The 144,179-nt window shown below is 37.5% G+C and overlaps 2 protein-coding genes across 3 annotated transcripts; both read right to left on the reverse strand.

The window, feature by feature from the left end:
• Window positions 1-721: 721 nt before the first annotated feature.
• Tmlhe (trimethyllysine hydroxylase, epsilon) lies at window positions 722-118,977 on the reverse strand. Of its 2 annotated transcripts, XM_059251304.1 has the most exons (8): window positions 118,858-118,977; window positions 44,197-44,378; window positions 33,886-34,062; window positions 22,116-22,395; window positions 19,986-20,105; window positions 10,737-10,973; window positions 2,003-2,141; window positions 722-1,396 (listed from the first exon to the last, which is right to left on the reverse strand). In XM_059251304.1, the coding sequence occupies exons 2-8, from the start codon at window positions 44,375-44,377 to the stop codon at window positions 1,265-1,267; spliced, it is 1,266 nt and encodes a 421-aa protein (XP_059107287.1). In that variant the 5' UTR covers window position 44,378; window positions 118,858-118,977; the 3' UTR covers window positions 722-1,264. The 2 variants fall into 2 exon arrangements, with proteins under 2 accessions (XP_059107287.1, XP_059107288.1); XM_059251305.1 differs by lacking the exon at window positions 44,197-44,378.
• A 15,312-nt stretch (window positions 118,978-134,289) lies between these two features.
• On the reverse strand, window positions 134,290-134,828 carry LOC131899428 (chromobox protein homolog 3-like). The gene has a single exon (XM_059250878.1). The coding sequence runs from the start codon at window positions 134,822-134,824 to the stop codon at window positions 134,303-134,305; it is 522 nt and encodes a 173-aa protein (XP_059106861.1). The 5' UTR covers window positions 134,825-134,828; the 3' UTR covers window positions 134,290-134,302.
• Between the last annotated feature and the right edge of the window lie 9,351 nt (window positions 134,829-144,179).

The raw sequence follows: 144,179 nt of genomic DNA on the forward strand, positions 1-144,179 counted from the left end.
CTAGAATTGCAATAATCAGCACCAAAAAGCACAAAAGTTAGTGAGGCCATATGCTGAAAATAACGCTATTGTACTAACAGTGATACTGAGGACAATTTTAAGAGCCATGCCATATTGCCTGCCTGAGTTAAGTTTCTGTTGTCCAGTATTGAGCCACTAACCAGAAACTTTGGCATGCTTGGACAAGTCCTGAGTTATTAGAAAATAACATTTCCTTATCTTTCTGCTACAGTGACCATTAGTAACAATGTTTTGTGGTTAGGTTGCTTGGTTGGGTTACTTGGCAACTCAACAGTCCCCTGATCTTTTCCCAAAGAAAGTTTCCTGGTCTGCTTACTATAAAACCCACCTGAGAAAAATAAAATTTTGCAGCTTGATCAGAATACTGTCTTGCTGTCAATTCTTTGTGTCTCTTGTCCCTTTCATTCGCCATTCCTCCTTCTAGGGTCTCTGCTGAAGATCCCACTGGCCAGGACACAGTGGGAATGTAAATTAGTATAGTCTTTATGAGAAACAGTACAGAGCTTTCAAAAATGTTAAAATATAAAACTACTGTGTATTATCCATATGCCCTTTCTGGGTATATTGCATACCAAAGGAAAATTAAACCTGTGTATCACAGCATATCTGTACACCCATGTTTGTCAATATATTATCCATAGTAGCTAAAATAAGGAATCAACCTTGTTTTCCATTAACAGGTAACAAAAATGTGGCACAATGGAATACTATTCAGTTTATTCATTAAAAAGAAAAGCAATATCCCATCATCTGCTGAAACTGGAAGGAACTGAAAAATATCATAGGATATATTCAAAATAAAAGTAAGCACATATTATTAGTCAAATGAATTATAAAAGATGAAAATTTTTTACACATGTTGCTTTATCAATACTTTATCATTTCTAGAATGCATTGCATTCTGATTTAGCTGAAGACAAATTACATAATATTATTGGTTTCCTTTTAGTATGGCAATTACATTTCTTAAGTACAGTGTTTATAATTACATCAAAAAGTTTAGGAAAAGAGTAGGATCATACTATAACTTGGGAAGATAGCTACCCTACTAGATGGCTGACATTAGATAACTCAGAAGTCCCCTTTCTTTAACAGGTTTCTCCTAGTAAAGTAAGAAAAAACTTCTGTTTTATGGAATGGGAAGGAAACAATGTAAAACAAATTTTGATACAATACTGTTGTGTTGATACAAAATTCTGGTAGCAGGGTGCCAACTGTACTCATAATCCCAGTGCTTTCAATTTTAAGCATGAAGCCCCAAGAAACGAGCAGTGTTCAATACATCATCTCTTGTTAAATAGCAGCCACAGAGTTGGCGGTAACCAGTGAATGATTCCCTGCCATGAAGGACTCGCCAATTGTCTATAAATAGTACCTGTGAGTGTATAAAAAGAGAAAACAATCAGAACTAGGGCAAATCATAGGGAATCTAAATCAGAAGAGATCACTGAAAGATTGTTCTATGGGTTACATTTGATGAAATATTTTTCTTTTAAAGTTAAGCAAACTAAAGGGAAAATAAGATGTGTCTAACCCCACAGCAGGCTAAATAGCAATTAAAAAGAAAATAATTCATATGTTCTGCACCTGGGGAGCTTATATTCTTTGAGCAACTATCTTTTCTTCAAAGTAAATCAGGTTTCTTCCTTTATAATCCTCAGTTTATTCTTTCTCAATTATATTTTGTGTAAAGCTGAAGATATTTAGATAGAGAATATATCAAGGTTTAAAATGGAATTATTAAGTTGGAAGGATCCTAGTTAAATCCCTTCATCATTAAAGTAAGTGTCTGATGTATAGAGATGGCATGTTGCCTGCTTCCAGATCATCAATGAATGAATGGCACGACCAGGAACAATACCTAGGACTTAAGAAAAAATTTTTTTCTTTGTAATATGGTGACACATATTAAACAAGTATCATTCTTCACTGATTTCTTATGGCAAGTTTACTTGATATCTTTATAGAATTTAGGGCCTACCTTTCCAGGCTTCAGTTTGACCCAGAGCTCATTTTCAGGCCTTCTCAACTCAGTTGTTAGGGTTCGGTGTGCTATATACCAACGATGGACAACATCATAAGGCACGGTGTTGATGACAGCCCGGTCATAGTTGTTGTACCTTATATGGAATCATGAGAAATAAAGATCTCCAACACATGATAAAGACATTTACTGTTTACTGAACTGTTTTAGATAATGCTGTCTCTATTTGTTCCATACTTGAAACAACAGTGAAACAATACACTCTTAGGAATACAGCATCAGAGATAGGAATTCCACTATTGGCTGGTCACATTTTGGTTTTTCTTTGGAGACTCTGGGGGCAGGGAGTTAAATTTCAGCTGATTTCTCCAATCTCAGGATATGGTGTTTTATCTGAAGTGTGTTTCACTGAGTAAATACTTACTGGTCAAAGGGTACTAAATCAATAGCAGATTTGAACTTTTTACATTAAACTAAGAAGGACAACATAAGCTGTATAAACAAAGCTATCTTAAAAAAAACCAGAATAAGATAATTCCACAAGTATTTCCTTTTATTGGACAAATTATACTAGAGCATTTATAGAGCAAATATAGAGCATTTATAGAGCAAATATAGCGCAGTAGACAGTTTTACTCAGAGATCTTCATTCAGTCTATTATTTATTCAACACTAGCACTTACATGAGCACCTGCCATTGCCAAGTAGTTTATTAGGAAATAAATATGTAATGATGAACATAGGAGACATGATCTCAGCTTTTGGGAAGTTTATATTCTATTAAAGATGCAAATTTATAAATGCAACAAATATAAATAAGATAATTTCAGCTAGCTACAGATGCTGTGTGAAAATACCATGATATGTGTTTAAGGGTAACTGGAAAATTTGTTTTTGGGTGCTGAAGGAATTTTTGGAGAAGTGACACTGGAGCTGGTGCTTGTATGAATAGAAATCAAGTATATGACAAGCTGAAGGAAGTGCATTAGGCAGAGAGAATAGCAAAAACAGTCTTGGGATACAAAGACATTTTATTATGTTTACAGACCACCAAGCAGGCCATGTGGCTTGTATTAAGTAAGCAAGGATAATTATGATTGAAGAAATTAAATAGAGGAAGTAGCCAGGGGCAAGATTATATATGTAGTCATGAAGGGTGTGGTAAGGCCTTGGACTTTATCTGCTTACTATGAGGACCACTGAAAATTCTTAAGATGTTTTTCTGTTCAGCTGTGGTACGCATACCTCTAATCATAGCACTAAGGAGCCACAAGCAGGTGGATCTCTTTCAGTTTGAGGCCAGCTGAGGCTACATAGTTGTACCCTGTCTAAAAGAAAAGGTAATGTATTTCTACATTGGATAAGGGAAATTAATTTTTTATTGAAGTATACTACATATAGAAAACCACACAAATAAATCTTGATAAATTTTCATGATGATGAATGGCATTCAAATCACTACTAATGAGATACACCAATTATTGCCAGAACATTAACATTTTCTTGAGCCTCTTTCCAGTCACACTCTTTCTCCTACCCAAGGGTAACTACCATTCTGATTTCTATTACTAAACGTTGTTTATAAAAAGTTTCATAAAAATGGAATCATTTGGTATTTCTTCTTCTGTGTCTGGCATCTTTCATTTAATATTACATTTATGAAATTCATTTGGTAGTATTCATTATTGGTGCTGTATGGAATTTAATTGCATAACATAATTTATTCATTCTACTGTTAATGAACATTTGAGCAGTTTCCACTTTGGAACTATTATAAGTAGTGCTTCCATGAACATTCTATTACTTATCTTGGTAAATGTATGTATTCACTTTGTTTGGTATAAACTTAAGGATGGAATTTCTGGGTTGTAAGGTATGTGTTTTGGAATATTAGTTTAAGATGTGTTACATTTGTTTATGTTGTAGAATATTAGTTTAAGATGTGTTATATTTGTTTATGCTGTGGAATATTTGTTTAATGATAAAAACATGTGTTGCATTCCTTTATGTTTCATTTGTTTAACTCTGCAAAGCTATGTTACTTTGCTTGCCTAAAACACGCGATTGGTCTAATAAAGAGCTGAATGGCCAATAGCTAGGCAGGAGAGATAAATAGGTGGGGGCTGGCAGAGAGAAGAAGAAGAGAGATGAGGGAGGAGGGAGAAAAGGAGGAGAGGAGGATGCCAGGCGCCAGTCATCCAGTCACACAATGAGCCATGGAGTCAGAAGAAAAGAAAGACACATAGAATAAAGAAAGGTAAAAAGCCCAGAGCCAAAATATAGATGAGAAATGGGTTAAGCTGTGTTAGAAAAGCTTAATAGAAACAACTCAAACTAGAGCCAGACATTCATAAGTAAGAATAAATCTCCACGCATTTATTTGGCAGCTGGGTGGCAGGCCCCAAAAGAGTGAAAACCAACCAACTACATTTTGTCGTTCCAATGTGAGGCTCAAATTTCTATAGGGCCTGAGAAAGCTTAAAAAAAAGAATGACATGGCTCCTCTAAGAGTTTCTGCTGTACAGTGAGCCCTTGAGCAGCCAGTACATTAAGTAGGAACAAAAATCTAAGTTAAAAAATGCCTTCTATAGTTCAGAGCACTGGCATTCCAGAACTGAGGGATTGAATGCAGTTCCAGGTCACACACCTCCAACTGGGCCCTTTAGGCTTGGCTTTCATGGACCACAGAAGCAGGTGGAGCCAGCCACCAAAACCTTGGTGGAGGTACTAACTGCGCCACTTAGCTTTTTAAAGGCTCATGTGGTCAGAAAAGGATAGAGATATGCAGTAAAGGTATATTCAGATGGGAAAAAAACTCTCAACAGTTTCCAGTGTGTTTAAAAATGTGCACAGGCTTAAGAAAGAAAAGAGAAAGAGTATAGACAGTCATAGAAAGGAAGAGTTTAAAAATAATAAAGTCTTTAAAGAAAGAGTAAAAGTAATATAAAAGAAAAAAGCCACATAACAGTGGGGAATACACAGGGAGTCTGGATCCTATATAGTATTGTGTTGACTTTGAATTTTTTGATTGCTGATAAGCAAACAACAGCTGCTAAGAGACATGGGATTGAAAGAGGGACTGATGAAATAAACCAACCTGGATAAACAAAAATGCATTGCTTTGGAGAAGGTTTTGCTTTTATTTCCACAGGAAATGAGAGGCTGTGGATTCCTTCAGGGTTGATATGGATCAGATTTGATCAGGGAAGACCTCCTGAATCTTGACAGGTGATATCTGTCAACAAAGCCTGGTCTTCCTAGGACCTGACCATTATCTCAATTTTCTCAGGGACCTCTAAAGATGCCTTCAACCAGACAACAGGAAGCAATCTGTAGAACATGATGCCCACATTCCCAAGAGATGGGATGGATGGTTGTTGGTTATTTGGTGGGTTATGGATGTTTGTTATCATTTAGGAAAATATAGGAATATAGGATAAAAAGACAACTATTAATCTCAGATATTATGCACTGACATAGATTTTGGTATATTGTTACAAATTTAAAGTTATTTTTGTTATACTGTACATATGTTTCTACTCTTGTTTGGGGTATTGTACTTATGTAGCTCATTTAAAAATTCAAATGTATAATTAAGAAATGAGGTTAGTAGTTAATCTATAATAATCAAACTTGTAGTCATATTAGGTATGTTTTCAAGGTCAAATACATATATTTTAGACAGATAGATGATTTTTCAAACACTTCAAAGACCTACAGAATATGGCATTTAAGATATTTTAATAATATGGCAATTAAGATATTAATGTTCAATAACCTAAGGTTTTTCATGACAATGAGACACATCTGCTCCTGGCAGCAGCAATTTCCTTCATAAAAGGATGATGGGCATTCAAGAAATTCCATATGGAGTTTGCTTTCAATGTCACAAGGCTAGCCATTTGAGCAAGAAACTGTTCTTGCCTTGACTGCTGACAGTGTGCTGTACAGACTGGACAAGTGAGACACAGGAAAAGGACTGTTGAACTCTGCCAAGACAAGGCAGGACAGTTCTTTGAGATTCCTGCTTCACAGAAGAATCTGCCAGATATTCTGTAGGACACAGAGGAAAGCAACTGATGAGCTTTACCAATACAAGGCAGGATAGTCCTTCAAATTTCTGCTTCACTGAAAAGTCTGCCAGATATTCTAGGCCTGTAGACTGAAGATGGATGTCCCAATGTTGTAGAGGAACTTTGGGTGACTGTCCAGGCAGCCAGATGTCTCTGTTGTTAGGTAATATTACATCCTTCTGGGGTTGTTGGTGGAGTTAAAGACTAAATATTTAGAGTTATAGTTTTCCTTAGTTATGATAGAAAGTAAATTAGGTGTAAAACTTTGGAATCACTAAGATAAGATAGATAATGGAGTATTTTCTCTGACTTTGCCAAATAAAAATGGACTGAATATTGTAAATGTAATTCTTACTTGATAACTGTTTTTGTTGTATGTGGTTTTATTATGTTAAAGTTAAAACCTTTCATTTTTATTTAGACAAAAAGGGGGAAATGTTGTAGAAAATTGGTTTAAGATGTGTTACATTTGTTTATGCTGTGTAATATTTATTTAATGATGCAAAGATATGTTGTATTCTTTCATGTTGCATTTGTTTACCTCTGTGAAGGTGTGTTACTTTGCCTGCCCCAAACACCTGAATGGTCTAATAAAAAGCCGAACAGCCAATAGCCAGGCAGGAAAGGGATAGGCAGCGCTGCCAGGCAGAGAGAATAAATAGGAGGAGAAAGAAGAATGAGAGAGAGCGAGGAGTGAGAAAAGAAGAGGAGGATGCCAGCAGCCAGCCACCCAGCCATATAACCAGCCACAGAGTAAGAAGGAAAAAAAAGACATATAGAATAAAGAAAGCTAAAAGTCCAGAGGCAAAAGATAGATGAGATATTTTAAGAAAAGCTCACTAGGAATAAGCCAAGCTAAAGCAGGGTATTCACAAGTAAGAATAAGTCTCTGTGTATTTATTTGGGAGCTGGGTGGAGGGCCCCCACAGAGTTAAAAAAATAAACTACATTTTACTACAGGTATGTATATTGTCAGGAGACCAGCCTGGTCTACAGAGCGAGATCCAGGAAAGGCGCAAAGCTACACAGAGAAACCCTGTCTCGAAAAACAAACAAAAACAAAACAAACAAAAAAAGAGAAATAATGGCTTCAGATGGCATTTGTTGGTTTTAGTATATAGCATAATTAGAACCAATATTCTTTTTTCCTCATATGTTAAATAAACACCTGCTTAGCGGACCTCACAGGACCACTATCAGTGAATCAAATGAAAGACCATAATGAATAGTGCTTCCTCCCAGGCTTTTAGGAGCCATGTCCATATGAGGAAGACAGTGAGGAAACATGGTGTTGACACTCAATACTATTTCTAGAGGCTTCAGTCCTATATATTTGGTAGCTATATAAATACTATTTTGTTGGCTTATTTCTCTATCCCAGAAGGAAAACTGTTATTAGCCACCTTTTACACATAAGGCAACTGAAACTTGGAAAAGAATGAATCTGCCACAGCTTACTATTTTAGGTAATTGGATCTCTCTAATATTTTACTCATTGTTGATAGCACCATGCAGATAGAATTATCCAATTCCTGTGAACACTTGCTCATAAGGCTATCCTAAAAAAGTATCTATAACAGTAGCTAAAATGAATACAACTGACAGCACCAAGTACTGGTAAGGACTTGAAACAGATGCAACTTTCATCCTTTCTTTATGAGGGTATAAAATGGTACAACCAGTTTGGCAAAACATTATTTACTGAAATTAAACATTCTTGGATTCTATGACATATCTGTGCTATTCTGTGATTATTAACACTGATTATCAAGTTGACAGAATCTAAAGTCACCTGAGAAACAAACTTTTGGGCAAATCTCTGAGGGTGTTTCCAGAGAGGTGTAACTGAGTAAGGAGGCCTCACCCTGAATGTGGATGGCACCATTCCATGGGCCAGACCCCTGAATTAAATATAAAGGAGAAAGTAGGAGGAGCACCAGCATTCATATCTCTCTGCTCCCTGACTGTGGTTTGTAACCTGCTACCTCACTCTCCAACTATGAGCCAGAATAAACCCTTCCTCCCCTGAATTGCTTTTGTTAGGTATTTTGTCATAGCAATGAGAAAAGTAACTAATACACATCCATATGTATTTATGTGGTTGAAATGAAAATATATATTCACAAAAGTACTTTTATGGAAAATTTTATAGCAATTTCAATCATAATGAAACTAAATTAGAAACAACTTAGATATAATTTTTTACATCTTATTTATATCTTATCATTTAAACCAACAAAACAAACAGTGGCTTCCTTTTGGGGCTATATATGCAGGGTCTGACAGGAAAATAGAAAGGTACTTCCTCTATTGAGGATAATATTTTAACTATTGATATAGATTCATGACACAGAAGTATATTCATTTCTCAGATCACCATAAGTTTGTATTTAACATTTTAAAACATTACTATATATACTTTTCACTTGAAAACAAAAAGGTATAAAACCATACTGAACTCTATTTTATATAAATATTAAATTATTTTAGTGTGAGATAGACTCATTTCTACAATATACTTTAAAATGCTTCAAAAAACATGATCAATTGATGGGTGGATAGATAGTGTCTTAGGGTTTCTTTTGCTGTGGTGAAACACCATTACCAAAACAACTTGGGGAGGAAAGGGTTTATTCAGCTTACACTTCCACATTTCTGTTTACCACTGAAGGAAATCAGGACAGGAACTCAAACAGGGCAGGAACCTGGAGGCAGGAGCTGATGCAGAGGCCATGGAGGAGTGCTGTTTACTACTGGCTTGCTTCCTCTGACTTGCTCAGCCTGCTTTCTTATAGAACCTAGGACCACCACCCCAGGGATGTCACCACCCACAGTAGACTGGACCTTCCCACATCAATCATTAATTAAGAAAATGCCTTACAGGTTTGTCTACAGGCCAATCTTATCGAAGCATTTTCTCAACTGAGATTCCCTCCTCTCAGGTGACTTCTAGCTTTTGTTGAGCTGACATCAAAACTAATCATGACAGATGGACAGAGAAATGGACGGTTCCATGATAAAACAAGAATAGTAATATCTTAATGGTAGGAAGTTGGTGGAAGGCTGAGCTTTTCCACAATAAATGATTTTAATTTTCAGTGTGTTAAGGTGTTCATAATAAAATGTTGGACATACTTCTTATTTTATATAGTGGGTATACAAGAGATGCCTGAGGGAGTATTTCTGGGAAGAACTTATCCAAGAAAAATGAGTTACTATTGACATAATTCCTTCTGCCTTCCAGGGTAAAGGTTAGAGATGACAACTTATTTTTAACAATGGGTATGGTTGGTATTATTGAAACTCAAAAACTCATGACAAATAGGTTAAATGACTTGGTTAAGGCTGCAAAGCATTGACCTTTACTGTACTACATTGTTACCTCTTGCAGTTCTTGTCAAGCTGCCTCTGTACTCCACATCTCCTTCCTTACTTCATTACCATTTGATATAATTTATATTATATATTTGCTTTTAAAAAATAAAATAGCTTCTTCTATTAGAATGAGAATTATATGACAACCATGAATTTTCTCATGTTTTTCTCACAATTATTAACTGTGGCATCAAAAGCAGTGCCTGTATCTTTGTAGATACTCAAGAAGTGTTTGTGGAAGAATGATGTCCTGTAGAAGTTAGCTTAAATGGAAGTAAAATAACATAAAAAAATCTTGGCTGCAACATAGAAAACAACTTAAAATCTAAAGCAATGTAGTATGTCCTGGGCAGAATTTGTATAGGAAACATGAGTTGTATTAGTTGAAGCTACAACAACAAAAGGGGGCAGGCCATGCAAAACTGTGTAAGTTATGAGAATAACCTGGTTCTTTGGAAGATACTGAGTGGATCTAGGATTTTCACAGGAGAATGATAAAGTAAGATTTGTATTTAAAAAAAATTACTTTAGGGCCTGTGAGATGGCTCAGCAGGGAAAGTCACTTGCTGTACAAGTATTTATATATATATAAAATACAATATATTTAATAGACATTATATTTATACATTATATAATATATATCTACACACACAGCACACATACGTGCACACACACACACACACACACACACACACACACACACACACACAGGCCTGACTTCGATTTCTTGATCCAATGCTGAAAGAACCAATCCCTGAAAAGTGTTCCTGTGACCTTCACACATATGCAATGGCATATATACACTTACATATTCTCACACATAAACACACAATAATAAATAAAATTTTAAAAGATTTCTCTAGCTATAACACAAAATGTATAGAAGGTGGGTAAGGGTGAAATCAATGGTACTGTGTAGAGGTGATGGTGGTCTCACACAAAAGGTGGTATTGTGAATAGGAAGCCCTGGGTACTTTGAGAAAAAATTATTAGGTAAATCTAGTTAGATTGGTTGCATAGTGTGAGGGAGATAGACTGGTTGAAGGTGGCTTTTAGTTTTTTTCTTTGGGCAATTTAGTGGATATATCATTCAGTGAAACGAGCAAATATGTAGACAGGTGAGCTTAAGGTGAGTGGAGACTCTGAACTAGATTTTGAATATGATACACTGTATGTTCTATAAGACAGCCAAATGATGATTCCAGGAGATAGGTGGATATATTAATCAAGAGCTTGATATATAATAAATATATCATATGGAAGAATAGTTGTTTGGTACTCACCTGATCAAATAGAGCTCTTTATTCCATGGGTAGATATTTAAGACTGGCCCAACCCCAATCATGTGGTTGTGACATTCTCCAACATTTTCAATATACTCATGCTTCAATGGCACTTTGCTGAGGAGTTCAAATTCCTTAGGTGCTTTTTGAAGTACTTGTTGTGCTGCATAGAATCCATCTACTAACAGTGTCCTTCCACCTGTTCCTTCATGTTTAAGACAATGAAATACTTGAATGCTAAAGAAAGCAAAATAAATTCTTTTGTTCAGTGGATAAAAGAAAACATATTGAAATTATAGTATATTATATCAGAAATGATTACTGAACCTACTTTGGTAATTTTAATGAAGAAAGAAATCTATTTCCTAATTGTTTTTCCCTTATAGAAAGTTGTACCTTTTTTACTCTTAAATAATATTACTACATATTTATTTCAAAGATGTATAATATGTATTAGGGTATATATATGCCAGGAAAGACATGGGAATATAGACATGAACAAGATACAGTATCTGTTTTGAAGAAGCTCATAATCTAGTAAGAAGAGATGAAGCTAGTGTGAATAACATTTGAATAAAAAATAAAGTTTTACACAAGATGTAGTGAGCTCCATAAAAAAGAAAAATATTTATTTTAGTAGGAAAGGTGGAGTTTTTGTTGTTGTTGTTGTTGTTGATGTGTTTTTCCATTTGTTTTATTTTGTTTAGACATGGTCCCATGAATACCAACTTGGCCTCAAATTCACCATGGAGCCGACAAGGATAGCCCTCTTAAGTTCTGGGATTACAGGCATATTGCTGTGGATATCACTCTGTATAAATAAAATGCTGATTGGCCAGTAGCCAGGCAGGGAGTATAGGCAGGACAAGCAGAGAAAATTCTGGGAACAGGAAGGCTGAGTCAGGAGATGCTGTCAGCTGCTGCCATGAGTACCAACATGTAAGATACTGGTAAGCCACCAGCCATGTGGCAAGGTATAGATTTATAGAAATGGGCTAATTTAAGATAGAAGAACTAGATAACAAGAAGCCTGCCACAGCCATACAGTTTGTAAGCAATATAAGTCTCTGTGTGTTTACTCGGTTGGGTCTGAGCAGCTGCGAGACTGGGGGGTGAGAGTGATCTGTTCTGACCATGGGCCAGGCAGGACTGGAGAAAACTTCAGCTATAGCATATGTCACCACACATCAATCATGCTGGTGCTGGGGACTGAACCCTGGGCTTTGTATATGGTAGGCAGGTACTCTACCAACTGAGCTATATCTTAAAACAAAACAAAACAAAATTTTGTTTTAGTTTTACTTCTTTCTGGAATGGGGGCGGTATTTGATTTTGTGTGCCAATGTACACAAGGGTAGGTAAAAAGATAATCTGTGAGAGGCACTTGTCTCCTTCCACTATGTCTTAAATAGGGTTACTATTGCTGTGAAGAGACTCCATGACCACCGCAAACTTTTTTTTTTTCTGGTTTTTCAAGACAGGGTTTCTTTGTGTAGCTTTGCACCTTTCCTGGAACTCACTCTAGCCCAGGCAGACCTCGAACTCACAGAGATCCACCTGCCTCTGCCTCCTGAGTGCTGTGATTAAAAGCATGTGCCACCACTGCCCAGCCACAGCAACTCTTATAAAGAAAACATTTAATTGGGGTGTGTAGTCAGAAGGTTCTCTGGTCCTGCCCAGCCCCGCAGTCCCTCAGCTGTTTATAAAATAATTATTCAGAGGCTTAATATTGTTTACAAACTGTATGGCCTATGGCAGGCTTCTTGCTAACTGTTCTTACAGCTCAAATTAATCCATTTCTATTAATCTATAAGTTGCCATGTGGCTGTGGCATTACCAGTCTGCTGGCATCTTGATGCCCCTTCCATGGTGGCAGCTGGCGTCTCTCTCTCTCTGCCCTTCTCTCTGTATCTCTGCTTGGATTTCCTGCCTGGCTTTCTTACCATAGGCCAAAACAGCTTTACTTACTAACCAATGGGAACAGCATATATTCACAGCATACAGAAAGACATCCCCCAGCACTTCCCCTTTCCTATCTAATCAAAAAGGAAGGTTTTAGCTTTAATATAGAAAAATTATATATAAAAACAGTTATCAAGCAAGAATTACAGTTATATCTAGTCTATCCACAGGTGGGGCCAGAGAGCCTTCTAACTATAGGGGTGGCTCGCTTACAGTTTCAGAGGTTCAGTCCATTATCATCATTGTGGTGAGCATGGAGGTGTGCAGGCAGACATGGTGCTGGAGCTGAGAGTGCTACATCTTGACAAAAAGGTAGCAGGAAGTCAAATGAAAGTCACATTGAGGGAAGCTTGAGCAAAAGAGACCTCAAAGCCTGCCCCCACAGTGACACACTTTCTCCAACAAGGCTATACCTCCCAATAATGCCAGTCTCTTTGGGGGCCATTTTCTTTCAAACCACCACATATTACATGGTTTTTAGGGCTCAAGTTCAGGTAATCAGGCTTAGAGGCAAGAACCTTTACCTGATGAGCCATCTTGCCAGCCACACTCAACTTTAAAAATGCCAATATTTAACAATTTAAGAGCATTCTCTAGTTCTCTATGCTACAACAACAGGAACTGCATACTCTTTTCCTTGAATATGCCTTGTTGATTTATACCACTATATTTGGTTATGGTTTGCCTCTTCCTAGGGTCCTTTCTCCATGCTTCAATATCATTCCAGTTCAATTCTTGTTTGTTATTAAGACTAAGCAAAGCTGTTTATGTTTATGGACATCAACATAGACCCTAGCTGTGATGGAACCAAGACCCAGATAGGGCCAGCAGCAGCAGCTTGGGCCCAGATATCACCATGGCCCCAGGTGGCAGCACAGGCCTCTCAGATTGGCATTGGCTCAGCAGCAGCATGGTCTCTGGTCTCCAACATGGCCCCAGGTGGCCGCACAGGCCTCTCAGAATGGCATGGGCTCAGCAGCAGTGTGGTCCCTGGACTCCAACATGGCCCCAGGTGGTGGTCCAGACCCTGGGCAGTCACATATGGCTTTCAATGGTAACAGAAACCACAGATCCCAACATATACACTGGTTGCAGTAAGGCCATGGACCTAAACATGGCCCTTGGCAGCAGCTCAGGTCTGGATGACGCCATGGCCATGGGTGGCAGGGCAGACCACTCAGGTTGGCATGGATCTGGCAGCAGCATATTCCTCGGACCCAACATGGCCACAGGTGGAAGCCCAGAGGCCAGGCATCCTTGTAGCCTTTGGTGGCAACATGGGCCATGGACATTTACACAAACCATGGCTGGCTGCAGTAGGACCATGTTAGTCACTTTTCTATTGCCATGATAAAACCCTATGACCAAAGCAACTTATAAAAGAAAGCATTTAATTTGGGGCTTATGATTTCAGGGAGTTAAGAGCTGTGACCATCATGGTGAGGAGCATAGTAGCAGGCAGGCAGGCATGGTACTAGAGAAGTAGCTAAGAAAGGCTTGCATCTTAATGTATAAGCACAAGACACACACACACACACACACACACACACAGAGAGAGAGAGAGAGAGAGAGAGAGAGAGAGAGAGAGAGAGAGAGAGAGAGAGAGAGAGAGAGAGAGAGAAGAGATAAGTAGGAATGGCATGGGCTTTTTAAACCTCAAATCCCACCCCAGTAATATACTTCCTCCAATAAGGCCATGTCTCCTAATCCTTCCTAAACAGTTCTACCAACTGGGACCAAGGATTCAAATATATGAGCCTATGGAGGGAAGCATCATTCTAATTCAATCTAGCACAATGCTTATATAACAACAACAAAGAAAAAGAGGCTGTGGTTTAAAGTGGGGTGGGGTACATCAGAGGGATTAGAGGGTAGAAAAGGAAGGGAGAAACAATGTAATTATATTTTAATATACAACTTAACAGCATTTTATTGAAACATGTAAAAATATGGGAAAATATACCATAAAGTAAAACAAGCAAGACATATAAGGAAAGATAAAAGAATAAAATCAAGAAGAATCTAAAGGAAATACAATTAAAATGTGAAAAGTAATTTGTGATCATATGAAACTTTCTGTGAAACTTTTAGGTCTGTATTATTTAGTAGTCACTTAAAAATGTTTAACTCAGAAGAGAGGTAGATTTTGTGATCTATAGGTGATAAAAAGCAACAAGATGGAAGCAGTCATTTGGAAGGCTTATCTTAAGTATGAAAGCCTTGAGGAATAGTACCATTATGAAACTCATTACTATTTATAATAAATACATAAAAATAAAATTTATATTTAAAAATATATTGATATTCCGTTTCACTTCAGTCAGAGTAACTATCAAGAAAACAAGATTCCGGCATGGAGTAGGAAGGGGTTCATGAACCCCTACCCCTCACTGCGGAGCTATGGACAGCTGATGGCTTCTATGGGAGGGAGAGACAGTTGTCTTTAATAGTGTAGTTCTTAGTATATGGACAGCACAAATTGGAGTTGATAGGCTATTTTTATAAAAGCCATAAAATTGGGGTCATACGGAGTTAGGGGTGGATCATGGAGGCATTGGAATTGAATATGATAAAAAATACACACTATGAAATTCTAAAGCATTAATACAGCGATTTTAAAACAAGAAAACAAACAAATGCTAGTGAGGATGTAGTGAAAAAGGAACTCTAATAACTACTTCATTCTTGGATGTAGATTAGTACAATCACTTTGAAAATCATTATGGAGATTTCTCAAAAAACTAAAAATTAGAACTAATAGATAATCTAGTTATGTCAGAAAGACTAATATGGTATACAGTTGCTTATATGTGGATATTAGCTGTTAAGTCAATGATAACCAAACTCCAATCCATAGAACCACAGAGATTAGGCATAGAGTAAGGGACTAGGGGAGACTGACAGATCTCCCTAGGAAAGGGAAATAAGATTGTTATGAATGGATGGAGGTACTGGAAGGGAAGGATCAAGTCAGATAGGGGAGAGGATAAGAGAGGGAATACAGGGAGAGACAGGTAAAATTAAGAGCCATTCGAGGGGTAGAATGGAAACCTAATATAGTAGAAACTTCCTAAAATATATACATATATGAAGGTGATCTAAAGGAACCTGCTAAATAATGGGGGAGAAAAAGCCCCAACTGGACATCTATTGTCACCAAATGAAGATTCCAGTACTGGGAATGGATTACATCAAGTTGAATTTTTGGACAAAGGGGTCCCATAGGAATCCCCAAACAACCAAGACTGTTGCCAAGAAAATGGGTTGCTCTCCACATTGACAGCAAGGCCTTGTTACTGAAGACAATACCTACACAACTCATTGAACATGGAGAAGATGACCTGGGGCCAACATGGAGCCTTCACCCCTCCTGACTAGTGTTCATGGTATTAGAAGGTAGTCTGCATGCTACCAAAGGAGAAAGGTAAACACCAACCCACCTATAAATTGTTCAATCTGCAATGGTGTCCTGCCTGCAAGATAAGGTGGCATAAATATTGTAGGACTAACCAACTAATATCTGATTTGATTTAAGGCCCACACCACAAGATAGACCCATAACCAACACTGCTGGGATGACCAAGAAGCTGAGACTAGATAGCCCAGGACCTAGGGCAAAACCAAATATTACTCTTCTACTGAAAGAACACAGCAATAAAATGACTCCTAATGACATTCTGCTATACTCAAAGATAAGTACCTTGCACAGACACCATCAGAGAAGGTTTAAGAGCCAGAGGGGATGGAGAACACCAAGAAAACAAATCCCTCTAATGATCAAAACACATATGAACTCAAAGAGACTGAGGCAGCATGGATCCTGCATGGATCTGCATCAGGTCCTTTGTGTATATATTATGGCTTCCTTTCAAAAGAGGAGACAGAAAGAGTGTAAGAGCCAGAGGATATGGAGGATACCAAGGCAATAGGGCCCTCTAAATTAACAGGATTGGCACACATATGAACTCACAGAGACTGTGACAGCATGCACAGGGCCTGCATGGGTCCACACCAGATGGGGTCCTACAGCTGAAAGGAGAAGTGGACACATGCCCTCATTCCTAACCCTGAAGCAATCGCCAATTGATAACCATTTGCAAATAAGAAATTAGTTTTCTCTAAAGAAGTCTCACTGGGGAAACAAACTACTCTTAAGGGTGGGCTGCATGCCCAGCAGTAGAGGGTCAACAGAAAATGAACTCAATGGCATCTTTAGAGATTTTTTTTGTCTCCTAATGTCATGTCAGGGATTTTTAAATTTTTTTATCTTTTATTTTACTTAAGTTTTTCCTCTATCTTTTTACCCCATGGGTCCTTTGTGTATATATTATGGCTTCCAGTTTGGTGTTTTTATGGGATTCCTGAGTGTGCGAGCGAGTAGGTCTCTGCATCTGTATCCATTTCTTGTGTCTTTTCTTGGGCTCTGTTCCTTCTGTTTGTTTTGTCCTATTCTGGTGAGTTAGTTTTTGTTTTATCTTATTTATTTATCTTAATAATAATTTTTTATTATTATTCCTTAGAAGGCTGTTTGTTTTCTAATGAGAGACAGAAAGAGGGTGGGCCGGATGGGAGAGGTGGTGAGAGGACCTGGGAGGAGCAGGGGGAGGGGAAACCATAATAAGGATATATTATGTGAGAAAAAAAATATATTTTAAATAGAAGAAAAATAAAAATTTAGTTATATCTCTCCTGGGAATATAACCAAAGCAACCAAGTCAGTGTACCACAGAGACAGTTGCAGATCTGTGTTTATTGCCACACTATTCACAGCAGCTGAGTTATAAAATATGCCTAGCCAATAGAGGAGTGAATAAATAAATTCTCTCTCTCTCTCTCTCTTCTCTCTCTCTCTCTCTCTCTCTCTCTCTCTCTCTCTCTCTCTCTCTCTCTCACACACACACACACACACACACAGAAATGCAACTCACACACTCATACATTAATATGTTTTTGGCTGTTAAGAATGAAAATATGTCACTTGATGGAAAATGGATGGAACTGGAGATCAATATGTTATGCACAGTAAGTCAATCCCATAAAAACACAAGTATTACATGTTTAGAAAAAAGACATGAAACTGAAAGGGGGCTACCAGGGATAATAAAACAGAAAGGAAGAAGGGAGTATAGATAGTTAAGAATAATAGAAGGGTGAATATTATTATATTATAAACATGTATGAAACTATCACGAGACTCCCTTACACTTAATGCATGCTAATAATAATAATTGTCATAAAATATTAAATACAGATTTTTTAAAAAAGCTTAGCTATAAAAAGATAGAAAAAGGAATACAGAGTCTATACAAGTATACAAAAGCAGAGAATTAATAAAAGTTGACTGATAGGAAGTCAACAGGTATGGAAAGATAGAGGAAAATCTCCAGTTGAAGAAATGATGACATCCAGAGCAAAGCTGGCTTTAGAAAAGATAGGCATGTAACAATGAAGATGATAGTGGTGATTATAACAACTAAAATGGTAATAACAACTAATCCTTACTGAATATTTAGTATGTGTTGAGAAGAATGTTAAATGCTTTAAATTTATTACAAAATTTAATCCCTTATCAACGTTAATGGATAGATTGTATTGCTAATCTCATTTTACAGATGAAGATAAGGAAGCTTGGAGATTTTAACTTACATGCTCAGCATCAAAAAGCTAATAATACATGTTCAGATTGGGTTGCAGGGCAAGGTCTAGTTGATGTCACAGCCTTAACTCTTCACCACTATCACTACCCTGCAAATCTACTCAGTCTTTATAATTGACTAGAAAAGGTAAAAGGGAAATATAGTTGTTTATCTCTGATGTTGGCAGAATATGCACTGCCATAGTACATGTGTGGAGGCCAGAGGAAAACTTTTGGGGAACGGTTCTCCCATTCCACCATGTGGGTGTCCCAGAGAATAAACACAGGTCACCAGGATTGTTGACAAGTGTCTTAATCAGCTGAGCCATCTCACTGACCCAGAATATTCTTTTTTTTTTTAAAGATTTATTTATTATGTATACAGCATGTTTGCCTGCAGGTCAGAAGAGGGCGCCAGATCTCATTACAGATGGTTGTGAGCCACCATGTGGTTGCTGGGAATTGAACTCAAGACCTCTGGAAGAGCAGTCAGTGCTCTTAACCGCTTAGCCATCTCTCCAGCCCCAGAATATTCTTAAGATACAAACTCTTCAAATAAACCAATGTAACAATAATCAGCTGGGTACTATCACTCTTTCCTACTATCTTTTTAACACCACATGCACATGTACAATCATCTAACTAATATCATTGCTTCAGGCTCATAATCTATATGCAGAAGCAAGATCAACAATGACAAAGCAACAACCATAGAGGCCTCTATTGAGTAGCAAATAGTAGGGAATCTGAATATAGTATATGCCTACTAGTGTATAGCTATTGATTTAATATGAAAAAAGTTATTTTTCTGCCATTTCTCCTCTTTAACTTCTTGTTAGATTCAGAGTCTTCTTAATAGCATACTAATAACAGCAATGTTTATAGGACTGAACTCTTTGCTGTAACACAGTAACTAAATGCAAGAAGATGTAATTTTTTTTTTTTTTTTGGTTTTTTGAGACAGGGTTTCTCTGTGTAGCTTTGCGCCTTTCCTGGAACTCACTTGGTAGCCCAGGCTGGCCTCGAACTCACAGAGATCCACCTGGCTCTGCCTCCCGAGTGCTGGGATTAAAGGCGTGCGCCACCACCGCCCGGCTGTAATTTTTTTTAAAGATAAATTCTTATTGTTGAACCCTGGCTGTTTCTGAACTCAGTAAGATCCACCAACCTCTGCCTCCTGAGTTCTGGAACTAAAGGCCTCTGTCATCATGCCAAAAATGTAATTTCTAAAGCTTATATTATAGTTAGTTAACTTTTTTGGTGAGCTGTAATTACTTTGAGAAAATATTGTAATTCTGTATAGTGGGTTGGAAGGTTGAGGCAGGAGAATTGTTCAAGGCTAGGCTACATACTGAATTCCAGTTCTAGGACAGAGCATCCAGGGCTACAGTGTAAGCCAGTGTCTGTCTCTTTCCACATACACACATGTATATGTGTTGCATTTTAAATACAAATTATATTCTTAAAAGTTTAATGAAGACTGAACTAGAATATTATTAAATGACTAGTTTCCAGAGGAAGACAAAGAAATACTCATAAAGTCCACAGTAAGTAGGCATGACCTTCATTGAAATAGAATGGAAGACAATTAAGAAACTATTCAAGACCATCAACTAGAAGAAGAGTACACTAGAAAAGTAAAATATACTTACCCACAGGGTTCTTGAAAGTAAGTAGTGTCAGTGTGCCGATCTAGAGCTAGCTTGGTGTATGCAGTGTCACCTCTGGAAAAATCTGAAGTGAAATACCACATCCTTCCATAGATGGTTTCTCTGCCAAGTAAAATCAAGAAAAAAAAACTATATTTGTAATAATTAATTTTTTTTTTTTTGGTTTTTCGAGACAGGGTTTCTCTGTGTAGCTTTGCACCTCTCCTGGAACTCAATTGGTAGCCCAGGCTGGCCTCGAACTCACAGAGATCCGCCTGGCTCTGCCTCCCGAGTGCTGGGATTAAAGGCGTGCGCCACCACCTCCTGGCTGTAATAATTAATTTTTTTTTTTTTTTTTTTTTTTTTTTTGGTTTTTTTTGAGACAGGGTTTCTCTGTGTAGCTTTGCGCCTTTTCCTGGAACTCACTTGGTAGCCCAGGCTGGCCTTGAACTCACAGAGATCCGCCTGGCTCTGCCTCCCGAGTGCTGGGATTAAAGGCTGTAATAATTAATTTTTAATGTAATACTTAATGTAATATTTAATTGTAACATTTGTAATTTTATTCATCATTGTTTCCTCTTAACATACATATAATAGTTATTGTTGTTACAGATTGCTATCTATAAGGTGAAACTGACAGTTAAAAATACCAGTCTTAAAAATTCTGTCACTGATTGACACTCTGGGAATGTGAACTGAAAACCATTGAAATACTGCACATTCTGAAAGCTCAGAGATCACTGCCTGTTGTTTATATTATTATTTTAATAGCCTCCTCATTCAAGGCTATTCCCTTTGTTTACTTTCCTCTTATAGAAACAATGATGTGGCTGCTTATAGTAAGCACAATTTTATTATAGGAACTACAGTCTTTCATTAATATTCAGATTTTTCAACAACAGTCCTTTTCTAATATAGTAGATAATCTAATAAGGGTGACAGAAGTTTGCTTATTATTCATATATCATAGAGGTTTTTTTCATTTAATCTTTTGAACACAGAGGAACAAGAAAAAGAGAAAATGATATTTTTGTTGCAATTATGAGACCTGCTGTATTTCTCCTGTAGAATAATAGATTAGATTTTGCATTTATTTTCTCAGTGGGTTCAGATCTGAGGAAAGGATACTTTTTTTGTTTGGTTTTTCAAGATGGATTTCTCTGTGTAGCCCTGGCTGTCCTGAATCTCACTCTGTAGACCATGCTGGCCTTGAACTCAGAGATACACCTGCCCTTGCCTCCAAGGTTCTGGGATTAAAGGACTGCACCACAACACCTAAATCCAAGAGCAAACAGGAAATGATTTTACTTTTGAAATAAAAGTTTCCAAGCCTTCTCAATAGTTTGATTAGCAGCAATTTCCTTTATTTTAGAGCTTTGGAATTGTGTTTCAAACTGAATGGCTCACAAATGCCATTGATTATGCTTTACTAGCACTGTTCAAATGACTCAGCATACTTTGGTACTTTGGGTAACACAATGAACTAATTACACATGAATTTTATTAAATAAAAAAATACTATTTGTAATGAAGGAAGTTTATGTCACATTTAATGCTACAGAAGATCAAGCTATATGTGAAATGGAGAATAGTAATGAAAAGAATACTTTATTTAGGATAAGGAAACCCAAGGTATACTGCTTACTGTAACAGTGATCCTGGAAAAGTCACTGATTGTATCTTAGCACCAGGTGCTTAGCATTGGAACAGACAATAAAACATGATTAAAAGGTTGCTGTAATGACCAAAATAAAATATAGGGTGTGAATATGCTAATTACATGCAATACAATGTATCCAATGAAGCATTAACAACCGATCTATGATAGAGAGTTAGGAATTTACAAAGATAAAAACTAGATAATTTTTAGACCCTCTATATTTTTAAAATATAGTACAAATTCAGGCCCCTTTTAAGCAGAATATAGTACAGGGAGGAAGTAATGATGGAGAGGGAAGGGAGGAGGAGAGAGATTACTTTTTTTTTGGGGGGGGGTGGCAGTACTGGAGACTAAACCTGGGCCTAATGCATTTGAGGAAGATGTTCCATGAAACTAGATCTTTTTACATCTTTTAATTGGTGCTCACACTCTAGAAATTACTTACTGTGGATTTCAGAAAATTAGTAAATTACCTGATTAAACTGACCCTTGCCGCCAACTTCTCTGTGTGTTCTTGAGTGGGAGGGACGTTTTCTACAAATGCAATTCCATATAGCAGAAAGTTCTGCAGAAACTTCTTCACTTCATCATTTGATTCTAAGAAACTCTGGAAATCAACAGATGGAACCTGGGCTTGTTGGTAGAGTTTAGCATTCCATAATATTCTAGGGTGGATAACCTTTTGTTTCTGCCCTTCGTAGCTATTTTTCACCAGCCAATCCAGATCATATCTAGTCACATGACCATCTGGCCCTTTTTAAGAGAAAAAAAGCATTAAAACAAAATTTAGAAAAACTGACAATTTACTACTTAAAAATGTTTATTTATTTTTCTGACTGTTTTACATTTTTAATGGTTTGAGAATTTCATAGATGCATGTTTTGATCAAATCCACCTTCCATTCACTCCCCTCCAACTCCTCTTGTCCACCACTTTCCCCTCAAACCTTATGTGTTCTATTTTTAAATTCACTGAGACTACTTCATGAGTCTCTTCCTCATCCATGCTGAGAATTTTGGCTGGCTTGATCATATGCAAACAGTCACAACTGTGAGTTCTGTATGCAATGGCTTTGTCATGTCTGGAGGGTGCTTTTCTTACAAAGTTCATCAAAGAGTACAAGTATCCCCTCTTCCTAGATGGTTCCTGAGCCTTGGGGTGTGTGTTGTGTGTGTGTGTGTGTGTGTGTGTGTGTGTGTGTGTGTGTGTGTGTGTGACATAGGTGTCCTATTTGGAGCTGAGACTTCCACAGGCGATTTTGCTTTGTATGCTGACCAGTTGTGAGTCTCTGTGTATTAATCACCACCTACTGCAGAAAGAAATTTCTCTGATGAGGATTGGAAGATACACTATATATAGAAGATAATCTATGAGTATAAAGACAAAAATTATGGGGCAGTTTATTACTATATCTATTTGTAAAATAGTAGTATTAGGCTCTCTCCAAGGGACAAAGATCTAGCAAGTCACCATTTTTTTTGACCAGTAATGATACCAGACATGAGTTCCATCTTGTAGAGTGGGTATTAAATCCAAGTAGAAAGTGGTTGACTACTTCCATAGCATTTGTGCCACTTAAAACAGTGGGATTATTTTGCCAGGTCAGTCATTATTATAGCTTGTAGAGTTAACATATGGGGAAGACTGTTGATTCTTTTTGTCCCCTCGAGGCGTGCATAGTACCATCCAGCACTATAAAAGCTAGCCAGTAGGGTTGAAGCTTCACAGTTAGTAAAAGCTTGATTTCTGTATGTTCTACAACTCAAGTAGGTGGTGTCTTCAGCAATAGGGTCTTATAATCTAGTTCTGGAGGGTAACCAGGAGCAATGGCAATAGCAAATAATGTTGGGGGAGAGGTTATCTAAGGGACTCCACTGACCTACAACTTTAAAAGTGTTAACCATACCTGGGACTGAGGTTTTTATTTCATGGCATCTAGTACCTGGAAGAGACACTGTCTCCCTTATTATAGGTAACTCAATTTAAACACACACACACACACACACACACACACACACACACACACACACACATGCTGTGGGATGTTCTGTATGGCAAATGTGTTGCTAATTAGTCAATAAATAAAACATTGATTGGCCGTTGGCTAGGCAGGAAGTATAGGCGGGGCAAGGAGGAGAATAAAGCTGGGAAGGGGAAGGCTGAGTCAGAGAGACACTGCCAGCCGCCACTATGACAAGCTGCATGTGAAGATCCTGGTAAGCCACGAGCCATGTGGCAAGGGATAGGTTTATGGAAATGAATTAATTTAAACTGTAAGAACAGTTAGCAAGAAGCCTGCCACGGCCATATAGTTTGTAACCAATATAAGTCTCCGTGTTTACTTGGTCGGGTCTGAACGGCTGTGGGACTGGCAGGTGAAAGAGATTTGTCCTGACTGTGGGCCAGGCAGGAAAACTCTAGCTACACACACACACTTGTATTTTAGGAAGCTTCTATAGTAGGGGGTTTCCATATGGCTTTTCCAAAGGTCTTTAGTGTTAGTTATCCCACCCAATATTCTCTCTTCTACCTTGCTATCTGATCCCCACTTGTGGTGGTATTGTGTTCCCTGAAATATTGTGCACCCTAATAAACTTATCTGGGGTCAGAGACAGAACAGCCACAATATTAAACATAGAGGATAGGCAGTGGTAGCACACGCCTTTAATCCCAGCACTTGGGAGGCAGAGCTAGGCAGAAATCCATGTGTTCAAGGATATAGCCAAGCATGGTGACTCATGCCTTTAATCCCAGAAAGCGAGTCTTTAATCCCAGGGAGTGATGGTAGAAGGCAGAAAGATATATAAGGCGTGAGGACCAGGAACAAGAAGCATTTGGCTGGCTAAGCTTTTAGGTTTTGAGCAGCACAGTTCAGCTGAGACCCATTCTGGATGAGGACTCAGAGGCTTCCAGTCTGAGGAAACAGGACCAGCTGAGGAACTGGCAAGGTGAGGTTAGCTGTGGCTTGTTCTGTCTCTCTGATCTTCCAGCGTTCAACCCAATAACTGGCCTCAGGTTTGATTTTATTAATAAGAAGTTTTAAGATTCCTGCTATACCCACTCCACTTAACCTTAAACTCAGTGGGTCACAATGATGACATGAGAGGAGGAGGAGGACTTGTTGGCAAGGAGACGGGGTTTGGCTGAAGTAGGAGGGAGATAAGTGAGGGTAATGGGTATGGGGAGGTAAATATGATCAAAATACATTATATACATTTCTCAAATGATGAAAGAATAAAATATTTTAAAAAATCATCATATGCCTATGCCCCCCACCACTGAAACCATAAAGGAAGCAAAGCACTAAATTGTGTCTGGCAAAGTTTTGCAATTAACTTGTATAATATTTTAAGAGAAGGAATATGAAAGGATCAGCAGAAATGGAGGAAGAGAGTTTATATTTGTAAATGCTATCCAATTGCCAAAATACAAGTTTGCTTAGTAATATCAAGTATTCTGGAGGCACACCATCTATCATGATGTGTAGATGTAACCGTCTTGTTAAATAAGAAACACAGAGCCAATTGCAAAGTTAGATGCCCAAGAGGTCAGAGCAAAAGCTAAGAGCTAAAATCCTTACCCTTCACTGCTGCTGCTGTCCTCCTCAGCCAGAGAGACCTACATCCTGTGTATCTGTCTTTATATAGACTTTCTGTTCTGCCTTCTCATTGGTTGTAAACCCAACCACACGACCTCCTCGTCACTGCCCAGCTATACAGACCTCCAGGTCTTCTATGGTTGGTACTGAGATTAAAGGCGTGTGTCTCCATGCTGGCTGTATTCTTGAACACACAGAGATCTGCCTAGCTCTGCCTCCCAAGTGCTGGGATTAAAGTCGTGCACCACCACCACCCAGCTTCTGCTATGGCTTGCTATTAGCCCTGACCCCCAGGCAACTTTATTTATTAACATACAAATAAAATCACATTTTAGTACAAATAAAATATCACCACAATGATGAGTTCCCTGAATACTCAAACCCAGTAACCCTTTGGACTCTCAGTGGTGTGTGTGTGTGTGTGTGTGTGTGTGTGTCTAAGAATTACATGAGACCTCAAAAGTCTCTGCAATCTGTCTGCAATTATTCCTATTGTAAACACCAAACTGATAATGGCTTTATTCCAAAAGAGTTGTCATGACTCCTAATTTAATTTCTTGAGAGATGATTTAGATGGAGACAACTCTTCCAGGATGATAAAACATATGTGAATTCCATTTCCATCTCATTATCAAGTTTGTGCTACTAACTGATTCTGACAGTGTCTGGAGATGTCCTGTAGGAGACTGCAAATTCTCCTTTATTCATGGTAGACTACAAGACAAAGGTTTAAGGTTTCAGCTAAGCCCTTTAATATGCTAACATAGTTAAAAGACTGACCCAAAGAACCAAGCCTCTAGTCCATTGCTTTTTTTCCACTAACCAACAACTATAAAAGTGTAAGCAGAGGTGGAGCCTTTCTGTCCTGATCGCCTAGCCCCAAATAAACATACAGAAGCTTATATTTATTATAAATGCTTGGCCGATGGCTCAGGCTTATTACTAACTAGCTCTTACATTGAAACGAACCCATTTCTATTAATCTATGTATTTCCACGTGGTCTGTGGCTTACTGGTCCTCTGACATCTTGTTCCTTGGGTGGCTGGCTCAGGTCTGCCTTGATTCCATCCCTCTTCCTTGAGTCCTCAGTTTCATTCTTCCACCTAACCTTATCCTGCCTTGCCATAGGCCCAAACAGCTTTATTATCAACCAATGAGAGCAACACACATTCACAGTGTACAGAAGGACCATCCCACAGCATAAAAAAATTAACTTATACCTGGCACTGAAGTTTTAATTTCAGAGCCTATACTATGTAGGATAGGTATTCTTCCCTCTGCTATAGAGTAACGCTATTTAAACTCTTTTTTATATTTGTTTATTATATACTTAGGAAGCTTCTAAAGTAGTAGGTTTCCATATGGCTTTTTCAAATGTGAGTTACCCTTTTCATTATTCCTTCTTCCTACCCAGCTGCTCTATTCCCCATCCCACCTAATCCTTCCTGTTCCTTTATCTTCTTTCCCCCTTCATACCACCTGATACCCATCACCCTTCCCTTGGAATTCTCCTCTCATGTCCCTTTACTAGTTTTCTGACTTCTACGGTTACTCCAATTTTAAACACATGTATCATACAAATGAATCAAAGCTAGCATCCACACAAATGAGAACATGCAGCTTTTGTATTTCTGCATCTAGGTAATCTGACTCAGAATGGTAATTTCCAGCTGTATCCATTTATATATGAATTTCATTTTTTACAACTGAATAATATTCTGTTGAATATATGTACATTTTCATTACCATTCATCATCTGATATCTAGACTGTTTCCATCTCCTAGCTATATTGAATAGAGCAGCAATGAACAAGTACCTCTGTTGTAGGGCAGAAAGTCTTTTGGATATATGCCCAGAATTTGTATAGCTGGATTATACTATAGATCTATTTCTAGCTTTTTTAGGAACCTCCGTACATTTCCATAGTGCTACACCAGTCTGAACTCCATCAACAGTAAATAAGTGTTTCCCTTTACACACACACAATCTAGTACTCTTTAAAAAAATATTAGTCATATTGACTAGGGTAGTAAGATGAATTCTGAAAGTAGTTTTACTTTGTCTTTTCCTGATGATTAATAATGCTGAATGTTTTTAAAGTATTAAAATGATTTATCAACCATTTTTATTTCTTCTTTGGGGAGCTTTGCTTAGATTCATGCTCCCATTTTTTAAATTGGGTTGTTTATTTTCTTGGTTTTTATTTTATTTTTTAGTTCCTCATATATTCTAGATACTAACCCTCTGTCAGACGTAGAGCTAGTAATTTTTTCTCTTTCTATAGGCTGACTGTTCACTCAAATAATGGTGTTTTTACTATACAGAGGCTTTTAAGTTTCATGAAGTTTCAATTATTAATTGTTTGTCTTAACGGCTGCCCTACTGGGTTCCTGTTTAGAATGTCACTTCCAGCCAGGCAGTGGTAGCACCTGGGAGGTGGAGGCAGATGGACTTTTCAGCTCGAGGCCAGCCTGATCTACAGAGCTAGTTCCAGGACAGTCAGAGCTACACAGAGAAACCCTGGAGAGGGAGAGGGAGGAGAGGGAGAGGGAGGAGAGGGAGAGGGAGGGAGGGAGGGAGGGAGGGAGGGAGGGAGGGAGGGGGAGAGGGAGAGGGAGGGAGGGGGAGAGGGAGAGGGAGGGAGGGAGAGAGAGAGAATCATTCTGTACCTATAAGTTGAAGTGTATTTCTTACTTTCTCCTCTATCAGATTCAGGATACTAGGTCCTATGTTGAGATTCTTAATGCATTTGGAGTTGTGTTTTGTGCAAGGTAAGAAACACGATCCAGTTTTACATGCAGCTATTCAATTTGACTAGCACCATTTGTCAAAGATGCTGTTTTTTTTTTTTTTCTTCAATGTGTTTGACAAAACTTCTTTGTCAAAAGTCAGATGGCTGTAGGAGCATGGGCTTATATTTGGGTCCTCAATTCTGTTCCCACTAATCAATGTGTTTGTTTTTTAAAAAAGTATTCATTTTATTTTGTGCGTATGTGTTTGTGTATGGGTATGTGCATATGAGTGCACCTGCCCTCAGAAGCCAGAGGCATTGGATCCCCTGGAGCTTGAGTTATAGGCTGTTGTAAACCACTTAAAATATTCATTCCCACTCTGGGAATCCAACTTCAGTCCTATATAAGAGCAGTATGTGATCTTAACCACTGAAACACCTCTCCATCCCCAATATGTCTGTTTATACAATAGTAATATGATGTTTTTACTACTGTATCTCTGCAGTATAACTTGAAAATCAGGGATGGTGATATCTGTTTTTATTGTTCAGGATTGTTTTGGTTGTTCTGGGTCTTTTGTGCTTGCATATGAATTTTGAGATTTTTTTTCAATTTCTGTAAAGAGTTGCATTGGAATTTTGATGGGGTTGCAGGCAATCTATAGATTGCTTTTGGTCAGACGGCCATTTCACAATATCAATCCATAAGCAGGAGATGTCTTTCTATCATCTGGTATCTACATTACTTTTTTAAAGTGTCTTAATGTTTTCATTGTACAAGTCTTCCATTTCCTTGGTTAGATTTAGTTCAAAATATTTCATTTTCTGAAGCTATTATTAATGGGTTTGTTTCCCTGTTTTCTTAGTGTTTGCCATCGGTATAGAGGATGGCTACTGTTTTTTCTTCATGTTAATTTTTCACTCTGCTACTTTGCTGAATATATTTATCTGTAGTTTTCTGTTGGAGTCTTTAGGATCTTTTATGCATAGAATCATATCATCTGCAAATAAGGATATCTGATTTTTTTTCCTATTTGTATCCACTTTATCTTTTCTTGTTTTGTTGTTCTAGCTAAGACTTCAAGTATTACACTGAATAAGAATCAAGAGAATGGGCATCCTTGTTTCTGATTTTAGTAGAAATATTTGAGTTTTTATTTGTTTAGTATGTTGGCTTTTGGCTTGTTGTATATTGCCTTTATTAATTTGAGATACATCCCTTGCATCCTGATTCTCTCTAGGACTTTTATCATGAATAGATGCATTTTATTGAAGTTCTTTTCTGCATCTAATAAGATGATCATGTGGTTTCTGTCCCTAAGTCTAATTTCTGTGGCAGATTACACTTACTGACTTATGTATGCTGAACCACACCTGCATCTCTAGGATGAAAGCCACTTGATTATGATGGATGACCTTTTCTTATGCTCTTAAATTCAGTTTACAAGTATTTTATTGAGAATTTTTGTGTCTATGTTCATTAGAGATATTGGCCTATAATTTTTTATCTGTTTTTTGTTATCAAGTTATTAGTGGCTTCATAAAAACAATTTGAAAATGTTCCTTACATTTCTATTTTATGGGATTATTTGAAGAGTATTGGTGTTCTTTGAAGGTGTAATAAGAGTTCTGTCCTGAATCCATCTAATCCTGGGCTGTTTTTTTTTCAATAGTTGGGGTATTTTTAATGACTGTGCCTATTTAATTGCTTGTTATATGTATGTTTGAATTATTTCCTTCATGTAAGTTTAAGTTTAGAAGTCATATGCATCTAGAAATTCATGTATTTCTTTTAGACTTTCCACATTTCTGGAATATAAGCTTTTTACAGTATATTCTTATGATTCTCTGAATTTTCTGTCTCTGTTGTAATACTTCCCTTTTAATCATCTCTAGTTCTATTAATTTGTGTCTCCTCTCCCTTCTAGTTAATTTGGTTAAAGGTTTGTCAAACCTGTTAATATTTCAAAGAACCAACACTCTGTTTCATTGAGTCTATTTTTTTTTCCTGCTTCTATTTCATCCATGATTTTTGCTTATCTCTTCTTATCTACTGTTTTGGGGTGTTGTTTTTGTTTTTCCATGGTTTTCAAGTGCATGATTAAGTTATTAATTGAGATATCTCCATTTTTTATGTAGGCATTTAGTGCGATAACCTTTCTTCTTAGAACAGCCTTCATTGTGTCCCATAGATTTTATTATGTTGTGTTTTTACTTTCATTCAATTCTAAGGATTTGAAAATTACCTGCTTGATTTCTTTCTTCACCCAATTATCATTCAGTAGTGTTGTATTGTTTAGTCTCCATGATTTTATGTACTTTCTGTATTTTGTATTGCTCTTGATATCTACCTTTATTCCACTGTGGTCAGATAGAATGCAGGATGTTATTTCAAATTTCCTGTATTTGTAGAGACTTGCTTTGAATCCTCATAAGTAGTCAACTTTGGAGAGAGTTCTATGGGCTGCTGAAAAGAAGGTACATTCTTTAGTGTTTGGTTGGATTGTTTTGTAGATGTCTGTTAGATCCTTTTCATTTTCTGTTTATTTTATGATGTAAGTTAACTTCAGTTTCTCTCTTGAGTTTTTTGCAGGGGACCTGTCTATTTGTGAGAGTGGGGTGTTAAAGTCATCCACTATCACTGTGTTGGAGTTAATCTGTGGTTGCAGATCTAATAGTATGGTTTTTTTTAATAAAATTAGGTGTATCTGTGTTTGGTGCATATATATTTACAAATATAATACCTTCTTGGTGGATTGTTTCTTCAATGAATATGAAGTGACCCTCCATATCTCTTCTAACTAGTTCTAATTTGAGTATATTTTGTCAGATATTAGAATAGCTTGCTTCTTAGCTCTGCTTGTTTGGACTACATTTTTCCATCCCTTTACCATAAGGTGTTACCTATTGTTGCAGGTAAGGGGTGTGTGTGTGTGTGTGTGTGTGTGTGTGTGTGTGTGTGTGTGTGTGTTTGAGGCAATAAATAAGATGCATCCAGCTTTCTAATACATCTGTTCATCTGTGTTTCTTTATTGGTTGACTGGGACCATTAATATTAAGAGGTATTAGCCAGGCAGTGGTGGCACATGCCTTTAATTCCAGCACTTGGGAGGCAGAGACAGGCAGATATCTGTGAGTTCGAGGCCTGCTTGGGCTACAGAGTGAGTTCCAGGAAAGGCTCCAAAGCTACACAGAGAAATCCTGTTTCAAAAAACCAAAAAAAGAGGTATTATTGAAAATTGTGCATTAATTTGTGTCATTTTGTTGTTTCGTAGTGTTTTCTTGGACTTCTTTGAATTAACTCTTCTGGGATTGTTTATTTCCTGTGACTCTTGGGTGTGTTTGTCCTTCTCTTCAGACCAAAGGAGTCCTTCAAATATCCTTTGTAGTCCTGGTTTAGTGGTCATAAATTCCTTTAATCTATTCTTATCATAGGAAGTTTTTACTTCTTCAGTTTTAATAGATGGTTTTCTTGGGTATAGTAGTCTAGTTTGACAGTTGTGGTTTCAGAACTTGGACTACATATTTTCAGGCCTTTCTGTCTCTATAAGTTTCTGTCTAATAATCAGATGTTATTCTGATAGGCCTGCCTTTATAAGTGACTTTACTTTTCTCTCTTGCAACTTTCAATACTCTCTTTATTCTGTGTTTTTAACGTTTTAACTACAACATGTAATGAGGAATTTCTTTTCTGGCTTTGGCTCTTTGGTGTTTTATAGTCCTCTTGTACCTGAATGGGCATCTTATTCTCTAGGTTTAGAAAAATTTTGTCTATTTCTATGTTTTCGGTATGGTATTCTTCTATGCCTACAGTTCAAAGGTTAGTTTTTTTTTATGGTGTTCCAGATGATAGGAAGCTAGCATGTGGGTGCTCAGAACCAAATTACATTCTCTTCAAGAGCAGCAACTGATTAACTACTGATTTATCTCTCCAGGGCCTGTTCTTATATTTTTTAAATTTTTCTTATTTTTTGATTATAATTACATAATTTCTTCCCCTCCCTTTCCTACCTCTAAATCCTTTAATACATGATGCACCTCCCATATTTATGGCCTCTTTTTTCATTAATTGTTTTTCATATGTATATTTACCTAAATACATAGCATGCATAGTCTGTATAATGTTATTTGTATGTATGTTTATTGGGCTGACCATTTGGCATTGGATGACCAGTTGGTGTACCTCTTCCTGTGGTGAAGACCACCTCTCCTACTTTCAGCATTCCTTAGTTGCCTGAAGTTCTTTGCATAGGGTTGAGGTCTCCTGGACTTTTCCTCATCCATATGATCATGATTGTTGTTGTCCTTGTTCAGCTCATGTTTAGGCAGTCATGCTGGTGAGACTTTAGGGGTGTAGCTTCTGACATTCCTAGGAGAAAGGATCTCACAACAAACTCCCTGTTCCTCTAGCTCATACTTGTTAATATATTTTCTAAAAACTTCTCATTGGCTTTTACTGAGTGATCTAATTTCTCTACTTTTTTTTCTGGCCCTGAGCCTTTTGTTTTCTACATTATCTGTTCTGTTGGTGAGTCTTTCCACTGAAGTTTTTAATTTTTTGAATTTTTCATTTCCAGCATCATATCAGCTTGGCTTTTGTTCAGCAATTCTTTTTGTTAAATTATATTTTTATATCTTGGGTTTATTTCTGCATTTCAGTCATGTCTTTGTTTTTGTTCTTTTGGAGTATATTCATGTCTCTGAATTGTTTGAACATAGTTATAATTACTCTTTTAAGTTCTCTGTCCGGAAGTTTTTCCAGGTAACTTACATTTAGGTGCCATTATTATGTGATTAGTTTGTGGAAGAGACATATGGTCTTTTTTTTTTTCTTTTTGCCTGTTCTGGGACTTGCACATCTTGAACATTTTGTTGGTTGATGTTTTTCCTTTCTTCCCTTAGGTCTTTCTTTTAAAACTTCTCTTTCTTCTTTTAGCAGAGAAATTTACAATGTTCAGAAGGTTGAGATGCTCATTTTCCTCTGTGGGGATTGTGAAAGAAGATCTGGAGTGGTATAGGCAGGCCCAAGTAGACTAAGCCAGATTCTCTTCTTTCTGAAGAAGGATGTGTTGGTTGTGCTTCTGAAGCAAAATTCTTAGGAGCTGTAGGTCAGCATGGTGTAGGAGCCCATGGTCCTTGCCTGAAGTGTGGCTGGATGTATAGTTAGGCCTAAGCAGGGGAGGCCTAGGTTTCTTCTCTAGAGCAAGAAGTTCCTGGACAATGTGAGTAGGCCTAAGTAGGGAAAGCCTGGTCTCCTTCTTGCTACAGGGGATATGCAGGCTGATATCCCAGAAAAAAAATCTTGGGAGCTATAGGCAGGCCTGGACAGGAGGCAGTGGCTTGCACTTGGAGCATGATTTTCAGGAGGCATAGGAGGGCTTCAGCAGGGGAAATGGTATGCAGGAGGCCATTCAGGCTGGTCTCCTGGTACAGGGGGTTCCCAGGGAGGTATGGGTTGGCTTAAGCAAGGGAAGCAAGGTCTCCTTACTTTCTTCTGAGAATGTTAATTCTTATACGTGCAACCCAAGCACTCAGAAGGCTGAGGCAAGAGAATCACTAGTATGAGGCCAGTCTGATCTACATAGTGAATTTAAGGACAGGTGGGGCTATTTTACAAGACCTGTCTCAAAACAAAATGCAAAACAAATCAAGACAGAACACTGATGAAAGCAGACAACCTTGTAATGTTTCCTAGCTTAGAGATTATCCTGTCTGAAAATTAAGTATGATGTTAGCTATAACAAAACAAACAAACAAAAAAATCAAAAGGCTATTGAAACTGCTTCCAAAGCAAGAGGGAAAACTAACAGAAAAAATTCCCTATTTTGGAAAGAGCCAAACCATTATTTTCATAAAACCATTATTCTTTAAAAGAATACCTCAAAAAATCCAAGAAACCCCTGTATACTTACAAGTAAAAATTAGTGTGGTTTCATCTAGACGAATGGTCTTTGGTTTGATACATAAATCCACACTGGCAGTGTCCAGGCTCCGCTGAGAAGTCTTAGAATTATAGCATGATGCTGAGCGGCAGTGGTCTCGAAGCCAGACATAATCAAAGCGCATCACAGTGCTAGCATATTGCAGTTCTAGGGAAAAGATCAGATTTAACAGAAATACTTATTTAGGAAAACTAAACACCAACAGTAAAAAAACATTCTTTCTAAAAGACTTACTAACAAACAATAAGAGTAACAAAGGACAGCCCCTTGGCATTTAAAAATATCATACAATTTCTATGATACAAATGGTATGATTTTGGTATATAAAACACATAAGAGTATAAAAGGCTTAGATATATACCTAAATAGGAGCGGGTGCACAAGATATATTTTGTACTATTTTAGCAATTCTTTTGTTATGTTGAAGTAATAAAAAAAATTAGAATCAACAGAAAGTTAATGACTTTGCTATACAGCAGTTTACCTATTTAGCAAAAGTAAAAATGAAGCAAAATTTACAAAAGCAATAGAAACTATAATATGACTGGAAATAAAATGTAGAGAAGTAATATGAAGAAATCTATTAAACTATTCTAGAAGACTTGAAGGAAGCCAATAGGTAGAAATACCATGTTCACAGATAGGCAATTTCAAAACTAGAAAAGATAAATTTACTTAGAAATTAATGGAAAAATTTCATGTAATATCAATCTATATCTTAGAAATTTTCATATATTAGACAAGATAATTCTAAAACTCATTTTGAAAAATGAGAAAGTAACAATTTTGTAAAAGAAGGTATAAGAATAGATCAAGAAAACAAAATGGCATTCCAAACTAGACCCATAAATACATGGAAATATGGTATATGAAAAAAGGTGTAATTTTGTAACAGCACAAAAAAGATTGACTTCTCTATAAATGACAATGGAAAAATTATCTGAGAATAGGAAATTCTTCATATTATTAAAAAATCAACTTCTGATAGGTTAAAATATATACAATGAAAACTTTAAATCTCTGAAGAAAGAAACTGTGGAAGATACTAGAAAAATGGAAAGTCCTTCCATGTAGACTCAATATTGTGAAAATGACCATTCTACCAAAAACAAGTTATTGTAGATTCAATACAGTTCCAATCAAAATCCCACAGCAGTCTTCATAGAAATAGAAAAAAAATCCTAAAATTCATATGGAACCACAAAAGATCCCAGATAGTCAAAGCTATCCTGAGCAAAAAAACAAAACAACAACAACAACAAAATGCTGGAGGGATTTCCATCCCAGATCTCAAGAGATATTGCAGAGTATAAAAACAGCATGGTACTGGCACACACACACACACACACACACACACACACACACACACACACAAAGACATATAGACCAATGGAACAAAATAGAAGACTCCAACATGAGTATATGTAATTATAGCCATCTGCTATTGACAGAGGGGCAAAAAACATACACCAGGGGAAAGACAGCATTTTCAACAAAATGATGCTGGAAAAATTAGATGTATACTATAAAAGAATGATATCACACCCCTATCTATCACTGTGCACCAAAACTAACTCTAAGTGGATCAAAGACCTCAATGTGAAACCTGAAACACTGAAACAGCTAGAAGAAAATATAAGCAGTACCCTAATTGACATAGGTATAGGGGAGGTCTTTCTGAATAGGACTCCATTTGCCCAGGAATTAAGGCCAACAATTGACAACTGGGACCTCACAAAACTAAAAAAGTACAAGTAAGGAAATAATTAATTGAATAAAGGAGAATCTCATAAAATGGGGGAGAATTTTTGGCAGCTACACATCTGACAGTGGGTAAATATCCAGAATGTGGAAAGAACTACAAAAAGTCAAGAAAACAGAGAACCCAAGTAAAACAATGGGCTATGGATCTGAACAGAGAGATTTTTTTTCAGGGTTGTATTTATATATTCATACATACATATATATATGTATACATATAATAACAATAATCAAAGAAAAAGAAGCCATCAATTTGAGAGTGGGGGATGAGAGAGGTATTGGAGGGAGGGCACCTGGGAGTACTTGGAGTGAGAAAAGAGAAGGGAAAAAGTTGTACAATTCTATTTTAATTAAAATGTATTAAAATTAAATGATGAAAAGCTTTAAAAACAACAGTAAAAGTAATAAAGCTTTTGTTTAAGAAGTAAAAGAAAACTACTCCAATTAATTTGAAGTTATAAGGACTAAGTAAAAAAGATAGCACAAGAACTCAATCTTTCCTTGTAGTGTAGAAGCTGCTGGGCTCCAAGCATGCCATACTTCTATGTTTTCTCTTTCTGACTCTTTCTCCAGACCAGTGTGGTCCCCCTCTGTTTCATGCAGAATACTCATGTCTTTTCAATACTCCTAGCTTCCGTTTTCTAATCCTTTTCCCCATTTATTGAAAATATATTTTTTTCACATAATATATCCTTATTATGGTTTCCCCTCCCCCTGCTCCTCCCAGATCCTCTCACCACCTCTCCCATCTGGCCCACCCTCTTTCTGTCTCTCATTAGAAAACAAACAGCCTTCTAAGGAATAATAATAAAAAATTATTATTAAGATAAATAAATAAGATAAAACAAAAACTAACTCACCAGAATAGGACAAAACAAACAGAAGGAACAGAGCCCAAGAAAAGACACAAGAAATGGATACAGATGCAGAGACCTACTCGCTCGCACACTCAGGAATCCCATAAAAACACCAAACTGGAAGCCATAATATATACACAAAGGACCCATGGGGTAAAAAGATAGAGGAAAAACTTAAGTAAAATAAAAGATAAAAAAATTTAAAAATCCCTGACATGACATTAGGAGACAAAAAAAATCTCTAAAGATGCCATTGAGTTCATTTTCTGTTGACCCTCTACTGCTGGGCATGCAGCCCACCCTTAAGAGTAGTTTGTTTCCCCAGTGAGACTCCTTTAGAGAAAACTAATTTCTTATTTGCAAATGGTTATCAATTGGCGATTGCTTCAGGGTTAGGAATGAGGGCATGTGTCCACTTCTCCTTTCAGCTGTAGGACCCCATCTGGTGTGGACTCATGCAGGCCCTGTGCATGCTGTCACAGTCTCTGTGAGTTCATATGTGTGTCAATCCTGTTAATTTAGAGGGCCCTATTGCCTTGGTATCCTCCATAACCTCTGGCTCTTACACTCTTTCTGTCTCCTCTTTTGAAAGGAAGCCATAATATATACACAAAGAACCTGATGCAGATCCATGCAGGATCCATGCTGCCTCAGTCTCTTTGAGTTCATATGTGTTTTGATCATTAGAGGGATTTGTTTTCTTGGTGTTCTCCATCCCCTCTGGCTCTTAAACCTTCTCTGATGGTGTCTGTGCAAGGTACTTACGTAGCTAGAGTTTTCCAGTTCTGCCTGGCCCACGGTCAGGACAAATCTCTCTCACCTGCCAGTCTCACAGCCACTCAGACCCAACCGAGTAAACACACAGAGACTTATATTGCTTATAAACTGTATGGCCGTAGCAGGCTTCTTGTTCTTATATCTTAAATTAACCCATTTCTATTAATCTATAAGTTGCCACATGGCTTGTGGCTTACCAGTATCTTTTACATGTTGCTTGTCATGGCGGCGGCTGGCAGCGTCTCCCTGCCTCAGCCTTCCACTTCCCAGAATTCTCCTCTCTACGTTTCCTGCCTATACTTCCTGCCTGGCTACTGGCCAATCAGTGTTTTATTTATTAACCAATCAGAGCAACACATTTAACATACAGAACATCCCACAGCACACTTATCTTTGAGTATAGCAGAATGTCATTAGGAGTCATTTTATTGCTATGTTCTTTTAGTAGAAGAGTAATATTTGGTTTTGCTCTAGGTCCTGGGCTATCTAGTCTCAGCTTCTTGGTCATCCCAGCAGTGTTGGTTATGGGTCTATCTTTTGGAGTGGGCCTTAAATCAAATCAGATATTGGTTGGTTAGTCCTACTAGATTTATGCCACCATATCTTGCAGGCAGGACACCATTGTAGATCAAAGGGTGAATAGAGTTTTCAAAAAAATAAAAATGGCTAAGCAGTATCTCAAAAAGTGTTCATCCTTCCTAGCAATTATGGCAATGCAAATTAAAACAGCTTTGGTATTTCATCTTACCCCAGTCAGAATGACAAAGATCAACAAAACGAACAACAAATGCTGGTGAGGACATGGGGAAAGAGAAACTCTAATTCACTGTTGGTAGAATTGCAAACTACTGCAGCTGCTTTAGAAGTCAGTATAGAGAATTCTCAAATAAGCCAAAAATAAGTCTACCCTATGATCCATATTACACTCCATCACTGTTAAGCCAAGGCCTTTCTTTTCTTGTTTATCCCCAAGATTACACATTAATATAAATATTTCAAATTTTAAAAGTCCTATAATATTTAAAAAATTAAACACTTAAAAATTGTCTATAAAATATCCAGTCTCTTTTAAAATCCAAAGTTTCTGTGAAATTCCAAAATCACTTTAAAAGTTCAAACTCCAACAGTATAAATAATTCAACATCCAATATCTAGGATCCACTCATGATCTTCTAGACTCCTCCAAAGGCCTTGGGTCATTTCTTTAGCTTCGCCCTGTGTAGCACACACAGCTTGTTTTATAGGCTCTGGCTGGCTCCTCTTCACTACTGCTGTTGTTATTGGTGGTCATCCCATGGTACTGGCATCTCCAAAATGCTGGGGTCTCTTGCAGCAATTGGGCTGCATTTTCGCCAATAGCCCCTCCTGGGCTCTATCAGGGACTGCAGCCCTGCCACTCAGAGCCAATCCTCAGCTTTTCTCCATGACCCCTCATGCCTTCAAAACCAGTACCATCTGGGTGGCTCTTAAACTATCAAGTTTGGCTACCAGCACAAGGTACAACCTTGTCCTCCTCTGGAACACAGCTCCTGTGTGCAGACCCTGTGATAACACTTCCCAGAAGTCTTAACCTCAATGATGCTGGTGTCTTCCTAATCACAGCCGATTCTTCAGCTGCAGCTGACCAAACACCACAGATTCTTTACACAAATGGCCTGATAGAGTCTTTGCTTTCATCTGAAACTTTACAAGCCAGGCTTTCATTGTTTGGACTACATTCAACATTCTTTATCTTAAAGACTCCTACAGAACAGCCCACTGAAGTCTCAACACTCAATGGATTTTCTAGCCCAAAGATCCAAAGTACTTTTACAATCTTCCCAAAACTTACATGGCCAAGTCTGTCATAACAACACTTCACTCCTGGTACCAGTTTCTTTCTTAGGGTTATCACTGCTGTGATGAAATACCATGGCAAAAGCAACTTAGGGAGGAAAGGGTTTATTTGGCTTACTTTCACATTACTGTTTATCATTAAAGGATATCAGGACAGGATCTCAAACAGGGCAGGAACCTGGAGGCAGGAGCTAATGCAGAGGCCATGGAGGAGTGCTGCTTACTGGCTTGCCTGCTTACTTATAGAATCCAGGACTACCAGTCCAGAGGTGGCACCACCCACAATGGTCTGGGCCCACTGTTAATCATTAATTAAGAAAATGCCCTACATGCTTGCCTACAGCCCTTAAGGAGACATTTTCACAATTGAGTTTCCCTTCTCGCTGATGATTCTAGCTTATATCAAGTTGACATCAAACTAGCCAGCACAGTTAGCTAAGTCCTCATTGCCTCCAACTGTCACTTTTCTTCTTCATCAGTGCTAACTCTCTAAGGCATGGGTCTGTAATCCTGGCACTCAGGAAGCTGAGACAAAAGGATCTTGAGTTTGAGGCCAACCAAGGCTACATAATGAGTGCTGGGTTAGCTTTGACTACAAAGTGAGACAATGCCTTAAAAATGATAGATAGGTAGGTAGGTAGATAGACAGACAGACAGACAGACAGATAGATACATAAATACATACATACATACATAGATTCATAGATAGATACATAGATAGACAGGCAGACAACTAAGGAAATCCTGCCATTTGCCACAACAGATGGCTCTACAGGATATAATCCTTAATGAAATAAGTCAAGTATGGAATGAAAAATGTGGTATGATTTCACATATTATGTGGAAAATAAAAAATTCAACTATACAGAGATAGAGGATAAAGAAGTAGTTACTGGGAAAAAGACAACTGGGGAGAAATAGGAAATATAGATCAGGAGATACACAGTAGCAGAGGAGTAGGATGATCAAGACTATAAATTTAATGTACAATGTGAGTATAGTTAATAATAGTTTATAAATGTTAATTTGCTTAATAAATAACTAATCATTTTATTGTCTACATGTATCTCATAATACCATGTTACTTACATTAAATATACGCAATAAAATTTATTTAAAAAGAAACATTTGTTCAAGAAAATATCTACTGAACTTTAGGTAGTAAAAGCAGAAACATGTGGTCTGTTTTAGATATTCTTTATTCCTACTCTAGCTCCATTATCAGTATTTCTATAAGAGTAGACAAACCAAGAAAACTAGCAACTATGCTGTCAATGTGAACTAACGATTTGGAAAAGAGTTCAGTGTAGCCGAAAGTTGCCCAGTCCTGCTCAGTCCCACAGCTGCCATTATTATAATAACCACTAAGAGGCTTGGTATTAATTATTTATCAGGACACAAGGAAAAGTGACTGCTGAACCTTGCCAAGACAGGGCAATATGGTCTTTCAAAATATTCTGCTTCTGAAAATGGTCTGTCAGATATTCTACACCTATAGCCAAAAGTGGATGCCCCAACATTACAGAGGACTTTGGGTGACTGTCCAGGCAGCCAGATATCTCTGTCATTTCTAGAATTTTGGAAGTTGCTTGCAATGCACTTCTGGTTTACTCAGATAATATCCTTCTGGGGTCTTTGATGGAGTTGAAAACAAGATAGTTATAATTACAGTTTTCCTTGGTTACAATAAAAGGTAAATTAGACATGAAACTTTAGACTTACAAATATAGGATAGATGATAGAGTATTTTCTTTAATTTTGCTAAATACAAATAGACTAAATATTATAACTATAATTCTTGCTTGATAACTGTTTTTTTATATGTAATTTTACTATGTTAAAATGAAAACCTTCCTTTTTGATTAGACAGAAAAGGGGAAATGCTGTGGGATGGTCTTTCTGTATGCTGTGAATATGTGTTGCTACCATTGGTTAATAAAGAAGCTGCTCTGGCCTATGGCAAGACAGTCTATAGCCAAGCAGGAAATCCAAAGAAAGAGCCAGGGAGGAGGGAGGAGTCAGAGCAGACACCATCCAGCTGCCCAAGGAACAAGATGCCAGCAGACCGGTAATGCTGTGGCCATATGGCAAAATATAGATGAATAGAAATGGGTTAATTTAATATGTAATAGCTAGCTAGCAATAAGCCTGAGCCATAGACTACACAGTTTGTAATTATTAAGCTTCTGAGTGATTATTTTAAAAGCTGCTGTAGGACTGTGGGACTGGGGCAGGACAGAGGAAAGTATCTGACTACAGTTCAGAGAAGCCCATGCCCTGGGTTTTGTGGAGACAAGAAACACACTAAAAGAATACTCAGAAATCTAACAAGGTGAACCAGAGAATGAGGTAGTTATAAAGGGTCTTGAAAAGCTCCAATGTGCATTTTGTGTTTGGAAAGATGCATACTTCGGCAAGTCTGTATGCACACTAAAAAAAAGATGGAAAATTGCAAGTGTATTCTACTTGTCCCTGGAAGAAAATGAAGCATTGTGCAGGCACAAAGAAGACATGAGAAAAGGGGAAAGTAAAAACCATGATAGACTTGTAAGTGTGAATATTTAATGTGACTCAATTCACACATATATCTATTGGCAAAGGGCATAAACATTGATGGTTTAAGGTTTTTTAAGAATGACTTTTGAATAACAGTTGGGATGCCTATAACCTATTCCAGGGATTCTCAATCTCAGAACTATGACACATACACTGAAAGTTTTGCACCCTCTAATCGCTCATTATATATATATATATATATATATATATATATATATATATATATATATTCCTACAGCCTTACTTAATTAATGTATTAGTTATTTCAGTATTTGTGTGGAACCCTCATGGTTTTCTATATGCAAAATCATACCTTCATTTCTTTTTTTCATCTAATTACCCTGGATTGGATTTCTAGTCCTATATTCAATAGAAACAGCAACTGTGACCTTTCTGTCTTGTTTATGATCTTAGAAGAAATATTTCAACTTAAGACCTCCAAAGAGTCAAAACAATCTTGGCCAGAAAGAACAAAAGTAGAGACATCATACTACCTAATTTCAAAAGACATTACAAAGCTATAGTAATCAACACAGTATATATAACTGCTATAAAAATAGACAAATTGACCAGTGGAACAGAGAGTCACTGTTCTAAAGTACACATGAAAATCCCCCAAGATAGACCACATTCTGAGCCATAAAACAAAGCTCAAAAAAGGTTAAAGGAATCTAAAGACAGAATGTTTTCTCAGTATAATAGAATTAACTAGAATTAAATAGCAGAAAAATACAAAAGTTCCATGCACTTAGAAATTAAGCTATAGGCATTTAAATATACTATTTAACAGTTTCAAGTAAAATAAAAACATTCTGAACTAAATTAAAATGAGTATACAGTTTACAAAAAGTTTTAGAAAGCATTAAAGTAGTGGTTAGAAGGAAATATATTGCAATAAATGCATACAGTAGAAAAGAAGGTCTAAAATTAATAGCCTAAGTTATAACATTAAGAAATAGGACAAGAGCAAATTAAACTTAATGAACAGTCAAAATTTGGCAAGAAACAGATTGAAAATGGGAGACAAGAAAATCTATGAACCCAAAAATGACTTCCTTGAAAGAAATAAAACTGATAAATCTTTAGCCATGTTAATCAAGATAAAAGGGAAAAGAAACAAATTACCAACATCAAGAAAATTAGCTTGATGTTGATTAGCTACAAAAAAGTCAAGAAAAATATTCCATTCATATTAGCTCCCAAAATAAAGTAAAATACTTAGGAATAAATTTAACCAACAAAGTATCATCTCTGTATTCAAAACTATAAAACGTTGACAAAAGAAACTTGAGAAGACAGAAAAAATACATTGTTGGAGCATCTATAGTCATTGCAGATATAGTCAAGTTTAAAAAGTTATAATAATTGCCATCTTTATAAGAAGAGGCTGACTTCAAAATAATGTACAGAACTATGTGAAGATGGGAGCAAGGATTGAAGTGATGCTTTTATAAGCAAGCAAGCAAACAAACCAAAAAGCCAAGAATTGCTGGCAAGTGAAAGAAAACAGAATAGGTTAGGTAAAGGAAATTCTCTCCTAGACCTTTGAAAGGAGTGCAGCCTTTCCAATACTGTGGTTTTCCAAAGACCCTTAGAATTGTGAGAAAATATATTTCCATGTTTCATTCAATCTGTTTACTGCTCTAGTTAGCCATGTCAACCTGGGAGAGTGGGCCTAAAAATTAGGTGCTCTAAAGTCTTATGTAAAAGCCAACTTTATTCAGAACATCAGATAATTTATACTCTGAGGGTTAAGAAGACTCACCTGAGCAAAATATACAATTACAAGGACAAGCCACATGTGGCAAAAAAGTTTTTTTTTTTCTATAGAGGTGTATGAGTAACAACAGCTGAAATAAACTAACACCTATTCACTACACCTGGTAGGGGCACAAAAGCACATTCCAAGAACAATTCTGTGCTTTTGAACAAACTGAGGTCACAAGACTTTTGTTTTCTTGGAGTTTTCTCACAAGCACTCAGAATTTCCCTTACACGACTCCATTCTTGGACTGTGTTCTGACACTATCCAGTTTGAAATCCTTTCAGGAGCCTTAGGAATCAATACAAGGGGTAAAGCTCTCTCTACCCCTTTACCTTGTAGTACTTTCTGTGGTTGTAATATCCCTAGTCTATGTGCTTTAAACACTTTTCCATGAATATTGAGGCTTTCTTTTTTTCCTAGAATGATACAGGGTATGGAGTTTGGCTGGAGCACTGCAGAGTTATCCCTAATTAAGCTGGGATTTTAGTGTTGCCTGGTGTTTTTTCTTTCTTGTGATTTCTACAATAATCTTGGAGATAAGTCTCCAGATAACATTCCAACTCTACTGAAAGCATGTTCAAACTACACAAAAAGTATTTTTTTGTGGTACAACAAAACAAACATTTAATAGTATTGAGTTGTGTATTTAAATGATTAATATGGTATATTTTATGCTATCTATTTTTACCATAATTAAAAAATAATAGTATTTCCTCACACATCTCTTACCCAAATGATCTTCACGTTGGTGCCAAGTACAATTCACAGACTTGGAAGCTGTATGGCACCAATGGATGGATAATGAAAATAAACTTTTAAAGTTGGACAGATGAAGAGCTTGACCTATGTCTCCTCTCTTCATCAAATTCTGGAGCCTGCTTTGTAGGTGCAACAACTTATGGCACCACATCCTAGAAGACAAGAGAGAGTAACAATATAACATAATTTTACGAGGCCATGGGAATAATGCTACAATTATAACTATAGCTATAAGTATTATAAAACAATAGGTTTAATGATCTCAATTAGACAAACCAGATATCTGAAAAGCATAGTTATCTTAATTTGTTGTATGGGAAGAGAGGGAGAAAGCCATGTAACCAAGATAAATCTATGTGGCTCTTGATGTGAACCTATTTAATGATCTGACAAATAAGTAGTAAAGTTACTAAAAACAAAATGCTAATTTTGAATGGACTTGTGTATATATGTATGTGGGTTTGATAATAGGGACTGAATTTCATGCTGATTTATGGGATGAAACTAATAACATAAAAAGCCCATAGCTAGAGACTCAAAAGAATTTAGTGATTTCTTGGGAGCATTCTGAAATAATAGGCTATGAAGTTGGTAACTAAAGTTAAATTTATTGAGCTTTTGTGGATGAGAGCAAAGAGGAGAATAATGAAAGGCCTCTATTGATATACATATGGCTATATTTATTTTCTTCTCTGTTTTTTGTTTCTCACCTCCTGCAAAGAGGTATTATCTATGATGGGTCCCATAAATAAGAGATGGATTTTCTATTTTTAAAATGTTGAAAACACAAAAAAGGAATGCAGATTAAGTTAATATGTGATTTGTAAAGTCTAAAATATTTGCTGTCTCTTCAAAGAAAAAATCCTAACCCACAGTATAATACTTAGTTTTTACTCAAATACACCCAGCAACATAAAAATAAGTCCTTCCAAATCCACTCTTAAGCAGCTGTAAATTCATTCATTTTGCCCAATAAATAGTAACATATATTAATTATATATAGAATGCATCTATATATTATATATTATATATACCAGAATTCATCTCTCTCTGCTTGCTTGCTCCTGATATCAAAGCTACAATTAGTTGCTACTTTTGCCAGGCCTTCCCTATCACGATGGGCTACCTCAAACCATTAGCCAAAATAAATCCTTCCTTTTAAAAGTTGTTCTGTCAGATATTTTGTCACAGCAATGAGAAAAGTTACCAACACAACCAGGTCACTTAGGAAAGAGGAAATTTTGGCCCCATATTTCCATTTCTCTTGATTTCTTCAATATATAATGTCTTCTGCCATGTGATGATAGAACAAAAAGACCTTCATGAGATATGGCCCTTCTACCGTGGACTTGGTAGCCCTCAGAACTTTTATTAAATTAATTCGTAAGTTGTTTTTTATGCTACTATAAGAGCATTTAGGAATTTGAATTTGCAGTTGATAGTATATATAAAATACAACAGATTTTTGTATTTTGACCTTGCTAAATCACTTTTTCTTCCAGTAACTGTTTTTGGAGATTTCTTAGGATTTCCTGTATAAGGGATGACATGTATGAACAACAGCTTTATATCCTGCTTTCTAAACTTTGTGCCTCATATTTCTGCTTCTTGTATTCTTGTACAATGAGAGAGAGAGAGAGAGAGAGAGAGAGAGAGAGAGAGAGAGAGAGAGAGAGGGAGAGAGAGTTAGGAATTCAAGTACAATACTAAACAGAAATACATGGCTTATCCTGTTTCATTTTTAATTAAAATTTTATTTTTTGATTTATTTTAAAATTTAGTGTAGACGAATTTCTAAACAGTCTTATTAAATAAGAAACACAGAGCCATATACAGGGGTGAAAGCCATAGAGATCAGAGAAATGGCTCTGTGTTTCTTATTTAATAAGACTGTTTAGAAATTCGTCTAAATTTAGAATTATTTATTTTACTTTATGTGCATGAATCTTCTACCTGCATGTATGTATGTGTATCTTGTATGCAGATATGTGAGGCATGTTTATCAGGCATTTTATCAAAATATTGATTTCACAAAATAAATTATTAAGTGTTATCTCTCTAGCTTTATTTAAAAAGTTATGCAAAATATTGGTAATGTTTCTTCCTAATTTTTGAGATTTTATTTATTTTTATTGTATAGGTATTGGCATTTTGTTGGTATATATTGCCTGTACTGTGCATCATATGCATGCAGTGCCTATAGAAGCCAAAAGAGAACATCAGATCCTCTAGAATTGGAGTTACAGACGTTTGTGAGTTGTCATGTGGGTTCTGGGAACTGCACCTGGGTCCTCTGATAGAGCAGCCAGTGCTCTTAAGCACTGAGCCAACTCTTCATTCCCCCATATTCCTTCCTTCAAAGTTCAGCAGAGTTTACTAGACAAAAAACTAAAGGCAGGAGGACAAAATGACTCAGCTGTTTGATCTCTAAGATCCACATGGTGGAAGGAAAGAACCAACTTTCTCAAGTTATCTTCTGACCTCTACATATATGTTGTGGCATATGTACATGTACACATACACATAAAATAAGTAAAATGCAATTTTAAGAATTAAATGTAGGGCCAGTAAGATGGTGCAGTGTATAAAGGCATTTATTGCCAAATCTGAAGACCTGAGTTTGATCCTCAGGACACACATGTTAGTAGGAGATTCCTGCAAGTTGTTCTCTGACCTTTACATGTGCATATATGTATGTGCATAAAAAAACCAAAGGCATCCAAAATCCATCCAATGAAATAATAGAAAAACAAATCTAGAGAATGAAAGGGACATCAAAAAACAAGAGGCATTTAGAATCCCAAATAGTCATAACCAGAGAAAGGTCTTTCTATGACATATTATAGTCAAGATGTCAAAAATACAAAGCAAATATATAACATTAAAGGCTATAATATGAACATAGCTGAGCAAGTGCCCTTGTGGTATGATTGAGCATTCCTTGGGTATATGCCCAAGAGTGGTATAGCTGGATCTTGGGGGAGATTGATTCCCAATTTTCTTTTTCTTTTTTTTTTTTTTTTTTTTTTGGTTTTTCAAGACAGGGTTTCTCTGTGTAGTTTTGCGCCTTTCCTGGAACTCGCTTTGGAGACCAGGCTGGCCTTGAACTCACAGAGATCCGCCTGGCTCTGCCTCCCGAGTGCTGGGATTAAAGGCGTGCGCCACCACCGCCCGGTGATTCCCAATTTTCTAAGAAAGCGCCATATTGATTTCCAAAGTGGTTGTACAAGCTTGCATTTCCACCAGCAGTGGAGGAGAGTTCCCCTAGCTCCACATCCTCTCCAGCATAAGCTGTCTTCAGTGTTTTTGATCTTAGCCATTCTGACAGGCGTAAGGTGGTATCTCAGAGTCATTTTGATTTGCATTTCCCTGATGATTAGGGATGTTGAGAAATTCCTTAAATGTCTTTCAGCCATTTGAGTTTCTTCTGTTGAGAATTCTGTTTAGTTCTATAGCCCATTTCTTAATTGGACTGTTGGGCATTTTGATGTCTAATTTCTTGAGTTCTTTATATATTCTGGATATCAGTCCTCTGTCAGATGTGGGGTTGGTGAAGACCTTTTCCCGTTCTGTAGGCTGTCGCTTTGCCTTGTCGACCATATCCTTTGCTCTACAAAAGCTTCTCAGTTTCAAGAGGTACCATTGATTGATTGTTTCTCTCAGTGTCTGTGCTACTAGTGTTATATTTAGGAAGTGATCTCCTATGCCGATGCTCAATCATACCACATGGGCACTTGCTCAGCTATGCTCATATCAGCATTGTTTGTAATAGCCAGAACCTGGAAACAACCTAGATGCCCTTCAACTGAAGAATGGATAAATAAAATGTGGTACATATACACAATGGAATACTACTCAGCAGAGAAAAACAATGACATCGTGAGGTTTGCAGGCAAATGGATGGATCTAGAAAAAAATCATCCTGAGTGAGGTAACCCAGACTCAGAAAGACAAACATGGTATGTACTCACTGATAGGAGGATACTAGATGTAAAACAAAGATGACTAGACTGCTATTCACAACTCCAGGGCGGCTACCTAGAAAACAGGACCTCAAGAAAGACACAGGGATCACCCAATGACAGAGAAATGGATGAGATCTACATGAATAACATGGATGTGAGTGGGGGTAATGAAGGGCAACAGTAGAGGGAAAGAGCTTAGGGGAGCGGGAGATCCCAGCTGGATCAAGAACAGAGAGGGAGAACAAGGAATAAAAGACCATGATAAATGAAGACCACATGAGAATAGAAAGAAGCAAAGTGCTAGAGAGGCCCACAGAAATCCACAAAGGTACCCCTACAATAGACTACTAGCAATGGTCAAAAGACAGCCCGAACTGACCTACTCTGGTGATAGGATGGCCAAACACCCTAATTGTCTTGCTAGAAACCCCATCCAATGACTGAGGGAACCAGATGCAGAGATCCACGGCCAGGCCCCAGGTGGAGCTCCAGGAGTCCAATTGGCGAGAAAGAGGAGGGATTGTATGAGCAAGAATTGTTGAGACCAAGGTTGGAAAAAACACAGGGACAAATAGCCAAACGAATGGAAACACATGAACTATGAACCAATAGCTGAGGAGCCCCCAACTGGATCAGGCCCTCTGGATAAGTGAGACAGTTGATTAGCTTGATCTGTTTGGGAGGCATCTAGGCAGTGGGACCAGGTCCTGTCCTCAGTGCATGAGCTGGCTGTTTGGAACCTGGGGCTTATACAGGGACCCTTGGCTCAGCCTGGGAGGAGGGGACTGGACCTGCCTGGACTCAATCTACCAGGTTGAACTGAATCCTCAGGGGAGTCTTTGCCCTGGAGGATATGGGAATGGGGGGTGGGCTGGGGGCAAGGGGGGGGGGCGGGAGTGGGGAGAACAAGGGAATCCGTGGCTGATATGTAAAATTAAATTAAATTATAAAATAAAATTAAAAAATTTGTTCTTTAAAAAAAGGCTATAATAGGAAATAAAGAAAAGCACTTATTCATCTACAAGGCAAGAATATTAGAATAGTATACCTCTGATCATCAATGCTAAAAACCAGGAAAGCATAGAATGGTATAGTCAATCCTTAGAAGTAAACAATTGTCTATCAAGATTGCAATCTTGAAAAAACATATTTTTGAGTTTCATATAAATAGGAAAGTTTATTATAGATTCATAAGTAGGAGTAAAAGAAGGCGGGGAAGAGGGAGAGAAGAATGTTTATAGAGAACAGGGCTCTTGCATAAGAGGAAGGGTCCCAGGAGATAGGATACTATCAAGCTACTGGGGCCTTTTTTAAAAAGACTGATGGCAGAAACTAGGATGAAGTATGGGGAGGGGTATGAGCTGATTAGTCCAGTTGTCCCAACAAGGTGTTTAGGTGCCTCCTCTCTTTAGCCATGTTGTCACATAGAGGCTTTAGGCAAAAGTACTCACTTAGGAGATTAAAAAAAAAAAAACTAAACCAAAAACAAGAACTAGAACCCTCTTCTGGCATTTCTCCAGTAAGGGCATTTTTGGAACTGCTGCTTTGAGGTTTCTGTCTCCTCTTCTCATCATTCTCCTCATCTAAAGAAGTAACCCTGAAATCAATTAGGAGTCAGACAAGGGATCAGAGCCCCCAAATACTCCAGCAATTCTGGCCTCCAGTAGTACAGGATCAAGGACAATTTTAGTTTATGGCCAAGGGCATGAATTGGAGCCCCTACATCTAAACTGTCTGTTCTGGGTTTTTTTGTTTTTGTTTTTTTAATCTCCTGTCCTCATCATTCTCTCCTCTGAAGAAGTAACCTTAGCTGCCATTAGGGAATTGGGGTCATGATCTACATGGCCTTTTAAAGCTGAGTAGGGTTGTAAGGTGCAGCAGTTGGGGTCTTTCCAAGGAACCTTGAATGTTCATCAGTGGTTTTATTTGAATAACTGTCAGATGTAGGGTGGAAAGGAAGTCCTTGGCTGGTGCCTGTAAAGATATATAAGAAAGTAAAGACAAGAGTTATTAGCATTCCTGTGAAGCTGAAGGCTGGATTGCCTTGGAGACCCCGAATTGTGGGAGATGCCAGAGCAATGGGATGCCGGTTGAGGAAAGCTGCTAACAGGGAGTGGAACCAGCCCAAGAGAGAGAGAGAGAGAAGTGTGTTACAGTCAACAAAGCTAAAAGGAGTCTGACATCAGACATGGAGATGCTGAGTTTGGAGTCTGCCCAGCTGGTTTTTGGTTTTGCTTTGGTCCAGTATTTCCTTACTATGTTTCCTTTCCTCCATTTTGGAGCAGTAATATATATCCTATGCCATTATATGTTGGAAGTATATGATCTGTTTTTTTCATTTTGATTGCACAGGGGTTACAGTTAAGAGATTACATGCATCTCAGAAGAGACTTTGAACTTCACACTTTTAAACAAGTTTGAGAGTGTTATAGACTATAGGAACTTTTGAAGTTGTACTAAATATATTTTGCATTATGGTATGGCTACAAGCCTATGGAGGCCAGGTAGTGGAATGTGGTGGTTTGAATAAAAATGGCCCCTATAGGCCCATGAGAAAAGGCACTATTAGAAAGTGTGGCCTTGATGGAGTAGGTATGGCTGTGTTGAAGGAAGTGTGCCACTGGGGCATGGGGGGTGCACTGAGGTTTCAAAAGCTCAAGCCAGGCCTAGTGCTGGGAGGCCCTGCTGGTCAGAGGTGGTAGTCTATCATGGACTGGCAGCTCTCTGAGCTCAGCAACATGGACTACACCCTCCCCCTGGGAGAAGGCACCCTGTTCTCTACCTGACCTTATTTGGAGACTATCTCTAGGCCCAGATGCCTCTTATCTATAGTGTGATCTTGGACGCAGTTCTCTGCAGAAGCTTTCCCCCCCGGTTGCCTATATGGTAATTAGACATTGTGCTAGGAACATTAGGATAGGACTATGCTTCCACATATGATAACTAAGACTTGTACTAGGAGATTTATGATAGGAGTGTGCTGTTTAATGCAAATTAGGTGATTCCCTAGTTACTGTTCCCAATCCTATATATTCCCTATACTCTGGGATAAAGCTGAGCAGATTCACCGAAGCTGTCTCCCAGAGAGTTGTCTCTGTTGTGTTCACAGGCTGTCCAAGGCTTTCTGTCATTACTTCTGCCCCTTGTCCTCATGGACTGGTGGCCAACAGGCTGCAAGGAAAAGGGAGAGCCACAGCCTAGTGGCTCACTGTCTCTTCCTGCTGCCTGCTGATCCATATGTAAAACTTTCAGCTACTGCTCCAGGACCATGTCTGCCTGCATGACGCCATGCTTCCCGTCATGATGATAATGGACTAAAACTCTGAACTGTAAGCCAGCCTCAATTAACTGTTTTCCTTTATAAGAGAAAAACAGGGTTAGTAGCATTCCAAATCCTAGGCAGAGAACCAAGACAGGCCTAAAGAAAAGACATTTTAAAATATCAGAATTTAAAGTTCATTAGCATCTCTTGATGGGCTCAAAACATCTATTCACGGGACTCTTCTCAAGGGTTTTTCTTTGGTCTCCAAGGCTAGACTCTTGAGTGATAAACCCAGGACTAGTTTTCAGGCACTTTGATAGCTGCTGAGTGGCTAGAATCAGTGTGAAATCTTTCTCAGGTAGCTTCTAGAGAAGGAAAGAGAGGGTAGATTTAGCCATCATTTGACTTTTAAGTTAACAACAATAGTTAAAACCAATCTCTCTTGGCTGCAGTGTTGAACTGAGCCAAGGTCATAATGTTCTATATCTGAGCAGCATCTTCCTTATCAAGAAGAAAATCCTCAATGAGAAAATATTGCCTAATATTATCTCATACAGATTTGTGATCTCATGAACTGCTAAAAAAATACCAGTCATTTTAATCTTTGGTTATAATTTCATGTTTGGTGCTTAAGACCATGAAGATGGCCAAAATTAACCATTTTTTTTCTTTTTGGCTATCAAGGCCAGTTGAGAATGTTGTTCTTAGGAGTCATTTTATCTTGAAAGGAGCCTCTAAAACAGAAAAACAAAAATCAGTTGCTCCATCTGTTGAGAATGAGCCAAAGGCCTCACTGGACCATTGACTTCACTTGGAAACATCAAGTACATATCCCTCTGTGTTGATTATCTTCATAAATCTACTTTTAAAATAGAGATACAGATATGCCAGACAAGAATAACCTAAAGTAATTTATGACCAGCAAGCTTACAGTAGTGTGTAAAGGACTCTCAAGCATAAAAGACAGTCTCAATCACAAGGGCATAAAATAATAAATTTTATGATGGGAATAGATGAATTACTAGCTAAGAATCCATTATGTCTGTCTTAGTTAGGGTTCTCATTGCTGTGAAGAGACACCATGACCACAGCACCTCTTACGAAGAAAACATTTAATTGGGGTGACTCACTTACAGTTTCAGAGGTTCAGTCCATTATCATCATGATAAGGAACATGGCAGCATGCAGGCAGATGTGCTGGAGTAGGCAACAGGAAGTCAACTGAAACACTAGGCAGTATCCTGAGCATAAGAAACCTCAAAGCCTGCCCCACAGTGGCACATTTCCTCCAACAAGACCATACCCACTCCAACGAAGCCACACCTCCTAATAGTGCTACTACCTATGAGATTTTAGGGGTCAATTACGTTCAAACTACCACAGAGTCCAACACAGTACTGTAGCAAGTCTTTCTCTGTACTGCCAGCTCCCAAATAATGACATGGAGACTTATTATTAATTATGAAAGCTCAGCCTATAGCTTAGGCTTGTCCCACTAGCTCTTATAACTTAAATTAACCCATTTATATTAATCTATGTTTTGCCTCATGGCTTTTTACCTTTTTTCCATCTTGCACCTCCTGTTTCTTCTCCAGGTTCTCTGGTGTCTCTCCCATGCACAGATTTCTCTCTTTTTCTTGTCTCTTTCTGCCTGGAAGTATTGCCTAATCTCTTCCTAACTGGCCATTGGTCATTCAGCTCTTTATTATACCAATCAGAATGTGCCCTGGCAAAAACACATATTTACAGTGTACAAAAAGATTATTTGACAACACAGTAATCCAACAAACCTTTAATACTAATAGGGGAGAAAGAAAATAACAAAAAAATAATTCAAGCAACCAGAAAACCAATCCCCCAAACATAGAAATGATCAAAAGTCAAAAATAACAATGTAAATGATTTTAACTCAATAAAAGATACAGACTAGCTACTGGATTAAAAAACAGGATCCATCTATCTATTGTCTCTGAGAATATCCTTTACTGGGAAAGATACAGAATGAGAATGAAAAGATAGAAATCAATCTGTTAAGTAAATAGAAGCTGAAAACAAGCTATTGTAGCCACTATGATATCAGAAAAAAGTAGGTTTCGAACCAAAATTAGTCAGAAGAGATAAAGAAACCATATTTATAAAGAAAACAATCAAAAATATACAACAATCACAAATATATGGACTAAATGTTGGGGTTTACAATTTCATAAAAATATTAATGAATATAAAATCTCAGAAGTACTGTAAAATAATAGTAATTTTACACTCCATTCTCATTTACAAATAGATCATATAAACTAAAAGTCATCATAGTTCAAATGAGCCTAACACATGTATACTGTGTATTCCATCCAAAGAAACAGAGTATACATTCTTCTCAGTAGAACATGGAATATTCTACTGAATATTCTGTGGAAATTTCAAAGAAATTCCTAAATTCAAATAAAACTGAAAGCACAACTTAACAGAACCTTGTTGATATAACAAGAGCATTTCTAATAGGAAAGTTTATGAGTGCTTTCATTAAAAATCAGAGAATCTCAAAAAAATAATTTAATGATGCATATCAAGATTTCAGAAAAACAAGAACAAGTCCAACTCTTTGGTGATATTTTGTATATGCTCTAACAAATAAAGCTTGCCTAAAGATCAGAAGGCAAAGCCAGCCACTAGTTACCCATAGAGGCCAGGCAGTGGTGGCACACACCTTTAATCTCAGCACTTGTGATCTCATGCCTTTGTTCCTGGTACTTGAGAGGCACATACACCTTGAATCCTAGGACTAGTGAGGTTGAGACAGGAAGTGATATGGCTGGGCAGAAAAAGGAATATAAGGCAGGAGGAGACAGGAGCTCAGTCTTTTCAGGTGAGGAGTTGGTGAGGTGAGAGGTGGCTGTGACTTGTTTCTTTGTCTCTTGATATTTCAGCATTTAACCTGATATCTGGCTCCAGGTTTTTATTAAGACCTGTGGTGATATTGTGTTCCCCAAAATATTGTGCACCCTAATAAACTTATCTGGGGTCAGAGAACAGAACAGCCACTAGATACAGAGGCTAGAAAATGGTAGCACTCACACCTTTAATCCTAGCCTTCTGGAGGCATGGATCTCTGTGAGTTCAAGGCCACACTGGAAACAGCCAGGTATGGTAACCACAGCCTTTAATCCCAGGAAGTGATGGCAAGAAGCAGAAAGGTATATAAGGCGTGAGGACCAGGAACTAGCCTGGTTAAGCTTTTAGGCTTTTGAGCAGCAGTTCAGCTGAGATTCATTCTGGATGAGGACTCAGAGGCTTGCAGTATGAGGAAACAGGATCAGCTGAGGAACCAGCAAGGTGAGGAAGCTGTGGCTTGTTCTGCTTCTTTGATCTTCCAGCATTCACCCCAATACCTGGCTTCAGGTTTATTTTCATTAATAAGACCTTCTAAGATTCATGCTACATCTGACACCCAACGTGCATGGTATGAATTCACGAAAAAGCTGCTTGCCTGTGGCCTCAGACCTAAGCTACCCTCAGCCAGTTGTGGTGGAGCACTCTGGTAGGATTTGCTGAAGAAAGGAGAGGCAGGAAGATCCCGAGTTTGAGGCCAGCCTGGGAAGCTTGCTAAGAAGAAGCTGTGGCCGGGGCCAAGCCACAAACGGTGGTGGTGGGACCACAGAGGCAGCGGCTGCTGCTCCGAGTTGCTGGCTTCTTCTCATCGTGTTGGTGACTGTGGTGATGCTGCTACCTGGGACAAAGGGTTTACTACTGCTTGTTCAGAGAATAATTGCCAGGACCATCGTGTTACAAGAAAGCACTGGCAAAGGTCAGTTTGGAAAATTTGGCAAGACAAATGGTGGAGAGAAACTGCTGTGAAGATTTTCTCTTCTAGGGAAGAACACTCATGGTTCCGAGAGACAGACATTTATCAGACTGTGATTACGCCAAACCACAGAGGAGACACACACACACACACACACACACACACACACACACACACACACACACAAAGTCTGCAGGGAACCATGACCACGCCTAACAGTAACTTTGAAATCTTCAAAAGGATGACGGGACCCCACAAAGATGATTCCACATGGACTATGGTAAAGCCACTAAGCTGATTAACACCACAGAAAGATCAACTTTGGACTACAAACTGCTCAGGACAATTTCAAGATGGCTAGCTGAGATGATCCAGATTCACAGACTACTTAAACAACGACTTAAAACAAGCCCTGCACTTTCCCATTATGCAGTGACTGGACAAATGATACAGGACTTGACAATTAACCCCAAAATTTTCTTTTCAGGATTCCCTAAAGATGTCTTCATCCCCAGAAAGCAGGAAGTAATTTTAAGAAAATGACTCCCATATTCCCAAGATGTGGGATGGGAGGTTTTGGTTGTTTAATAAGTTATGGATATTGTCATTGTTTATGATGGTTGGTTACAAGTTGTTAATTGTTAATGGTCAGGAAAAAAGCTGAACAAGGAGATTAGATTCAGAGTTTTTGTTTAAAAAAGAAAAAAGAATATAGATATGAGGTAGATCATTGAATCTACTCTGAGGAAAAAGATGAAGAAATAATAGGATAAATGGGAATCTACTCCAAAAAGAAAAAGGGGAAGATATAAAAATGACAAAAGGTAGATTATTGAATCTATTATGAAAAGAAAAAAGAGAGACTATGGATATAATAAGATAAAAAGGGAGATTATTGAATCTACTTTTTAAAAGGAACTACTTGTTTTACATAGGATAAGTAATGAAAATTTTTTGTCTGAGTTTATCAAATGTTACTGGACTGGACATTGTTAATATATATAAATGGAGTTTTTTGTCTGAATCTGTAAAATGTTAATGGGCTAGACATTTCTAGAAAAGAAACTCACTAAAGAGGTGTAAGTGTATAAATTTGAAAGACATTATAAGATAGTTCTGTTAGTAATATAAGTTAGGATAGAAAGTGAATCAGGTACATTTTGGACTTACCAAAATAGGATAGATAATGGAATTGTTTTCTCTGAGTTTGTCAAATGCAAATAGACTAGACATTGTTTAAGTATTTATTGCTTGTATATATTGTATATAGTTATTGTACTTATTGGATATAGTTTTTCTTGTATTAGTTATAAGCTTTTTAAATTTTAGACATAAAAAGGGGAAATGTGGTGATACTGTGTTCCCCAAAATATTGTGCACCCTAATAAACTTATCTGGGGTCAGAGAACAGAACAGCCACTAGATACAGAGGCCAGAAAATGGTGGCACGCTCACACACACACACACACACACACACACACACACACACGCCTTTAATCCTAGTATTCCAAAGGCAGAGATCTGCCTGGATCTGTGAGTTCAAGGCCACACTGGAGACAGCTAGGTGTGGTAACAAGAGTCTTTAATCCCAGGAAGTGATGGCAGAAAGGTATATAAGGCATGAGGACCAGGAACAAGGCTGGCTAAGCTTTTAGGCTTTTAGCAGCAGCAGTTCAGCTGAGATTCATTCTGGATGAGGATTCAGAAGCTTCCAGTCTAATGAAACAGGATCAGCTGAGGAATTGGCGAGGTGAGGAAGCTGTGGCTTGTTCTGCTTCTTTGATCTTCCAGCATTCACCCCAATACCTGGCTTTAGGTTTATTTTCATTAATAAGACCTTCTAAGATTCATGCTACAAAGACCAATTAAGATTCATCCTACACCTGGTGTCCAACTTTTGGGGCATGAATTCATGAAAAAGCAGCGTGCCTGTGGCTTTGCAGCCATTGGTACAGGCCAGAGCTATACTCGGCCAGAGTCACTACCCTGCCAGTTGTTTTCAGACAGTGGGTTCCCTTTCCTGGTGGCTCATGGGCTTTCAATGGACCCCCTTCTAGGGCTCCTGCCACACTAGGTAGCTGTCTAACTTCATCTTCTGAATCATCATCAGCAGATTTGGTGAGTCAATTGGGATTTCTTAAAGGGGGAAATAATTTAAGAAAAGATAAGAGTGAGATTTTTTTCCCCATTAAAAAATGGGAAACATTATTACAATAGAGGGAGTTAGGTCTCTGTTTGATAATACACTAGACAGTTTGAAAATGGAGCAATTAAATAAGAGGAAAATTAATTTAGATGGAATTTATGTAATGTCAATTATAAATATCTGTTTGATCATTTTTGTTTTATCATTAAAAAAGTAGGTTAATGTGAGTGCTAAGATAAAAGTTTTAGAAAAACTTGTTAAAATAGATCATAGAGATATTCAGACCCAGATAGAGGAATTTAAAGGAGAACCAACCTCAGCATTGCATTATAAGGTTACAGAGAAACAGCCTAAGACTTTCAAACAGCCAACCTTAATTTATCCAGTAACCTTACAGGAACTACTAAATAGATATCCTTAAGGCTATGTAAGAGCTGAATGGATTCCTGTGCAAATGTTAGATTTGAGGAGATTTAAGGAAGCTATAGTCTCATAGGACATGCATTTAGCTTTTGTGAAGCAAATGTGAAACTCTGGTCAACTTGTAATAGAATTATCCCTCAAGACTAGAGACATTTGGTTACAGCAGTCTTGGAGGCTGGTCCTCAATTACAATGGCGAACCTGGTGGAAAGATGAGGCTAAGATCATTGAACAATGAAGTAGGGCCAGAGGTATGGAAATCTCCCAAGACCAACTTCTTGGAGAGGGAGATTATGCTAATGTAGAAAGGCAATCTCTATATGATGATCACACCCTGGCTTTAGACCACGCAGTAGCCTTGAATGCTTGGGATGGAATTCAAGAAGTAGGAAAGAAAAATGAAACATTTACTAAAGTTATACAAGGCCCAAAAGAAACCTTCACTGATTTCTTACAAAGATTGACTTCAGTAAATAGAATGATAGCAAATTCAAAAGCGAGACAAATAATAATTGAATCTGTGGCTTTTGAAAATGCTAATACCCAATGCAAAAGGGTAATTAGGCTGTTAAAGACAAGATCAGCACCCTTGGAGGGATGGATCTGAGATACAATTGATACTGAATCTCATGATCATGATGATGCTTAAATAGGAGAGGTGATTTCCAGAGGTTTGAAGAAAAATGGAAATGTCAAGTGTTTCAATGTGGTAAACAAGGTCACCTAAAAAGCTTTGTAAACAGGGCACTCCTGGAAATAATGTTTTTTCTAAGAATAATCTAAATAGAATGTCCCTTCCTTCTAGACTATGCAGAAGGTATAGCAAAGACAGGCACTGGACTAATGAATGTAGATCAACAAGGGGCAGACAAGGTAACCCTTTGTTACCAGGAAATGCCTTGGGGAACCTCTAGCAGGCCCCCACGTCAAATTCCATTCAGTCCTTTCCTGTCCTGGTAGAGAAAACTCCTTCCAAGAGCAATTAAAGAACCTAATGCCTATGTAAGAAACCATACTGCTCTGGAAGATAGAATAGCTATAGAAGAGAGAACAAAAAATTCAGGAGAAACCATAAAACAAACATTTTGGCAAACCTCTGCAAAATGAACAAAGTGCAAATTTAAAAATGCAAATAAATGACATTGTTACTGAAGGTCTTGTAGACACAGGTGCGGATGTAACAATAATTGCACCAGAATCTTGGCCTCTTCAGGAGGTATAGGTTCAGCTGTCAGGGACTGGAACGTTATCTAGGTAAAACAGAGTGCGAGATGGGTCAAATGTATAGGACCAGAAGGACAGAGAGGAAAATTAAAGCCTTATATTGCTAATATAGCAATGAATTTATGAGGACGTGATTTGTTACAGCAATGGATTAACCAGATAAACATTTCTCCAATCTCAGAAACAAATCACAAATTAACATATGTTTCTGAGAAAATTATTAGAAGGTATTATAAAGAACAGTCACCAACTATTCAGGTTGTATAAGAACAGGACACAACAGCTGCTGATCTTTCAAAGGCACCAATAGCCCTACCATTAAAATGCTTGACAGACAAATCTGCATGGGTTGAGCAATGGCCTTTAACACCAGAGAAATTACAGGTCTTAAAACAGCTGGTATAGAAGCAGCTAAAATGCTCAGCATATTGAAGAATCAACTAACCCTTGGAATTCTCCTGTATTTGTTATTAAAAAGAAATCTGGAAAATGAAGATTAGTAACAGATCTAAAAGCTGTTAATAAGGTGATTCAGGCAATGGGCTCTCCACAGTCTGGAATTGCTTTGCCTACTCTGTTTCCTAAAGAATGGCCTCCTATAGCTATCAATTTAAAAGATTGTTTCTTCACTATACCTTTACAAGAAAAAGACAGAAAAATTCATCTTTGTGGTGCATACTTATAATAATTTTTTCGTCTGTTAAGAGATATCAATGGAACATAGGGAATGTTAAATAGCCCTACCCTGTGCCAATATTTTGTAAGTCAGCCATTGGAAATGATACATAAGTAATTTCCTCAATCTACAGTTTACCATTAGATGGACAATATTTTACTAGCTGACTCAAATTTAGATACTTTAGAAAGAATGTTTGAGGAAGTACAGAAAATTTTGCCTTGCTGAGAATTACACATTGATCCTGAAAAAAAAATACAGAGGAGAGTCTATTAATTATTTAGGATATAAAATAGGTTTACAAAAAGTTAGACCTCAAAAGGTTCAAATTAGGGAAGATGGACTGTAGACTCTTAATGACTTTCAAAGATTGCTAGGAAGCATTTCATATCTACGGCCCACTATTGGAGTAGAAAAATCAAGAACTGATAAATGTGTTCAAAATCTTAGATGATAACAAGGACTTAAATAGTCCAAAAGAATTATCAGTTGAAGCTGAGAGAGAATTGGCTTTGGTGAAAAACAAATTATAGGATGCACATGTGGACCATTTGGATCAAGAGCTTGATTGCATTTTGGTCATTTTACTCTCTACACATTCTTCTACAGGAATATTAATGCAGAAGAAAGATATTACCTTAGAATGGATCTTTTTACCACATAAACAGAGTAAAAAAATAAAAACTTATGTGGAAAAGGTCTCTGAGTTGATTCTAAAAGGAAAATTGAGACATTGTCAATTAGCAGGAATAGACCGAGCAGAAATTGTAGTACCTTTTACTAATGATGAAATTGACAAATTATTGGCAGAAAATGAACATTGGCAAAGATCTTGCAGTAATTTTTTGGGAGAGGTTAACAACAAACATCCCCAAAGCAAGCAAATTAAATCTATAAAGAGAATTAACTGGATCCTTTCTCACATTGTATGGGGAACACCAATATCTGGAGCCCCTACATTCTATACTGATGCAAATAAATTAGGAAAGGCAGGTTACAAATCAGAAAATTTAAGTAAAGTGGCTCAAATCCCTTATGATACTGTCCAAAAGTCAGAATTATATGCTATTCTGATGGTATTAATGGATTTTACAGAACCTCTTAACATAGTTACTGACTCTCAGTATGCAGGAAGAGTTGTTTTACACATTGAAACTGCAGAATTTATTCCTGATGAGTCAGAATTAACTTTGTTATTTATTCAGTTACAAGAAATAATCAGGACTAGGAATCATCCTTTATATATAACACACATCCAATCCCAAATGGGTCTTCCAGGCCCTCTAGCACAAGGTAATGATGAAATTGATCAACTATTGATAGGAAATGTGCTGGAGGCCTCAGAGTTTCATAAAAAAAAAACACACCATGTCAATTGCAAGGGCTTGAAAAAGGATTTATTCATCACTTGGCAACAAGGAAATTATTAGGAAATGTCCTACTTGTTCTTTATACAACCAAACTCCACTACCTGCAGGAAGTAACTTAAAGGGTACTCAAAGGAATGACATCTGGCAGATGGATGTGTTTCATTTTGTAGAATTTGGAAAAATGAAATATGTACACCACACCATTGATACCTACTCAGGATTTAAATGGGCAACTGCTTTGAGTTCTGAAAGGCTGATTCTGTAATTACACATTTGCTAGAAGTTATGGCCATCATGAATGCTCCAACATACATCTCTAGTAAAATGAAACAGCTTTTTGCTTATTTCAATATGAAGCATATTACAGGTATACAACACAATCTTACAGGCCAAGCACTTATAGAAAAATTAAATCAAACTCTAAAGGATATGCTAAATAAACAGAAAAGAGTAATAAAGACCCCAAGAAATAGAATGTATAATGCTTTATTAACGTTGAATTTTCTAAATGCTAATGAGAAAGGAACAACAGCTGCAGAGAGACATTGGATAATAGAAAAAAAACCTACAGAATTAAGTCAGCCTATACACTTTAAAGATGTGCTGACCTCAGAATGAAAACCAGGATATGTGTTATATTGGGGATGAGGTTTTGCTTTTGTTTCTACAGGAGAAGAAAAGCTATGGATACCATCAAAATTAATAAAGGTTTGATTTGAACAAGAGAGACATCTTAATTAGAAGAGGTGATAGTTCATCAACCAGCATGACCATTCAATGTAAACTAACTTACACCACTAACAAATGCTTTTCAATTGATCAGATACAACTTGCAAAAAGGGAGCCTCCTCAAAATTAGGGTGGAGGAAGGGTTTTTGTTTTTGTCTTTCAGGAGGATGAAGGCTAAGGAATCTGAGGAACACTGGACAAATAAGACATTTGAAGAAAAAGGAAAAATCATCCAGAAAAAATGTCCCACGAAAAAGAGTAAATTGGCCTATTGGTATATCACCTCTCCAACAGGATAAAATTTCATAAATCTTCCCAAATGATTGTTTCTGCTGTTCTCTACAGACACATAATGCAAATGATCTTTTGAAGTCCTAGTCCAATTAAAAATTAAAGCTGGCTTTAAAGTTGGACTGTGGCTCTCTCCTTCTCTAAACTCAAGCATGCTTGTTAAAAGGAAAATCCAAAATCTCTGTCTTACATCAAAAGAGCCACCTGACATGGAACAGAAGAAAAACAAAAATTAAGGAACTAATTTATTGCCACTAATTTCATAATCCTTTGGTTTTATTTTGACTCTTTAAAACTTTTTCATAAGGTATGAATATTATCTCAAAATTTATAAGAATAATATATATTTTAAACTTTTCATCATGATATTAATGGTCATATAGAGCACTAACTAATTCTAGAAGAAGGCTTCATCAAGCTTCCTGTGCATGATTTCAGGTTTGAGTCTCTATCAGGTAACTAGGAATTAAGTTTTTGTACTCTGGATATACATAACAAATATTGATCATTTAACTTCTTTGAGATCTACTGCATTTGACATTTAAAATGTTTAAGTTTTCTGCAACAAACAATGACCATGCCTAACAGCAACCTTCGAAGTCTCAAAAATGATGATGGGGACCCACAGCAATGGCTCCACATGGACTATGATAATGCCACTAAGCTGACAACCACAACCCAAAGGTCAGCTTTGTACTACAAACTGCTCAGGACAATTACAAGGTGGCTAGCCGAGATGATCCAGCTTTACAGACTATTCTAGCCAGGACTTGAGATGAGCCCTGCACTTTCCCATTACGCAGAGATTGGACAACAAATAATGCAGCTACCTCTCATAAGACCTGACAATTAACCCAAAATTTCCTTTTTAGAATCCCCTAAAGATGCCATCACCTCTAAACAGTAGGAAGTAAATTTAAGAACACAACACTCACATTCCCAAGAGGTGGGGTGGATGCTTTTTGGTCTTTCAATAGGTCATAGATAATTGTCATTGCTTAGGGTAGTTGTTATTGGTAATGGTCAAGGAAAAAAACTAAACAAAGGAGATTAGATTCAGGGTTCTTGTTTTGAAAATAAAAAGGGGGAATACAGATATGATAGGATAAAAGGGTAGATTATTGAATCTACTCTGGAAAAAAATAGATACAGATATGATAGGATAAAAGGGTAGATTATTGAATCTATTCTGAAAAAAAGGGATGATATAGATATGTTAAGATAAAAGGTAGATTATCAAATGTACTTTTAAAAAGCAACTGCTAGTTTTAAATATTTTACATTGATTGGATTTTTATATATTGTATACAAATTTTGTATGTATATTGATACAAAGTTGAGATTATTTTTGTTAGAACATACTGTACATACATTTCTATTCTTGTTCAAGATATTGTACCTATAGAGCACATTTAACAATGTAATGTAAATTGCTAGTCCTTTAAAGTTATTATTACTACCAACTAATTGAGATATAAAAAATGCAAGTTAGTAATTAGTTACCTATTACAATCAAACTTGTAGTCATATTAAGTATGTTCTCAAGATCAAACAGAGATATATTTTAAATAGGTCATCTTCAACCACTTCAGAGATCTACAGAATATGGCATTTAAGATGTTTTAAAAACATAGGTTCTTTTTTTATGATAATGAGATGTGTCTGCTCTCACCAATCTACTTCACAGAAGATGATGGGCATCAAAGAAACTCCACAGAGAGTTTAATTTCTTTGTGGCAAAAGTTAGCCACTGGGCAAGAAAATGCCCTTGCCTGGACTGCTGACAGTATGCTGTCCAAATGGGACAAGCAGGACAAAAAAAAAAAAGGACTACTGAACTTTGCCAAGACAAGGTAGGTCAGCCCTTCAGAATATCCTGCTTCACAGAAAAATCTTTCACATATGCTAGACCTGTAGGTCGAAGATAGATGCCCCACTATTGCAAACCTTGGGTGACTGTCCAGGCAGCCAGCTGTTTCTGTCATTTCTAACATGTTTCTGAAGTCACTTGCTTGCACTTCATGTTTACTCAATATTATTTCCTTCTTGGGTCTCTGACGGAGTTGAAGATTAGATAGTTATATTTATAGTTTTCTTTGTTACCAGATTCAGAAAAGAAATTCACTAAAGAGGTGTAAAGTGTGTAAGTTCGAGAGACATCAAAAGACAGTTTTCAGGTGATAATACAAGTTAGGATAGTAAGTGAAATAATTAGGTACAACACTTTGGACTCACCAAAATAAGATAAATAATGGAATATTTTCTCTGAATTTATCAAATGTTAATGGACTAGACATTATTGATGTAATTATTGCTATATAACTATATATAGTTATTGTACTTATTGTATATAGTTTTTCTTTTAGTTATAACCTTTTTATTTTAGACAAAAAAGGGGAAATGTGGTGATATTTTGTGTATGCTCTAACAAATAAATAACTTGAAGACCAGAGGGCAAAGCCAGCTACTAGTTAGCCATAGAAGCCAGGCAGTGGTTGCACACTCCTGTAATCCCAGCACTTGGGATCTCATGCCTTTGATCCCAGTACTTGGGAGGTACACATGCCTTTAATCCCAGCACTAAGGAGGTTGAGACAGAAAGTAATATCGCTGGTTGGAAAAAGGAATATGTGGTGATATATTGTGTACACTAATAAAACTTATCTGGAGATCAGAGGACAGAGCCAGCTACTAGATTAGACATAGAGGCCAGACAGTGGTGGCACACACTTTTAATCCTATTACTTGGGAGGCAGAGATCACTCTGGATCTCTGTGAGTTCAAGGCCAGACTGGGAATAGAGCCAGGTATGGTTGCACACACCATTAATCTCAGAACTTGAGATCTCATGTCTTTGCTTGGGAAGGACACATGCCTTTAATTCCAGGAAGTAATATGGCAGGACACAGAAAGATATATAAGGTGTGAGGAAACAAGAACTCTCGAGACTGATGATTTCATAGAGGTAAGAATGTGGCTGGCTTGTTCGGTTTCTCTGATCTTTCAGCTTTCACCCCAGTATCTGGCTCCAGGGTTTTTTTTTTTTTATTAACAAAACCTTTTAAGATTTGTGTTACAGGAACATAAGGTGGGAGGAGACAGGAGCTCACTCTTTTTAGCTGAGAAGTTGGTGAGGTGAGAAGTAGCTGTGGCCTGTTCCTTTGTCTCTCTGATCTTTCAGTATCTAGCCTGATATCAGGCTCTGGGTCTTTATCAAGACCAATTAGGATTCATGCCACAAAACTCAAAAGCAGTAGAGGTAGGGGACTGGAGAGATACTCAGCAGTTAAGAGTACATTCTTCTCTTACAGAGGACCTGGGTTTGGTTCTTAACACCCACATCAGGTGGCTCTTAACTGTCTGTGACTCCAGTTCCAGGGGATCTGATGCACTCTTCTGGCCTCCACAGGCACAGGCACAAATGTGTGTGTGTGTGTGTGTGTGCGTGCACACACACAAAACAATAAAAAGCATTTTAAAAATAGTAGAAATAATGAAGATCACAGTGGAAATTAATGAAATGGGTATTAAAAGAATAATACACAGACTTAATGAAATTGAGTTGGTTCTTTGAAAATTCAAGAGTGGCAAACACACTAGCCAAACTATGGTGATTTGAGTGAGAAATGTCTCTCATTGGTTCAGATGTGTGAACACTTGATGCTTTATTGGTGGTTTTGTTTGGGCAGGTTTTTTTATTTTTATTTATTTATTTATTTATTTATTTATTTTTATTTTGCAATACAGTTCAGTTCTACATATCAGCCACGGATTCCCTTGTTCTCCCCCCTCCCGCCCCCCTCACCTTCCCCCCAGCCCACCCCCTATTCTCACCTCCTCCAGGGCAAAGCCTCCCCCGAGGACTGAGATCAACCTGGTAGACTCAGTCCAGGCAGGTCCAGTCCCCTCCTCCCAGGCCGAGCCAAGCGACCCTGCATAGGCCCCAGGTTTCAAACAGCAACTCATGCAATGAGCACAGGACCCGGTCCCACTGCCTGGATGCCTCCCAAACAGATCAAGCCAATCAACTGTCTCACCCATTCAGAGGGCCTGATCCAGTAGGGGGCTCCTCAGCTATTGGTTCATAGTTCATGTGTTTCCATTCATTTGGCTATTTGTCCCTGTGCTTTATCCAACCTTGGTCTCAACAATTCTTGCTCATATAAACCCTCCTCTTTCTCACTAATTGGACTCCCAGAGCTCCACCCGGGGCCTAGCCATGGATCTCTGCATCCAGATCCCTCAGTAGTTGGATGGGGTTTCTAGCATGACAATTAGGGTGCTTGGCCATTCCATCACCAGAGTAGGTCAGTTTGGGCTGTCTCTGGACCATTGCCAGCAGTCTGTTGTGGGGGTATCTTTGTGGATTTCTGTGGGCCTCTCTAGCACTTTGCTTCTTCCTATTCTCATGTGGTCTTCATGGGTGGTGGAGTTGTGCTGGAGGATACAGTCACTGGTAGAGGGCTTTGAGAGTTTATAGTCTCACCTCACTTCTAGTTCACTTTCTGTTTCATGTTTGCAGTTAAAGTGATCTCTCAGCTTCCTGTTCCTGTTCCTGCTCCCATGCCTGCTGCTCACTGCCATGACTCTCCCCTGACTTGATATATTCTTCTCTCTCTGAAATTGTAAGCCAAAATAATCTCTTCCATATGTTGCTTTTGGTCATGACACTTCATCATAGTAACAGAAAAGTAACTAATATAGAAGTTGGTACCAGGAACTTGGGGCTTGTTGTGATAGACCTGACCATGTGGCTTTTATGCTTTGGACTGTTTTGTGGGAGGAAGGTGGAGGAGTTTGGAGCTTTTGGCTTGAAAAGCTACTGAGTGAGTTCAGGCTTTTTGCTTGGTTCTGTTTTGCTTCTAATATCCAAATGGGTTCAGCCATGTTCCCCCTTTGACTTTCTCAAAATCTGTGTGGAAGTGTCCAGTCTCCTTAGATCACATGCCTGGTGGTGGCCTCACTAGGGATGCTGTCCAGGTTTGGGGTTTTCTTCATGGGAAGATGCTTCACTGACTCTCATGGATGTTAATAGGCTAGTCAAGTTGCCTGTGTCTTCTCGGGCAAACTTTTGTAGTTTGTGACTTCAAAGGCATTTTAATAGCTCATCTAACTTTTCAATTTATTGGAATAAAATTTTACATAGCCTTTTTAAAAAAAGAAAGAAAAGCTACTGAGTGATCAGAGCTTAATAAGCTGTTATGGGAACTTGGAAGATAATGCTGAGAAAAATGCAGATGGTGGAGGTCTGGTTTATGAAGTTTCAGAGGGAAGTTTAAGAGTCCCTTAAAGACTCCTTGGGGCTGTTTATATGATATATTTGAATTAACAGTCTGTGGAAGTATGCTTTACTGTGACAATGGAGCTAGAATAGAAAAATCAGATGTTATTAATAAGAGACCAGTATCACCGAGGCAAAATCTTCTGGGAAGTTGTTTCTTCAGGGTCTGTATAAAGAAGCTGCAGTTCAGTGGTGGTGGGGTGTGAAAGGAACGGCAAGGATGCACATCAAAATGGCAGTAGAATTTGGCAAATATTGTATAAGAATTTTCCCAAGTGGTACTGATTTTGGTGGCATGAAATCTGCAGAAGTGAGGGGGTCATGGAAAACAGCTGAGGCTTGGCACTTCAAGGGGCCAGGAGAGGCCATTGGTGAAGGTACAACCTTAGCTGTAGTAGAGACACAAGCACTGAAGTGGTCATTGCAAGAAACTGAAGTTTGGAACCATATGACAGGGTTGTAGCCCCTTCAGAAAGACCAGAAAGCCACTGATGAAGGTGTATATTTAGTTGCAGTGGAGACCCCAGGATACTAGAGATGTCATGACCATGAGATGACCACTAAAGATAACAGTAAGTATGGAGTGGAGCCAGACTGAGCTTACCAGACAAGCTGTGTTCTGTGGATGGCAGAGCCAGAGAAGTGAAGTTTGTTTGAACCTTTTGGAGCCTAGAAGATTGTGAGGAAGTCCCAGATGCCAAGCACTAGGTTTACACTGCTTGATGATCCTGCAAGTGATAGACTTACTTTTAAAATAGAACTTGGCTTTTAAAGTGTTCAAATTTTTAGAGACTCCTGGATTTTTAAAGTTGGACTGTGTCCTAGATTATGATATTAACATGAGATTTTTGTGGACAAAGAAGTTGAAAGTTGAATAGCAATGTCTTTGTGTACCAAGCTGACAAGGGGTCAATTGTATAGGATTTTGTTAACTTGATACAAACTGAAGTGATCTTGGAAGATGAGAACTGAATTGAGGGATTATCTTCATCTGACCTGTGGGCATGTCTGTGGGGCACTTTCCTTGATTAAAGATTGATAGGGGAGGGCCCAGCCTACTGTGAGTGGTGTTATCCATAGGCAGTTGGGCAAAGACTAAACAAGAAAGGTAGTGAGCAAGCCAGTGGGAGAAACTTAGTAAGCAGTTTTCCTACATGGTTCCTGACTCTGCCCCTGCTTGAATCCTTCCTTCAATGATAGACCATGATTGTGATTGGAAAGTATAAGCCAAATAAACCCTTTATTTCCAGCTTATTTTTTGTAATAGTGTTTTGTCACAGTAACAGAAAACACTAGGATGTGAATCTAAAGAAAACAGAGAAGACAGAAATTAAGAAAATTAGAGATGAAAAATGGGACACTATAATAGATTTCAATGAAATGCAGCATACCATGAGTATTTTGAGAACCTGCGTTAAATTCTAGATGAGATTGATAAATTACAAGATACATATGAACTACCAAAATTAAGTCAAGAAGATATAAAATATCCTAAAAAGAATATCCTAAAAAGAAGTGAGATTGGAACAACAACAAACCCAGGACCAAATAGATTTACCTCTAAATTCTACCAAACCTTTTTTATTTTATTTTATTTTATTTTATTTTACAATACAATTCAGTTCTACATATCAGCCACGGATTCCCTTGTTCTCCCCCCTCCCGCCCCCCCTCCCCTTGCCCCCAGCCCACCCCCCATTCCCACCTCCTCCAGGGCAAAGCCTCCCCCGAGGACTGAGATCAACCTGAAAATTCTACCAAACCTTTAAAGAAGAGCTAACATCAACATTTCTCAAATTTTCCATAAAACAGAGGAAAGGAATGCATTAATTCCAAGAAGTCAATATTAACTGATAAGTTTTGACTCCCTGATTATTGGATATCTGCCACTGCCGATGTACTAAGTCAGATCAGGCCAAATTGATAAATCCAGGTTTAATGAACAGAGGAAAGCAACTCCTGGGTGACTCACAGGAGGGCAGGGGAGGAATCACATGGCAAATATGGTGGCCAGATCTTAAGTAGTCTGTGGGTGTGGTCTTGAGCAGCCCTGGGGAGGGGCTAACTCTTGGTGGGCTTTCTGAGAGTGGGGTTTGGAGGGGGCAGCTCCAGGAGATATCCCCATCATTAACATGATATAAAAATCAAATATACAACAAAAAAGAAAACTGTAAACCAATTTTCTTGATGAATATAGATGAAAATTGTTCAATAAAATACAAACTGAATTAAAAACATATTAATATTACATACCATGTCCATCCAAGGATGTATATACCAGAGAGTCATAGTAACAAAACCAGCATTGCACTGACAGGAAAACAGACAGTGTAATGGAATCGCATAGAAGGACCAGAAGTAATTCTACACAGCTACATATAACATTGCTTATGGGAACATGGGTGGAAATGAAGATAATCATGTTAGGCAAAATATGCCAGACTCAAAAAAGGCAAATATTTCATGTTTTCTCATATTTACATGTAGTGGATGTTCTACCTACCTATGACCTTGAAGTACCAACCCCTGGGGCGTGGTCTCGGGGCTACCCTTAAGACCTGAGACACATGTAGGCCACTCTCTTCTCTCCCTCATGGGCTTGGATGGTGGGACTGGCTCAGGCAGTGGGAGCAGTGGGGGACAAGACCTCACCCTGTGATGATTCACCTATTCTGTTTAATGAGGTGTCTTTTCCGATTTATCTCCTAAAATTCCTTATCACTCTTAAGCAAACTCACTTGGATTTCTCGTTATATTTATACACACACACACACACACACACACACACACACACAGATACAGACACACACAGAGAGACATGGACACACAGGGACATGCACACATAAGACAGGAAGGTCGAAGGGGCACTAAAAAGTAGGACAAGAAGAGGCTTAAAAGCAATAGGGAGGAAGAACATGATAGGCATTTTTAGAAAAAAAACAAAATATTGTTTTCATTTATATGCTGACTCTAGGTTTAAATACAGGGGACTAGCAGGGATGTCCAAAGGTAGTGAGGTAAATAAGAGCAAGATACAATGACTTATATGTATTAAAATCTAATGAAATTTATTTTTAAGCTTACTAAAAAAATTAAACCTCCAAACTAAAGTCAGCACAAAACATATATAGCTACATACCCACAATCATTGCTGCAGTATTAAAAACTGTTGAGGTATTGAATCAGACTATGTGGTCCTAAAATGATGAACAGATAAGGCAAATGTGATAGAGAGAGAGAGAGAGAGAGAGAGAGAGAGAGAGAGAGAGAGAGAGATAGGTAGATAGATAGATGATAGATAGATAGATAGACAGACAGACAGATATGCACACATGCTGTGGGATATCATTCTGTATGCTGTGAATATGTGTTGTTCTGATTGGTTGATAAATAAAACACTGATTTCCAGTAGCCAGGCAGGAAGTATAGGTGGGATAAGCAGATGAGGAGAATTCTGGGAAGAGGAAGGGCAGAGTCAGGAGTCACCAGGAAGACACAGAGGAAGCAAGATGTCAAGGCAGAACTGAGAAAAAGTAACCAAGTCACGTGGCTAAACATAGATAAAAATTATGGGTTAATTTAAGTGTAACAGCTAGTCAGTAACAAGCCTGAGCTAATGGCCAAGTAGCTATAATTAATTTAAGCTTCTGAGTGATTATTTTGTAAGCGGGCCACAGGATTGTGGGGGCCTGGCAGGACCAGAGAAACCTTCCTACTACACACACACACAGAGAAATATTTTTAGCCAAACAGAAGGAGGAAAATCTGTCATTTTGGGTAAAATGGGTAAAACTAGACACATGTTCTCTCAGTGGAAAATGTGGTTAAATAATGAGGCTAAAAATATAGAAAAACAATGGAGGGATAGCGGAATACAAGTCTGCCAGGATCAGCTTATTGGAGAAGGTCAATATGCTTCAGTACAAACACAATGTTTATATGATATCCAAACTCTTGTTCTATGTCGAACGGCAGCTTTGAATGCATGTGACAGAGTTGAAGAACCAGGAAAAAAAACTGAGTCATTTACAAAGGTTATACAGGGCCCAAAAGAATCTTTCACAGATTTCTTACAAAGATTGACTTCAGCAGTACAGAAAATGGTCCCAAATTCAGAGGCTAGTCAGATAATAATTGAATCTTTGGCCTTTGAGAATGCAAATGCAGCATGCAAAAGAATAATCAGGCCGTTAAAGGCAAGATCTGCACCTTTGGAAGATTGGATTAGAGATACAGTTAATGTTGAGGCTTATGACCATGATGATATGTGGGTAAGAAAAGCAATTTCAAAAGGTTTGAGAAATGTTAGATGTTTTGGATGTGGAAAGCAAGGACATTTGAAAAGGGATTGTAAACAGGTCATTCCTAGAAATAATGTTTCTTCAAGGAACACTGGCAACAGAATGCCCCTTCCTTCTGGAGTATGCAGAAGGTGTGGTAAGGGAAAACACTGGACCAACGAATGTAGATCAACAAGGGACAGACAGGGTAATCCTCTGCCTCGAGCTTCGGGAAACTCCCAGAGGGGCCTCAGGCAGGCCCCCACAGTAAATCCAGTTCAAACCTTTCCTGCAGTTGTAGAGGAAACCCCTACTCAAAGCAACTAAATAACCAAATGTCTATTGGAATAAATCATGTTAGTTGAGATGATGAAACAGAGAAAATAAGAAATTCAGGAAAAAATATAAAGAAAATTTTTTGGCAAACTTCTATTAATGAACAAAGACCAAAACTAACAATAAAGATAAATGGTGTTTTGTTGTCTGGTCTGGTAGACACAGGTGCTGACATTATCATAATTGCACCAGAATTTTGGCATCCAACTTGGCCTCTTCAGGAGGTAAACGTTCAACTGTTAGGAATTGGGACATTATCTCGAGTGAAACAAAGTGCAAGATGGCTTGAATGTATAGGTCCAGAAGGACAGAAAGGAAAATTAAAACTATATATGGCTAACATAGCTATGAACCTGTCGGGTCGAGACTTGTTACAACAATGGAATACTCAGATTAATATCCCTCCAATCTCAGAAACAAATCATAAATTAGTACATGTTTCTGAGAGAAATATTAAAAGATATTATTCTAATAAGTGCTCACCAGCCATCCATGTCATACAAGAACAGGGCACAACAACTGATAATTTTCCGAAAACACCAACAGCTCTACCTTTAAAATGGTCAACAGACAAGCCTGTATGGGTTCAGCAATGGCCTTTAACAACAGAGAAACTCCAGGCTTTACAAGAGCTGGTGGAAGAACAGTTAAATGCTCATCATATTGAAGAATCAACCAGCCCTTGGAATTCTCCTGTATTTGTTATTAAAAAGAAATCTGATAAATGGAGAATGGTAACAGACCTTAGAGCAATTAACAAAGTAATTCAGCCAATGGGCTCTCTACAATCTGGAATTCCTTTGCCTACTCTGTTACCAAAAGGATGGCCTCTCATAGTTATTGATTTAAAAGACTGTTTCTTTTCAATACCCTTACAAGAAAAAGACAGAGAAAGATTTGCTTTCACAGTGCCTACTTATAATAATTCTCAACCGGTTAAAAGATTTCAGTGGAGGGTTCTCCCACAGGGAATGTTGAATAGCCCAAATTTATGCCAATATTTTGTACAACAGCCATTAGAAGTAGTACGTAAAAAATTTCCTAAATCTATAATTTATCATTATATAGATGATATTTTATTAGCTGACTCAAATGCAGATACTTTAGAAAGAATGTTTGAAGAAGTAAAGAAAATTTTGCCTTGCTGGGGATTACAAATTGCTCCTGAAAAGATACAAAGAGGAGATTCTATTAATTATTTAGGATATAAAAAGGAACTTCAAAAAATTAGACCTCAAAAGGTGCAAATTAGGAGAGATAGATTACAGACTCTTAATGACTTTCAAAGATTATTTGGAGACATTTCTCATCTAAGAACTATTGTTGGAGTAAAAAATGATGAACTGAATAATTTGTTTAAAACCTCAGAAGGTGATAAGGACTTGAATAGTCCAAGAGAATTATCACCTGAAGCTGAGAAAGAATTGGCCTTGGTAGAAAAGAAAGTACATGAAGGGCACGTAGATCGTATTGATCCAAAGCTGGATTGCATTTTGGTTATTTTACCTTCTAGGCATTCCCCTACAGGAATATTAATGCAAAGGGAAGATATTATATTGGAATGGATTTTTTTTTTAAATTTTTATTTTGCAATACAATTCAGTTCTACATATCAGCCACAGATTCCCTTGTTCTCCCCCCTCCCGCCCCCCTCACCTTCCCCCCAGCCCGCCCCACATTCCAATCTCCTCCAGGGCAAAGCCTTCCCCACAGACTGAGATCAACCTGGTGGACTCAGTCCAGGTAGGTCCAGTCCCCTCCTCCCAGGCCGAGCCAAGGGACCCTGCATAGGCCCCAGGTTTCAAATAGCCGACTCATGCAATGAGCACAGGACCCGGTGCCACTGCCTGGATGCCTCCCAAACAGATCAGGCCAATCAACTGTCTCACCCATTCAGAGGTCCTGATCCAGTTGGTGACCCCTCAGCCATTGGTTCATATTTCATGTGTTGGAATGGATATTTTTATCAAATAAACCAAATAAAAAATTAAAAACTTATGTGGAAAAAATCTCTGACTTGATTTGGAAAGGAAAATTGAGACTTCGTCAATTAGCAGGAATAGACCCAGCAGAAATTGTTGTACCTTTAACTAAGGAGGATATTGAAAAATTATGTATAGAAAATGAAGCTTGGCAAAAAGCTTGTAGTAATTTTTTGGGAGAAATTACCAGCAAATATCCCAAAAGTGATAGAATTGATCTTATAAAGAGAGCTGATTGGATCTTGCCTCGAATTGTGAGGAAAAAACCCATATCTGGAGTTCGTACATTTTATACAGATGCCAACAAACAAGGAAAGGCAGGTTACAAATCAGAAAATTTAAGTAAAGTGGTTCAAAGTCCTTATAATTCAGTTCAAAAATCAGAATTGTATGCTATTCTGTTGGTATTAATGGATTTTTCAGAACCTCTCAATGTAGTAACTGACTCTCAGTATGCTGAAAGAGTAGTATTACATATTGAGACTGTAGAATTTATCCACGATGCTTCAGAATTAACGTCACTATTTATTCAATTACAAGATACAATCAGAAAAAGGAGTCATCCTTTATATATAACTCACATCCGATCCCATACTGGTCTGCCAGGCCCTCTAGCACAAGGCAATGATGAGATTGATAAATTATTGATAGTGAATGTGCTGGAGGCCTCAGAATTTCATAAAAAACATCATGTCAATAGTAAAGGTTTAAAAAAGGATTTTCCCATAACCTGGCAACAAGCCAAAGAAATAGTAAAGAAATGTCCTACTTGTTCCTTCTACAATCAAACGCCATTACCAGCAGGATGTAACCCAAAGGGTACTCAGAGGAATGAAATCTGGCAGATGGACGTGTTTCACTTTGTAGAAAATGGAAAACTGAAATATGTACACCACACTATCGATACTTATTCAGGATTTCAATGGGCAACTGCTTTGAGTTCTGAAAAAGCTGATTCTGTAATCACTCATTTGCTAGAAGTTATGGCCATTATGGGTATACCTGCACAAATCAAAACTGATAATGCTCCATCATATGTCTCTGTTAAAATGAAACAGTTTTTTGCTTATTGTAATATAAACCATATTACAGGTATACCACATAATCCTACAGGTCAAGCAGTTATAGAAAGATCAAACAGAACTCTAAAGGATATGCTAAATAAACAAAAAGGAGTAACAAAACCCTGCAGAAATAGACTACATAATGCTCTATTAACTTTGAATTTTCTCAATGCCAATGAGAAAGGAACAACAGCTGCAGAGAGCCATTGGATAATAGAAAAAACTACAGAATTAAATCAACCTATATACTTTAAGGATGTGCTGACCCCAGAATGGAAACCAGGATATGTATTACATTGGGGACGAGGTTTTGCTTTTATTTCTACAGGAGAAGATAAGCTGTGGGTACCATCAAAATTGATAAAGGTTCGATTTGAACAAGAGAGACCTCTTAATTAGAGGAGGTGATATTTCATCAACTATCATGAACATCCAATTTAAACTAACTTACACCAGTAACGTATGCCTTTTCTTTTTCTTTTTCTTTTTTTGTTTTGAGACAGGGTTTCTCTGTGTAACTTCACGCCTTTCCTGGAACTCACTTGGTAGCCCAGGCTGGCCTCGAACTCACAGAGATCCACCTGGCTCTGCCTCCCAAGTGCTGGGATTAAAGGCGTGCGCCACCACCACCCGGCTAACATATGCCTTTTCATTTAATCAGATAACTTGCCAAAAAGGAACATCCCCAAAAAAAAACCTTGGGGAAAGGATTTTGCTTTGTCTTTTAGGAGAATGAAGGTTAAGGAATTTGAAGAACACTGGACACATGAGACACCTGAAGAAAAGGGACAAATCGTCTATCCTAAGAAACAGAGTGAAATGGCATATGGGTATGTTATCTAAAAAATTTAATGTCTTCCTAAATGTTTGTTTCTGCTTTTCTTTAAAGATTTAACACTATTTAACTTCTAATAGTCCCAGTTCAATTAAAATTTAAAGCTGACTTTGGAGTTGGAGAATGGCTCTCTCTTTCTTTAAACTCAAGCATGTTGTTAAAAGGAAAATGCAAACTCCCTGTATCATGCCAGAAGAAAAGAGCCATCTTCTGCTATGGGACAGGAGAAAAGCCAAATTAATTAAGGGACTATTCTATTACTAATCTCAACTCTTTGATTCTATTCTGATTCTTTAAACTTTTCTTAAAGTATGAAATTTATATCAAAATTTACAGGATTAATATATATAGATATATATACATTTTAAACTTTGTTAAGATATAAATGGTCATATAGAGTACTAACTAATTCTAAAATCCGCATATATAGTCTTTGTGTTCGAGTCTTTTATCAGTTTTTTGCAGGAAATCACGGTCAGGCCTAACATTAACTGAAGTCTCCAGGAAGAAGATGGGGCCCCACAACAACAACAATTCCACGTGGACAATAATAACATCACTAAGCTGACAAACATCATCTACAGATCAGCTTTGAACTACAAAGTGTTCAGAGCAATTTTGAGAGAGCTAGCTGAGATGATCCAGTCTCAAAGACTACTTGAATAAGGATTTGAGATAAACCCTGAACTTTGGCATTATATACAGGCTGGATAACTGCTGTGGGATGTTCTGTATGGCAAATGTGTTGCTAATTAGTCAATAAATAAAACACTGATTGGCCATTGGCTAGGCAGGAAGTGTAGGCGGGACAAGGAGGAGAATAAAGCTGGGAAGTTGAAGGCTGAGTCAGAGAGACACTGCCAGCCGCCAAGATGACAAACAGCATGTGAGGATGCAGGTAAGCCATGAGCCATGTGGCAAAATATAGATTAATGGAAATGGATTAATTTAAGCTGTAAGAACAGTTAGCAAGAAGCCTGCCACGGCCATACAGTTTGTAACCTATATAAGTCTCTGTGTTTACTTGGTCAGGTTTGAGCGGCTGTGTGACTGGCAGGGGAGAGAGATTTGTCCTGACTGTGGGCCAGGCAGGAAAACTTAAGCTACAAATGGCGTCCAACGTGGTGGCAAGAGTTTCCACCTAAAAACTGAGAAAAAAGATTCTAAATTGGAGCTAAAAGCAGTTCCTAATTGTCTCTCTCAAATGAGAGGCAGCTGCTGGTTTGAGCTACTGGTGGGTTCCTAGCGCGTGTGCTTGAGCTGCAGTAGGGCGGAAATGAGGCCTCTGCAAGTGGCACATTAAGCTGCATGGTGGATTTAGCCTTTGCAGATACAAAAAAAAAGAAGAGGTTTCTGGGCTACATGCTGCTTGGCTAAAAGCATAGACCCACGATAGCTCCCAGAGCTGGTGGTAAACTACCACCACCATGTTGGGAACCTGAGGTGGGCGGAGCCAGCAGCCACAGCTGCTGCAGTTTAAAGCAATAAATTCACAATAAGACAGATTCAGATGTAGTAGTTTACAATGTGTGTAAAATATACGTAGGCTTGAAAGAGACAAAAAAGGTGATATATACAGTTATAGAAACAAATACATAGTTTTAAAAAATAAAGTCTTTAAAGAGACAGTAAAATTAATATAAAAAATAAGCCACATGAAGATGAATATTACACAGAGAATCTGGATTGTGTTGTCTTTGGGATTCTTAACTGCAGAGAGATATTTGATTGTAAAGGAAGCTGAGTTAAACCAATATGTATATTTTAAAGATACCTTGACCTCAAAATTTGGATATAAGGATATGCTGCTTTGGAAAAGAGTCTCTTTTGTTCCCACAGAAAGCCAGAAGCTATGGATTTGTTCCAGATTAAGATACATCAGGTTTGACCAGCTAAGACCCCCTGAAAGGTCTCAGATGACACCATGGCTCAGATGACCCAACATCCAGAACCGTTTCAAGGTGACTGGCTCAGACGATACACCCTCATGGACTACTCCATGATCCTAAAATTTTCTTTGTGTCCCCATAAGATACAGCGCCCCCCTTCAGCAGGAAGTAGTAAGAGAAGCTACGCCCAAATTCCCAAATTATATGTAATTTTACTTTGTTAAGGTTAAAACCTTCCTTTCTGAAAAAAAAAGGGGGAAGTGCTGTGGGATGTTCTGTATGGCAGATGTGTTGCTAATTAGTCAATAAATAAAACACTGATTGGCCATTGGCTAGGCAGGAAGTGTAGGCGGGACAAGGAGGAGAATAAAGCTGGGAAGTGGAAGGCTGAGTCAGAGAGACACTGCCAGCCACCAAGATGACAAACAGCATGTGAAGATGCCGGTAAGCCATGAGCCATGTGGCAAGATATAGATTAATGGAAATGGATTAATTTAAGCTGTAAGAACAGTTAGCAAGAAGCCTGCCACGGCCATACAGTTTGTAACCTATATAAGTCTCTGTGTTTACTTGGTCGGGTTTGAGCGGCTGTGGGACTGGCAGGGGAGAGAGATTTGTCCTGACTGTGGGCCAGGCAGGAAAACTTAAGCTACAGATAACGAAGGATATAGTTATCTTTCCTAGAATTTGACAATTAACCTAAAATTTTTCTTTTCAGGATAAAGATACCTTCGCCCATACCCAGCAGGAAGCAATTTCAAGAGTACGACGCCCACATTCCCAAAGAGGTTGTGTGGGGCGGGTAGGTTTTTTTTTTGGTCTTTTAATGGGTTTTGGGTCTGGGACAATTTTCATTGATTAGCGGGGTTGGTTACAAGTTGTTGTCAAGGGTGAGGAAAAGGGCTAAGCAAAGGAGATTAGATTTAAGGTTCTTATTTAAAAAAAAGAAAAGAAAAGAAAAATGTAAATACTTTACATTGGATTGGATTGTTTTATATTGTATACAAATTATATGTATTGAAATTGATATTGTTAGAAAATGCTACATGTATATTTCTAATTGTACTGTTCATTTAACAATGTAATGCAATTTTCTGATCCTTGAATGTTCTTATTACCAACTATTAGGATATAAAGAAATTGAAGTTAGTAGTTAGACATTATAATAGAACTTGTAGTTATATTAGGTATGTTTTCCAGATTGAGTAGATATATTTTAGATAGACAGGTTATCTTCAAACCCTTCAGAGATCTACAGAATATGGCATTTAAAATGTTTTAATAACTTAGAAAATTTTTCTTTTTTGTTATGACTATGAGACATGTCGGCTCCTGACAGTACCAATCTACTTCAGAGAAAATATGGCCATTGAAAAAACTGCAATTGGAGTTAACTTTCATTGTAGCAAAAGTTAGTCACTGGACAACAAAGTATCCTCGAATCAACTGCTGACAAACAGGACAGACAGGACACGAAACAAAAGACTACTGATTCTTGTCAAAACAAGTGTGGTTATGGCTTTATCAAAAGGCATCTTCTGAGGCTAGGACAATATGGCACCATCCCTGAATTGGCCTTCGCAATCCGGGAAAGGTACAGTGCCCTTTTCTTCGAAGGAAGCTGAACAGGCAGTGGGCCGATGGCTTCTGATGTGCAATGGGGAGGTAGCTGAAACAGTTATTCTTGAAGAGTAATTAAGCTCACACCTCTCAACAGAAGAATGGCATTTAATAGAGGGATGTGGAGAAGAATGGGATGCTGAAATGAAGCCACATACACACATAGCCAAGAAGAATGGACAGCTGAATTCAAAAAACATCAACAATTTCCAGAATTTAAAATCCTGAATCATGACATGACACTAGTGGAATTCAGGTATTTCTGGTATATAGACTGCTCTCACCCAATGTGAGGTTGAACTGTTGACCTTGTGTACATTCTACTTCACAAATGAGTCTGTCAGATATGCTAAGCCTGTAGGCTGAAGATGATGCCCCAAAACTGCGGAGAAACCTCAGATGATTGTCCAGGCAGCTAGCTGTTTCTGTCACTCACAATTTTTTGGAAGTTGCTTGCATATACTTCCTGTTTTTATTTTCTTGTTAGCTAATACTATTTCCTTCTTGGGTCTCTGAGGGAGTTGAAGATTAGTTAGTTATAGTTGAAGATTAATTAGGATAGAAAGTGAATTAGATACAATAGAATAGATAATGGAATTATTTTCTCTGAATTTGTCAAATACAAATGAACTAGACATTGTTTAGGTATTTATTACTTGTATATATTGTATATAGTTATTGTACTTTTGTATATAGTTTTTCTTATGTTAGTTATAAGCTTTTTCTTTTTTCCTTTTTATTAAAATAGAAAAGGGGAAATATGGTGACATTTTATTTGTATTAAAATGTTATTTGTATGTTAATAAATAAAGTTGCCTGGGGGTCAGAGCTATTAGCAAGCCATAGGAAAACAGGGCAGTGGTGGTGTACACTTGTAATCCCAGCACTTGGTAGGCAGAGCTGGGTAAGTCTCTGTGTGTTCAGGGATACAGCCATTATTGGACACACATGCCTTTAATCTCAATACCAAGCATGGAAAACCTGGAGGCCTATACAGACAGGCCGTGACGAGGTGGTCCTGTGGTTGGGTTTACAACCAATGAGAAGGCAGAACAGGAACACTATATAAAGACTTTAACACAGGGGTAGTTCTAGTTCGGAGAGGTAGGACCACTGCAGGAGGAAGGGTAAGGTTTTAGCTCTTAGCTCTGACCTCTTGGCTTTCTTCTTTGCATTGGTTCTGTATTTCTTATTTAATAAGAAGGTTGGTTACATCTACAGAGGCCAAACATAGTTGATCTAAATACTGAATATTGATTAATTAAGGTTTGGAAGGGTATATATGTAGGGGAAAATGGACAGTAAAGGTTGGATTTCATCATTTCAAACTGTATGCATATATGGAAATATCACAGTGAATCCCATTTATATACAACATTTATATGTGTTAATAAAAATCAAACGTAATGAAAATTAGAAAATTTATACTAACTCCACTTACTCTCCTCTCCTAAAATGCTATTATTGTCTTGTTTTATTTAAATGCTTTTTTCATACAATGTATTTTGATCATATTCTTTCGGCTCCCCTAACTCCTCCTTTATGCTCTCAAACTTCCTACCCACCCAACTTCATGTTATTTCTCTCTTTTAATTACATATACACATACCTCATATGTTACTGACACTTTATACAATTATTAAGCATTCATGTCTATATCGATGTACAACTTCTCTACTGTATTTCATTCCATTATGTATCTAAGTTTTCATTTAGGATCATTTTGTTTTTCTGCCTGAGGATCTTTAATATTTTCTTCAGTTCTTGGTTATAGGTTCCATAGATTAAGAACTATCTAAAAAACATCCATTTTACATCCGTATTTAAAGCCTTTATACAAAATTCACCAGGCATAGATAGACTTGTAGATTTGCAGTTGCTTTCATATGCTGAGAAGTGTTGCTCTATTATTTTCATATTGATTCTGAGAACTCAAAAAGCCATTGTCATTCTTTATAAAAATATATCTTTTCTTTTCTAACTGCTTTTTTAAGTTTGTTCTTTGACAATTTCATACATGCATATAATGCATTTGATTATTCTTCCCTTTATTCTTTCTAATCTCTTTCCCATCCCAATCAATGCCCCTCTTACTAGTCTTTTTCTGAAATACATGATGTTTGCTCTGGGATCTTGAGGGAGGCATATGAGGTCTTGGGAAGGCCAGGGAATAGAAAGGAAAGGGTACTACCTCACAGCAAGGTTGGTGCATGGTTCTGAGACTCTAACTGCTTTTAATTTTTTTATTTTCCAGAAATTTTATTAAAATATGGCCAGGCCCCAGGTGGAGCTCCAGGAATCCAATTGGCGAGAAAGAAGAGGGATTGTATGAGCAAGAATTGTTGAGACCAAGATTAGAAAAAGCACAGGGACAAATAGCCAAATTAATGGAAACACATGAACTATGAACCAATAGCTGAGGATCCCCCAACTGGATCAGGCCCTCTGGATAAGTGAGACAGTTGATTAGCTTGATCTGTTTGGGAGGCATCCAAGTAGTGGGACCAGGACCTGTCCTCAGTGCATGAGCTGGCTGTTTGGAACCTGGGGCTTATACAGGGACACTTGGCTCAGCCTGGGAGGAGGGGACTGGACCTGCCTGGACTGAATCTACCAGGTTGAGCTGAATCCCCAGGGGAGTCTTTGCCCTGGAGGATATGGGGATGGGGGTTAGGCTGGGGGCAAGGTGGGGGGGTGGCAAAGAAAAAAAAGCCCTTCACAACAATGGTGACATATTCACCTCCACCTGTTTGCACTGTCCCTTCCAGTCTGAGCTGCCAAAGTGTTTACATAGTCTGGAACAACAATATAAAAGAATGCTAGTTATATGGAGGAGCTAAAAAAATAATGCAGGGTTTCTCCTACCCATTGTGACTGTGATTCAGTTAAATAAAGGATTTCTGTGCTTGACCTTAAAAAATACAACCAGATGAAGTTTTCTTTACATTTATTCTGCTTTGTGTTATAGAATTTTTTGAATTTATGATTTCATATTTGTGATAGGTAGAATTCAAAGATGACTTCCAGTGACCCTTACTGTTGTATAATACCCCTGAAATGTGAGATGGACTGTAAATACGAGATCTCACTTGCATAATTAGGTCATGTATATGGCATAGTTTACTTTAAGAAAGAATGATGATGAACATATAGGTTGTTTCCCATTTCTGGCTATTATGAATAAAGATGCAATGAACATAGTTGAGCAAGTGTCCTTGTGGTATGATTAAGCATCCTTTGGGTATATGGCCAAGAGTGGTATAGCTGGGTCTTGAGGTAGATTGATTCCCAATTTTCTAAGAAACTGCCATATTGATTTCCAAAGTAGCTCTACAAGTTTGTACTCCCACCAGCGGTGGAGGAGTGTTCTCCTTACCCTTACTCCACATCTTCACCAGCATGAGCTGTCACTTGAATTATTGATCTTAGCCATTCTGACAGGTGTTAAGACGGAATCTGAGTAGTATTGATTTGCATTTCCCTGATGGCTAGGAGTGTTGAACATTTCTTTGTTTCTCAGCCATTTGAGACTCCTCAATTGAGACTTCTCTGTTTAGATTTGTACCTCATTTTTTAAATGGGATTATTTTTTGATATCTAGTTTCTTGAGTCCTTTATATATTTTTGATATTGGACCTCTATCAGATATGGAGTTAGTACTCTATGAGGGTGATCCCAGTGAAGACTCCTAGTAATGGAGGATACAGAATCTGAACTGTCTATTTTTATGGACAAACAAGGCTTCCAGTGGCAGCCTTGGGTTTCATTGGGTTGAGCTGTTGGCCAAGAGGGTCCCAAAGAGATATCTAAACAACCCAGGCTGATGCTAGGACAGAGAATCACTCTCCAAGAACTGACTGCAGGGCCTTATTACTAAGGACAACATCCACACAGATCATTGCACATAGAGAGGTTGAGCTCGTGCCTGCATGGAGCCTTCATCCCCTACATTCTAGTCTTTCTGGTGCAGAATTCACATTAGGAATTCATCAGAACCAAAGAAATTAAGGCTGAAAGCAATTAATAAAAGACTTGAAATAAAATTCAGAACATGAGGTACATGTTTCCTTTTCACATGAATTGGTGCACTGAACTGATTTTTAAATGTTAATATAATGTGTAATCCTGTATCCTTGAATCCTTGGCGATATCTTGATAATGCGGCCACTTACCTCTTCAAGTAATTGTTTCTATACCATTTTCTCTTCTGTCAATTCTAGCCGTCTATTACAAATATATCAGAACTTTAGACATACTGGTTACTAGAAACCATTACAGCTACTGGAACTACATCAGTAAGTAAAACAAATATACATATACTAATGAAATAACTTTTAATGATCTCCTCTACATATAAACTGGCATCATCACAGAATTCTTCCTTAAGTAAATTATAATTCATTTCAATCAGCCATATAAGTCTGAAATCAATTCTTCAAACCTGGCACATTCTTTTTTAAAATTTCTTCTATAAAACCAATTATCCAGTCATGAGAACTTTTACCCATTGAATGATTCTCAACCCTGATACAGTGCTTTATATCACTACTTGTCATAATACAATACATAATACATAGTCCAGAGTCATCATTATTTCTCACCCAAAAAGGCTGAAACTGATCTATCACCCACTCTTTTCTTATTATTTTGTATAGTGTATATAGGAAGTATAAACTAAACTAAAATAGATATATTTGAACAGATGCATGTAGGGATTGTAAACTAAAATAAAATAGATCCCTCTGAAGGGATCCCTAGGCCCTTTAGGATAAGATCCAATGTTCTTATATTTTTTAGTACCATCTACTACATAGCCCAGGGCTACCTATAAGCCTCACATCTTTCTAATTATCTCATTATGCCTATTTACCTATCCCAAGATACATTATAGCCTTTCTTTTAAAAATAATTTTTTGCAATTATAATTATATCATTTCCTTTCTGCTTTTCTCCCTCTAACCCCTCCCAAGTACCCCAATCCCTGCTTTCTTACAATCAAAGCCTGTGTAGATGGTGGGTGTCTTCCTCAGTTACTCTCTACATTAATTTTTGAGACTAGGTCTCCCACTCACTAATCTGGAGCTCATTGATTGTCTAAAATGGCTGGCTAGTGAGTAAATCCTCCTGTTACTGTCTCCTCAGCATTGGAGTTACAGATATACAGCACTGGGGTTACAGTAGGTGTCACTGTGCCTAACACGGATACTGGGGATTGAATTCAGATTCTCATGCTTGTACAGCAAGCACTTTATTTACTCATCCATTTCCTCAGCACCTCATTCATTTCTGTACTCAAACACCTAACATTGTTCTTAGTAATTAATATGTTTATGGGAATTGGACTGAATTACTCTTCTTCTCGCTTCATGGTCTCTTTAAAACTGATAGACTGTTTGCACTAATCTTTACCTTAAAAAGTGATAAAAATACTGACTGGTCAAGCCAAGGTAAGGTTTCCAACAGGTCATCAACAAATTCTTCTTTTGCCTATAGGCTGTTAATTAGCACAATCTGAATATAATAATTTATTAACACACAATTATATCAATTATATAATCTATATTCTGTTGCCTAGAGGTTATCATGAATGACATGTTAAAGAAATTCTATTTACTTATTTACATATATATTATTTACATATATATTATTTCCATAAACAATCTATAGTAAACTTGTCACAAATGAAAATAAGGTTTATATTGAATGACTTTGTCAATACTCTTGTAATTTTTACTTGAAAATATGTTCTAAAATTTAAATCAGGTGATATTCAGCTCACTTGGTTAACAGACTGAAGATTCATACTTTTTGTTAGATTTGGTAATATGTTTACAGAAATCCAGTCATGCAGCACATTTCTTCATTTACTTAATTCCTTTGCTCAATGAGAGTAGTTTAACAGCATCATATGAGTTAAAAGTTATCCATGTAAATATACTAGTAATTTTTCTAAGATCATAGAATATTTTTTGCTGTCTTAAAATCTGTATTTTTATAGTCATGAGGTAATTTGGAATTTTATTCTTCCAAATACTAATCATTTGGGTACATGTCACTAATATTTATCCTTATTTTACATCTTTTTGTTTTCACATACACACACACACACGCACACACACACGCGCACACATGTACACACGCACACAGACATGGAACTATGAGATTATTATAAACTTCCTACCCAATCCTATAATTGTATTTTTTTTATTTTAATGGAATGATTTGCTATTTCGTATTCCAAATTATTTTTGAGAACTTCTTAACTTTGGGGGACTAAAATCATATTAATGTAAATTAAGGTCTAACAAATATCAATAACAATAACAGAAGTTTTTGGAAAATAGCCATAGCTAGAAATTCTAGTCAGGGTAGGCAATTACATAATAGGTCAATCTGGTTATTATGAAGGAAGAACCATTATCTCCTGAAAGGCATCAAGCCAAGAAAACATTTAACTCCTGTCAATTTTTTTCTTCTAAACGTCTTTCAGATTTGCCCTTCTCTTTCCATTTCTATAGATACCTTCATCACCTCATACCTGGACTACTGCCATAAACTAGATGGTTTTTCTGCCTCCAGTCCATCCACATTCCAATCCATTTTCTATATTATTGCCAGATTAATCTTCTTAAAACACTTCTATCATGTCACTCTCCTGCCTAAGAACTAGCTTAGATGTCACTGTATTTAAAACATATTCCCAGCTCTCTCAGGAAAAGTAACTGCCCACTCAGTGTCTTCACAGGCCTTTCTGTTCATACACTTATTACTGAACTTTCAACTTATTCAACAATAATTTGCCCAATTTTCTTTTGCCATTTTCAGTGAGATCCTTGAGAGAGGACACAAGGTTTGGCTTATCCCTTTTCAATGGCACTGAAGAGTTCATATAGTTCGGCCCATCTCAAGACTATCATATATATTGTTTACTGTACCTATCTTGCTCTCTCTCCTTCATTCTTGCTACATATCGTCCAGGTTTCAGATTAAACATCAATTTACTGACAAACCTTCCCTAACACTCTCATTAACTAATTATTGGAGAAAATATTCTTCACTAAGTTGATTATACAATATCAATATGTATTTAAATATCACATAGTACTCCACTAAATTATGTACAATTTTGTATTTTATGTATAATTGAAAGTGAATTTAATTTAAAAATAAATATATAAAATTAATTAGTCAATTAATTTAACTTATTAGGTACATAAATAGTATCCAGCATTGTTTCCATCTAATACTTGCTATATATCAGTGAATAAAACAGATATAAACTCTTGCTTTCTTAGCCATCTATAAAGTTTATGCCTGAGAACCATGCAATTATATTACAAAAAAAATTGAAGACAATTCATAATTTTTCATTTAAAATTTTGACAATTTCATCCAGGTATACAATGAATTATCAAATTCACCCCATATCATTCTTTCTTATTCCATGCCCACTCCTGCTGAATTCTTTCTTCATCTCAACTAGTTATCCTACTTTCATGTCTTTTTCTTTTTTTTGGTACATATCTTATTCAAATAGCCATGACTACCATGTTTTTATGATTGCAATGGCAACATGATATCCAGAAGACAGTGTTTCATATCACTTCTTCCCATCCTTTGACTTTTACAATCTTTCTGCCTCCTCTTACATGATGTTCTCTGGGGTTTGGGGATGATATAAATGTCTTGTTTAGGGCTGAACATCCGATAATCAATTATTCTCAGCACTTTGATTATGAGTCTCTGCATTAGCTGTTGCCCAGTAACAAAAGAAGCTGCTCTGACACAGACTGAGAGCAACACTTATCTATGGGTATAAATATAAGTACACAGAAGGGAGGTTCAGAACACATTCAATTAGTAAAACATTTGTGGTAGATTCTCCCTAGGGCTTATGACTTCCCCGGCAACAGGATTCTGACTAAGTTTACAGTACCAGACATGTATTCCCTTCTGTGGAGAAGGTCTCAACTCCACTCAGAAAGCAGTTGATTGTCCCCGTCATCATTATATTACTATTGCACCAACGGAAAATTATTGTCTGAAAGGTCAGTATTGTAAAATGCAGTGTCCACATCTGGGTAAAACTGTTAACTATTTCCCTCAGCAGCTTGAATAGCATCTTCTGTCACTATGAAAGCTACCCAGTATGATGGAAGCATCCAGCTCAGTTCCAGATTGATTGATTTATGTCCTGTAACCAAGTGTATGGTTTCTTCAGCAACATTGTTTTAAAATCTAGTTCTAGTCAGTAACCAAGAAGGACAACAATAGCCTGTATTGTTTTGGGAGTTGCTGGGGGCCTCATTGGCCAATAACTCACAGGGAAGCATCTTGTACCTGACACTAGAATTTTCATTAATAACCATGGCTTCTGGGAGTAGTGTTATCCACTCATGCAGGGTACCTCTGTTTAAATTTGTTTTGAAATTATACTTTATAGTCAGCTTATAAAGTTTAGTTTTTGATATGACTTTTCCAGGCATCCTTAGTTTTAGTTAACCCTCCATCCCACTCTGATATTTTAACCATAGCATTAAAACCTTTCCATGCCTAGTATTTTCTCTCCTCTACTTTAATATCACATGTGTTTTACTATCCACCCTCCTAAGGCATCATTTTCACTTCTGTCTCATGTCTCCTTTCTTATGTCCTGATCTCTACAAAACTCCAGCTTTAGATTTAGAAATCTAAAAATTTGAAGCTAGAATCTGTACATGAGAAATCTGTACAGCTTTTAAGTGAGTTTATGATTTTGTGTTTGAGCTGTATTCCCTGCTATCCCAGGGAACACGTGGCCCATGGGCCATGAGTTGGACATACCTGTTAAAGAGAAAGTAGGTAAATACAAGTAGAATATATAAATTATATAGTAATTAGAAGGTAATAAAACAGCAAGGCAAATCTGGGTGTGGTAACACATGCTTACCCAATAGTTGGGCAAGGGGATCAGGAATTCAAGGTCATCCTTGACTACCTAGTAAGTCTGAGGCCAATCTGTTCTACAGGAAACCCTGTCTCAAAACAGACAAAGTATGTTGGAGTTGGACTTTTAACTATCTTGGTCAGGGTAGAACTCACTCAGAAAGATGACTAATAGAAAAAGAGGATCAAAAGGGAAGTTAATCATGAGGATATCGGAGGTAAAGCAAGTGTTAGATGACAACCAGTGCAAAGGCTCTAAGCTCTGATCATTTGTTGGGACCAAAGAGTAGCAAAGAAGTCACTATGGCTGAAGTTCAATAAGAATAGAGAAGGCAGAAATGGGGGTGGGTGGGCCAGATTAGATTTTTAAAAAATACAGTTGTTACTGTGATAGAAATGAAAGACCATTATAGGTTTTTTTTTGGTTTTTGGTTTTTTTTTTTTTTTTTAGGAAAATAAGTAACAGGTTGATGAATTTTACATGGACTGTTTTGGTTGCTGTATTAAGGAACTATAAAGTGGCCAAGGAAAGAGGAGAGACCTATTAGTAGGCTAATGCAATACTGCTGTTGCTGCAGAAATGCAGGAATAATAGTAGTTTAGATTAGAGTGGTAGCAGCACATACATTGAAAAGGAAACAGAACCTGTATATTTTGAAGGTACAGACAATATGATTTGCTCACTAATTAGATACAGAATGGGGAAAATGATGATCTAAGTTGTTTGGACTGAGAAACTGAGAGAGTGGAATTGTTCTTAACAAAGATAAGGAAGAATATAGTTTTGCAGGAAAAGATGGGAAGTTGATAAGGATGTTAAACTTGAGATATTTCCTTGCTTTATAGGTGGAAATAACAGAGAGGCATCTAGGTATATAATTTTTTAGATCAAAAAAGAAATATGAGCTAGAGATACAAATTTGGGAGTTGTCCATTGTTATTAAAAGTCAACACACTGGATAAAACTATCAAGGTAATTAGTGGATACAGGGAAAAGAAGAGGATCAATAATACACTGAATACTTCCTTAAGGATCACTTTTGCTTTTTTCTGTGAATGTACTCATTAAAACTTATAATTATGCATTTGTTTAAATTTTTGTGGTTATTTGACTGTTTGCTTTTTGGAAAAAAATCCAAGGAAAGCAAGGATGATATCATTTTCTTCAATGTTACCAGCATCTAGTAATAACTACAAAATAATGTATTGGGTTATATGAAATAAAGGAATATTCATTTACATCAAGTTCTCATAATTAAATTCCCACTTGAGGTGGGCAAGTAAGTAAAGTATAGGAGACAATGGGTTGTGGAGAGAAGCGGGGAGTGATGATCCAGCAACACCAGGCATGTCTAAAAAGAATCATCTGGAGAAGAGCTAGATATGAAATATGCAGATTATATATAAAACTTCCCCAATTGCAATGTTGACAACCTCATTGGTTTAAATCTTCTAAAACAACAGATGTCAAGCCAGGAATGGTAACACACACCTTCAATCCCAGTACTTAGGAGGTTGAGACAGGCAGAGCTCTATGAGTTTGAGGCCAGCCTAGTTTAAATGGCAAGTTCTGGCACAGCCAGGGATATATAGACACTGTTTCAAAACAAAACAAAACAAAGCTCAGAGACAGGGACTACTCCCTGAGACAGAGCACAACAGTGCCAACTGGACTAAAAGGTGAGTCTTTGTCCTTATAGCTGAATACCTCAGCCTCTAGGCTTTGGGCCCAGGGGAACAACCCTGTGTCCCTACACCACCACCCACTGCAGTCCCAGTTTCAGGCCAGTAGACAAGTCTCCTGCAGACATGTCAGAATACCACCATTCCCCACCAGACTCTGTAACCCTCAAGCCCCACCTCCCCCAAACCTCACCCTCCCTTGGAGACTGCAACTGCTCCCTGAGACACAGCCAGCCAGCACTAATTGGACTAAGAGCTGCTCCCTGAGACACACAGTTCATCAGCACTGATTGGACCAAAAACCCTGATTAGACCAAGAGCTCCCATTGGAACAAGAGTATCAAGCAGACCAAGAGAGGCTCCCTCAGACACAGACACCACTTGCACCAAGTGGAGAAAGAGATAGGTAGACACCAGTGCAAAAATACCATCAACAACATAAAGACAAATACGGTACCATCAAAACCTAGTGGTTCTACATCACCAAGACCCAAACAACCCAAAACAGAAGAGACAGAAGAAATCGACCTTAAAAATGACTTTAAGGAGATGATAGAGGTCTTTAAAGAGGAAATGAAAAATTCCCTTAAAGAAATCGAGGAAAACACCAAAAAATTGAAAGAAATCAATAAATCCCTTAAAGAAAGCCAAGAAAACCATGAAAAAGCAATTAAACAAGGTGAAGGAAACAGTTCAAGATTTGAAAAATGAAATCAATACAATAAAGAAGACACAAACTGAGGGAAGGCTGGAAATGGAAAATCTGACAAATGAACAGGAACTACAGATGCAAGCATAACCAACACAATGCAAGAGATGGAAGATAGAATCTCTGGCATTGAAGATACAATAGAGGAAATACATTCGTCAGTCAAAGAAAACATTAAAGCCAACAAAGTCATAACACAAAACATCCAGGAAATCTGGAACACCATGAAAAGATCAAACCTAAGAATAATAGGGATAGAAAGGGAATACCAACTCAAAGGCACAGAAAACATATTCAACAAAATCATAGAAGAAAACTTTCCCAACCTAAAGAAGGAAATGCCCATAAAGATACAAGAACCTTACAGAAAACCAAATAAATTAGATCCAAAAAAGTTCCCTCACCACACAATAATCAAACCACTAAACATACAGAATAAAGAAAAAATATTAAGAGCTGCAAAGAAAAAAGGCCAAGAAACATATAAAGGTAGACCCATCAGAATAACACCTGACTTCTCAGTGGAGACTCTAAAAGCCAGAAGGTCCTAGACAGACATTATGCAGACACTAAGAGACCATGGATGCCAACCCAGATTATTATACCCAGCAAAACTCTCAATCTCCATAGAGGGAGTAAACAAAATATTCCATGATAAAACCAGATTTAAACAATATCTATCCACAAATCTAGCAATACAGAAAGCACTAGAAGGAAAAATCCAACCTAAGGAAGTTAGATACACACATGAAAACACAGGCAATAGATAATCCTGCACCAAAAAAATACAAAAAAAGGAATTAAAAACACTACCACCAAAAGATAACAGGAATTAACAATCACTGGTCATTAATATCCATTAATATCAATGGTCTCAGTTCAACTATAAAAAGACACAGGCTAACAGAATGGATACAAAAACAGGATCCATCTTTCTGTTGCATACAAGAAACACACCTTAACTTCAAAGACAGACACTACTTCAGAGTAAAAGGCTGGGAAAAGACTTTCCAATCAAACAGACTTAAGCAAGTAGGTGTAGCTATCCTAATATCTAATAAAATAGACTTCAAACTAAAATCAATCGAAGGAGATTGGGAAGGACATTAAATATTTCTCACAGGGAAAAATCCACCAAGATGAAGTCTCAATTCTGAACATTTATGCCCCAAATACAAGGGCACCCACATTTGTAAAAGAAACATTACTAAAGCTTAAATTGCACATCAAACCCCATACACTAGTAGTGGGAGATTTCAACACCCCACTCTTACCAATGGACAGGTTTGCCACATGGAAACTTAACAGAGAATAAGGGAAATAAGAGACATTATGACTCAAATACACTTAATAGATATCTACATAATATTCTACCCTAACATAAAAGACTATACCTTCTTCTCAGCGTCCCATGGAACCTTCTCTAAAATTGAATACATGCTCAGTCACAAAGCAAATCTCAAGAGATACAAAAAAATTGGAATGACGTCCTGTATCTTATTGGACCACCATGGCTTAAAGTTAGATTTTAACAACAACAAAAATTACAGAAGGCCTACAATCTCATGGAAACTGAATAATGTCCAACTGAATCACCAATGGGTCAAGGAAGAAATAAAGAAAGAAATTAAAGACTTCCTAGAATTCAATGAAAATGAATGTACAACATACCCAAACTTATGGGGACACTATGAAAGCAGTGCTAAGAGGAAAATTCATAGCACTAAATGCCCACATAAAGAAGATGTAGAAATCTCACACTAGCAACTTAACAGCACACCTAAAATCTCTAGAACAAAAAGAAGTAAACTCACCCAGGAGGAATATATGCCAGGAAATAATCAAATTGAGGGCTCAAATCAATAAAATAGAAACAAGGAGAACAATACAAAGAATCAATGAAACAAAGAGTTGGTTCTTTGAAAAAATCAACAAGATAGATAAGCCCTTATCCAAACTAACCAAAAAGCAGAGAGAGCATCCAAATTAACAAAATCAGAAATGAAAAGGGAGACATAATAACAAGACAACAAGGAAATCCAGAGAATCATCAGGTCATACTTCAAAAACTTGTACTCCACAAAATTGGAAAACCTGAAATAAATGGACAATTTTATGGGTAGATACCACATACCAAAGTTAAATCAAGACCAAATAAACTATTTAAATAGACCAATAACCCCTAGGGAAATAGAAACATTCATTAAAAATCTCCCAACCAAAAAAAAAAGTCCAGGACCAGATGGTTATGGTGCAGAATTCTACCAGATTTTCAAAGAAGAGCTAATTCCAATACCCTTAAAATTGTTCCACACAATAGAAACAGAAGGAACATTACCAAACTCTTTTTATGAGGCTACAGTTACCCTGATACCCAAACCACACAAAGATGCAACAAAAAAAGAGAATTACAGACCAATCTCCCTAACGAACATTGCTGCAAAAATACTCAATAAAATATTGACAAACAGAATCCAAGAACACATCAAAAAAAATTACCCACCTTAACCAAGTAGGCTTCATTCCCAGGGATGCAAGGATGGTTCAACATATGAAAATCTGTTAATGTAATACACCATATAAACAAACTGAAAGGAAAAAAACCACTTGGTCATCTCAGTAGATGTTGAAAAAGCCTTTGACAAAATTCAAAACCCTTTCATGATGAAGGTTCTAGAGAGATCAGGAATACAAGGAACATATCTAAACACAACAAAGGCAATTTACAGCAAGCTGACAGCCAACATCAAATTAAATGGAAGGAAACTCAAAGCGATTCCACTAAAATCAGGAACAAGACAAGGCTGTCCACTCTCCCCATATTTATTCAATATAGTACTTGAAGTTCCAGCTAGAGCAATAAGAAAACAAAAGGAGATCAAGGGGATCTTGGAAAGGAAGAAGTCAAACTTTCACTATTGTAGATGATAAAATAGTATACATAAGTGACCCCCAAAATTCTGCCAGGGAACTCCTACAGCTGATAAACTCCTTCAGTAATGTGGCAGGAAACAAGATTAACAAAAAAAATCAGTAGCCTTCCTATATACAAATGCTAAATGGGCTGATAAAGAAATCAGAGAAACATCACCATTTACAATAGCCACAACTAATATACAACACCTTGTGGTAACTCTAACTAAGCAAGTGAAAGGCCTGTATGATAAGAACTTTAAGTCCCTGAAAAGGAAATCAAAGAAGATATCAGAAAATGGAAAGATTTCCCATGCTCATGGATAGGTAGGATTAACATAGTAAAAACGGCAATCTTACTGAAAGCAGTCTACAGAATCAATGCAATCCCCATCAAAATCTCAACACAATTCTTCACACACTTGGAAAGAACAATACTTAACTTCATATGGAAAAACAAAAAACCCAGGATAGCTAAAAGAATCCTGTATAATAAAGCAACTTTTGGAGACATCAAGATCCCTAACCTCAAGTTCTACTATAGAGCTATAGTAATAAAAACAGCATGGTACTGGCATAAAAACTGACATTTGGACCAATGGAATTGAATTGAAGACCATGACATTAATCTGCACCTGTATAAACACCTGATTTTTGACAAAGAAGCCAAAACTTTACAATGGAAAAAAGAAAGTATCTTCAACAAATGGTGCTCGCATGACTGGATATCAACATGTAGAAGATTGCAAATAGATCCATATCTGTCACCATGCACAAAACTCAAGTCCAAGTAGATCAAAGACCTCAACATAAATCCAGTTACACTGAACTTGATAGAAGAGAAAGTAGGAAGTAGTCTTGAATGCATTTGCACAGGAGACCACTCCCCAAATATAACACCAGTAGCACTGACATTGAGAACAACAATTAATAAATAGGACCTCCTGAAACAGAGAAGTTTTTGTAGGGCAAAGGACATGGTCAATAAGACAAAACAATCAGCCTACAGAATGGGAAAGGATCTTCACCAACCCCACATCTGACAGAAGGCTGATCTCCAAAATATATAAAAAATTCAAAAAACTAGACATCAAAATACCAAACAATTCAATTAAAAAATGGGCTACAGAGCTAAACAAGGAATTTTCAACAGAAGAATCTCAAATGGCTGAAAGGCATTTAAGGAATTGCTCAACATCCTTAGTCATCAGGAAAATGCAAATCAAAATAACTCTGAGATAACATCTTACACCTGTCAGAATGGCTAAGATCAAAAACACTGAAGACAGCTTCTGTTGGAGAGGATGAGGAGCAGGGGGAACACTCCTCCACTGTTGGTGGGAATGCAAACTTGTACAGCCACTTTGGAAATCAGTATGGCAGTTTCTCAGAAAATTGGGAATCAATTTACCTCGAGACCCAGCTATAACACTCTTGGGCATATACCCAAGGAATTCTCAATCATACCACAAGAACACATGCTCAACTATGTTCATAGCAGCATTATTTGTAATAGATAAAACCTGGAAACAACCTAGATGGCCCTCAACCAAAGAATGGATAAAGGAAATGTGGCACATATACACAACAGAGTACTATTCAGCAGTAAAAAACAATGATATCATGAAATTTTCAGGCAAATGGATGGAACTAGAAAATATCATCCTGAGTGAGGTAACCCAGACTCAGAAGGACAAACATGGTATGTACTTGGTATAGAAATACATGATAAATATTTTATGTTGCTATCGATTTTAGTTTATTGATACAAATTTAAAGTTAATTTTCTTATACTGTATATATATTTCTACTCTAGTTTAAGGTATTGTTTATGTAACTCATTTAAATTATAATGGATAATTAAGAAATACAGATTAATAGTTAATCACCTATGATAATCAAATTCATAGTCATGTTAGTTAAGTTTTCTAAGTATACATAGATATATTTCAATTATGTAGATAATCTTCAAACATTTCAAAGACCTACAGAATATGACATTTAAAATGTTTTAAGAATTTTGACTTTTTCAACATTGAGACATGTAAGCTTCTGGCAGCACCAATCTACTTCAGAGAAGATAATAGGCATTGAAGAAACTCATTATGGAGTTTGCTTTCTTTGTGGCAAAAGTTAGTCACTGGGCAAAAAAAGTGTCCTTGATGATAAAATGTTGCATAAACTGGACATGCGAGACCCATAGGAAGGTGACCACTGAACTCTACAAGGTGAGATGGTCCTTCAGGTTCCTGTTTCACAGAAGAAACTGCCAGACATTCTACAGGACACAGGAAAAAATGACTGGGATACTAGACCTATGGGCTGAAGATGGATGCCCCAACATTGCAAAGGAACTTTGGATGACTGTCCAGGCAGGCAGCTGTCTCCGTTATTCTAGATTTTTGGAAGTTGCTTACAATGCTCTTCCTGTTTACTTAGGTAATATTATATCCTTCTGAGGTCTTTGATGTAGTTGAAGACTAGATAGTTATAATTTTCCTTGGTTATGATAAAAGATAAATTAGATATAAAATTTTAGACTCACAAATATAAGATAGATAGAATATTTTCTTTGAATTTGCCAAATATAAATAGACTAGATATTGTATCTGTAATTCTTGCTTGATAACTGTTTTGTTACATATAATTTTACTATGTTAAAGCTAAAACTTTCCTTTTTAATTAAACAGAAAAGGGGAGGTGCTGTGGGATGCTCTGTATGCTGTGAATGTGTGTTGCTCTGATTGGTTGATAAATAAAATGCTGATTGGCCAGCAGCCAGGCAGGAACTATAGGTGGGATAGGCAGACAAAGAGAATTCTGGGAACAGGAAGGCTGGTAGAGAAGACACCAGCCTGCCATCCAGGGACCAGCATGTAATGGCACACAGGTAAAGCCACGTGTAAAGGAACACATGGTGACATAAAGATTAACAGAAATGGGCTGAGTTTAAGTGTAAGAGGTAGTCAGGGGTAGGCCTGAGCTAATGGCTGAGCAGTTTTAATTAATATAAGCCTTTGTATGTTTACTTGGGTCTGAGCAGCTGCAGACCGGGTGGGACACAGGAAAAATTCAGCTACATGTACTCACTCATAAGTGGATACTAGAGGTAAAGCAAAGGATAACCAGACTACAACCCACAGCTCCAGAGAAGCTGGCTAACAAAGAGGACCCTAAGAGGGACACAGCCCAGCAAATGAGAAATAGATGAGATCTACATGAGCAAACTGGGAGTGAGGGAGGGTAACGGAGGACAAGGAATGGGGAATGAGAACACAGGGGAAATGGAAGGTTTGAGTTGGAACAGGAAAAGAGTGGAAGAGCAAGGAAAGAGATACCATGATAAATGAAGACATTATGGGAATAGGGAGAAACAGGGTGCTAGGGAAGTTCCCAGGAATCCACAAAGATGACCCTACCTTAGACTACTGGCAATAGTTGAGAGGGGACCTGAACTGGCCTATTCCAGTGATCAGATGGCTGAATACCCAAACTGTCATCATAGAGCCTTCATCCAGTGACTGAGGGAAGCAGATGCAGAGATCCATAGCTGGGCTACAGGCTGAGCTCCAGGAGTCCGATCAATGAGAGAGAGGAGGGATTTTATAAGCAAGGGATATCGAGACCATGATTGGAAAAAGCACAGGGACAAATAGCCAAACTAGTAGAAACACATGAACTGTGGACCAATAGCTGAGGAGCCCCCATGGTACTTGACTAGGCCCTCTGGATAGGCCAGACAGTTGTTTAGCTTGAACTGTTCAGGGGGCCCACAGGCAGGGGGATCAGGATCTGTCCCTGGTGCATGAGTGGGCTTTTTGGAGCCTAGTGCCTAAGGTGTGACAGCCTAAGCAGCCTTGGTGAAGGGGGGAGGGGCTTGGACCTGCCTCAACTGAATGTACCAGGCTCTGCTGACTCCCCATGGGATGCCTTGCCTTGGAGGAGGTGGGAAGGGGGGTGGTTTAAGGGGGAAGGCTGGGGAGTGTGAAAAGGGAGGAGGGGGGATCTATGGTTGGTATGTAAAATGAATTGAAAAATTCTTAATAATAATAAAAAGGGAAAAAAAACAAAACAAACAGCTGCCAAGAAAGTTTTATATATATATATATATATGTGTGTGTGTCTTTATATATATATATATATATATATATATATATATATATATATATATGCAAGAAAGTTATTGGGGTAAACTCATGTGAAGGAATATGTAGAGAGAGTTAAAAAACTGGGACAACTATCATACCATGATGCAGGACTAATTCCTAAAGAAGGAGATGTAAGCAAGATCTTAGACTGCAATGCAGTTGTACAGTTTCAGCAAAATTGTTGGAGAGCCCTCAAGCCAAAAATGGCTATTAGAAGAATCCAGGTCTCCATGGAATGGTCTTCATTAGTATTCTTGCCTTGTTCATTCAGTACTTGGGAGCCATCCATGGGAACTGTGGCTTTGGCAGGAAAATAATAATGGATTAAGGAATGCAGCAGCTGGGCACTTGGCCAATTACACTCCTTTTGGTTAGACATTTTAGAGGCACTTTGTGGTCGACACCACAATAACTAAATTCAACACTGGTTGCCAGAACACTATGGGCCAAAAACATATCTTCAAAGCTATATGCATATATAGCTAATATGGGTAGCTATCAACCTCTGTTCTTGCCACTAATAAATGCTTCACCATCAATGTACAAGGAGTAAGGTTTAAGGTACAAAGTTAGAACACAAAAAGCATTAACTGATTTGGATTTAAAATGCACTGCCATATCCCAACCCTGAGCTGTTTCCCCATTCGTAGATCTAGCCCTAGTCACACACACTGTGTAGCAGCTCAGCCTGATGAGTGTTCCAGATTGCTACCCAAACTTTCCTCACACGCCCAAGCCTAGATCATATAGCAGAGCTTGTGCATGAGCCCAGGCAGACCAACCTGGGAGTCACATTTACATGCTTTCTTGGTTACTACTTAACTGGAATAACTCCCACCACTCCAATAAAAAAATCAGCACTAAGTGCCTAAAGGACTAATGTACCAACTCTTCATACCAGATTTGAAATCATCCAAGCTTGGACAACAGCAAAAACAAACCAAACTTCCACACAACAGAGTCAGCCTAGAATCTCACATCAGACACACAATCAATGAAAGAAGTCTACATGCCCAGATCAACACACACACACACACACACACACACACACACACACACACACACACACACACAAAATGAAAGAACAAGATAGTATGCTCATCCCTACATCCAACAGTCCTGTAGAAATATCCCTCAATGAGAATTACCTAGGTCAGTGGTTCTCAAGCTGTGGGTTGTGACCCCTTTGGGGATTGAATATCAGATAACCTGCATATCAGACATTTATATTATAATCCATAACGGTAGCAAACAGTTATGAAGTAGCAATGAAATAAATTTATGGTTGGGGGTCACCAAAACAGGAGGATCTGTATTAAAGGGGTACAGCATTAGGAAAGTTGAGAAAGACTGACCTAAATGTATACCAGGAAATGATTAAGACAATTCAGGATTTTAAAACTGCATTCAATAAAGAGATAGAAATACTGAAGAAAATTCAAGCTGAAATGAAGAAGTTAAAAAACATCAATAACTCAATTAGAAAACTCAGAGAAATGCTTTGCAAGAATCCATCAGGTAGAAGATAGAATATTAGTACTTGAAGATAAAGTGGAGGAATTAAATCACACAAGCAAATATGAAAAATAAAATATATAAAAGGAAATTAAAAAATCCTAAAATTCATATGGAAGCAATAAAGGCCCTGCATAGCCAAAGCAATTCTGAGCAAAAGGACCAATGTTGGAGGGATTACCACATCAGATTTCAAGCTATATACAGAGCTATAGTAATAATAAAGAAAAAAAGAGCAATGTAGTGGCAAAAAAGACATGTAGATCCATGGAACAAAATAGAAGACTCAAATATGAGTGAATGTAATTAGAATCCTCTGATTTGACAAAGATGCCAAAAATACACACTGCAGGAATGACACATTATCTTCAACAATTAATATTGGGAAAACTGGATGTTCATATGTAGAAGAATGAAATTAAAACCATGTCTACCACCTTGCATAAAATCAACTCCAAATGGATAATGGGTCAGAGAAATGTGAAACTTGAAACACTGAAACTGATAGAAAAAAAAACATAGGCAGGACCTTATAAGATAAAGGTGTAAGAAAGAAATTTCTGAATAGAACTGTATTTGCTCAGGAATTAAAGCCAATAATTGAAAAATAAGATCTCATAAAACTAAAAAGCTTCTTAAAGTAAAGCAAATAATCAATGGGGTGAAGAGGAGGTCCACAGAGTAGAAGAGAATGTTGACCAACTATATATTGATAGAGACTAATATATAAATTATACAAAGAACAACAAAACCCCAAAGTATTAGAAAACAACGATCCTAACTTAAAAATAGGTCATAGATATGAACATAGTTCTCACAATAAGAAATAAAAACATCTAAGAAATCTCTTTTAAAAAATGTTCATCATCCTTAGAAAGATGCAAATTTTCATTCTAAATGAGAAATTACTATGAGAGAAGTGCTTTAAGAGTACACACACATACACACTCTATGAAAGCAGAAGGGAACTGTTTTGAGAGATGAAGGGTGCCAATGGTGGGGGGAAGAAGGGTGGGGGGAAGAGAATGAACACAAACAAAGTCCAAATAAATATATGTATAAAAATGTCACAATAATTACTTTGTATATCACTAAAAAAAATGGGTGTGAAAAGCAGTGGCAACTAAACCATGGTGTGGTGGCTATTCTTGTCAACTTGACTATATCTGGAATTAACTAAAACCCAAGCAGCTGGGTACACCTGTGAGAAACTTTTTAACTAAATCATTTGAAGTAGGAAGACACACTTCTAATCTGTATCTTTGAGGTGGGAAGAATCATCTTTAATCTGGGCCATACCTTCTGCTGATGGTCTATATAAAGAACTTGGAAGAAGGAAGCTCTTTTTCTCTCTTTTTGCCTGTATGTCTTCATTCTGGCTAGCAAGTCCATTTCTTCACTGGCATTAGAGCCTACTTCTTCAAGATTCCTATGTACACTGAAGACAAGCTGAGATATCCAGCCTTGTGGACTGAACAAGTACTAGATTATTGGACTTTCCATTGGTAGACAGCCATTGTTGGACTAGCAGGACCACAGCCCATAAGCTACTCTAAAAAATCTCACCCTCCCACAAGCTTCTACAGTACTATATTTCCATATGGCTTTTTCAAAAGGCCTTTGGTATTAGTTAGACCTCCCCATATTCCTTTCTCTATCTTGCCATTTCATCCCTACCCTATTTAATACTTCCTGTTCTCTTTCCTACTTTCCCCTTTATAACACTATATTCTATTTCCCATTCTTTGAAAGATTCCCTCTTCCCCCATGGTCCCTTAATTAGTTCATCCTGAGTGAGGTAAAACAGACTCAGAAAGACAAGCATATCATGTTTTCCTTCAAATGTGGATGTTATCTTTAAAGATTTGGATATGTATGTTTTATTTAGAATACTTACAGATGATAGGTAATTGACAACTTTCTTAACAAATATATTTGTCAAGGTTCTCTAGAAGAACAGAACTGATAGAATAAAAATTCATATATGAAGTTTAAATGGAGTTACCCTAAAATGGGGGACCAATCACAACTAGACAGCGGACACTACCAAATAAAACCCCTACTACCAAGAATAAGTTACCTCTTTTATAACTGTTGGCCAATGAGGTCCCATAGATCCCCAAACATTATATGTAACCAATGCTATTGGTAACCCCCACTCCCCAGAACTTATCAGTAAGACCTACTGAAGATAGTACTGAAGACATCACATACCTGAGTCATAGAACATGAAGAAATCTAGCTGTTATACTATTGGAAGCTTTATCCCTACTGTTTACTCTTTATAAAGTTTCCATTCTTCAAAGATGGTTCCAAACCTCACCTTGCATGGACTACACAGATTTTTATATTTCCTGATAGTCAATGGTACATTTTAAAAATGCACTTTATTTATTTTGTATGTGTGTGTGAGAGAGGTGAGGGGGGCACATGTGGAGGACAGAGGCCCTATTCACAATAGCCAGGAAAGGGAAACAACCTAAATGCCCTTCAACAGATGAATGGATAATGAGTATGTAGTACATATACACAACGGAAATACTCTTCACTGTAAAGAAAAATGAAATCACGAAATTTATAGGTAAATGGATCAACCTAGAAAAGATTATTGCTGTGGGATGGTCTGTATGTCAAGTATGTTGCTGATTGGTCAATAAATAAATCACTGATTGGCCAGTGGCCAGGCAGGAAGTATAGGCGGGACAAGGGGAAAAATAAAGCTGGGAAGTGAAAGGCTGAGTCAGAGACACTGCCAGCCGCCAAGATGACAAACAACATGTAAAGATGCCGGTAAGCCATGAGCTATGTGGCAAGGTATAGATTAATGACAATGGATTAATTTAAACTGTAAGAACAGTTAACAAGAAGCCTGCCACGGCCATACAGTTTGTAAGCAATAAAAGTCTGTGTGTTTACTTGGTCAGGTCTGAGAGACTGTGGGACTGACAGGTAAAAGAGATTTGCTCTGACCGTGGGCCAGGCAAGAAAACTCTAGCTACAGATTATATTGAGTGAGGTGATCCACACCCAGAAAGACAAACACTACAGTTTTTTCATCTGCAGTTCCTAGTTCTAAATCTTCAGATATAAGCATAGCTACTACCCCTCTTCAAAGAAGTTTCTCTTTACAGCAAGTAGAGACCATCACAGAAAAATCACAATTCGACATAATACAGAGATCAACAGATTGTGACGAGCCCAGCCCCAGTGGATAGATCTACATCACAGCTCCTGCATCTATGGTTCAGGAACATTGCAGAAGAGGGGCAGAAAGACTAAGCACCAGAATAGTAGGAAGTCTGCTGTGAAACAGTCTCTCTTAGAAATGTCTACATAAAAAAGACTGGAACAGTGGTAATATCAATAGACATATTAACATGGAAGGGGGAAACTTCACAGGGTGACACCCCTAGAAAAAGAACTACAGGCAACTAATGACTTCTAGGAGAAGGAGAATTAACTTTTCCCAGGGATAAACTCCTTTATTGGTTGTTCAATTCAGTCATCAGCTGTAAAACAATATACAAACCACTAATAAAAATGGATTCAGCAGGTAGTATTTGTATATATAGTTGCGCACACACGAGTGCACACACATACACACACACACACACACACACACACACACACACACACACACACACACCAAATAAAATAAAAGGAAAAAAGACTATTAACTTGAGCATGGAGGGGCTGTAGGGAAGAAAGTGATGTAGTTCTATTTCAACTAAAAACATTAAAAAATAAATTCTGGGGGAAAAAGAAAATCACAGGATCAAAAAGATTCACTGCTCAATTTTGCTAAAGAAGAACCAATGCCAATGCACCTTAAAATACTCCATAAAATAGAAAGGAAAGGAACATTTCTATACTCTGTAAGTCTAGTACTTATGTGATATTAAAATCAAGTAAGGATATAAGAACAACAAAAACTGTAGAGCATTATTGCTGGTAGACATAGATGCAAAAATCCCCAATAACACAGTGATGAAGTTTGATAACACATTAAAACTATTTGTAGCTGAAGATTTCTTGTGTCCTGGCCTGCCGGCAGTCAGGACAAATCTCTCCCACTCACGTCCCCCAAGTAAACACACAGAGACTTATATTACTTATAAACTGTATGGCTGTGGCACACTTCTTGCTATCTGTTCTTATATCTTAAATTAACCCATTTCTATAAATCTATACCTTGCCACATGGCTCATGGTTTACCGGTATCTTACATCATGCTTCTCCTCCTGGTGGCTGGCAGCGTCTCCCTGCCTCAGCCTTCCACCTCCCAGAATTCTCCTCTCTCCTTGTCCTGCCTATGCTATCCTTCCTGTCTGGCTACTGGTCAATCAGTGTTTTATTTATCAGTCAATCATAGCAACATATATTCACAGCATATAGGACATCCCACAGCAACTATTACATGTTATGATCAAGTTGTTTAACTCCCAGGATGGATGGATGCCTCAACATATGCAAATCAACAAATTTAACATAATGTTACATATCTAACGCACAAGCATGCGCACGCGTGCGCGCGCGCGCGCGCGCACACACACACACACACACACCTGCATGAATGTTCAATAACATACACACACAATATCTGAAAATAAAAATGGGTTGGGGATATGACTCAATTATAGAGCTCTTACTGGTAATTTTGTGGCCCTGGGTTCAGTTCTGAGCACTGAAGAAAAAAATCTAAAATTAAGAATATATATAATCAAGATGAAAGACCTACACAATGAAACATTTAAGACACTGAAGAAAGAAACCAAAGATGATTGTAGACAATGGAAAAGCCTTCTCATGCTCATAAATTGGCAGAATTAATAATTTAAATGTGACCATATTACAAAAAGCTATCTATATACAGATCATATGCAATCCCATAAAAATACCAATGACCTTTTTCACAGAACTAAAAGAAATATATTAAAATTCATATAGACCTATTTAGGGATTGCTAAAACAATCCTGAGCAAACAGAGTGATTCTCTAGGAATCATAATATTTAATTTTAAAATACACTAAAAGCAATAGTAACAAAAGTAGCATTGTATTGGTATTAAAACAGATATGCAAACTAATGGAATGGAATAGAACATAAATATACACAGCTACAACTATCTGATTCTTGATAAAAATGCTAAAACACATTTTTTTTAAAAAAGCCCCTTTAATAGGTTTTGCTGATAAAATTGGATCTATACAAATAGAAAAATAAAACTAGTTCTTACCACGTACAATAATCAACTCAAAATGTACCAAAGACCTTAATATAAGACATGAACTTCTGAAACTACTAGTGGAAAGCTTAAGCAAAGCACTTCAAGATATAGTATTCACAGTAACTTTCTTCATATGACTCTGAAAGCCTAGAGATTTGACATGAAGATTTGACATGAAATTAAAGAGCTTCTGTGTGGCAGAGAAAGAAAGGAAGAAAACAAACAGCAACAATGATGGTGAGAATATTGGGGGGGTGGCTTTTTATACCGTTGGTGGAAATGTAAATTAGTCTAGCCATTGCATAAATCAGGAGGGAGATTTCTAAAAAAAATTAAAAATAAAAGTTAAGGAAATTAAGCCACTTGGGCTGACAATACTTCCCATAAGAACCATAGACTAACAAAATCCCTGTACCAGGCATGAGAAACCTCCTTTAAATGTTTGGGGCTAGAGAAAAGAATCTACTACCACCACTTTGCCATACAAACATAGTTCCTTACTGCATGCTGAATCTTATCCTTATACCCACAGGTAAGTGTAACTACCACCCCTCATCAAAGGAGCTTCTCTTTACAGCAATTGGAAACCATCACAGAAAACCACAACTGGACATAATGTACAGATAACAGATCTTGAGAAGCTCATTCCTAGTGGATACATCTACATCACGGCTCTTGCATCTATAGCAAGAGAATATGGCAGAAGGGAAAGAAAGATTATAAGACCCAGAATATCAGGAAGTCTCTCCTTGAAATGTTTGCATAAACAAGACTGGAACAATGGCAATATTAACCGATATGTCAACATGGAAGTGGAGAATTTTCTAGGAGTTCCATTCCTAGAAAAAGAACTACAGGCAACTAAGAATTAGCCTCTCTCAGGGACGAGCCCCTTTATTGGCTGTCTAATACACAGTGGTCAGTGTTGAAACCATATACACATAAACAACAAAAACAGATCAGCAGGTTGTATTTATATATATTTGTGCATCTGCATATATAAATATGTATTATGTATGTAACAGTAATAACCAAAGAAAAAGAAGCTTTCACCTTGAGAGAGGGGGTCATGGGAGGAAAGGGAAGGGGGAAAAATCATATAATTCTATTTCAATTAAAATATATTTTTAACAAACCTAAAAATAGAACTATCATATAAAATAGTTTTATCATTCAAGTACATATACCAAAGGAATCAAAGTCAATATTCAAAAGAGATACTTATACATTATTATTTATTGGTGTACTACTCACAACATCCCAGTTATGGAATAAATCTAGATGCTAATCAATGTAAATGAATGAAAAAATATAGCATATGTGCTCAGTGTAGTAAAATTCAGCCACAAAGATCAAAATTCTGGCATTTTCAGGAAAATGATTAGAATTGAAGATCATCATGTTAAGTGAAATAATAAATACTGAGAAAAATATGTAGCATATGTTTTCTCTCATATGAGATATCTAGGGGGAAAATGAAGGACTAGAGATGTATTTTAATGTTACTATAGCATGTGCAAGGTCTTAGGTTCAACCTCTAGTATCAGAAAAGAAGATGATGTAAAAGTAGAAGGAAGACTATTATGGAAGTAGAAAGCAGTCAAGGGGAGGAGGGAAAAGATAAGGAAGGACAGATGGGAGTGGATAGACTAAAAATATGTTGTATGCTAATATGAAAATACCATAATGAAAGCCATTTATGTATAATTAAACTGTGCTAATAAAACAAAAGTGACTAAAAATTCCAACAATTATTGGTTACAGAATAAACAGAAATACCAAAGTAGAAACAGCTGGAAATGCCAATAAGAACATGTAATCACACGTGAGCCAATATCAATATCATCATGGATACAACAAAGAAACAGCCACTTCTGAAATGCTGCTGGCCAACAACTACAATATTTTACTTACTGAATGATAAAGTTAAATCTGAGCAGATTGCATTAGGAATTGTAGTAAAGATAACACAGATTCTACTTTTGGACAGCGAAGAATAAGAGTAAGAAATTGAAAATCATTCAAATTAGGCAATTATAGAAGGGCTTTGGAGTGGCCTAGTCAAGAGCCTGGCAAAATTACTTATCCAAAAGCAAAGACAAAATGAAAAGTTGTCAAAAATACCCCTTCATGACATCAGATTATAAGCCAAAATGAAACAATAAACTAAGAAGCATTAATTAGACTCTGGCCAGGGAAGCAGGTAGGCTAAGTGCAGATATTCAATTTTTAAACCTCTCCTCCAAATCAAAATCCAATCTCCCACTCTCATCCCCACCTCTGTAGCAGACTACTTGCTCTGGCCTCCACTTCTCTGTCACCACCTCCAGTAGATCACAAAAAAACTCCTTCTTCAAACTTTCTTCCCTGACTCATCCCATTGTCCCAGTCCCAATTCCAGCAGGCAATCCCTCTGAACCCACAGGCCACACTTTCCAGGTAATCAGTTAGCCTGTCAGCAGATTTTTACCTCTCCCTCCATTCCTTCAAGTCTAATGCCCAAGTCTCACCCCCAGCTCTGTAGGATACCACCTGCTGTGGCTTCTCCTCACTCTCTGCTCCCATTACCAGGGGACTAAGAAGATCCTGGTGGAACACCCTGCTTTCCACCCTCCTGTGGTCCCCCTCAGCCTCCCACCTCCTGTGGGAGCCCATCCTCGGGTTCCTTGTGGCTTTACCCAGCAGGTCCGCATAGAAGATGATTAGATCACGGGCCTAAGTGCAGGTGTCTGAGATGGTCTGCACTTGGCTGTGCTGGGGGAGGAGGTCTTTTGCTCCACCCCTTGACGCCTCTATAAAAACCCTGGGGCAGAGACAGGCCCTTTGGAATAGGTTCCAGGCCCTCTCGAGGCTATCCTTTATTTTCTATCTGTTTATCTCCGCAAGATTCTCCGCAATAAATCCTTCTATCTAATATTTCCTGGTGCTCGCACTCAAGAAAACTCTGGGGAACTGTGGGGGTGGTTGGGTAAACGCCCCACAGAATGACGCCATGAACAGGGACTAAAGAAAAAAGAAAAAAGGGACTAAAGAAAAAAAAGGGGGGACTAAAAAAGGGGGGACTAAAGACAATTGAACAGGGACTAAAGACAAAGTAATAGGAACTAAAGATAAAGGAAAATAATAGTTTTATTACAGAGTTTTTGGCGAAAGTGCTGAGTTCAGCCCTGCCAGTGGATAAGGCATGCCGGTGTTATGGAAAGTATATATTTTTTATATATATTGAGAGGCAGGGGTTTTATCCTCGAGAGAAAAGGAAAGCGGACTGGAAGGATGTCCGATGCTGCAGCGAAATTCTCTTCTGTCAAAATTTTCTATCTTCTATCCCTTTCTCAATTTCTATCTGTGAAAAATAAGTATAAGGCATAGGGTAGTAATACAGTGTAGGAAAAACTTAGAAGTGTAAGATTGTGTAGAAAAAAATTAGGCAACTAGACAGAAAAACTCTTCAATTTTCTAACTTTGGGGGCTATGAATGCAAACTGGGGGGAAAATCTTTCTTTGGGTTTTATGGGTAGTAAAAAAGCTCTTTGAGCTTATGGGGAAGAAAAAGTTTCCTATGGAAGCTTTTGACCTGAGGACAGCTGAAATGCTGTCCAAGTGGCAGGAGAAGGTAACTTCTCCCTGAGGCAATAATGGGGGTGTAAAAAGCCAAAAAATTTAAAGTTGGGAAGTTTTGGGAAAAGTTGGTCTTTCTCTTTGGGAAAAAAAAAATCTTTCTCTTAACTAAAAGCTTTTCTTGGAAAATTTTTGGGGAAAAAAATCTCTCTAAAAAGCCTTCATCTTTCTCAAAAGCTCTTAAACTTGAAAACTAAAGCCTTTAACTTTCTCAAAAGGGCAAAAATTAGAATCGCCTGAAGATATTAGTATGGGGACCACCTGTGATTAGCTCTAAGGGAAAACAACAAACCTCTTAAGACAGCAAAACCTCTCCAAGTTCTTTCAAGCTTTAAAAATCCTCCCTTCAATGCAGGAGGTAGGGACAAGTTCCTAAAAACCTCTTCTAAGCTCTGTCTCTTCAAGCTAGTAAAAGACAGTGGGTCAGAGTACCCTGAGGGAAACGCTTGGAAGAGTGTGGGTAAAGAGCTACAGAGAGCCCAAAAGGGCAGGAAACTTTACCTGAGAAAAGCAAAAAAGCCAAGCTTTTCAGTTACAGCCAAGCTGAGGCATCAAGAGTTTTGTTTCTGAGTGAGTGTTTCAGAATGAAAAGGTGCTCCTAATGGTCCTAATGCAAAGATCCCCTGAAGCAATGCAAACTGTTAGCATTGTATCCTCGCTTCTGACCAAAAACCCAGAGGCCACTGGCCAGCGTCTCTGAGTTGGAGTGCATTTCGGGGATACTAGGGTTCCTGCAGTGGTAAACTTCCTGGAGCACAGAGCTGAGATAGGAAGGTGCAGGACCCAGGGGAAGATTGCCAATGAACAAAACTAAAGCCAGTGGGAACAGCACAGTTGTCCACTTTCCTACAAGTCCCGGGTTGATAGGTCCACAGCTGCAAAAAGAAATCTGAGAAAAGCTTTCCTATTAGAGTAAGGACCTTTCTGGGAAAACAGTAAAGACGAACTGTGTCTGAAGCAGTTGTGCTGCTGAGTCAGAATGCTGTCTGGGGAAAGAGCCCAGCCAGGGCAGAACAGAACTATCCAGGAGTAAAGCCTTCTTTTCTGTCAGAAAGCACCTCTTTGAGAAAAGCTTTGTTTCAACTGACTCCCGTGAGATGAGGGGGAGTGTATCCCTGAGGGGTGATTGCCTCTGGCATAAGCTCTGCCTTTGAGCACCCAGACAAACAAATGCAACCCACTGGGGGACTGGGCCAGGTGAAGGTCTGATAAGGCAAAACACCTGTCCTAATGGGAGTTTAGAAATAGCAAAAACCTCCCTTGTTAGATTTTCAGTCTGTATGCAAACCACACAGACCCCAAAAACAAACGGACAAAAAGCCCCTACCTTCAGTAGCAGGGAAAGCCGCCACTGTAGTGTCGGAAACTGTTTCTGGGGTAGAGGGGATAAACTGAGACCAAACTGGGAACTGTCTAGGAGAAAGACTCTGAAGAAACAGAAAAGGGACATAATCCTCCCCAGAAAAATATGACCTGAAAAAGCTGCTAGAATTTGAGGCAGATTGGGGGGAGAAAAAAAAGCCCCTACTTCCAAAGGCAGCTAGCAGAGGTACAGAGCCGCAGATACCTGAAGCTTTGCATCTGGGGAAGGAAGGAACAAGCAAAATGAGATAGATCAGTGGGAGAAAATCTCTCCGAAAGAGCTATGGAAAAGCTGTAGTACATGATCTTGTTTTTCACTGACTGGCTAAGGCAAACACAAGCCCCGAGGAAAGTTGCTATCAGAAATTGCCCACCTCAATGCGGGCTAACGAGGCAGGTGCAGTTCTGATTTGGGGGCCAGTGTCAAATAAAGGAGAGACACCTGCTAAAGCCAGTTGAGGAGAGAATAGGAATCTCCCAATGTCCCATAATTGAAAATGTAAAATGTTTGTTCAAATCTCCCGTTGCAAAAGCAAAAAACTTTGTTCAAACCTCCCGGGCAAGAATTTGTAAGCAAGTCTGGTAAAAAAGAACTTAGAAGTTGACTCTCAGACCCAAAAAGAACTATGGGAAACGACTGATATAAGGGAAATGATATAAAGGACTGATATAAGGGACTGATATAATTATGGACTGATATAAGGGAAATGCATTCTGGGAAAGGTAGTTTTTCCACTAAAGATGGCGACATTGCCCTGAAACACTTTTGTCAGCTCGAAAATACGTTCATGGTAAACTTAAAATACAGCTTTTAAAAGAATAAGGAGGAAAATCATCTAAGAGTTTAAGTGTCAGTTCCAATGAAACATTGAAAGGATACGGAACTAGGCACTTCGCGGTTTGGGGGTTAGTAAAATGCCTTATTTACCCTAATAGCTGTGCAAAGTTTTTACGGTAGTTGGATGACAAAAGCTACCTTTAAGAGCAAACAAGCCACTTTAAAATCCTTAAAGCAAGAGAGAGCAGTTTTATACACTGAACATTGTCTTAGATATGAAGTAACTTACGTGAAATTAAAAATTATTTACTTCTTGAACAAACAGCCTGCAATGAGTGATTCCTTTGCAAATCTAATTAAGGAGACAAGGAAACAGACATTCAAAAAGAAATGACTGCTTTATAGATGAGAAACTTCAGAAAATCTAGCTGTCTTACAAAAAGTTGCTTCACCTGAAAGTTCCTTATAAGAAATCAATGCTAAATATTACAGCTGCTAATAACATCAGGAGTTAAAGCTAATGAAGTGAAAATACTAAATACAGTTCGGAGCTGTGCCACTTTAGGCTTTACTCGCTCCTTTAGAAAAATACTTTATATCATCTAATAGCTGTGCAGTATTTGGCAAAGAGCTTACAGCAGCTAAATACGGTAATTTCACCCTCAGAGTGAAGTGAAGTTTTTTGGTAGAGCAAACCAAAAGTACTGCTGTAATAGAAATGTTTGTCTGAATTGAACCACTTAGGGGGACTATTATGAATTTGGGTGAAGGGACAGCCTCTAGTTAAAAACCGTTTACCGCTGACAGTGCATCTCTGCCGGTCCAGAAAGGCTGAGAGAACTGGCAACTTTGGAGTGTGGCTTCATCCTAGGAAGGTTACAGTCCCCTAGCAACAAGTATCACAACTCTATAACAACACTCACTAAATCCCAGTGCTTTATAACAAAGCTAACTATAAACTCTAAACTTTAGAAATAATGTACGTACATCCTGTCTAGTTAAGAGAATCTTTCTAATAGAGATAGTAATAATAAAGAGTAAGAAATAGAAAAAGATGAAAATAAGATATGTGAGTTTGTAAAAATTCTCTTGTTAGATCTCTGTGTTAAGAAATCTTTAGGTGTTTGCTAGGTTAAATATATGCTAATGGTAGCCCTATATAAGTTTGTAAAATAGATCTATAGAGTTCCTTTAAGAATATAAGTTTGCAAGAAATATCTAAGTCTTAAGACATGTAGTAATAAGCTTGTAAGAAGTAAAGATACTAATTGTAAATGTAAGTTTAAATAAGAAATATGATAAGTATGTAAGAAGTAATAAGAAATATATTTGCTAAAGTAGTTCTATAGTTTCCTTAAGGAGTATAAGTAGATGTTAATACGTTATATGTGAGTTTGTAAAATGTTGAATGTGAGTCTAAATGCCTTGCAAGGCAAAAAATGTTATATGTGTGTTTGTAAAGTATAAATGTTAAGTGTGAGTCTATTCTTAATGTATATGGTTGAAAGAACCTGAGACACGGAAGGAAGTGTCCTAGTAGACTGCAAAGTAGTCAGTCTGAGCAATTTTCAAAAGCTCCAGAAGCCGCTAAGAAGCTAAGAATGGCGGACGCGAGAACCAGCACAAGGCATCCGCAGCTGAGATCCATGGAAAATCGACGCAACACAGAAAAATCTGAGCTAACATCAAAAACGGTGCGGTTTAGAATACTACTGTACCTAAAAAGGTCCCTGGCTTGAGAATAAGTTCAGAGACGCTTGTTTGAACAAAAATTGTTAACTGCAAAAAGTTTTGGTTGAAAAATGTCTCTTCATATTTTGAAGTGAAAGCCTAATACCAGAATTTGTTTGAACTTTTTGAACTTAAAATGAGATAAAACTACAAAAAGATTTTGGTTATGGATTTCTTCATATTTGGAAGGCTCGTACCAGAATTTATCATTTGAATTTTGGGACTTAAGAAATGAAATGAACAGTAGAGATTTCATTGCAATGGGACAATTTTGAGTTTATTTATAGTAATGACCTAGGAACTGTTTGCTGGAATTGGGTAAAATGGAACTGTTTAAATGAAGAAATTTATTTCTACCTAGAATCAAGATGCAGTTTTGTGTATGCATATATGCTTTATTAACTGGTGATTCATGAACTGTTTTGTGGAACTGTTTATGTAAAAATGAAATTACTTACAGAACTGGTTTTGTGTTATAAATGGAACTGTTTAAATGGAAAAGTTTGGTTTTCTAACTAGGCTTGAGATTTTGCTTAAATTATAAAGAAAAGGGGGAGAGTTAATATTCCTTAGTCTAATTTCAAAAGTTTGAGTGGATTAATGTCATGTTTTGTTAGTAAGAAATGCAAATGGGGTATATTAAGAGACTACTTTTAAAGTGTAAAGAGTTTTATTAAGAAACTGCTTTTGGATGTTTTGCTAAGTTTTCAAAGTGTTAATGGTTAGATTGAGAAGATTACTTTTCAATATGGGTTTGTAGGAATTGTATGAATTTGGGTTCTTCTAACTAGGTTTGAGATTTTGTTTAAAAAATTATAAAGAAAAGGAGGAGTTATGAGATTGAATTGTGTTTGCAGAAATTATGTTTAACCTATTGATATTAATGCACCCTGGTTTTGTGGAGTTAAGGAAATATTTAAGTTTGATGTGAATACATCGAAGTTTTTCCTATGTTCTGTTAGCAAGAAAATTCAAATTGAGTTAAAGTTGTAAGATGGAGAAAATTGTTAACTATATATAGCACCATATATGCTAATTCAAATGGTTCTGTTAAGAGTTTGCTTTGAGTTGTAAGATTGAGAGAATTGTGACTATGTATAGCAATATTTATGTTAACCTGTTAATGGTAATGATGAAGCTAAGGGATTCTTTAAGTTTGTAGTCGCCTTAAGAGTTTTTGGTTTAGAAAGGGCTTGAGGCAGCTAAGACTGCTGTAGTCACCTTGGACCTAATTCAAAAGAGAAATGCCATCTTTATCATCCTCTACTCCCATACTGGGAGGTGTAACAGCTATGGAGATTGCTATAAGCCATTAATAGTTATTTTTTATATATTAAGAAAGGGGGACCTGTGGGAGCCCATTCTCGGGTTCCTCGTGGCTTTACCCAGCAGGTCCGCATAGAGGATGATTAGACCACGGGCCTGAGTGCAGGTGTCTGAGAAGGTCTGCACTTGGCTGTGCTGGGGGAGGTCTTTTGCTCCACCCCTTGGCGCCTCTATAAAAACCCTGGGGCAGAGACAGTCGGGCCGGTTGGAATAGGTTCCAGGCCCTCTCGAGGCTATCCTTTATTTTCTATCTGTTTATCTCCGCGATATTCTCCGCAATAAATCCTTCTAGCTAATATTTCCTGCTGCTCGCACTCAAGAAAACTCTGGGGAACTGTGGGGGTGGTTGGGTAAACGCCCCACAACCTCCAGCCAACCCCCATTGTTAAGTCTCAGTTTCCAGTACCTAGTAACAAATTTTACCTAGAAACCCCAGTGGCCACACCTATGAGGACCCAAAAAGAATTCCCTACCAGGCAACACACAGCAATCATACTCTCCTAAGAAACAGAAACTAAGGAACAGAAACACCCACCAAACAAAGACAAGACCAGATATCAGCACCTAGAATTACAATCTTCCCAAACTCAGATGCTTAGATTCCAGTGTAAAAACATAATAACAACCAGGACAATATGTCCCCACTAGAGTCCAGAAACCCTACCACAGCAGGTTCTATATATTACAACATAACTAAAGCACAAGAAAAAGACCTTAAAACCACCTGTATGAAGATGGTAAAGGTCCTTAAAGAGGAAATTAATAAATCTCTTAAAGAAATCTATGAAAACACAAACAAACAGTGGGAGGAAATGAATAGAACAGCTCAAGACCTGAACATGGAAATAGAAACAGTAATGAAAACCCAAACTGAGGGAAATCTGGAAATGAAAAATTTAGGAACTTGAACAGGAACCTCAGAGGCAAGCCTCACCAACAGAATACAAGGGATGGAAGAGAGAATCTCAGGCATTGAAGGCATGACAGAGGAAATGGATACTCAAGTCAAAGAAAATGTTAAATCTATAAAAATAATCCTACAAAGCATCCAGGAAATCTGGGACAGTATGAAAAGACCAAATCTAAGAAAAGTAGGAGTTGAGGAAGGAGAAGAAACCCAGGTAAAAGGCACAGAAAATACTTTCAAAAAAATCATAGAAGAAAACTTCCCCAACATAAAGGAGATGCCTTCTTTACAAGAAGCATACAGAACACCAAACCAAATAGATCGAATCAGAAAAGAAAGTCCCTTTGGCACATAATAGTTAAAACAAAGAATGAATATTAAAAGCTGCAATGGAAAAAGAACAAGCAACATATAAAGACAGACCTATTAGAATTGTACCCAATTTCTCAATGGAGACTCTAAAAGCCAGAAGGGCCTGGACAGATGTGTTGCAGACTCTAAGAGACCACAGATGCCAACCCAGACTACTATACCCAGCAAAACTTTCCATCACAATAGATGGAAAAAATGGGACACTCCATGATAAAACCAAATGTAAGCAATTATCTATCTACAAATCCAGCCCTAAGAAGGAGCTAAAAAGAAAACTCCAACCTAAAGAGGTTCACTACATTCAAGAAAACACAAGAAAAAAATAAAATAACCCCAGACCAGCAAAGCAAAAGAGGGGAAACACCACACACATGCATGCACACATGCACACACACATTCACACCACCATAACAAAATAACAGGAATCAACAAATGCTGCTCACTGATATCTCTTAATATTAATGGTCTCAATTACCCAGTAAAAAGACACAAACTAACAGGATTGATGTGAAAACAGGATCCATCCTTCTGCTACATCCAAGAAACACACCTCAACATTCAGGATAGACAACACCTCAAGGTAAAAGGATGAAAAAAGATATTCCAAGCAAATGGACTTAAGAAGCAAGCTAGGGTTGCCACCACAATATCTGACAAAATAGACTTCAACCCAAAACTAATCAGTAGACATAGGAAAGGGCATTACATAACCATCAAAAAAAAAAATCCACCAAGTGAACACTGCGATTCTTAACATCTATGCTTCAAACACAAGGTCACCCAAGTTTGTAAAAGAACACTACTATAGTTTAAATCACATATTGATCCTCACACACTGATAGTGGGAGAATTCAATGCCTCACTCTCACCAATAGACAGATCATCCAGACAAAAACTAAACAGAGAAATGCAGGAGCTAACAAATGTTAGAAACCAAATGGACCTAACAAATATTTACAGAACATTTCACCCAAACACAAAGGAAAATACTTTCTTCTCAGAACCTCATGGAACTTGCTCAAATGGACCTTATACTCAGACATAAAACAAGTCTCAACAAGCACAAAAAAGTTGAAATAACACTCTGCATCCTATCTGACAACCACATATTAAATCTGGATATCAACAACAATAGAAACAACAGAAAGCTTACAAACTCAAGGAAACTGAAGTCTCTACTCAATGAAAAATGGGTCAAGTCAGAAATTAAGAAATTAAAGACTTTCTGGAATTAAATGAAAATGAATAACAACATACACAAATGTATGGGACACAATGAAAGTGGTTCTAAGAGGCAAGATCACAGCATTAAGTGCCTGTATAAAAAAAAATTGGAGAGATCTCATATTAGTAATTTAACAGCACCCCTGAAAGCTCTAGAACAAAAAAAAAGTCACACACAAAAGGAGTATATGGCAAGAAATAATCAAACTCAGGACTGAAATCAATAAAATAAAAACAAACAAAAAATACAAAGAATCAATGAAACAAAGAGTTGGCTCTCCGAGAAAATCAGTAAGATCAACAAACCCTTACGCAAATTAACTAACTAAAAAGCAGAGGGAGAATATCCAAGTTAATAGAATTATGAGTGAAAAGGAGGATATATGACCAGCTACCATGGAAAACCACAGAATCATGAAGACATAATTTAAAAACCTGTACCTCATCAAATTGAAAAAAATCTAAAAAAAAAAAATGGATAATTATCTTGATAGGTACCACTTACCAAAGTTAAATCAAGATCAGACAAGCAATTTAGACAGAACTATAACCCCTAGTGAAACAAAAGTAGTCATTAAAAGCCTCCCAGCTAAAAAAATCCTAGGACCAGATGGTTTTAGCACAGAATTCAACCAGACTTTCAAAGAAGAGTTAACAGCAATACTCCTCAAATTATTCCACAATAGAAACATAAGGAATACTGCCCAATTCATTTTATGAGGCCACAGATACCCTGATACCCAAACCACATAAAAACCCAACAAATAAAGATCATTACAGCAAATAGATCCATACTTATCACCCTGCACAAAACTCAACTCCAAATGGATCAAAGACCTCAACATAAACCACATACACTGAACCTGATTGAAGAATTAAGTGGAGAATAGCCTCAAACTCATTGGCACAAGAAAAGATGTTTTGGACAGACCACTGTTAGAATAGGCACTAAGATCAACAACTAATAAATGGGACCTCATGAAACTGAGAAGCTTCTGCAGGGCAAAGGACACTGTCATTCTAACTAAGTGGCAGCCTACAGAATGGGAAAACTTTTTGCCAACTACACACCTGATAGAAGGCTAATATCCAAAATATATAAAGAACTCAAAAACTTAGATATCAAGAAAACAAAGAATCCAAGGGTGAAGATGCCTCATAACTGAGCATGTTTAAAGTTCAATTCTTGTCTCCCTCTTATGTTACGTTTCTATGCTCCTAAGGGCAGTAAATGGGTTGTACTCCTAGCACAGAGTAGGCATTCATTACTAAACAAAGTATGAGGAATACAGGAAAACAGATTAATAGAGCAAAAATATGACTAACAAAGCAGTCACCAGTGAGTCCTGCCAAACAACTAAGCCTAAAGTCACCCTCAAGGCCATTCAACAGATGCACAACAGAGAAGCCATCAATTTCCTTTCTTACTCAGAACATCTCCTTCATTATCAGCCACTCGTTGCCTAGAACCCGCAGGTGTGTGGCACAGGATAGGTTTTCCAAGATTTTTTTCATTGCTGTTAGTCTTTGCTTAGAACGATAGAAGTTTTATGTACAGCTCAGATAAACATGAGGGGTACCTGGTGTTGTAGAAAAGGTCATAGTGGGACTCAACTGGTGGATCTCTGATCACCAGGTAAAGAATCCTAAGAGCAAAGAGGTTTATTGTTCCAGAAGCTTAGTCTTCAAGCCCCAGATTTGAAAGGCAGAAAACACAGCTGCCAGACAGCAGACACTGAATGGATATTTTGTTGTCATTCTCAGAGTTGACAAACAGGGGCAGAATTTTACTTTTGAGACTCCTGAGACAGACACCAAGACAAGGAAGTTACCTATTTGTCCCAGTTTGTATTTTCAAGAAAGAACTGGGAGGAACACACGGTAGAAGTCCCCAGACTCTACCACTCCAGTGAACATTCTGTTCATCACATTACTTATGAGACAATGTATGTATGACTTCTTTAATATTGTGGTAAATCATATTTTCTTTTCATGGTTGTTCTATAATAGGGAAGACTTGGAAGTCCCAATATTGGCCCAAAGTGCTTATATTACTTCTGCTTTGTAGTCACTTACCTAATGTAAAATGAACTGCTTTTAAGTTTTAACCACAGTGTATCCTGACAAGGTCAACACCTTACTAAAAAGCAACAATAAAATAAGACCACTATATGGGAATAGACTATTGAAGTGTTCCCAAATAGGAGAGCTCAGAGTTTTTATTCAGTAATTAAATAGTAAAATTTCCAACTTTTTTTTTTTCATGAAACTTGCTGGTGGTGTATTATGTTCATTTAATACATAACATTTTGGACAATAATTTTGTTTAAATCCTTACTAATCCTTACTAATAAAGTATTCACTAGAGCATTATTCAGAGTTAATATTCAATTCGTGCACTAAATGAATGTCGTTTCCAGTAGTTTTAAGAGGTTCTTCAGAGTTTTTTTCAGAACAGAAAGAAAGGTTTCTAATCTACCTTCTCCCAAGACTTATTCTGCAACTATGTTGACAGCCTTGCTCTGAGAGGAGCACACTAAGGGTAAAATCTGGTCAGAGAACATTTGTAAAAATGAGATAGAAATAAGGCAGCGCTGTAAATTCTTGCAAAAGCAGGGTTCCTCCCTCAGCTTCATGGCTGAGCAAAGTGAGGCATGCTGAACTCTAGAGGACAAATGAGTGACAAGATTCAAGGCTGGAAGGTCTGAGTTTGAAACCATGTATACTGGGCGTCAGTCTCAAGCCCAGCTTGTTCCAGCTCTTTCACAGTGTTAGGCCCAACTGGCCCTATACTGATCTCCGTGAGGACTGTGTCGCAAAACTAGCACAAATCGTGACGATAGCCTTGCGGAAAGGCAGGAGTGTCTTCCTCAGCCAGTGTAAGGTGAGTACTATCACCCAGGGATGGGGATTGAAGCCACCACTGCCCACTGTGCCAGGCCCCAAAGCACAAGACTAGGTGAACCCGTGGGTCCTGGCTACCTAAGACACCCCTTCACAGACCCGAGTGGCGGCACCTACCTGGGCTGGTGGTCGCGATTCAGAAGTTTGCGGAGACAAAAGCAAGCAAAGAAGGCTGAAGTGAAGCCTTGTCGCTCCTTTTGCTTTTTACTACCCAGCCCCCAAGGCAGTCTGGCTCCCGTTCCCCTCCCCCCAGGCTGCTCTAGCCTTGCGGAGGACCTTAAGGCCCCGCCCCGCTCCTTCCGGCCGTGCACAGTGGGAGCGTCACGGGGGCGCATTTAAAACTAGGTAGGTTCCAGAAAGATCAGTCAACGGCTCTAGTTTCATTGAACAATTTTGGAGGTATAATAAGAGAAAGATGGGTCCAGGATATTAAAATACATGTAAAACTCGGGTTGACTGCCTGCTATTTCTGTGCTCTTCTATAATCTTCTGGTTATGTTTGTTCTAACAGTAACTTACTGAGATTTTGTAAGAACTAAATTTCTTACATTATCCTTCCACATGTCACATATCCCTCACTACTGGATTTCCATAAATTCAGATGAACATTTTGAATCAAAGGTCCAGCTACAGTGCTAATATAGTGAGCCTTAGAAGAGGAATAAACCACAAGGAATGAACAACCTTGTGAGAATGAAATTTAATAATATTGCATAATAGAAAAACTAAGAAATGGATCGTAAAGTAATCTGTCATAAAGGCACGAAAGAAAATAGTTTGCGGATTCAACATCAACAGAAGAAGAAAAAGTTTTCATTATGACTGAGGCTTTTAATATTCCTCTGTGGTTTTTATCTTGGAATTCTTCCTGTCTACAGTTGTTTATTTGGAAAATTGATAATCTTTTTTTTTTTAATTTTTATTTTGCAATACAATTCAGTTCTACATATCAGCCACAGATTCCCTTGTTCTCCCCCCTCCCCCCCTCACCTTTCCCCCAGCCCACCCCCCATTCCAATCTCCTCCAGGGCAAAGCCTTCCCCACAGACTGAGATCAACCTGGTGGACTCAGTCCAGGTAGGTCCAGTCCCCTCCTCCCAGGCCGAGCCAAGGGACCTTGCATAGGCCCCAGGTTTCAAACAGCCAACTCATGCAGTGAGCACAGGACCCGGTGCCTCTGCCTGGATGCCTCCCAAACAGATCAGGCCAATCAACTGTCTCACCCACTCAGAGGGCCTGATCCAGTTGGTGACCCCTCAGCCATTGGTTCATATTTCATGTGTTTCCGTTTGTTTGGCTATTTGTCTCTGTGCTTTATCCGACCTTGGTCTTAACAATTCTCGCTCATATAAACCCTCCTCATTCTCGTTAATTGGACTCCCAGAGATCCACCTGGGGCCTAGTCATGGATCTCTGCATCCAGATCCCTCAGTAGTTGGATGAGGTTTCTAGCACGACAGTTAGGGTGTTTGGCCATCCCATCACCAGAGTAGGTCAGTTCGGACTGTCTCTCGACCATTGCCAGCAGTCTGTTGTGGGGGTATCTTTGTGGATTTCTGTGGGCCTCTCTAGCACTTTGTTTCTTCCTATTCTCATGTGGTCTTCATTTACCATGGTCTCCTATTCCTTGTTCTCCCTCTCTGTTGTTGATCCAGCTGGGATCTCCCACTCACCCAAGCTCTCTTTCCCTCGACCCTCGCCCTTCACTACCCCCACTCATGTCCAGGCTGTTCATGTAGATCTCATTCCATTTCTCTGTCATTGGGCGATCCCTGTGTCTTTCTTGGGGTCCTGTTTTCCAGGTAGCCTGCCTGGTGATGTGAGTAGCAGTCCAGTCATCCTTGTTCCACATCTAGTATCCTGTTATGAGTGAGTACATACCATGTTTGTCTTTCTGAGTCTGGGATACATCACTCAGGATGATTTTTTCAACCACTTTGGAAATCAATATGGCGATTTCTTAGAAAATTGGGAATCCATCTCCCCCAAGATCCAGCTATACCACTCTTGGGCATATACCCAAGGAATGCTCAACCACACCACAAGAGCACTTGTTCAGCTATGTTCATATCAGCGTTGTTTGTAATAGCCAGAACATGGAAACAACCTAGATGCCCTTCAACTGAAGAATGGATAAACAAAATGTGGTACATATACACAATGGAATACTACTCAGCAGAGAAAAACAATGACATCATGAGGTTTGCAGACAAATGGATGGACCTAGATAATCTTTTTTTTAACTCAATTTAGATATTCCTCTGTGATTCCTGCACTATAATTTCTATATAAATGTATATTTTCCTTTTCCATTGAGTCCATATGCCTCATTTACCAATTATTCTGGATTATAATTTCTCTTTCTGTATATCTCTACCTTGCAGTGAACAAGCAGCATTTTGAAATTTTCTATTTTTCAAATACAAGAGAACGTTTTTATTTTTCAAACCTGATTTTCAAGCATAAGATGTATTCTTCAATTAATATTTGTCTAAGAATTGCCTAAGACCACTAAATATACACATGAAAGATTATACCCAAAATGTGAATTAATGCTAAGAAGAATAGTTAAATAAAATAAAAATCTAGATTTAATCTGGCTGGTGTTCATTCATGCAACAAATATTGAGTCTTATTATATGTCAGCCTTTGCACTGATCTCTGAATACAAATGATGATCAAAACCAGGACATAGTTCATGCCCTTATAATTTTATGCTTAAAGAACAAATCAGTGATGATCAGGAAAATAGGAAAAAGAAAAATATTCCAGATAGAAGGGAAGCATGATCTAATGTCTAGTGATATGAAGGAACATGATAATAGTGAATGAGATCAGTAAAGATAAGAGGAAATTGATTATAAAGTCTCCCAAGAAAAGGCAAGAAGTTGACTTCTTTGAGTGTGTGTGTGTGTGTGTGTTTGTGTGTGTGTGTGTGTAAAACAACTAACATAGTGTATGACACAGAGCATATTTTAGGAATGAGTGAATATATGGATGGATTAAAACCTAGGAACAGCTGGGCATGATTTCACATACTTGTAATCTCAGCACTAAGAAGACCCAGTTAGGAACATTATGAGTTTGAGATTAGTCACTTCTACATGATGAGAACCTGTCTAAAACAAAAGACCAAAGTCCAAACAAACAACCTAGGAATAATATGTAGGATATTAAATAGAAAATATTCCCACAATTGTGTTCTTCTGTTCCTAGACCATACTAAGCTTGTTTGAATTCAACTTTCAAGATATAATATGCACATTCGTTTATTCTTCCCTTCACTGCTTATAGTCCAAGCCAGGGGTTAGAACTATTTATCTGTAAAATCATATAGTAAATATTTTCAGCTATTTTTGAGACATATACAATCTGTCTGTAACTAAATTCTAATTTATAAAGTAGCAGTAGCCACAGGTCACAGAAAATACATAAGTGAATTGTGTGGAGGTTTTCTAATAAAAGTTTATTTACAGAACCAGGAAGCAAGATTGGATCTATGGATTCTAATTTGCCTTGGGGGCTGGAGAGATGGCTCAGTGGTTAAGACCACTGGTTGCTCTTCCAGAGGTCCTGAGTTCAATTCCCAGCAACCTCATGGTGGCTCACAACCATCTATAGTGGGATCTGATGCTTTCTTCTGGCATAAAGGTGTACACGCAGATAGAGCACTCCTACATAAAATGAATAAACAAATGTTAAAAAAAAGATTTTAAAAAATTGTCAACTCTTGATCTAGGCAAAATTACCATCATGTCTTGTATGCACTACTGTAGTGAATGATATATGGGGATCATTATTTGTGACTAATATTATTTCTGTATTCTGTTTTAACATCTTAGTTTTATTAGCATTTTATTGAAATTTCAATTGTCTTTTTTTTTTGGTTTTTTGAGACAGGGTTTCTCTGTATAGCTTTGGTGCCTGTCCTGGATCTCACTTTGTAGACCAGGCTGGCCTCGAACTCACAGAGATCCACCTGGCTCTGCCTCCCGAGTGCTGGGATTAAAGGCGTGCGCCACCACTGCCCGGCTCATCTTTTTTTTATTATTATTAAGAGATTTTTCTATTCATTTTACATACCCACCACACATTCCCCTGTCCTCCCTCCTCCTACCCCTCAGCCTTCCCTCTTAACCTACCCCCAGTTCCCACCTCCTCCAAGGCAAAGTCTCCCATGGGGAGTCAGCAAAGCCTAATACATTCAGTTAAGGCAGGTCCAAGCTCCTCCTCCCTGCACCAAGGCTGTGCAAAGTGTCTCACCATAGGCATTGGGCTCCAAAATTCCTGCTCATGCACCAAGGATGGGTCTTGATCCCACTTCCTGCCTGGGAACCCCCTGAACAGTTCAAGCTAAACAACTGTCTTGCCTATCCAAAGGGTCTAGTCCAGTACCATGGATGGGCTCTTCAGATATTGGTCCACAGTTCATGTGTTTCCACTAGTTTGACTGGCCGTCTCTGTACATTTTCCCATCATAATCTTGATGGCCCTTGCTCATAGAATCCCTCCTCCCTCTCATCGATTGGACTCCTGGAGCTCAGCCTGGTGCCTGGCCATAGATCTTTGCATCTGCTTCCATCAGTCACTAGAGGAGGGTTCTATGATGACAGTTAGGGTATTCAGCCATCTGATCACCAGAGTAGGCCAGCTCAGGCACCCTCTCGATTATTGCCAGCAGTCTAAGGCAGGGTAATCCTTGTGGATTCCTGGGAACTTCCCTAGCCCTCTGTTTCTCCCTATTCCCATGATGTCTTCATTTATCATAGTGTCTCTTTCCTTGCTTTCCCACTCTGTCCCTGTTCCACCTCAAAGCTCCTGTTCCCCTATGTTCTCATCTCCCACCCCTTGCCCTCCATTACCCCCCTAACCCCCAGTTTGCTTATGTAGATCTCATCTATTTTTCCTTCGCTGGGTGATCCATTTGTCCTTCCTAGGGTCCTCCCTTCTAGCTAGCCTTCCTGGAGCTGTGGGTTGCAGTCTGGTTATCCTTTGCTTTACATCTAGTATCCACTTATGAGTGAGTACATACCATGTTTGTCCTTCTGAGTCTGGATTACCTCACTCAGGATGATCTTTTCTAGTTCCATCCATTTGCCTGCAAATTTCATGATGTCATGTTTTTCTCTGTTGAGTAGTACTCCATTGTGTATATGTACCACATTTTCTTTATCTGTTCTTCAGTTGAGGGTCATCTAGGTTGTTTCCAGGTTCTGGCTATTATGAATAATGCTACTATGAACATAGTCGAACATGTGTCCTTGTGGTGTGATTAAGCATTCCTTGGGTATATGTGGTGGTATTTTATTTGTACTGAAATGTGATTTTAATTGTATGTTAATAAATAAAGTTGCCTGGGGGTCAGAGCTATTAGAGCCATAGCAAGAGCATGGTGGTGGTGGCACACACCTTTAATCTCAGCACTTGGTAGGCAGAGCTAGGTAGATCTCTGTGTGTTCAGGGATACAGCCAGCATTGGAGACACACGCCTTTAATCTCAATACCATAGAAGACCTGGAAGTCTCTACAGAAAGGCAGTAATGAGGCAGTCATGTATTTGGGTTTACAACCAATGAGAAGGCAGAACAGAAAGACTATATAAAGACAAACACACAGGAAGTAGCTCTTCTTCGGAGAGGTCTCCTGGCTGAAGAGGCTAGCTGCAGCAGGCTGGTAAGGCTCCTAGTTCTGATCACTTGGCTTTCTTCTTTGCATTGGTTCTGTGTTTCTTATTTAATAAGACAGTTGGTTACATCTACAGGTATATGCCCAAGAGTGGTATAGCTGGGTCTTGAGGAAGATTGATTCCCAATTTTCTGAGAAACCACCATACTGATTTTCAAAGTGGCTGTACAAGTTTGCACTTCCACCAACAGTGGAGGAGTGTTCCCCCTGCTTCACATCCTCTCCAACATAAGCTGTCTTCAGTGTTTTTTATCTTAGCCATTCTGACAGGTGTAAGATGGTATCTTGGAGTTGTTTTGATTTGCATTTCCCTGATGACTAAGGATGTTGAGCAATTCCTCATATGTCTCTCATCCATCTGAGATTCTTTGGTTGAGAATTCTTTGTTTAGCTCTGTAGCCCACTTTTGAATTGGATTATTAGATTGGATTTTGGTGTCTAGTTTCTTGAGTTATTTATATATTTTGGAGATCAGCCCTCTGTCAGATGTGGGGTTGGTGAAGATCTTTTCCTATTCTGTAGGCTGTTGTTTTGTCTTATTGACCATGTCCTTTGCCCTACCTTAAGAGTTCTTAAAAAGTTCAAGCTGTATATGCTGATTTGCATTTGTATTAGTCAAAATGGTCCTTAAAATGGTTAAAATAAAAGAGTTAAATAAATTTAGGACTGTTTATTTGATTGAAGAACAATTCATGAATATGGCAGCTCTCAGTATCAGGAAAGATATAGAGAGCTCTACCCCCACCACATGGTCAATCAGTTATTTGTAAATAGAACATGAGAGTGATGTACAAAATTAGCATGTTTGGTTACAGCTTGCGGTTTATGTTGTTTAGACATTGTCTGAGCAGTTTACAGCCTGTAGCTATCTGAACCCCAGCTGGTATGACAAGAATGAAATTACTACAATTGTCTTCCTTTTCTTTAAGGGATGTGTTCCAAGATCCCCAGCGGATGACGGATACCATGTATATAGTTCCTATGTATTTTTTTTTCAAAACTATACATGTTGTCACACTTGTCATTAACAGCAACCTAAGGGAAAGAGTCAAAAGAAGGAAAGATTTATTTTTTCTAAAGGTTTTAAAGGTTTCAGCCCATGGTTGGTTGGGTCCAGTGTTTTGGACGTGAAACAAAGCAGAGTATTATGGAAATGAGAGCATATGGCAGAGGCCACTTGCCTCATAATGTCCATAAATGTCCAGGAAGGAGAGAAAGAGAGAGACCAGACGGGGGCCAAGATGTACCCTTCAAAGTGACACCCTCAGTGACCTACTTCCTCCAACTAGGCACCATTTTACATAGTTTCTTGACCTTCCAATTAAATATTGTCTTCAAATTTTGAATCCTTGAAGCCATTGGTTAGGTCAGAACTTTCACAGATGAACCCAGAGAATCCTCTAGCCTTTCCTAACCTCCAAGCACCTCTCAATCCAATAAAACTGATAATTAATAATAATCAAATATATTGGTAAAATAGAACAATTAAAATGATATGACAAATTAAATTATTAATTATTTAAAACTTTAAAAATGCTCATTCCTAAAATTTTAAATGTAATGTTTTTGGACAGCAGCTGACTGAAATTTGAAAGAAAGACTGGATTAAAGAGAACTTTTGTATATTAAAATAGGTTGCAGTATGTTTACATATTGTTAGATTAGAGTTTGCTACATATATAAACAATCTTAGGCCAAATTTAACTAAATTTAACACATTTATCCTTTGGGTCAGTTTCTCAATCTTAAGAATTAATCAAAATCCTAGACACCAACAATTCTTTCTGTCACCATCATAATGACTTGTTTGGTCTCAGTATGGAATCTGAAAGTCACAACGTCAAATTAATTTGATGATTCCTTACATGTTCTTCATATTTTTTGTTATTCTGTGATGAGATCACTTAATGTACAAAGGATGATTGTGACATGGTTGTTTGAAACTTCTGAGGAGAGACCCTGTAGCAGGCAGGCTCACATGAGGATATATTAAGAAACTAAAACAAGCTCCTTAACAAGAGTTTCCATGAAATGAACTCACCAAAATTAATATAATAATTCAAAGTTCAGATAATAAAATAGATTAGCAGTATTTAAGTGTAGCTATTTATGGTTTTTGTTCAGGTCATGGTGGCAATTAAGGATCATAGTTCACTGTGTTGTGGCCTGACTTAAAGAAGTAGCCATTTCTGTTGGCACAAAGCTGTGGTAACAAGTCATATCTGAAGACTCATAGGAAGGAACACAAAAATTGGAAAATGTTGGAAATAGGTACCCTTGTCCTCTCTCTCTCTCTCTCTCTCTCTCTCTCTCTCTCTCTCTCACACACACACACACACACACACACACACGCACACGCACACGCACACGCACACGCACACGCACACGCGCGCACACACACACACACACACACACACACACCATATGTTCCCTTCACCTTAAGAAATTTCTTCTATGTATTTATTTGTTGGTTGTGTTAGACAGACAGCAAAATTAAATATCTTTTTACATAAACCTTATTTATAGTGGTAAATGAGGAGATAACTTTAGTTCTGTTTAGTAGCATACATAAGCCCCTAACATAGGCAAGGGAAGATCTAAAGCCATGTGGTACTTTATTCAATATTTTTGTTGTTGTTGAACAAGAATTGTTCACATCCACTCTTTATAGAATGGCTTCACTTCTCCAATATGCTTAAAAGTCTGATTTGGCTATAAAATACAAAATATTCCAAGAGCGAGCCCCCAGGAACCTTTCCTGAACCTTCCTTGGGATAAACCAACTCTTTCCCACCATTGTATTTTGTTTGTGTGTGTGATGTGTACGCATGTGTCTATGTGTTTGTGTGTGAGTGCATGCACCCATGCATGTGGAGACCAAAGCAGGGTGCCAAGTGTCCTATTACTATCTGCCTTATTTACTTGAGGCAGAGAAGGATCTTTCACTGAACTTGAAACTTGACATTTTGGCTAGGCAAGCTAGTTAACACCAACACTGGCTTTTACTTAGTGCTAGGGACTTGAACTTAGTTATTGCTTTCATGACAAATTTTTTACCCATTTAGCCATCTTCCCTGCCCTTCTTTGTAAGACGAATTGCTAAACAGTCTTATTAAAAAAAAATACCCAGAGCCAGATATTGGGGTGAAAACTGAGAGATCAGAGGAATAGAACAAGCCACAGCCAACCTCACCTTACCAACTCCTCAGCCTCCAGACAAAGCTATTTCCTGCTACTTCCTGTATACTCACGCCTGTATAACTTTCTGTGCCCTGCTATCTTACTTCTTCTCTCTGCCCATCTGCATCACTTCCTCTTTCTGCCCAGCTCTATCATTTTCTGTCTGTCTGTACAGACCTTCAGACCTCTATGGTTAACTAGTGCTAGGATTAAAGGCGTGTGCCACCACTCCTGGCTCTGTTCCCAGTGTGGTCTTGAACTCACAGAGATCCAGATGAGTCTCTGCCTCCCGAATGCTGGGATTAAAGGTGTGTGCTGCCACTGTCTGACCTCTATGTTTAATATAGTGGCTGGCTTTTTCCTCTGATCCCAAGATAAGCTCTATTGGAGTGCACAATAAAATATCACCACATCTCCCCCTTTTTTCTAAAATAAAAATATTATAACTATTATAAGAAAAACTATATACAGTAAGTACAATAACTATATACAATATATACAGGCAATAAATACATCAACAATGTCTAGTCCATTTGCATTTGACAAATCCAGAGAAAATACTCCATTATCTATCCTATTTTTGTGAATCCAAAGGCTTGTATCTAATTTACCTTCTATCTAATTTGCATTACCAACCCAAAACTATCTTTTGATGTCTTTCAAACTTATACACTTTATACCTCTTTAGTGAGTTTCTTTTCTGAATTTGTTAACAAGGAAAACTTTAACTATCTAATCTTCAACTCCCTCAGAGACATGAGAAGGAAATAAATAATATTACCTAGTTAAACAGGAAGTGCAAACAAGTGACTTCCAACAAATGTGAGTTATGACAGAAACAGCTGGGGGATGTCTTTCTGTATGCTGTGAATATGTGTAGTTCCCATTTGATAATAAATAAAGCTGATTTGGCCTATGGCAAGAAAGCTTAGAGGCAGGCAGAAATCCAAAGAGAGAGATAGGAAAGAGAAAGGCAGAGTCTGGAGAGAGACACTAGCACTGCCAGGAGAAGCAAGATGTGAAAGTACCAGTAAGCCACTGCCATGTGGCAACTTATAGACAAATAGAAATGGGTTAAGATATAAGAGCTAGCTAGCAAGAAGCCTGCCATAGGCCATACAGTTTGTAAGTAATAGAAGCCTCTATATGTTTACTTGGGTCTGAGTGGCTGTGGGACTATGGGGCCAGGCAGGACTGGAGAAACCTTCTGACTACACTTCTTCAATATTTTAGGGTAGACACCAATTTCAATCACTGATTGGTTTGGTTTATGAATATGGAAACTGTTAAGGGCTCTTTCAGGAAAAACTATTTGGAAAGTGGGAGTGAACAGAACAGTCTAAATGAGGGAAGAGGCAGAACAGCACAAGTAAATTTTCCAGAGGCAACATAGGCTATTGAAGGCTGGAAAATGAGGGCCACCTAGTGGTTTTTGAACAAGAGTCAGTTAAATTTGTCCATTCATTAGTCTGCATAGCTCTTGAACATGACAATGTGAAACTTTCTTTAGTGGTCCCCTTTTTGTGTGTGATGGAGATTGAACTTAGGGCCTTATGCATGGTTTAAAAAGCCCACTCTGCCAACAGGTATATTCTCAGCACACTTAGTGGTCCTTTTAGAGCAGGACACAATGGTTATAATCAAATTTAATGAAGAAGACCTTACTGAATTGAATCCTGTGACATCATTGCCGCAATTACTCATATTCACATGTGTAGTTTCTGGGTCTTGAGTATATGGTGTCTGTAAATTCAATCTGTGTTTTATAGGTATAGAATGTATAGGGTTTCTATACTTGGGCAGCAAGTAGGTGACTAATTATACAGTTCATGGTACCATTTCCAATGAGTATATGAAAGCACCTAAGATTGAGATGTTTAAAATACCAAGGGTAGCTTTGTGCTCCTTCCTTATGATTTCAGGTAATTCTCAATGATAACATGCATAGGCATTAATGCAAAAAGAGTCCTTATTTAGGGGTACTAGACCACAAAGCCAACAATTGCTCTCTTATATTCCTCCACTAAAACAGCTTTTTAAAGCCAACTATAGTGTAGTCCCATGGATTTTACTTTATATAAAGGGAAGAGGACAGCAGGAAAAAGGATAAGGCTTTCATGATAGCACAGAAGTCTTGATCTATGGCCTTTGGAAAACCTCCTATGTCAAAGAATATTTGCATGTTGGGGAAAAATTCCCTAGTGAGCTTTACCTTGAGGTTTCTAAAAAAATGAAGAGTTCTGGGAATATTAAAGAGTTCTTCTAAAAAGGTCCTTTTGAGAGCTGTAGATCTAAGAGTTGAGACTCTGATGTTTTGCTGCAGTGTGAATGGCAAAAAGAACTTAGTATGGTCTCTTTAGCTCTAGCTTGTGGGTCACACATGGCTTGTATTAGCATTAAAGCTTTTCTCTTTTGTGTCACATTAGAAAATATGAAACTGACAAAATATTGCTGATCAACTATTTATTAATTTTAGAACAGTTATGCCACCAATTATTTTCAGAATTTGGATAATTGTATCTCTCCCATCATGGGTCATGGGGTGCAGAGGTTTAAAAATTATGGAAGCTTTAAGGACTCAAGAAAGCTAATGTGGTCATCCAGACTCTCCATGGGTCTACACTTAACTCTAGATTTACATCTTCTCAAATGCCAAATTTGTTTCTCTAATTCAAGTTCACACCACCTACTGTTTAATAAATAAGTAGTAGGGCTGGGAATATGGCTCAGAAATGAAGAACACTTGTTCTTGCAGAGGACTAGAGTTCATTTCCAAGCACTCTTGTTGGGTGGCTGGTAGTAGCTTGTAACTCCAGCTCCAGGGGATCTTGTGCTCTCTTCTATCCTCTTTGTACACATGTGTGTGTGTGTGTGTGTGTGTGTGTGTGTGTGTGTGTGTGTGTGTGTGTGAGAGAGAGAGAGAGAGAGAGAGAGAGAGAGAGAGAGAGAGAGAGAGAGAGAGAGAGAAGATACATTTTTAAGAAAGATATTGTAGGTAATTTGAATTGGATAAATCTTATGAAACTCATTTATCTTAACAATTTCTATACTGTCTGATTTAGAATGAAGTTCTACCAAATTAATTTTTTTGTATTTAGATAATTTGTTATGATGAGATAATTCAAGTTCAAGTTTTATGAGTGAGTCAGTTTCTTTATTAGAGTTCTGGGATTTATTCTATACCAAGATAAGTTCTAAAAGTGAATAAAAACCTGTAGTTTTCTGTTCTTTCAAGAACCTTCTTGAAGATTAAACAGAATAGCATTATAGTCAAGAAAGTACTAGGGTAAGCAATTAAGCACTATATGTGACAAATAAAATGGTCATAGTTAAAGTGCTGGTGAGAATTCCTACCATAGTAATGCAATTCATAGACAAATTTGGTTATTTCCATTGCATGCAACATTTTAAGTTAATTACTAGAAATATGGTTGATAGTTTTATAGTCTTACACCATGATTATTGTATTTCTGTGACTGTCATACCATTTCTGAAGCACATATTAGTGATATATCTATCCCAATATAACTCAAAGAAGGTTTATCATATCTTATCACTTGGCAGTGATTCCATATGATATATAAACCAATTAGTTTAATACATCTTTTCATATAAAGAGAAATGTCTTTTTGAGATGTTCCAAAGACCTATCTGAAGAATTTCATAGTTTTTTTCAGGACATTAAAATAATTGTTAGAATTTTATTTTAGAAATTTTATTCAAAAATAAAAGGTTTTAAACAGTTATGAAAATAGAATTACAAGTCATTGTGAACAATAATAGTTCTTTAAAATCTTTATTAAAGTGATTGGCTTTATATTTGTTCAGATTTATTATATACTTTGACTGTATTCACATCCTATTTTCCTTACCTGTTTCCCTTCACCCCTCATATTAGTTCCCTTCCTCTTCTCAAATAGTCCGCTCCATATTTTTTTATTTGAACTACTAAGAATAATATACTTTTATATACATTTTTAAAAATAGAATTACATCACTTCCCACCTTCCCTTTCCTCCTTCTAGCCTTTCCCAGCACTCTGCCTCCATCCCCTCTCATGGCCCCCACTCCCAAGTTGCTAGTCTTTCTTCTTTGATTATTATTGTTACATATATATATATATGTGTGTGTGTGTGTGTGTGTGTGTGTGTGTGTGTGTGTGTATGTATGTATCTATGCACAAACATGTAAATACAGCCTGATGAGCCTGTTTCTGTTGTTTGTTTGTATATGGTTTCAGGACTGACTACTTTGCATTAGACAACCAATTAGGGGTAAAATGGAGTCCTGTTCAAAAAGTCCTTTTCTATACCTATATCTTGCACGCCATTACCTATGGTTTTTTTCTATCATTTTTAGTGTTTTACTTTTCACATTGAGGTCTTTGATCCACCTGGATCTAATTTTGGGGCAGGGTGATAGATATGAGTCTTATTTTACTCTTTTCTGTGTGGACATCAGTTTTTCCAGCACCATTTGTTGAATATGCTGCCTTTTCTCCAGTGTAATTTTGTTTTGTTTTGCTTTGCCACTTTGTCAAATATCAGATGGCTGTAGTTATGAGGACTCATGTTTGGGCATTCTATTTTATTTTATGGATCTACATGTTTGTTGTTTTTGCCAGTACCATGTTATTTTTATTACTATAACTGTATAATATATTTTGAAGTCTGAAATAGCCATCCCACCAGTAGCCTTCTTTTTGCTAAAGATTGTTTTGGCTTTCTGGGGTCTTTTTTGGTTCCATATGAAATTTAGGATTTTTAAAATATTTCTCTAAGAATGTTGTAGGACTCTGGGCAGTGGTGGTGCATACTTTTAATCCTAGCACTTGGAAGACAGAGGCTGGCCGATCTCTGTAAGTTCAAGGCCAGCCTCGTCTACAGAGTGAGTTCCAGGAAAGCTAGAACTGTTCCACAGAGAAACACTGCTTTGGAGGAGAAATAAGAAAGTTATAGGTATTTTGATTGGAGTTGACTCTGTAAATTGTTTTTGGTAAGTAGTCATTTTTCACAATATTAATTTTTTTTTCCTTTTTTTTTTTTTTTTTTTTGGTTTTTCGAGACAGGGTTTCTCTGTGTAGCTTTGCGCCTTTCCTGGAACTCACTTGGTAGTCCAGGCTGGCCTCGAACTCACAGAGATCCGCCTGGCTCTGCCTCCCAAGTGCTGGGATTAAAGGCGTGCGCCACCACCGCCCGGCCACAATATTAATTTTATTGATCCATGAACATGAAGTGTCTTTCTATTTTCTAGTGTTGTTTTTTTTTTCAACCCTTTTCTCCAGCAAGTTGAAGTTTGCATTGTGGATATTTTTCATCTCCTCGAGTAGGTTTATTCCAAGGTATTTTATTAGTTTTGATGCTATTGTAAATGGGAGTGTCTGTGACCTCTAAGTGTGTTTGTTGTTGGAATATATTTGTAACTTGATTTTATGCTCTGCCACTTTGCTAAAAGTAGTAATCATTTCTAAAAGTCTCATGGTGGAATTTTGGGTATCTCTTTTTTTTAAAGGAATATAAAACTATTTATTGACCACTGTTCACCATTATTTACAATAAAGTAAATATACAGTTGGATGACATTCTGATACTACAAAGTTACTTTTCTGGCTCATTGAACCAGAACCCAAATACTGAAAAGATTGATCCTACCAGTAAGGAATGAGTCAGGGTATAGAAAAAGCATGCAAGTCATTAATTTATATTACCAGATTTTGTTCATTTATGTCAGCGGGTCTGAATTTGCCAACATCATCTCTAACCATGATCCCATTTCCACAGCAAACAGATATTCCACAAATCATAACCTTTTAGTAGATTTCAACTTTCTATAAAGGAATGGTTCACTAGAGGAACATTTACATGCCCATTTAAGTCTTTTTGTTTGGTTTTTTAGAAACAGGGATTCTCCCCGTGTAGCCCTGGCTGATCTAGTCTAAATCAGAGGTCCGTCTGCCTTCATGCTGGGATTAAAGGCATGCACTACCACACCCAGCTTAAGTCTTGTTATTAAATCATACTACTACTTTGTCTAATTCCATTTTCTGAAGGGGGAGTTTGTAAGGACAAACTTTTGTAAATAAACTACTGTATTTATGTGATAATACATAAATTCGGATGTGGTTGCTGTAAAACTATCCAATAAATTACAGAATCATCTACTTAATCTGAAAGGTTATGGTTTTAGGAAAATGTTCACAATGATGGAATCTCATCAACACATGTTTTCATCTACAGTTTTTGAGCATTAAAAAACAAGACAAAATGAAAAACAGTTACGCAAGTGTTTTATGCATACACACAAATACAAACAAAAAAACCCAGAATGGTCCTTCTGTGTCCCAGTTAAAAATAAGTTCTGATTGAGTAATGACTGTAAAATCTCCTCAGTGTTTAAGAAAAGCTGTTCTTCAAAGCCGAGGAAATACAACATGGTATCAAATATTCTATTGTTAAAGAAGCAACTACAGAAAGCTTTCATTTGCTCAAAGGAATCAGTGCCTTTTGATGCAGAACAAAAACCAAAAATATCCCAACTACTGTCAATACTTCAAAACCAGCATATCAAACTCGATTTTCATTAGAACGCTATTTTTCCACACTAGTAATTCAAAACCAAAGATCCAGATTTTATATATATTATATATATATATATAATATATATATTTTATATATATATTATATATAAATGCAAACAATTATTGCGCCTCATCTTCTGGACAAGAATGCCAAGTCAGCCTCTCCTCATAAAAGGCGATGACAATCTGAGGACACTTCATATTTGCCTCCTTTGCCAGCACCAAGTCTGCCTCATCTGAGTCCTTCCATTTCATGAGAAACATTAATTCTCCACTGCTGTCTGTGGCACCGATTATTCGTTCAGGATCAAGACCTCTGGCAAAACCCCTTGATTTGTCAGCAGCATCTCTTTTCTTCTTCGATTTGCTATCATCAGATTCACTGTCAGATAAAGATTTCCTTTTTGTACCATCTTTTTCTTTACCAGCTTTTTGAGAATTAAGAAATGCTTCAATTAATTCTGGACAATCTAAGTTTTCTTCTGGTTCCCAAGTATTATCAGCATCTGTGAACCCTTTCCACTTGAGGAAATACTCCACCTTCCCAATCACTACATGCCGGTCCAGTACTTTTTCTACCACAAATTCTTCAGGTTCTGCCTCTTCAACTTTTTTACTCTTTCCATTCTGTTTCTTTCCCATTTTTTGCAATGAGTTTTACTATAGGGAGGGCTTTTTTTTTTTTTAAATCGAAGACTTGAAGAATTCACCACTCCAATGCTCCGGGCCGCGCGGGTCCTGCAGAGTCTCCAGCTGCGAGCCTCAGCTCAGCCACATCCGAGGGGAGGGGCGGGTATCTCTTTTGTATAATATCATATCATCTACAAATAGGGATGATTTGAGTTCTTATTTTCCTACTTGTATCCCTTTAATTTTCTTCTCTTGTCTTTCTTGCTCCAATGAATGCTTCCAGGACTATATTGAAAAGAAGTTGGGATGTTTCCATGTTCATTTCTGATTGTGTTCATTTGAGTAATCTCTTGCTTTCTTTTGGTTATTTGGGCTAAGGGTCTGTCAATCTTGTTTATCTTCTCAAAGAACCAGCTCTCAGATTCATTGAGTCATTGTATTGTTTTATTTGATGCTATCTCTTTAATTTCTGCTTTGATTTTTATTATTTGTTGTCTACTGGGTTTGGGTTTGGTTTGTTCTTGTTTTTCTAAATTATTGAGTTGCATCATTAAGTTATTTGTACTTTTTCAGATCTTTTAATGTAAGACAGTTATAAACTTCCCTCTTAGAACTGCTTTTAATGTGTCCCAGAGTGATATGGAATTAATATTAAAATAATTCTAACTAGGCAAAGATGTGTTACATTTGTTTATTTTGTAGAATATCACTTTAACTGTATAAAGGTATGTTACATTTGTTTGTGCTGCATTTGTTTAATGATGTAAGGATGTGTGTTTAATTATGTAAAGAAGTATTGCATTTGTTTCACCTTGCCTGCCTAAGGCACCTGGTTGGTCTAATAAAGAGCTGAATGGCCCATAGCTAGGTGGAGAGAGGATAGGAAGGGCTGGTGGGCAGAAAGAATAAGTAGGAGAAATCTACACTTGAGAGAAAAGAAGGAGGAGAGAACGAGGGAGAAAGAAAGGGATACACCTGGGGCCAACCAAGCATCTACCAGCCATCCAAACATAGAGACAGCAGGAAAGTAAGATATAAAGAAAGGTAAAAACCCTGAGGCAAAACATAGATAAAAAGAAACAAATTAAAATAATAGCTAAGAAAAGGCTGAGCGTTCATAACTAATATTAAGTCTCTATATCGTGATTTGTGAACTTGTTGGTATCACAAAAGAAAAATCCTGGGATTCCAGAGTTTTTGTTGTATTTTTCTTTTTGTTTACTTTCAGGAATACTTTTTCATTTTTTTCTTGATTTCTTCTTTGACCCATTCATCATTCAGTAATAAGTTGTTTAATTTCCATGAGTATATACACTTACTAAAATTTTGTTTGCTTTTGATTTTAAATTTTATTGCATAATGGCTCGATAGGATGCATGGGATTGTTTCAGTTTTTCTGTATTTTTTAAGGTTTTTTTATGTTCCTGGTTGTGGTCTATTTTAGAGAAGCTTCCACATGCTAATGAGTAGAATGTAAGTATCTGATCCATACATTTAATGTAAGATGCCATTTAATTCTCAGGATTCCATATTTATTTATTTATTGTTTAAATGACCTATCTATTGGAGACAGTGGGGTGGGTGTTGAAACCTTCTAAAATTACTGGATTTGTGTTAATCTGTGTCTTTAATTTCATTAGTATGCTTTTATGAAACTGGATGAACCAAAAGTTTTAGTATTGTGATATTATCCTGATTAATTGATCCCTTGATTAGAATAAAATGCCCTTCTTTGGTCTCTTGTGATTAGTTTTAGTTTCAAGTCTATTTTGTCATATATTAGGTTGGCAATGCCTGCTCACTTCTTGTTTCCATTTGCTTGGAATACTTTTTTCTATTCTTTCACTTTTTTCTATTCTTTAAGGTGGTGCCTATCTTTAAAGCTAAGATGTGTTTCTTGTAGATAATGGATCAATGGATTTTGTTTCTTAATCCATTTAGTTAGCCTGTGTCTTTTTACTATTGAGGCCATTAATATTTAGAGTTAATTTTGAAAGGTGTGTGTAGATTGCAGTCATTTTTTTTCTGGTTTGTATTTCATTAAATTATAACTTAGTTTATTTTTTTGAGAGTCTTATGGCTGTGCTTATTTCTCTCTTCAGTTCAAAGTATTGCTTCCAGTATTTTGCTTAGTGATTTTGTTGTTATTGTATATGATATTTTAGGCTGCTTGTATCATGGGAAGTTTCTCTTTCTTCTTCAACTATGGCAAATAGTTTTGCTGGGTACAGTCATAGTCTATTAGAACTTAGGATATATTACTCCAGGCTCTTCTGGCCTTCAGAGTACCTATCAAGAAATCAGGTGTTATTCTGATGGGTTTTCCTTTATATGTAATTTGTATTTTCTCTCTTGTAGCTTTTGATATTTTTCTTTATTATGTATACTTAGTGTTTTAATTATATTATGTTTTAGGATGTTTCTTTTTTGATCTTGTCAATTTGCAGATTCTATATACTTCCTGCATCTGTTTCTGTCTCTGTCTCTATATCATCTCTATATATCTCTATCTCTATCTATCATCTCTATCTTTATCTGTATCATCTTTAGTTTGGGGAAGTTTTCTTCTATGATCATATTAAAGATCTTATCTATGCCATTGATCTGGGATTCTTCTCCTTAATCTATGCCTAATATTTGGTATTTTGGTGTTGTCCCATATTTCCTGTGTGTTCCTTTCCTGTGTTTTCATTTTTTCATATTTGGTTTAGATACTCTGCTTTATCTGTGAGTTCTGATAGTCTATCTTCTGCTTGATTCATTCTACTTGTAAGGCTCTCTCCTGATTTTTCTAATTAGAATATTGGGGTTATTTCAATTCCATCTTCATTTTGGCTTTTGTTTCCTTCAGTATTTCATTTCCTTTATTGAATTTAGTTTTCAAATCCTGAATTATCTTCATCATTTCATTCAGCCACATATTTGTATTTTCTTGGCCATCATCCAAGTATTATTGTTATCCTCTTGGAGTTCAATGAAGTGTTTGTATGTGTCTTCTTTAAATTCATTGGTACAGTTATACCTCAGAATATTTTTTTAAATCACCGTTGCCCTGACTACTCATGGTCTTTTGTGTTTCCATATGAAATAGGGTTGTTGTTGCTGTTGTTTCTATTTCTGTGTAGAATGCCAGTGGAATTTTGAAGGGAATTGTATTGGATCTCGACATTGCTTTTGGACATATAGATATTTTTACAAAATTATCACAGTCCGTGATCATAGGGAGTCTACCCATCTCTGTGTCTTATTCAACTGCATTCTTTCAGTGTTTTAAAAGTTTTATCATAGAGGTCTTTCATATTATTAGGTTTAATCCTAGTTATTTTATGATGGTATTGAATATGGCATTATTTTCCTGCTTTTTTTTCCCCAGCACATTCATTATTGGTATATAGAAAAGCTACTGAATTTTGTGTAGCAATTTCAGTTCTTGGAGTTTTGTGGTGGAATATTTTGGGTCTCTTCTGACAAGTTTTTAAACATCTGCAAATAAGGATAATTTGACATCCTCCTTTCATGTCTATATTATTTTATTTATTTCTTTTGCTTTCTTTTCTGGCTAAGACTTCAAGGATTATATTCAATAGAAGAAGAGAGTGAATAACCTTTTTGTCTCTGATTGTAGAGGAAATGTTTTCCTTTATTATATTGCTGACTTTAGGTTTGTCCTGGTATTTTTTTTTTCCATTCCTAGTTTCTCCAGAACTTTTATTGTGAAAGAACGTTGAACTTTGTCAAAGGCTTCTTCTACATCTATTAAGGTGATCATGGAAATTTTTTGTCTTTTGGTTTGTTTATGTGTTATATTACATTTATTGTGTATGTTGCACCATATTTGATTCTCTAGAATGAAGCTAATTTGCATATGATATATGATTTTTTAATGTTTTGTTAAATCCAGTTTGCAGATGTTTCATTCAGATTTCTGGGTCCAAGTTAATCAGAGAAATTGGTCTATAATTTACTTTTTTTTTGCCTGTGTGTATGTCCTCATTCAGTTTTGGTATCAGATAAATACTGTAAAATAACTTTGATAGTGTTCCATCATATTATATTTTGTGGAATAATTTTAGGAAAATTATTGTTGGCTCATCTTCAGATGTCTAAATTCAACAGTAAATCTGTCTGATCCCAGATTTTTTTCAGTTGAGACTCATCATTACTGCTTCAATTTCATTGCTTGTTATACTTATGTTTAAGTCTCAAATTATAGTTTTATGTCAGTTTACTTTTGATGTTAATGCTCAATTTTTAGGAAAAAAATCCTACAATTCCCTTTATCTTTAGTTAACTTGATTAAAAATAAGATTATTTTTTACAAGAGCCATCTTCTATAAACTTTAACAGGTTTTTCATCCACTCAGTTTTTGTCTTATATTTTTCTTATATAAGAAATAGTTATCTACTTTAGGAGAAAAAATATGCTTTCTTCTCTTAAAATAACAAATTAACATTCTCATATCTTATAGCTTTTCCTTATGAAAATAAACCTTCCTTAGTATGTGTGTCTGCACACATATGTGTAGTGTGTACATTCACAGAAACCAGAGGAGGGCATTGGTTGTCAACTACTATCACTCTCCCATCTTATTGATTTGAGGTAGAATCTCTCTCTAAACTTGGTACTTGTTTTTTGTTTTGTTTTTTTCTAGGCTGGCAGCCAGCAAAACCAAGAAACCTTCCTGTCTCTGTCCCCTTGCCCCCTTGTGATGAAGTTACAGACATGTGAAAGGCCACACCTGAATTGTTATATAGGTGCTAAGATCCAAACTCAATTCTTCACTGTTGTATAAAAAGTACTCTTAACCACTGAGTCACTCTGTTAACTTTAGTTACATATCTTATTTAAATTCTTAACCCCCACTGACCTTAATTTCCAGTGGATGCTGGGAATAAAATCATTCTGAACCATCTGTCTTGTCATACCAGCAATCTATAGATTGGCAAATCTGTGAATCATGCTTTTTTAGAAGTATATGCTTTTTCAAAGTACAGTTTGTCAGTGTGACACAGAACATGTTTACTAACTGTCCCAAATATCTTTAGAGAGACTGTAAAGGAGGTAAAATTTCATTTCTATTCTGTTAGGTTTTTACTCTTTTGGCTAAATATGATAAATTGTTTACAAATTTCCCTTAGACTTAACTTCTCATTCTTTTTTTTTCCCTTTTCTTAATGATAAGAATGTTAAAGCCCTTTTTGAACCCACTCCCTATGGTGGGATACCTTGCTCAAACTTGATGCAGCTACAGCAGGGAGGGTCTTAGTCTGGCCTCTATTTATTTATTTATTTATTTATTTATTTATTTATTTAGACAGAGTTTCACTGTGTAGCTTTGGTGCCTGTCCTGGATCTCGCTCTATAGAACAGGCTGGCCTCAAACTCACAGAGATCTGCCTGGCTCTGTCTCCCGAGTGCTGGGATTAAAGGCGATTAAAGACGTGTGCCACCACCACCCGGCAGTCTTGCCTCTTCTTGATGAGGCAGACCTTGGTGAGTCCCCATGAAAGGCTTCACTCTCTCTAAGGAGTGGATGGGAGGTGGGATGGGGGAAGGTGAGAGGAGTGGGCTGATGGGACAGAGGGGGAAATGTGGTTCCTATGTAAAATGAAAAAAAATTAAATAAAAAAATGAAGAAAAATTCATAGCCTCTTTTTTCATTAATTGTCATCAAATATACATAGGAAGATGCATATTAAAAGTTTTGATTATTTTTACTTTGAATATATTCCTTTTTTCAAATATATCTCAATAAAGCTGAAAATTGAACAATGAAGTAACCTTAATATTTTGTAGCATAAAATTGAAAATTTCAGAACTGGTCTGAACCAGAAGAGTACAGGTCCTGAATATCACAAGGTTGAATGGGAGGACCTGGGATAAGAAATGGGCCTATGAGGATGCTGGACTAAAGTCTATCAAATTGTGCAAACAGGCAAATTATGTACTATGTGAATTATTTGTCAATAAAGATTTTATAAAATGTTAAAAAGATAAAAACAGTAGTTAGATGAGAAATATTGCATAAGATGATGCCTTATGCTAAGCAAATTTATTAAGAAGTATACTATCTTATATACTATTCGCTGGGGGTAAAGGACAAAGTTTAGCAGAGAGGCAAGTCAGACAATGTTAAACAGAACATGGGAAACATCAGACAGATTCCTTAGGACAATAACCACAGCCCAGGAGGCAGTGTCCTGTTCCCAGGAGCTTTAATCTATACTCCTGTGAGGCACTGTCCCCAGCATCAGACTGGCTTCATGTCTGATCCAGTACAAGGACACAGAACTAAAGTTTCCTTTGTCCTTTCATCAGGGCCTCCTAGAGAGTCTTTTGTTGTTATGAATTCCTGGCAGAACCATGAATAAACACATAAAACACCTTTCTAAATCAATGACCTCATTATCATATTGAGAATACAGAAAGAGAACAACAGCATGTCTCATATTAGGAATCAAGATGGAAATGACTCAGGAAGAAGTTATAAGAAAAAATAAAAATTAAAAAAAAGAATGTTAAAGCCTTATGGTAATAAAAAGGAATCTTTTATGTTGAAATAGTTATCTTATTTACATCTATTTAGCTCACTTATTTTGCTTAAAATATTTATTTTAATAATCTGTACATGACTTTCCTCTCTCTCTCTCTCTCTCTCTCTCTCTCTCTCTCTCTCTGTGTGTGTGTGTGTGTGCATGTGTGTGTATATATACCATGTATATGAGGGTGCCTATGGAAGCCATAAGAGAGCATCAGAGTTATAGGCAGCTGTGAGCCATAGCACATGGGAGCTGTGAACTGAACTTCAATCTCCTAAAGAGCAGCAAATACTCTTAACATGAGCCATTTCTCCAGCCCCTAACTTGCTTATTTTTTAAATAATTACACTTGGATTGCTTATAAAAAACAATATATATTAAATAGCTAGTAGGCTGCCAAGCCTGATGACCTGAGTTTGATGCTTTGATGTTGCAGAATATTTGTTTAACTATGCAAAGATGTGTAGCATGAATCTTAAAAGTTCTTATTAATAAAAACAAACCTGAAGCTAGGTATTGGGGTGAATGCTGGAAGATCAGAGAAGCAAAACAAGCCACAGCCTCCTCACCTTGCCAATTCCTCAGCTGATCCTATTTCCTCAGACTGGAAGCCTCTGAATCCTCATCCAGAATGAATCTCAGCTGAACTGCTGCTAAAAGCCTAAAAGCTTAATCAGCCTAGTTCCTGGTTTTCACGCCTTATATACCTTTCTGCTTTCTGCCATTACTTGCTGGGATTAAAGGCGTGAATCACCATGCCTGGCTGTTTCCAGTGTGGCTTTGAACTCACAGAGATCCGGATGGATCTCTGTCTCCCAAGTGATAGGATTAAAGATGTGAGTGCCACTATTTTCTGGCCTCTATGTCTGTCTAGTGGCTGTTCTGTTCTCTGAACCCCAGATAAATTTATTAGAGTGTATGATATATTGGGAAACACAATATCACCACAGTGTTGCATTTGTTTAACTATGTACAGATGTGTTGCATTTGTTCATGTTTCAGAATATTTGTTTAACTATGTAAAGATGTGTTGCATTTGTTTATGTTGCAGAATATTTGTTTAGCTATGTAAAGATGTGTTGGGCCGGGTGGTGGTGGCGCACGCCTTTAATCCCAGCACTCGGAAGGCAGAGACAGGCGGATCTCTGTGAGTTCGAGGCCAGCCTGGGCTACCAAGTGAGTTCCAGGAAAGGCGCAAAGCTACACAGAGAAACCTTGTCTCAAAAATCCAAAAAAAAAAAAAAAAAAGATGTGTTGGATTTGTTTAATCATATAAAGATGTGTTGCTGTCTTACCTTGCCTGCCTAAGACACCTGATTGGTCTAATAAAATGCTAAATGGCCAATAGTGAGGGAGGAGGTATAGGTGGAACTTCCAGGCAGGAAGAATGAGTAGGAGGAGGAAGTTAGGCTTGAAGAGAAAAGAAAAGGAGACAACAGGGAGATATCAGGGGCCAGACAGAGAGACATGGAGGAAGCAGGAAATTAGGACATACAGAATGAAAGAGAGGTTAAAAAGCCATGAGGCAAAATGTAAATTAATATAAATGGGTTGAATTAAGTTATAAGAGCTAGTGGGACAAGCCCAAGTTAAGGCCTAGCTTTCATAATTAATAATATGTCCCCATGTCATTATTTGCTGGCTGGCGGTCCCGACGAGAGAGCATATTACACTCTGACTCCTGAAAGTTGTTCTCTGACTGCCACCTACTCACTGTGGAATGCATGTGCCCATACACAAATACACACACACACACACACACCATAAATGAATAAAGGTAATTAAGGAAATTTTTAAAAAAAGCTACTCATCATCATTTTAATTTTCTTGCTGACAAATTTTGTAATATAGAAATAAGCTTATTTTTATCAGTAAACCTAAGTATTAAGTCATTCTATATTATATTAAGATTTATTTATTTATTTATCTAATTATTTATTTATTTATTTGTTCATTTATTGTTATTCAAGACAGGGTTTCTCTGTGCAGCCCTGGCTGTTCTAGAACTCACTCTGTAGACCATGCTGACCTTGAACTCAGGGATTTGCCTGCCTCTGCCTCCTGAGTTCTGGAATTAAAGGTGTGTGCCACCACCACCTGGCTATGAAAACTCTTAAGAACTGCCTCTTTTAATTAAATTGCATGTTTTATGTATCAAAGAATACTCATTACATTAACTTGAAAAGAATTTGGATTCTTACTTTTCTGAGGTAATACTTAAGCATGTGACCAATTTCTTCAAAAAACATATTTTTACTTATTTTTTGAGGAACTCATTTCTTTTTATTGTTTAGTTGACATATAAAAGTTGTACATATAATATATACTTCTATAAATATTTATTATTTTGTGACAAAACATCCCAAGTCACTTTACTCTAGGTTTTTAAAATGTACAGTACATTATCACTTTCTAGAGTCATCCTAAATACAAGCACACACCAGAGCTTCTTTCTTCTATTCAAGGGTAATTTAAATATTTCAAGTAAGTATAGCTTAAATATTCTGAAATATTCTCCTATTTAAGTGTAACTATTGATTAACTTTTCCTTATCCCACCCTCTCCTTATTCCCAGCCTCTGGCAACTGTTATTCTACTCTCAACTTCTATGGGAAAATCTTTATTAGACTACACATGAGTAATATAATGTAGTATTTGCTTTTGTGCTGGGTTTATTTCACTTAATATAATGTCTTCCATTTCCATCCACTATTATAATTACAGAATTTCTTCATTCTTTTGTCTGAATAGTATTTCATTTTGTGTATGTGCTATATTGTCTTTAGTCATTCATCTATTACACATTTCACTTGATTCCCTAGGTATT

This window comes from Peromyscus eremicus, chromosome X, assembly GCF_949786415.1.
Source record: "Peromyscus eremicus chromosome X, PerEre_H2_v1, whole genome shotgun sequence".
NCBI classification, from domain to species: Eukaryota; Metazoa; Chordata; class Mammalia; order Rodentia; family Cricetidae; genus Peromyscus; species Peromyscus eremicus.

Bases quoted from the DNA above. Each gene is read 5' to 3' on its own strand.
- Tmlhe (XM_059251304.1), bottom strand. From the start codon at position 44,377: ATGTGGTGCCATAAGTTGTTGCACCTACAAAGCAGGCTCCAGAATTTG. The intron at 20,106-22,115 runs GTAATTTACTAA...TTTACTTGGCAG, and splicing joins GCAAGGGTCAGTTTAATCAG to AGAAACCATCTATGGAAGGA. The intron at 10,974-19,985 runs GTAAGTATATTT...TGCTTTCTTTAG, and splicing joins TACTTTCAAGAACCCTGTGG to CATTCAAGTATTTCATTGTC.
- LOC131899428 (XM_059250878.1), bottom strand. From the start codon at position 134,824: ATGGGAAAGAAACAGAATGGAAAGAGTAAAAAAGTTGAAGAGGCAGAA.